Source organism: Lynx canadensis, chromosome A3 (assembly GCF_007474595.2).
Source record: "Lynx canadensis isolate LIC74 chromosome A3, mLynCan4.pri.v2, whole genome shotgun sequence".
Taxonomy (NCBI): Eukaryota; Metazoa; Chordata; class Mammalia; order Carnivora; family Felidae; genus Lynx; species Lynx canadensis.
In genome coordinates, this window is record NC_044305.1 from 46,858,551 (window position 1) to 47,002,729 (window position 144,179).

The following is a 144,179-nucleotide window of genomic DNA, read 5'->3' on the forward strand; positions in this document are numbered from 1 at the left end:
GATACATGTTTGTTCTTAATGATTACATAGACTGTCCTCAGACAGACTGAAGTCCCAACTTTTCCTTCCTAGCCTGCCCAATGGCATTATGCAGAGCGGACATACCTACACATGTCCACTTGGGGGCTCCATAGAATAATGTCTGTGTTCCAGGATAGTTAAAAAAAAAAAAAAATCAGTAACATCTCAATTGCGACTTCAGGCCAAATGTAACACATGTCTGCATCACCTGCCCATTTTTTTCTAATTTTTGCAAATATGATAATAAAAGTTATCTGATAATTTCATTACTGAAATTTTAAAAAATTGGGAGGGGGTGGGGAGTGAGATTTTTCCAGCCAGAGAAGCCAATCCAGAAGTGAGACTTAAACATTGTCCCCATTCAGGTAAGGGGACTGTGTCGATGCCCACCTAACTTGGAGCATCAGCTGGGTGTGCAGGGGTCACTGCCTTGCTGTTTCTGAAGGGACTTTCTCATGAGCACCAGGCACCATGAACTAAGCATTCCATCCTAGACTCTCACTGTCAAAAATCCAATTTCTAAACCAGTGGATGCCAGGTCTGAAGAAAGAAAACACTCTGAGTGACCCTAACTTCACAAGAAGTAACATGCAAATGGTATCCTATTGATAAAAGAACTATCCGTGTCATCAGGATATCTTTATGGCATGGAAAACATCTCGTAATAATTTTGGCCCTAAGTTTTTACAGCTCTTTATCAGGTTTATGGACTTTCATGTGTGTATCTCATTTTATCTCCTAAAATACACATGAACTAGTATTTGATTGAAATGACTGTCCCAGAAATAAATGACTAGCTTTTATTATTCCTCATCCAATACTTACTGTTCCTTGACTACTCTTTGGAGGGTTGAGTTAATTTACTTTAAGCATCTGTATGCCATCCTTTCAACAACATGGTCTTTCTGAAATAGACAAAGCATAAGCTTGTGATGCAAACAGGTACATCTGAGTTATTTCAAGCCATCAATCATTCAGTACCTAAGTTTGTAAAAACCTTTCCCTGATGCACCTGGTTCTGAGAAGTTACCTAAGAGCTAAGGTGGAGTCCTTTCACTAGGATCCTTATGCATTTTTCTGAAATGAAAACAAATATCCCCAACTCCATTTAAACTATATCCTGCCATTAAAGGTACATATGCTCTGTCATGGTCTTGTATTTCTCCTCCTCAGTTTGCACAAATGTTACCAGTTTCAGGGCTTCCAGAATTATTACCAGCTAATAATTTCACCAGCCCTCTGGGTTTAGAAAACAATACTTGGAAGTAAGCCGTTTCTGATCTTCCGCTAATCCAAGATAATTGCTTTCAGGTTTCATGGGGAATCTGAAATTCTCAATGCTGGATTCACTGAATGGGTCTACTGGAAAGGGGCTTTGTAGGGGACTTTCCGCCTCTTCCAGCAACCCTGCTTTTAGAAGAGGTTCTGTCACAAAAGAAGCCTTTATTCCTGTGGCTCTCAGTGGCCAACTCCCTGTAAAAATCAGATACACCTATGAAGGGACTCCGATATTCTTTAATAAATTCCCAGCTTCCTTCCTGCCCCCCTCCATCCTTCCCTCTCTCTCTTTCTCTCCTTCCTTTCTATCTTTATTTCTTCCTATTTTTTCCCCAATTGCTTAACAGACTTCTGGTAACCCCCTAGAAAACAGCCATCAAGGATGGAGAATTTAGAGTAGGTTGAATGGAGGAGGGTATCCCTGGGCTTGGCTTCTCAGTTCCTGGGAGAGAACATCAGGGTTATGTTGGTCCCACTGAGACTGCTGGACTTGAGGTAAAATCCTCAGTCGTCCCACCAGTTTGGTTTGAATTCTCAAACTTGCCCACTTGGCAGTTGGTTCTGAGAATTTACATGAAATTAGACTTCATAACCTTAAAACAGATGTGGGGTGGCAGGACTTGCTGACCCATTGCCCATATACTATGCCTTCAAGAATAAGGGAGGAGAGGCCAGAATTCTAGAATATAAGGTTCATCGTGGAGAGTGTAGCTTCACCCAGGATGATCTGTTCTTTTTAAAAGACAACCCCCCCCCCCCGTTCCATGGGTACTTGAATTCTGGACACAGATGGCTTCACACCCAGGAATGGTTTCTCATACCTCCATGTTGTAGGAGAATCAAACGTCATTGCCAAGGGCTCTATGTGCCAAGTCATAAATTCACCCTGTATGTTTCATTTTCCTGGAGACATTTGGGTCCATAACTTCCCCCTTTCTTCTTTAGGCCTCAGAGTATTTCCACATACTTGAATTTATTCACATTTACCTATTTAGTCCTTGGACAATGTGAAGGCTCAGGTGTCTGCTTGTCCCCAGGCTGGCTATAAATTAACCCAGAATTAGCTTTGGGTCTTTGGAGGTCTCCTCATAATAAAACTTCAGGGACACCTAAGAAAGCCAAAGGTCACCAAAATGGCAGGACTTCCCTTGCAGCCCAGTGAGTTAGATAGATTCCAATGCAGAAAATTCATCTTAAGGAGAAACAACCATGACTCAGAAAGTATTCCGTGGTTTTGCAACTTCAATCCTCATAAGAAATACATAGGGAGAGAACTATCACTGATGCCCACTTAGCAGAGAAGGAGCTAAACTATGGGGAGTTTAGGTAAATTTCCTAAAGTCACAGAGCTAGCCAGTCATTGAAGTAGAGTCCACATAAGGTCCATATTCTGGTCTGAAATGTCTAGGAAGCCAGAGACACCAGTGCTCACTGGGACTTACTAGGTGTGACATATGTTCAGTGTTGAGTGATCAGAAATACCACTAGGGAAAACTCGTTGACCCAGTAAAGCTAAGTTCATGTAGCATGTACTGCAATAAAGGAAGATGGCACCTAACAGTAAGGTCTCAAAAGGGGGATGTTAGGAAAAAGTATTTACCGGGTCCTGGGACTGGAGTGCTTTTTGGCAGGTCTTGCAAAGTGGGGAGCCATTGGCATTGGGCCAATTTTTTTTTTTTTTTACCTTAGCAACTGTGGATTGTTGGACACAGGAAAGTGAGGAGCATGAAATAGGCCTTAAAAAGCCAGTGTCAGTCTTAATAAGTAAACTATTTAAGTTGGTTCAGATTCTTATTTTCTAGGAGTTGAAAATTCCTGGAGCATACAGGTGAGTTACTTTTGCTTGTTCTTGGTGTTAATACAGCAGATTGGTTTCAGTTGCCAAGAGGTAAGAACAGAATGGTGGCTACAAGCAGGTAAAATTCCTGCTCTCAAGGATCTGTGTCCCCTCTGAAGTAGCCACTACCCTTATCAGACAGCTGAGAAAACAAAGCCTCAGGAAGGTGGATAATAATATTCCAGGTCACAGGTGGGTGAGAGCTGGGCCTGTTTGAATCAGGGCTTTCATTTTCACTGAGCTCCCAACCTCTGGAGAATTTGCACTAGGTTGGGGGCATTCCTCCACCTCAGGCCACTGATGTAACCACAGCAGAATCAGCAGGGGGAAAAAATGCTTTGGGGGGAATTTATTCAGAGACCATTGGAGAAAACTCCTATATCATAAAATAATCTGAGGACACCAGTCATCTGGCTTATCTTTCAAGTTCTTTAAACCTGGAAGAATTTTAATCATGTATTAACCTATAGATCACTGAATTTTAATCTTTTAAATTATAAAATATCCCGAGTGGGGGTATAAGTGTGGCTTGCTGGACAATAAAGAGCATTTGTTCTCTATCAAACTATAGGTCATTAAAGGTCCATTGCTTTATCTTTACTACTCAAAAGTGAACCCTCAGAGGTCTTCCTTCTGATCTGTGTCAGCGACCCAACTGTATGGGAGTAGCAGAATATCACAAAACAGCCTGAAAGTGGAGGTGTTAATTAAAAACAACCAGAAAGAAGTGAAACATCTAATCCAAAAAATGGAGCGACAGCATTTGGGGTGCTTTTTTTTTAACATATACATATTCTTATTCCTAGACATGTTTTCATTTCTATTTTCTAGTCAGTTTTTTTCATATTTTGACTTTATACTCATTTTTTCTTTCTTTTTTAAGTCCTCGAGGCAGCAGCAAGAAGATTTTGGATGGTTTTGGCCACCAGGGGGAGTATTAGGCCGGCAAATCCACAGGATCTCAGCGGCCTGTGGGGTCCAGCATTGCCCACTAAATAAAGATGAAGGTGAATTTGATTAGATGTGACCCTCCCCTCCCCCAACTGGGGACAAAAAGAAGAAGGAACTCTGATATCCTTTGTTGAATTTTGCCCTGGCCGGGTTGTGGCTTCTTTCCCCTTCCCTGTACTGTCCACTGTCTCCCAGTGAGTTCTGTGGCAGAGGCTGAGGAGCAGGGCATCCTCCTGAAACTTTACCAGGTGGCCTCGGTTCTCCCTCCCCCTCCTCTACCAAAAGGGGGCAACGATTTAAAAGGAAAATGGCACATGACTCTGATTTGTGCCAAGCTGCTCAAGGCTTCAGGGAATCCAGCTTTCTTAAGGCTCAGCTTTTTCAGGATAATTCAAGGAAGACTGACGTCAGGGACAAGATAGAAAGTCACCCATTTTTGCTGCCTGTTTCCTGAGTTCAGCAGGGAGGCAGTGTTAGATCAGAGAAGTAAATGCCCTGTGTCCAGCAGGTCAGGGACCATGTCTAGTCCAGCTGATGTCAGTAGGCCACAGCCAGAATGAGGTTGGGATTTGTCACTGCAGGGAAGGATCCCAGGACTAACACCTGCCTGGTGACAAGAGGCTGGGACTCTTCTGCTCCTTGTAGGCAGGCCAGAGGGGGGCTCCAAGGAAGGGGAGCACCCATCTCTCAGAAGTGGTTTTCACTCCTGCAGCTGAGTCCCATCATCTTCCAGAACTCCCAGGGCTGCCTGTGTTGTACCCCTGGGAGCCTCCAGCACTGAGCCCAGGCCTGTGGGGCTCAGCCACCCAACTCCTTAGGCTCCATCATTGCGACCTCTTCCTGTTGAACCGAAGGGGTGCAGTTTCGTCTGCTGTCGCCTTTGTGATACCTTAGGTTCCCCTTGCCCCTTTAGTTCTGCAGTAATAGTAACAATTCTTCATATGAAATCTTCTGTGTTACAATAACTGTAGTGGTTTCTTGCTCTGACTGATAGACGTTGCACCCAGAACCCAACAAATCATCATTATTGCAGATGATTTGGGCTTTGGGTGTGAATTGGAAGAAATGCTAATAAAAAGGGTGGGCAAGGCCAGTGCTGGAGTGGAGTGGCAGAGTTAGCAAGGTCACAAACCTTGAGGACCAAAGGCAACTTGGGGCAGATAAGGGTCTAGCCCACTAAGAACAACACCACCTCCTTGCCCAGGCCAGGCAGAATGTGCTGATCCTCATGGCCACAGTTTTCCCTTTCTGGGCTTTTTCTTCCTCGCTGTTAATCTGCTCTCTTGCCCCAAGTAAAGCCACCTTAGAAGATGATCTGTGGGTCACATTCACAGCACAGATGACTGAGAAAACATTAACAAATCATAGAGAAACTTGCATTTTAAAAAATTACCTCCATGCTTGGAATCCCAAACACTGACAACACCAAGTGCTGAAAAGGATATGGAACAACAAGAATTTTCACCCACTGCCAGTGGGCATGCACAGCTGTGCGGCTGCCTTTAGAAGGAAGTTTGGCAGTTTCTTACAAAGCTAAATATATTCTTACCATATCATCCAGCAACTGTGCTCCTGGGCATTTACCTGATGAGATGGAAACTCCTGTCCACACAAAAACCTGCATATCCATCTTTATACCAGCTTCATTCACAATTGCCAACATTTGGAAGCAGCCAAGAGGTCCTCTCACAGATGAATTAACAGACTGTGATATATAAATACAATGGAATATTATTCAGTGATAAAAAGAAATAAGTAAGAAGCCGTGAGAAAATGTGGAGAAATTTTAAATACATACTGCTAAAGAAAGAAGTCAATGTGAAAAAGCTACTTAATGCATAATTCTAGCTATATGACATCCTGGCAAAGGCAAAAGTGTGGAAATAATAAAAAAAATCAGTGGTTGCCAGGGTTGGGGTAGGGAGGGGAGGGATGGGTAAACAGGTGAAACATAGGGATTTTCAGGGCAGTGAAACTACTGTGTGTGATGCTGTAATAATAGTGGATGCATGACATTGTACATTTGTCCAAACCCACAGAACACACAACACCAATACTAAGCCTCAATGTAACTAATGGATTTTGGTTAATAATAATGTATCAATACTGGCTCAGGCAAAAGACAACTAGAACAGAGGAGGACAGGGGGCATGTGGGAACTCTCTGTACTGTCTGCTCAACTTCCTTTAATCTAAAACTGCTCTACAAAAAATAAAACCTATGATTAAAAAAAAATCAAATCTGGGGCGCCTGGGTGGCTCAGTCGGTTAAACGTCCGACTTCAGCTCAGGTCATGATCTCGTGCTCCGTGAGCTCGAGCCCCTCGTCGGGCTCTGTGCTGACAGCTCAGAACCTGGAGCCTGTTTCAGATTCTGTGTCTCCCTCTCTCTCTGACCACACCCCCCCCCCGTTCATGCTCTGTATCAAAAATAAATAAACGCTAAAAAATTTAAAAAAATAAAAATAAACAATAAACAATAAAAAATAATCAAATCTTGGCAAAAAATGTTGGTAGTGCTTCACCACATGTATGTGCTACCGGGTGGTGGTCCAGCACCGGGCGATGCTCTGTCTTTGTGTCAGCTCTCGGTGTCTTAGTGCTGATTACAGGAAACCCACACCAACTTTACGGGTCCCTCTCCTGAGCTCCTCCCTTGCCACCATCTCCAGCATTTTCCACTTCCCTGGGGCTCCCACTTTCTGACAACAAAGCTGGGACTTTGGTTGCCCTGCTTTGACCTGCACTTCCGCCTCTGTGCCTACAGCCAGGGCCAGACAGGAAGAACAGAGATTTTCAAATAATGGTAAATTCATCTCCTGTTCAGTGGTTCTTTACAACGTGGTCTCCTTCCATGATTTACTTCTCTGAGTCCTCAGAAGCTGGCCTGTGCATTTGTCCAGGCATCATGACCACATTCTTCAGGAGAGATGGAGTGTGCTACCTGGGATCAGAACCTCTCACTGTTGATTTAGGATGCTCAAATGTTCAAAGCCAAAAGGATAAATATTTAATCAAATGAACTGGCCTATATTCCTCAAAAATGCCAACACTGAGTCACACACACACAAAACCAAGGAGATGTCCAAAATTAAAGAGACAGAGCATAGCTATAAAGGGCATTACTTTATGGAGGAACTGATAAAATGTAAATATGGCCTGTGCATTGAACAATACTATTGTACTGATGTTAAATTTGCTAACTTGAGGACTGCATTATGGTTATGGAAAGGAATATGCTTTCTCTTAGGAAATACATGCTCAAGTATTTAGTCGGTAAAAGGGCATGCTATCTCAACTTAGTTTCAAATGGTTCAAATATGCACATAAACACACGCTTTCTCACACACTCATACACATAGTCTCTCTGACACACACACAGCGCTGCATGCTCACACACTCTCATACTCTCACAAACTATCTCAACCACTTTCTCACCCACTGATACACCCTCACAGTCTCACACACATTGTGCATTCTTACACTCTCATACTCACACACACACTCATGCCACATACCTGCACAACACTCAGGCTGAAGGGTTTTGAAGAAAGAGCACCAGTGGGAGGAAGGAGCCTGAGGCATGATCCTGGGTCATCTGTTCACCTGCACACAGAACCATTGACCCTTAGGCACCCCACTTTCTTCTTGATGAAATGCAGGGATGACTTTTAAGAACACCTCTGCCTCCAACACACTAAACAGTGTCTATGGGACGTGAAGGAAGCCTCTATCCCCTGCAGCTGGACTAAGCATGAGTTTCTTGATGGTAAAATAGCCTTTTCTTTTAGGAAAAGTGTAAAGCAGCACGGTTAACAGCAGAGTCCAGGAAAGGTGGAGGCAGCTGACTTCATGCACTATGGCTTCAGCTTCGGGTTCTCCATCCCATTCTCCGTCAGTTTGGGTGGAAGGTTGTAAAGACTGGTCAGGTGTAGTCTGAGTACATGGGTTGTTTACACCACTGCTCTTTTAAAGTTAAAGGCAGAAGTAAAGTTTAGCCATCTGAAGTTCCAAAACTTAAACTTAAAATATAAATATATATATGTGTATATATATATATATTTAAATATATATATATTAAAATTAAATATGTATATTCTTTTAAATTCATTTTGATCATTAACTTCAAAGTCTAAGAAATGGAAATACAACACCAGAAATAGATAGTATAGAAATACACTTATATTCTGGGAAGTCTCTTTTGACTTCATTACAGGAAATGGTGAGGAAACGCTTCCCTGTGAGGGTTAGAAGTCAGGACTATGACAGACAGTCTGCATGAACTCACTCATGTGTTCCTCAGAGCTGGTTATTCTTGGCCCTTTTCAGGACAAGACAACTGAAAATAAAAAGGCCAAACAATTTTCTAGGACATGGCAGAACTGGGATCTGAACCTAAGTCAGTCTCATCCCAAACCCTGGGTCTCAGGCCAGAGGTAAGAGAGAAATGAAAAAGCTGGACATTTGGGCCTGGAACAAGGATGACTGAACCATCACGTGGGGCCACTTGATCCATCTCCCTCCTTTAAAGGGACCCTTCCTCTAATGGAGAAATGGGAAAGAAAGGATTTGGGTTTGACAAACTTGAGTTCAAGTAAGGTATTGGGTCCCAGGCAAGTCACTTCACGGTTCTGACCCTTGGTTTCCTTTTTGTACACACTGACATACAGTACCTGGGACACCTGGCACAGTGTGTTCATCAGAATCCTTCAAAGAGACAGAACCAATAGGAGATAGATAGCAGAGGAGCATATTTATGATAGGATTGGCTCCTTTGGCTATGGAAGCCAAGAAGTCCAACAGCCTGCCATCTGCAAGCTGGAGAAGGAAGAATACCAGGGCTGTCACTCATTCTCAAGTCAAAGGTCTGAGAACCCCGGTGTAATGGTGCAAGAGGACCAGAAAAGATGGACATTCTGTCTCAAGAAGAGAGAGAATTTGCCCTTCCTTTGCCTTTTTGTTCTGCTGGGGCCCCCAACTGATTGAATGATGCCACCTATATTGATAAGGGTGAATGTCTTCACCAGTTTACTGAGTTAAATGCTAATCTCTTCCAGAAAAACCCTCAGAGACACACCCAGGAGTACGGTTTTACCAGCTATCTCGGCATCCAGTAAGTCAATCAAGTTAACACATAAAATTAACCATCACACCAGTATGTGTAAATGCTTAATCTATGGTAATGACTTTGAGAGCATAGCCATTGCTTGGCTGTAATACCACATTCATCCTTATTCCACATGCAAACAAAAAGCAGGAAACTTCCTGCTTTAATCCAGAGCAAACTTCTAAGATGCTCTGTGGTGGGGAAAAGGCCACCGCTGAAGCTCTATCAGGGCCTCACAGGAAGGCAACTTCGTGTGAGCCCTGGAGCAGCACTGCCTCCAATACAACACAGTCACCAAGCAGTGTCAACTTTTCCAGTGACCACATTTGTAAAAAAAAGAACAAGTAAAATTAATTTATAATGTATTGTGTATAATCCAATATACCTCCAATATTATTTCAACATGTAATCAGATACAAAATTATTGATGGTATGTTATGTTCTTACATTCTTGTTTTCGTACTAAGTTTGAGAAATTTAGTAATATTTTTTACATTTATAATATATTTCAATCAGGATGATGAAGTTTCAACAGAAGTATTTGGTCTGTATTGAGATTTCACAAAATTTACAGTTGAAAAGGTAGATTCACATACTCGAGTTGTCCTAAAACTTCTTAAGAGTTTCCAATAGCTGAACCAAGGAGCCCTTCTTAAACTTAAGCTTAGAAATTATTAAAATTAGGCAAATACAGTTCTTCAGTCACACTGACCACATGGCAACTGCTCCAAGCCACCAGACTAACAAGACTAACAGCCGGTGTAGTAGGCCATGCGGTCTTTGACATGTAGATTCAAAACCTTCTGGGTGGATTCCATTGATCTTCCTCTGAAGTGATCTGTAAGGGTCCATGTATGATAAACAGAAAGTCAAATCTCTCTTTTCAAATGATGGACAGCAATCCATGCTGGAAATGTATCTAACTTGAGACAACATTGCCGAACATTCATTTATTCAATCTACCAATTATTCACTAATTTGTTATTCATTAATATGATGCCTCCTAAAAGCAATTTTATGCCCAGCTTTGCCCTTCAGAAAGGATCCCCTGGGTGTGTCTTTCACAATGAGAAGGAGGAGGCCAACCCAACAATGAAAGAATAGTTGGGTTGAAATAGTGCCTCCTTCAGGCTGACTGTGATGAGTGTCTAGGTCACCAATCTGGGGTATTGTCACTGCATAAAGCAACTCCCAACAGGATCATCTAGGAGGAAAACCACTCTCCCTTAGGTATCAGCATCTTTCATCCTGACCTCCAGCCAGCAGCAAACAACACCCACCAGGCATTCCACATTCAGATTGAACATGGCAGCACTATAGTGAGTCAGGGTATGTGCACAAATGTCTGGGTCAGCCTGAAAGCCTTAAAATCTGTAGAACAGAACTAAGAACAATGGAGAAGTTTGGTGGTAGACTCAGTATCATTATGCCTCTTGCCCTGTGGCATTCATTCATTTTTCATTTGTGCATTCACTCATTTGACAAATATTCACTAAGCCAGCAATTGCAAGGCAAGGTTGACAGTATTCCTGTGGGAAAAAAAGGCAGACCCTGCCCTCCAGAAAATCAGAATCTACTGTGGAAGAGTAATTAGCAGGGCATATAAGATACCACCTGGGAAACTCAGGTAGAAATTGAGAAACTGCAGAGAGCTGGAAAACATTGCACAGAGGAGCGAACCAGAGACATTCTATCAATACTGTCAGGCTAACACAGGCTTATCCTAGGATGGAGTGGCTTGGGTGTCACAGGCTACCCTGAGCAGGGGTGGAGAAAATTAGGGGGACCTGTGGGGTGACAGCAGATAAGGGCTATCAGATCTTGAAGGATTCTGTACACTTGCTAAAGACTTTGGGCTTTTAATGAGGAAATCTAATGTTTTAGACATTAAGACAATAGAGAGTGGTAGTTCTCAACTACCGTCTGCCTGATAGAATCAGTGTGATGAGGGGGTGTCTGGGAACTCTGTTTTCTGCTCATTTTCTTCTATAAACCTAAAATTGATCTGAAGAGTCTACATAATTGATAGTCTTTAAGTCTAAAAGTCTATAGTCTACTAATTATAGGAAAATCACTCTAGACCAATGGCTTTGAAAATACGGTCCAGTCACCTCTAGAATCCTAAGGGTTGTTTCAGGAGATCCATGAAGTCAGAGCTATTTGCACAATACTGTGCTCCTAAGACACTATTTGCTTTTTTTCAGATGCTTCTCTCACGAGTGCACAGCGGCATTTGCCAGAGGCTACGTGACATGTGCCGTCACAACAGATCGAATGCAGAAGCAGACCTGAGAATCCACTTGTCTTTTGTTAAGCCAGTCTTTAAAGAAAAGGCAAAGATGTAAACCAGCATTGCTGCTTTTACTCATTTTTTTCTGTCTTGGAACACATATGTTTTCAGAAAACAAAGGAGTTAATAAACGAATAGGTTTGAGTGTCCCAGTTCTGATTTCTAATGCATTAAATATCGTTGGATGTGATCCACACAGATCAAAGCCTTTGAAGTCCTCAATAATTTTTGAAAGTGTAAAGGGATCCTGGGAACACAAAGTTTGAGAAACTGTGGTCTAGACCCCTCTACTAAAAGACAGAGAGCAAGCTTAGAAGTTAGCCAATGATAGAATTGACAGGAGGGGTTGTTTTCTCCTTTTCCTTTTTTTTTTTCTTTTTCTCATTTACAGAAGTTTGGGCCTGAATGGAATCCTAACATACAGGCAGTCTGGGTCCATAAAGGGCATTATTTCCAGTCTCCTAGACACTCTCTCCTCCCTCCTCATCAATTCTCATCAATCAGAAGCTTGGATTTGGCATAAAATGCTGACTGCTTCATTCTAAGTCTTAGTTTACACGCCTGTCCTTTGTACCAGCTGAATTAATGACAAACAAAGAGCGAGGAGGATTTCTTTGAAAGTGGGAGATCATTAAGATCTGCTCTGGATGGCTGATGAGAATTCTCCCTTCTTATCACCTAGATTAATTTTCCAAAGACGTTTGCCAATCCACTAGTGCCGTTTCTCTTTCTTACAGTTTAATAAGAGATCAGCTTAAGCCCTATTAAATTACCATTTTTGTATGTTTAAGAAACATAGCTGGATATTGGCCATTTCGTATGATGTAATCTAATAATTTCTGTGGCATTAAGTGCCACATTGTGTCTTACTGAACTCAGCCAAGAAATGTGTTTTGCACCCTTGGGTGCATACAGAATAGCTGCCAAAAAACCCTTTATTCTGCCAGTGGCAAGATGTCTTTAAATGGGTAGTAGCCCTTGGTTTTGGCCTTATTTTGGAGACCTAGCTGAACCACATGCTGCTGGGTATAGTTGAGCTTGAGAGAAAGCCAAGGTGTGCTGCCTCAAGTCTGTGCTCTTGGAACATGGTGGCCACACACTGGATTGACCAACAATCTCTATTACCAGGCACATTTACATACTCCAGTGTAAGGTTAACTCCTATTTCTAGTGACATTCATTGCAGATCCTCACAGTGCTGTCTGAATCATATAGGGAAATTTAGATTATATCCACTATGACTCCTGAAATCAATGTATCATATTGCACATAGGTAATCTGTGTTATCTAACTCAAATATTAAATTAACAATACTCTCTCACTCTCTGCTGTCAGATTCGTGCATTTCTGCACACTGCTTCTTTTTTTTTTGCTACAGGATTTATCATCTGAAAAGGGTAGAGGATGATGAGTGATATCTACGTAAAACATGTCCTGGTTAAGGACAATAATTTAAGAGAAGTTCTGGCTCAGTTCCAGGCACATGGTTGGATCTCAAGAACTATTATTTTTTTTTCCCTTTCCCATCCAAAACACACTTACATATACACTCATGCATATGCACAAACTCCTGCAAATACACACATTTGCATGCAAAACACCCTTGCACACACATGCACACCCAAAACAGTCACACACAGTCACACATGCCCACTGTGCTCATATGCATGAATGCTTGTAAATGCCAGGGCTGAAGACAAATGAAAGTGGTAGCCTTTTATACTACTGTGCATAGAAGAATGCTTGAAAGATGGCACTGTGGAATAGAAGAAACATGTATCCAGAAATCAAAAACCTGGTTCTTATTCCACTGGGTTGCTCTTCAGTGTGTTATGTTCAATTGACAAATCCTTAATCCACCAGGCCAACCTTCCTCACCTGCAAGATGAAGGTGTGGAAGATGATGGAATCCTCTTGTGACCGGAACAGCTTGACAAACACGAACAAAGGCTTTGGGGTCTGGAAGGCATGGGTGCAAACTCCACCTTCATCCCTCACTAGTTCATTCATGTGGAAGCCCTGCTCTCTCCTGGGTTCAGTGGAGGACCCAGCTTCATGGCTCATTGTGGAGGTTAAATGAAATACAGAAACACACCTAGCCACTGTTAGGATCTCACAGAAGGAAGGCTGGCACCCAACAGGTGACCAGATCCTGTTTCTACCAGAGCCCCAGGCAGAGAGGACTCACTATCTTCCCTGATGGGGAAATAGAAAATCTTCCCTGCCTCCTCTCAATGAACTTAACACTATATTCAAACATCATGTAATAAAAAAAAAAAAAAAGAAGAAGAAGAAGGAAAGAAGGAAACCCCTCACACCCACTCTGGTACACCTTGGTGTTTGCCATTATTAGAACAGCAAACTGAATACTATTGATTCAGAGGGTTTGTGGTTTCCCAACCTGGTGCAGTTAAGTTTCCCTTCTACTCCTGTGACTCATGAATACACATCAAATCCTAAATAGTTTGTTTACTGTTTGAACAGATTTTTGCTTCTCTTCCTATTTCCCTTTGGACAGATAATCCAGGTTGCTTCTTTTCACCACAAAAGCAGATGCAAAACAAAAAAAAATACTGTTTTAGGAATGAAAGATGTAAGACCAAAAATTTTATGGAGAGGGGAAAAGCTTCAGGAGAGAGACTTCTCTCAAAAAAAATCTCAGTCCAATATGTCTCAGCATAATAATGCTCCTTTCCACCCCAAAAGTGTCCTGGATTGGGTAAGAAACTATACAATAACCTTACTTAGAAGCAGAACACTTAATTTAGATGGGTAGAGGTAACAGCAGGGCAGATCTTGACTTCCACATGGGGAAGAGAGGATTTATCCTTAACCCTTCCTAATTTGCATGACTTTTAAAACCTTGTTACTTGAAGTGTGGTCCTAGACCAGCAACACCACTCAGTGACTTGAGTGATTGTCACCAAAGCAGAATCTCAGACTACACCTACTGAACCTACTGACCCCAGGTGACCCTTGTGTGCACTCAAGTTGGGCAGCTGTACATTGGCAAACCTTGCCAGGGGCACTGCTCCTTGCACTCTCTGGGACTCTATTTTGTTCATTGAGAGTTAGGGATAACTTTTCTAAAATCTTAGAGGATTTCCTAGTTAGAGAGACCTTCCTCCAACCATTGTAAATGCATGAATCCCTTCTGAAAGACCTTACCTGGGTAGGGGAGCCCATTGTGGGCTGGGAAGCCTTCTCTCCTAGGAAAAGCTTTTCAAGTGTTTCCCTAAGGCAAGCTCCCTAGAACTACCACCTACTGGCCCATTGTTTACATTACAGAGCCACTTAGAGAAAAGATTACTTCTCTTTGCCTGTGAAGAATTTCCTTCCCATAAGATCCCATATCCAGTTCCTTTAGGAGTCGGTGGGTTCTGAACATCTCACTGAAGAAATCACATTCCTCGGTGCCCTGGAACCACACCCCTGCCGGTGGGGCCACATGAAGCCACATCAGCAGGATGAATGTGGGTCCCTTAACTTTTTTCTGATGCACCAGCACATTCATAAATTATGGTTGTCTACATTATTCCCAGGCAGTTCAGTGGAGAGCTGTAGCTGGTCCAACTCTGAGACAGGTTATCTCTGTATGTCATCAGCCAGTACTTGAAGACGGGCATCCATCTGACAGGCAGGGCTAAAGATAAATCTCAATCAACAATGACAATAAATCTCCAAAAAACAATACTAGCTTCTAGAAACACCAACTACAGCAGAAAGTCCAGAACATAGGCACTGACCTCCAATAAGACACAATCTACCTGGAAGAGATAGCATAGGCACCTAAACATCAGTGCATGACTTAAATTTGTTTGGTGTTCTTGGCAATACTTCTAAGAGCAGAGAAAAGGAAGGCTAAATGATCTCCAGGCAACCAACTTAAAAAAGAGTTTCCTCAATAATCTAATAACTGCCACCTACTGGATGCTTCCTTTGTGCTTGATTCACTCCACAGCTCCTGAGGGGCAGAATCAGGACTAGAACCCAGAGCTATATGCTTGTCAGCTATCTTCTAAAACATGGGATGATACTGCACTCCATTGGCTAAGTTTTTTATCTTCCATACAAGCCTGTCCATCTGGGTGGAGGGATGGGGATGAAAATGCCATAGTGGCAAGAAAGCATGACTAATTCCTTTTAGTCCGTCAAAGTAGGGTGGACACATGATTTCAAAAACAGTTGGTGATGATATATTGACATAGTGTAGATTCAAATTCTTCTGCAACACAAAAAGGCTTATATTAATAATTATGATGTTGAGTCATCCTAGAGAGGGTAGCTAATTGAGACAACAGAGAAATGTGTAAAATGTTTTTAAAATATTTCCATTAAAATGGTTACTATAAATTATTATTTATTATTTCATGGCAATGCACTATAAATGAAGTTTTTTGTAGGATATCTTTGGGAGCAAGGCTGGCCTGGCTTTAAATTCTGGCTCTGCCAATTTACTAGCTTTGTGAACTTGAGCAAATAACCTAACTTCTCTGGACCTCAGTTTGTCACCTCTAGAGTGGGCTTAGCAATACCAACTTCCAAGTCTGATAAAGGCATGGGATGGTAAACTGTGTTTACAGAATAAGGCACCCAGCAATGCATTTATTACATAACAAGAAAATAAATTAATGAGATAAAAATTAAAAGTTGTATAAATCTATAAGAGGTATTTCAAGACATGTATATGCACAAATATACATATATATATATATATATATATATATATATATATATATATATAAAATCTCCTTTGGGCAAGAGAATATGGCAAATGTGGGATCTGGGATTGGAACTGTAGGTGATTTATACTACTTCCTTCACTGCAGATTCATCAAGAAGTTGAATTTAAAGTTTGGGACAGAATGTCAATAATCATTGTGGAGAGGCAGGTGCTCTGTGTTTAGAATATCATGGGCCAAAGCTCGAGAATGAATAAGAAAGAGCTGGAAAGAACAGTAAACATGTGTTGAACTCTGAGTGACAATGAGAGCAGGGCATTGATAGATAATGGGGGAAGTTGGCTTTTATGCCCCACAACAGGAACAACAAACATTTTCCGTAAAGGGCTAGATAGCAAATACATTAAGCTTTGTGGACCATACAGTCTCTGTCATGACTACTCAACTCTGCTGTTGTAGTGAGAAAACAGCCATAGACAATCTGTAACTTAATAGGTATGGCTGTGTTCCAATAAAACTTTATTTTCAAAAACAGGTGATAAGTAGGATGTGACCCCAGAGGTCATAGTTTTCCGACTACATCATATCTGATAGACTTAAAAAATAACTTGGAATCTCATCATCAAGAAATTTCCTAAATGAAAAGGATCCAAAGAAAACTATTAAAATCCTGAAGTCCAGTCCAAGAAAATTTATAGGAAGAGATGACTTCTGCCATGAAAAATAAACTCTCTTCCTATCTTAGAAATGGCTCCCAGGAGAATATCCTGGGTAGGGGAGTGTTTTCTCTACTCTGTGTCTGAAAATATACCTCCAACAGAAAATTCAAATGTGCTAAAATATGCAATTTCTTCCAACCGGAGGTGGCAGTTCGGAGAAATGAAAAGACTCAGAAGCCAGAAGCTGCTACCAAACAGAGAGGTTTATGTTCCAATGGAGTGGAAGTCATGCCATGCCCTCTATGTCGGCTTGGTCTGGCAATGGATTGCCCATTCACCAGGATTTGGGCTTCCCAAGGCAGAGGCATGTACAAGGAGACCTGCTTTACCTCTGCAAAGGAGGAAGCTGGATGCCTGAGGGTGTTCATGATTCCATGACTGGCCTATTGAGAATTTATTGGACACGTTGCACACAGAGATTTTCTTAAGGAATTCTAAGGGACTTGCTGGCAAGAACCTCTATCTAAAGGTCAAAAGGAGAAAATGGCTTAGTTTCCAGAAGAGCCCATGGTTACTATTAGCAAACCAAACAAAGAGGGGACAACAGGTTTTGTTTCTATGAGGTTCATGAGGGGAGTGTCAAGGACTACCTCACTCACCTTGGCATCTCCATCACAAGGCTCAGAGACACAAACAGTAGGCACTCACTCAGTAATGTTTGCTGCATGTGAGAAAGTTGTTTTTTACTCTCTTGTGATATTTCTTGTTCTCAACACAGCTGGCAAATGGGCTGGACTATTGGCTGTTCACTGAAAGGATGAATAAGCATCACAAATCTGATTATTTCTGCTCCCTGTATCCTCAGGAAAAACATACCATCCTATGGCAAATATGCCATCTTGGAGTCTTGAGTTCACTAAACCAGGGGAAGAAGAGCAAGGGGCCCAGCTGGCTCTTGACATTTGGAACACTTCTACACAAAGCCTGCTTGAAAACTTCCCATGAGATCCTGCTCCTTCTGAAGAGGGTGCATAGTCTTAAATCTGCCCAGAAAGCTCACAAGTTTCAGAAATAAAATCTGTAGGAATTGGTTGACCCCACACATCATTGTGCCTGCTCTCAACGATAAATAAGAGGTCTTATATTCAAGAAGTGGAAAAATAAAGAGCTCAATTTCCAAAGTTCAGAGCTAGTTCTTGATCCCATAGATTGCCCTTTACACTTCAAATTAAGTTACTCTAGTTTTAATCTATATTTAACTGAAGTTAAAATATGTTTTGGGTATTAGAAGATATCTAAACTTTGAATTTTTGATCTCCATTTAAATGTTTGCTTCACAATGTTTGCTTCCCAAATGTGATAGAATGGTTATGACATAGAATCAAGGTATTTTTGGAACACCAGAGTGGCTCAGTTGGTTAAGCATCTTACTGTTGATCTCAGCTCAGGTCTTGATCTCAGGGTGGTGAGTTCAAGCCCTGTGTTGGGCTTCATGCTGGGTATAAAGCCTACTTAAAAAAAGAAAAGGAATCAAGGCATTTCTTTGTTCTACTGTAAAATTTGTTAAATCTTATTTCTTCACTGAATCATCCATATATTTCACTACATGTGTATCTTATGAGGGGAAATTTTTTATAAAGGTGAAATATTCACTATTTCCTTTTTTCACAGTACATTTTTCTATATCATTTAACTTTAAAATTTCTTACTTGAGGAAGTATAAACTATTTCATTCTGTGTCCATAATTATCTCATTTGCCAAATAAAATAAAAGAATTTAAAAAACTACGACTGTACCTGATTTGTAACTGTATAAGATACTTTCTGCACATTTTGACTGTGAATCAATTTGAAAGCAGCAATTTCAAACTAAGTTAACCTAAAAACAACTACAACATAAGAACAAATCTACAATCAAATTAGTAGTCAAATAACCAACGGCAAGTGGAAATTTGGTCAACATATTATTTCTTCTATAACCTAATTCAAAATGCGACATTTAAAAATGTAAATCTCTCTTTTCAATGTTAGAGAAACATTGATGAATATTTCTATGAGTAGGAAAATATTTATTAAAATAGTGGCCACCTATTGGTATTGATTTTATTCTTTCAACCGTCAACTCTTGGAAGAGACATCTGGGCCAGGAACCCAAGAGCAATGGAAAATAGAGAGCAAAATATCTTCCACCTGTGATGGCCCACACAAAAGGGGAAACCACAGTTCCAATGCCTTCTACTTACAAACCTAGAGAGCAAATAATAAATCATTATTTCATTGGAAAAAAATTGTCCCAAATACATTGATTGGATGAAGAATAGCTTCTTTGGTAATCACAGTTTTACTGCTGTCTTCTTCCCTTTCTTCTCCTCCCTCCCTCCTCCTTCTTCTTTTTTTTTTTTTTGTCTTCCCTTTTCTTCTTCTTCTTCTTTTTCTTCTTCTTCTTCTTTTCTTTTCTCCCTTTTCCCTCTCTCTCTTTTCTCTTTCTCTCTCTCTTTAATGGGGTTGGTCTTATATAACTCTAGTTCTTTCTTTTTTTCTAATGAAAAAATGGATAAAAGTTAAAATAGTCTATCTTCCTGGCTCTTCACCCATCTTCTTTTCTGCTATTCATTTGCATCCCCAGAATTCTAGAACTGTTCACTTTGGGTCTTCTTGTCCATGATAATATCAAATTCACAAATGAATTCATAACTCTATGGATTTAAAGAAGCCTTGCAAAACAGAGCAAGGGAGCCAATGAAGACCTATAACTTCTCTGAAAAGCTAAGTCTTGGAAATATGTCCAGGAATCTAACATTCTACTTTTGGAACCTAGTAAACCAAACCCCCAAAGGTAAGTTCCAATAATATGAGTAGGAAAAACATTATATTGAGGGTCAGAATTCCTACTTTGTTTTTTTTTTTAAACTTTTTTTTTTTAACGTTTATTTATTTTTGGGACAGAGAGAGACAGAGCATGAACGGGGGAGGGGCAGAGAGAGAGGGAGACACAGAACCGGAAACAGGCTCCAGGCTCTGAGCCATCAGCCCAGAGCCTGACGCGGGGCTCGAACTCACGGACCGCGAGATCGTGACCTGGCTGAAGTCGGACGCTTAACTGACTGCGCCACCCAGGCGCCCCCAGAATTCCTACTTTGGATCCCACATCTATCACACTAAACTCTGTAAAACTAGAAAAGTGGCTTGATTTCCTTGAAGCACAAATCCCTTGAGGTACATATGAGTGTTTAACATCACTAGGTCACTTTTTTTTCATCACTAGGTCACTTCTAACATGAACATTCTATGATTCTAAGCCTTAATCCTAACTGAGATATGGATAAAATATGTTCTACTGGAGTTACACCAAATTCAGAAGCTTATGTGCATTCTTTTTTGAAGTGGTAAAGTCTGGTTTATTAACTAGGATCCTCATTCATTTCTTCCATCACCTACTTTCATAGCTGAATTTGTTTGTAACTTGAGACAGCTTTTTCCACCCAAGGTTCTTTGCCTTGAGGAGCTGGAGGTAAAGTGTCCTATAATGTGAGAAGCAGTTCTCTGGGGTTTTGAACCCCTTTAGCCACATAGTAGTCTCCCTGGGAGCCACACTTCTTAGGATTACAATGATTAACTCTTTTGCTCTAAATACATCTGTGCTGTTTGCAAATACCTGACATCATATTTCAGACCATTGTTTTCAGAAGGACTCTATGGCATATGAAATGGATCTTTATTTTTATAAGTTCAGGTTGGAAAAGAAAATGTGAAAAATAATGATCTACATATAAACTCATTTCTGAATGGTCTCAGCCTTCATGCCCACATCTATATTAGAAAAATAACAATACTTTTCTTCATGGTTTTGGGGTATTGAAAAAATAATGTATGTGCAATGCATGTGAAAGCATTGAAAATGTAAGATGCCATTCCCAAATTCCTAGTTGTTATCATGTAGTAACCCCCGAGCTAATGACTGGGGCTGCTGTTCTTTCTCTACATTTTTGAAGTCTGCAGGGCAGAATAAAGCCATTTTCAATACATATGCAAAATATGTTTACAGATTTAGAAAATAGACTTATTTAATGATATAAGGCAGTAGACCACTCTATGAAGTAGGTAAGAGAGATATTAAAATCTGAGTCATAATCTACATTTTAACAAGATTTCCAGGTGATTCTCCTACACATTCACATTTAAGAAGCACCAATGTTAGTGCGGTTGAGAGAATCAAGGCTGGAGTGTGAACTTTTAGTTGGTGCCTTTCAAAAAGTTGCCTTACAAAAAAATGTTATTTACCAAAAAAAAAAAAAAAAAAAAATACCAATGGAGTTTCAATGGTTAAGTGCCTTGCTTAAAGTGACAACTCTAGTGACAGTATCAGCAATTTATACCTGGGCCAGACCACCAGAATTGGTTGTCTTTACTTTCTAATGCATATCCTCATAAGTGACACATTTAGAAAAGTAAGTACAGAAGCAAGAGTCAGATTCTAGAATGATGCTTCTCAGTAAGCCTTTATTCTCTTACTTCCTATATTTCTTCATAAGGACTTCAGAAAACTTCTCATAAGGGATTGAAAATTTGGCCTAAGACTCCCTAAGATTTCCTAGCTGAGAGCTCTGGTGTCCTAGGTTATACCTGGGTGGCATGTCTTAAGAGCCTAGATCTGGATGCATGTTAAAAGCATGGTTAGCTTTTGAAAGGCCCCAATCAGAAGTCTATTCTCCAGCTAGGGTGTCTGGGTTCTGTCATCCAGCGCTAACACTGGTGCTTCTCAAATTTGTGCAGGTGAATCACCTGGAAATCTTGTTAAAATGTAGGTGATGACTCAGTAGGCCAGAGATCAGGCCTGAAGTTTTGTATTTCAGTCAAGTCTCCAATGACTTGTGATGCCACAGGTCTCAGGGTTACAGTTTGAGTTGCAGGTGTGTTATTTATCATAGGGATATTATAAGTAAGGTTTCACTGGGGAAACAAGTGGTATTTCTTCTAGTGTTTCTTGAGTGGAGTATAAGCATCTGGCAAGCTCAAGAGTCAAAATGGACCTGGGACTTCAGATTCTGTGGAGAGATATGTTTAGCCGCAGTATGTAGGATTCATGAACAACACAGGAAGATGTGGAGAGGAGACCTCCTTAGTGAGATATATCTATTATTATTGATAACCCAATAACAATAACTTCAGCTTGTTGAGACTTACCAAGTGCTAAGCAAATATTAACTTGCTTCACTCAAATCTGAGACACAAAAAGACTCAGCGAAGTGTCATGTGTGACAATGAGTTATATCTCAAAATCCTTTTCTCCTTTCTTATGCCTTTACTATCCCAGAGTAATACAACTTCTCTGTTTTAGCTGGCACATGGTCATCAGCCTCCCATATAGGAAAGCTAGTCATGTGATTGTGCCCTGGGTAAGGGAATGAAAGTGCAAGTGATTGTACAACTTCTAAGTTGTAACTTTGTAGGAAAGGTGGTCACTGTCCCTTTGACCTCCTTTCCTTGACACAGGCTGGAATTTGGACAGTCTGGAGAGATCTTCCAACAGATGGAATCTGCATGTTGAGAATAGAATATACTGGGACCCAAGAGATATGAATGGGGCAATGAGCACTTTTACTATATATTTAATAATAATAAATGTTTTAAAAGGTAAAATTTTACCTGCTCTTGTTTGGGCCTTACAATGACAATGAGGGTTAGAGAGATAGGTCTAAATTTCACAGATGAAGACACTGAGGCTTGGAAAGGTTGAATAATTAAACTAAGAAACATCTGGACTTAAACTTGGTGCTTTGGCTATAAATCCTGTTTACTTTCTATTTCCTTGTACTGACCTGAGTTTGTGAAGACTTGGCAAGCTCCCTACAAAAGAGAGATTGGCCTAGGTTTGAAAAGCAAGCCAGAAAATATTAAAATGCAGGAGGAAGAAACTCTTTCACTTGTGGGTGTAGGGTTGGACAGATCACTAGACTCAGGAAGGCTTCTACTTAAGGATGTCTTATATTTTCGTTAAAGGAACAAAACAAAACATTATACAGTCAAATGCTCTACCCCAAACAAAACATGATAAATCCAAAATTTGAAAAAAAAAATATGGGTCTACAAATCTAAGAAGCCTAACAAATTTGAGTTTGGATAAACCCAAAGAGACCCACAGTAGACCTATTATAATCAAACCATGGAAAGCCAAAGGCAAAGAGAAAATCTTGAAACAGCAAAAGAAATGCAACTTGTTATGTACAAGTGATCTTCAATAAAATTATCAGGATATTTCTCAGCAGAAACTCTAGAAGCCAAAAGATAGTAGAATGATATATTTAAAATATTGAAAGAAAAAAAAACTGTTAACCAAGTATTCTATATCTGCTAAAACTATCATTCACAAATGAGAGAGCAGTCAAGACATTTCCAGATAAACAAAAGCTACAGGAGTTCATTACCACCATACCTGCCCTGCAATATAGGGTAAAGATAGTCCTTTAAGTGGAAATGAAAGGACACTAGAAAGTAACTGAAAGCCATGTGAAAATATAAAGGTCTCCAATAAAGACAAATACATAGACAAATACAAAAAACATTATTATTATAATTTTGGTTTATAACTTCACTTTAAAAAAATTTTTTTTTCAACGTTTATTTATTTTTGGGACAGAGAGAGACAGAGCATGAACAGGGGAGGGGCAGAGAGAGAGGGAGACACAGAATCGGAAACAGACTCCAGGCTCCGAGCCATCAGCCCAGAGCCTGACGCGGGGCTCGAACTCACGGACCGCGAGATCGTGACCTAGCTGAAGTCGGACGCTTAACCGACTGCGCCACCCAGGCGCCCCTATAACTTCACTTTTAGATTGCTATAAGAAATAAAGATTGATGAACAAAAATTTATAAGTCTATGTTAATGTGTGTATATATATACATATGTTATTTATATAAATGTAATTTGTGACATCAATAACAGAAATGGGATTAAAGAGAGTAGAGTTTTTGTGATTGATCAAAATTAAGTTGGTATAAATTTACAGATTTTTAAAAACTATAGGATATTATATGTAATCCCCATGGTAATCGCAAGGAAAACATCTATAGAATATACACAAAATGAGAAGGAAATCAATATGTACCACTACAAAAAAATCAACTAAACACAAATGACAGCAGTAATGCAGGAAATGAGGGACAAAAGAGCTATAAAACATATCCCCTCCAGAGAAGGCAAAAAGAAGTCCTTCCCTCTCAGTTATTATTCTAAATGTAAATGTGTTAAACTCTCCAGTCAAAAAACTTACAGTCATAGATTAACAGAACAGATTAAAACAAAAAAAAAAGAACCAGTATCCAACTCTATGCTGTCTACCTACCAATACACCTTACCTACCTACCGACACACTGGTTGAAAGAGGAAAGATGGTAAAAGATAGTCCATGCAGATAGTAACCAAAAGAAAACAGGAGTGGTTCTACCAACATCGGACTTTAAGTGAAAAGCCATTTTGAGAAACAAAGAAGGACTTTATATAATGATAAAGGGTCAATTTTAAAGAAGATATAACAATTATAAACATACATGCACAAAACATCAGAGCTCCAAAACATATGAAGTAAACAAAATTGAAAGGAAGAATAGCTCTATAATAATAGTAGGAGATATTCATACCGCAGTTTCAATAATGGATAGAACAACCATCCAGAGGAAACCAAAGACTTGAACAACACTAGAGACCAACTGGACCTGACATACATTTACAAAACACTTCACCCAACAACAGAAAAATACACACTTTTCTCTAGTTCACATCAAATGTTATCCAGGATACAGTACATGTTAGGCCACAAAATAAATCTTAGTAGATTTAAAGAGGTATCTTTTTTGATAACAATGGAATGATATCAATAACAGAAGTAAAGCTGGAAAACTCACAAATATGTGGAAATTAAATAGTGTACTCTTAAATGATCAATCGTCCAAAAAGAAACACAAGAGAAATTAGAAAATATCTTGAGATAAATGAAAATGAAACACAACATATCAAATTTGAGAGATGCAGTAAAAAAGCAGTGCTAAGAGGAAAATCTATGGTTGTAAATGCTTGCATTAAAAAAAAGAAGAGGGGCACTTGGGTGGCTCAGTCAGTCGAGTGTTGTGCTCTTGGTTTTGGCTCAGGTCATAAGTTCACAGTTTGGTTCATGGGTTTAAGCCCTGTGTCAGGCTACATGCTGACAGTGCATGGCCTGCCTGGGATTCTCTCTCTCCCTCTCTCTGCCCCTCCCCTGCTCACTCTCCCTGTCTCTCTCTCAAAATAAATAAATAAACTTACAATTAACAAAATCTAATAAAAAGAAGAAAGATTCAAAATTAAAAACTTAACTTTATACTTTAAAGAACTAGAAAAAGTATGAGCTAAACCCAAAGCTAACAGAAGGAAAAAAAATAATGAAGATTAGATCAAAGGTAAATAAAATAGGGAAGAAAAAGCAGTAGATAATATCAACAAAACCAAGAGCTGGTTATTCCACAGATCAACAAATATGAGAAATATTTAGCTAGACTGACTAGAAACAAAAAGTGAGAAGACACAAATAACAAAAATTGGAAATGAAAGTAGGCATTTTACTACTGGTTTTTCAGAAATAAAAAAAGATTATGACAGAGTACTATGAAAAGTTATATGCCAACAAATTAGATCACCTAGATGTGATAGAAAAATTCGTAGAAACACATAATCTAGCAAGACTGAATTATGGAGAAATAGATAATAATAAGGAATAAAATTAATTTATTATATAATTAGTAAGGAAATTTAGTAATTACATTAATTATAATTAATAAGAAAATTAAATCAGTAATCAAAAACCTTCAAACAAAGAAAACCCTGGATACAATGGTTTCCACCTGGTGAATTCAACCAAACATTTAAAGATTTAACACTGATCCTTATCAAACTCTTCCAAAAACATTGAAGAGGACACTTTCTAACTCATTATGCGAGACCAGCATTACCTGATACCAAATCCAAAGACACTAAATGAAAACTACAGACCAATATCCTTTATGAATATTGATGTAAAAATTCTCAACAAAATATTACTATACTGAATTCAACAGCATAGTAAAAGGATTATTCACTATGACCAAGTGGGATTTGTTCCTTGAATTCAAGGAACACATGAAAATCAATCAATGTAATATATTACGTTGACAGAATAAAGGGGGAAAACATATGGAATTATCTCAATTGATGCAGAAAAAAACCATTTGACAAAATTCAACATGTATGCATAATTAAAAACACTTAACAAACCAGGGCGCCTGGGTGGCTCAGTCAGTTAAGCTTCTGACTTCAGCTCAGGTCATGATCTCATGGTTCATGAGTTTGAGCCCCACATTAGGCTCTGTGCTGACAACTCAGAGCCTGGAGCCAGCTTCAGATTCTGTCTCCCTCTCTCTCTCTGCCCCTCCCCTGCTCTCTCTCTCTTTCTCAAAAATAAATAAACATTAAAAAATTGAAAAAAAAAACACTTAACAAACCATGGGTAGAAGAAAATTACCTTAATACAATAAAAACCACATATGAAAACCTGACAGTTAACATCATATACAATGGCGAGAGACTGAAAGCATTTCTCTAAGATTGAGAACAAGACAAGGATGTCTGCTTTCACCATTTGTATTCAATATATATCGAAGTTCCAGCCCAAAGCAGTCAGGCAAGATAAAGAAGTGCAAATCACCCAAATTAGAAAGGAAGAAATGAAAGTATCTCTGTTAACAGATGACATGATCTTATATGTAGAAAACCCTAAAGATTCCACAAAAAATAGCTGTTAGACATGATAACTGAAATTCAACAAAATTTCAACATATAAAACTAACATAAAAATCAATTGCATTTATATACACTAACAATGAACAAGCTGAAAAAGAAATTAAGAAAACAATTCCATTTGCAATAGCACCAAAAAGAGTAAAATACTTAGGAATGAACTTAACCAAGAAGGTGAAAGACTGGTACACTGAAAACTACAATGTTTCCAGTTGTTGTTAAAATAAATTTTAACAAGACATAAATAAATGGAAACACATCCATGTTCATGGAAGACTTAATATTCTGAAGATATTGATACTGCCCAAAGTGATCTACAGATTCAATGCTGTCCCTATTGAATTTCTATTGTTGTTTTTACTAGAAATAGAAAAATCCATTCTAAAATTTATGTGAAATCTCAAGGGATCCTGAATATCCTTAGCAATATTTAAAGAGAACAAAATTGGAGGTCTCACACTTCCTGATTTCAAACTTACTGCAAAGCTACAGTAATCAAAACAGTGTGGAACTGGTATAAATGCAGGTATACAGAATAACTGAATAGAATAGAGACCCTGGAAATAAACCTTTGCATGTAGAGTAAAATTATTTTTTATTAGGTTTCCAAGAGTATTCAATGGAGGAAAGGACAGCTTTTTCAACAAATGGTGGAAAATTGGGCATCCACATGCAAAAGAATGAAGTTGGACTCTTACTTTAAACCATATACAAAAATTTGCTCAAAATGGATCAAAGACCTAAGTGCAATGCCTGAAACAATAAAATTCTTAGAAGAAAACATAGAAGAGAAGCTTCATGACATTGAATTTGGCAGTGATTTCTTGGCTGTGACAAGAAGAGTACTGGCAACAAAAGGAAAGGTAGATAAACTGGACCTCATCAGAATAAAATTAAAAATAATGTTGTACATCAAAGTACACTATCAACAAAGTGAAATGACAGCCATAGAATGGGAAAAAATATTGGCATATAATTTATCCGATAAAGGATTAATATTTAGAATTCCTAACGAACTCCTATAACTCAACAAGAACAAAGCAACCTAAGAACCCAATTTAAAGCTGGTCAAAGGGGGCACCTGGCTGGCTCAGTCCACAGAGCATGTGACTCCTGATCTCGGGGTTATGAGTTAACAATTTTTTTAATTAAAAAAATAAGTAAGTAAATAAATAAATAGGCAAAGGACTTGAATGGACATTTCTCCAAAGATTACCATTAAGTACATGAAAAGATGCTCAATATCACTAATCACTTGGGAAATGCAAATCAAAACCACAGTAAGGTACTACTTCAGATTCACTAGGATTGCCATTATCAAGGAACAGAATAAAATACAGTAAAGATCTCAAACAAGCAGCATAACTTTATGACTAAGGGAAGTATAATATTTAAAACAAAAGTTAGTAGAAAAAATAAGAAGAAACAAAACAGAGAGTAAGTGTTTACAAAGGATGTGGAGCATTTGGACCCCTTGTACACTGCAGGTAGGAATGTAAAGTGGTGACAGAACTGTGGAAAACTGTATTGACGGTTCCTCCAGAAATTAAGTGTGGAAGTACGATGATTTAGAAATTCCATTTCTGAGTATGTATCCAAGTTAATTGAAATCAGGGACTCCTAACAGATATTTGTGTATCCACATTCACAGCAGCATTATTAACAATAGCCAATAGGTGGAAACAACCTAAATGTCCACCCATGGATGAAAGATAAACAAAATATGGTATATACATATAGTGGAATATTCTTCAGTCTTAAAAGGAAGGAAATTCTGGCACGTGCTGTAACATGGATGAATCTTGAAAACACTATGGTAAGTGAAATAATTTTCCTCCTGTTGCAGATTTTAAATCATTTTCTAGCCTCCTGTAATTTCTACCTTTTATTTTATTTTATTTTTTAATTTTTTAATGTTTTTTTATTTTTTATTTTTGAAGGAGAGAGACAGAGCATGAGCGGGGTAGGAGCAGAGAGACAGGGAGACACAGAATTCGAGGCAGCCTCCAGGCTCTGAGCCCTCAGCACAGAGCCCGATGCGGGGCTCAAACCCACAAACTGTGAGATCATGACCTGAGCGGAAGCCGGACGCCCAACCAACTGAGCCACCCAGGTGCCCCTTTACCTTTTAGAGAATATGTTCGAAATGAAAGGATCAGGCAACCATACTGAACTGGAAAGTCTGAAAGTTCTGGAAAGTTCTGAATGTATCAACTTTCTGTTATTTTTTCCCACATGATAAACATATAGAGTAAATGTAGATTTGAAACAATAGATATTATTTACTTTTATCAAGTTGCTCCTCTTCTTCCCTTTGCCCCCTGCCTCCCCTCTGTGCTCCTGTTGAGGTTCCCTCCTGTACCTGTCTCAGTGCCTGTGATGAGGATCAAGTGATCTCGTGTACATGAACCCCAGTAATAAAAAAATAGATGGTCCCAGACATCTAAGGCTGCTACTGTGAAGTAATAAAACTAATTCCTTAAACCATAAAATCCACTTAAAATCCATAATATACCACATACCCATGTTTCCTTGCACTCACATTTCTATATCCATCTTTGCACACACATGTATGATCTACAGAGAAGAAAGTTGTATCGCCCTGGGGATAGCTGTGTGTAAGGCACACTAATACACACTTCCCTGAGTCTTATTGAATCCTCCTAATAACACCATGCAATTCTGAATGTCATCCTCATTTTGCAGGTGAGGAGCTCAGAGAGGTAAAGCAATGGTCATGCTGCTTCTTCCACTGGATGTGATCCCAGCACCATGGTCCCAGCTACCATAACCATGGAGTTCCGCCGAGCCCCACATACTAAAATCTTGAACTGAAGTGTATGGGTTTCCATGCTGGGTTTTACTTTCTTAGGTTCTGTTTTGTTTTGTTTGTTTTTCCTTTCAGGAGCTACTGGCAATGTTGCTCAGTCTTCCTGCACATGGAGAAAAACAACCTTAGACTCCCATCTCCATTCAAATATTATTACAAATAATGTGCTCTCTAGGATTCGGGCTTCCTGAAAATTCACCTGTGAGGAACTTTGAGAAAATAAAAAAGGAGATCATATTTTGGGACCAGATCTATAAAGAATGCCCCTTCTTTGGAATTAATTCAACAAAAAGTTAACCCTTGGCTTCATTTTACAGCAGGAAACAGCCTGTTTAGTGTTGGTTTTTCTGAAGGCCTCTGGCCCTTCCTTTGTCTACAGAGGGTCATAAAGGCAGGTGCAAGCAGGGAGTCAGAGAGCAGACAAAACTGACTTTTAAAGTTTTGTTTCAGGCCAGTGTGTATGACTCCCAAAAGCATACTGACTAACACAAATAACTTTCGACCTCTGCCCTCCTCACTTGTGTCCTGCCTTTGTGGATAAGGCATTCATCTTTGGCCATGACACATCTTTTTAAGAGGGAGAGACTGTGTATTGACTTATTATGACGATTGTGGCCTTCTTCTGTGACCTGTTATTTTTCTCCACACAATGAACATACTGAGTAGATGCAGATTTAAAATAATATATATTGTTATTTACTCTAACAAGTCCGTAGTGTTTCCTTTTCACCTTACCTCCCGTGTCTTTACCAAGCTGGGTTTTACCTTTGTATTTTGTTTAGTTCTTTAAAACCTAGATATGGGGCCAGAGGTGGGATGAGAGAGATAAATACGTAATTCCCTGGACAGTCAGTATTTATGAGATACTAACCACGTGCTCAGTGCTGTCATAGGTACTGGAGGAAGGTGGAAAGAATGTATGCAATGGCAGCCTGTGAAGATCTTGCTTCTGAGACAGAAAAAGCCTTGCTCACACACAGATTCTTGCTTTGTTCACTCCCGCTTTGCTGCAGTAACAAAACACCCCCAAGTCTCAGTGGTTTACAGCACTTCTTGCTATGGGCTATGGTGCTGCTCCAATGTACCCTCTCATTTCAGAACCCGGGCTGAAGGAGCACCTCCCATTCAGGACATGCCATTCTCTTGACAAAGTGCAGAAGAAAGATAGCTGGAGGCATCTCCAGATTCTTCTCAAAACCTCTGCTTGAACACAGAATGCATTATGATGTCACTGCTTCACATCTCATTGGTCAAGCATATCACATGCAGAGCCCAAAGTCATAGGGGAGTGATGCACTCACTACAGATGGGGACCTGCATGTCACAAGGAATAGGGCCCTGTAGGAAGGTGATGGTAAAAAAAAAAAAGTGTGAGTAATATAAGCTATCACATCCAGAAAATTCTCATAACGTAATTGAACTGCAGCGGGTGGCACTGATGATAAACACGCTACAGGCAGAGACTCATAATGACAGATGAGAGCAAGGAGAAACTGGAAAGGCAGGAAAAACTAGAAGACAGAGAAAACAGAAAAGAGGCAATGAAAACTTGGATTTTCTTCAGCTAAGTGTAGCATCATGGATGGAGGGATGAGGAAGAAGTTCAGGTGGACATGCCATTTTTTTGCTGCCTAGCATCTATTCAGTCCCTTCCTAATATCACTTCAAATTGCATTTGGGAAATATCTCTTTTTATTTGTGGGACTGTAAGAAAGAATGGTGGGGGCCTCCAGAGTCTTCTTCACTCACTCACTCACTCACTCACTTCCTTTTGTCACTGAGAAGTCAACTGGTCACCACCTACTTTTGACCCATTGGACTCTTTATTAGGACTTTAAATGATGAATAGTTTGCTTTCAGGACATGAGAAGGAGCAATGGCCGATTTATTTCCCACACTGTGGCCATGCTATCATACCCAGAAAGCTCCTTCCCTCTGTTCCTGTCCTTTCTCTTGTCCTGGTCTCCACCCTTCCCATACAGTTTGGGAGGATCCCCTTTACAATGAAGTTAACCAGAATGGTTTCTGCAGCATGTGACCCAAAGGGTGCTGATTGATACAAGGCCATAGACATCATGGGAAAACAAAACTCTATTCCTTCACAGTGTTTGGCATTGAAAATCAGGGGGAAAAACATTTATTACAGCACATGAATGAGGGTGTTAAGTGGCTTGTCCCAGGTCACTTGGTGGCAAAACTACATCTGTTGTGTGAGAGCCCCCCCCCCAGTGTGCTGGAGCTCCTTTCCCATCTCCATGAGTAGGACTGAGCCTGCTCTAGGAATCAAGGAGGCGGTGTGGAAGGGAGGCATTCTAGAATGGCTTGGGATGGTTCTGGATGGAGTGGAGAACATGCTAACTAGAACAGGAAAAGGGGATGGTGCAGGATGATGAATGACATGGGCCAGAAAGATTCAGGAAAAAATTTGGAGTGATACTTACAAAGGAATTAGAATAACACGGATCATAATTATGCTAGAATGTTAAATGAAAGAGAAACAAGACATTTAATCTAACATGTTTTATTCTAATAGAATGAAAAACTTATGTATACAAGAGTTTGAAATGACTTGGGTAAAAGTATGAGTGACTTTTTTTCTTTGTTCTACTTTTATGTGGTATCTTATTCTTCTTTAACGGGCATGAATCACTTTTATAAAATGAGGATAAATTCTTTGAAAATTAAAAATGCTCAAGAGTAAACAACAGAAATCTAGGGATGCAACACATTTATAAACAAAATGTTTTGTGCAGTTAACCTCCCGATGATTTACATGTTTGCCATTTCTCTCAGAGAGATGAGGGCCCACATCTGCTTAATATCATCTCTTCCACTTGGTGCAAAGTTTTGGCTAATATCTGCCAGAATTGGGATGGGTTAAGAAATTCACCTGGATAAAAAAATACCACCTGGATATTTTCAGCTCTCTCTATACAATGCTTTCTTTATTTATGTGCCTCAGTAACAGCTTGTAGCACCTTCATAATGCCAGTGAGGGATACAGCTGTTCCTAAATTTAAGAATGGAGAGACACAAAGGCTTCTGAAGCCTGTGCTGTGGTCTCCCTTTGACTAGAAAGAATATGAGGGAACAATGTGTGTGTTGGCAGAGAGAGGTATTATGAAACAGCCACTAGAAAGCCAAGCTGAGACAACCTTCTCTTGCTCCTTATCACTTGCAAAACAATCTCTAATAGCTGCTATGGAAAAGGAGGCGGGGCCATTTAGGATGACAGCCAAACACCTGCAGATCTTTGAGATTATACCACAATCTATGGTTGTGGATGAAAGTTTGGCCACTTTGCTTTCATTTTTTTTTTCATGTCACTCATGAATTATATTTTCTGAGAGTGCTTTGAATTTCCACTGACTTGCAAATAAGTGTTTCACCTGAGATTAACACTGCATCTTTTTGACAGCTGTAGACTTCTTTCTTCAAGAACTTTTGCACTCTGAAAATTGATGGATTATACCAAGGAAAGCAACCTAGGAATATCAAAGTAGGAGAACATTAGTATATAGAAAGTGACCATGTTTCTCATATTCCCTGTGAAGCAAGATGCTCTAATACACCAGTCTCTAATCCCCATGCGGGGGATATCTAACATGCACTAGGTGTATCCCTTTCCAACCCCAGACCCATGCAGGCACCCATGCATTGCAACTCTCTTTGTTACTAAGCCAGAACTAGCCTCATCATGAAATGGTTCTAGGTTGTTACTACCAAGAGACCAAGAATTGAAACCTCTTTTATATGCCTGACTTCTCTACAGTTGTTAAACCTACCTGCAAAGGGGAGGCTCCAAGTGGCAGAAAACTGCTAGTTGTTTGTCAACATTGGATCTTTCTTAGAGGTGCAAACATGGCTCCAACTCCCTTGTAAGGTCCGTGGCTGTGTGTAACTAAATTCTGTCCAATGGGACACAAGCAGAAAGGATGCCATTGTTCTCCTGGAGGGGCAGAAGGAGGTCTTTTCCTCCTCACTGGCCAAGAGCTATAAACTAAAGCAGCTCCTATGCTCCCGGAGATGATAGCTGGGCTTGAGGATGGAAAACTGCTTACCTGGACAGTACATCTTACTCTGGATCATTAATTTAAACAGAAATAAGCTTCCACCTCATATCAGTCACTGTACTTGTGGTCTCTTTGTACGGTGCCTTAGCCTGCACCTCTACAAATGCATACAGCCAACGAGAGAGCCCCCTTCCCTGCTTGTGCTCTGTTCCAGACAGCCTTCCAAGATCTTGAGACTGTAGAAAATAAAACACAGTCATTTCTTATGAAAATATGCTGCTTTGGAATGAAGAGCTAAAAATAAGTGAGTGTAAGTAAGTAATAATTCAGGAAAAGAGGAAAAGGTTGACTCCATTCCTGCTTTTGACCTGCATGTGGGCCAGGAGTTTGAAGGAAAAACACAGCCATCACTAAACAAAGAAGTGGGGAGCCCGATACCCTGAGTACCTGCAAGTTTGTCATTTGCACAAGTATTTGCAGGTAATTTCTTTTTCTGATTAAATGGTGTCTAACCAGAAGTTACTTTTTAACACAAACTTTTTATTTGACTGTTTTTATTCTTGCCCCTCTAATTTTGTTTACTGACCCTCATGGCAACAACTTTCCTTGATATTGGAGAACGTGAGTGTCCCGAAGTCCTCACTCTGATAGACACTGAAAGATGGACATAAGGCTGGATTCATGACTCTCTAAAATTTATTTTTTAAAAATTCACTTATGGAGCACCTGGGTGGCTCAGTAGGGTGAGAGTCTGACTTTTGATTTCAGCTCAGGTCGTGATCTCATGGTTTTTGGGTTCAGGTCCCATGTCAGGCTCTGTGCTGACAGCAGGTCACCTGCTTGGGATTCTCTCTCTCTCTGCTCCTCCCCGCTCGTGCTGTCTCTGTCTCTCTCTCAAAATAAATAAACTTAAAAAAATCCACTTATAGCCCCTGATATTACTTTTTCTGAGTGGAGGAGGCTCAGAATGACAGACTGCGGTGAAGACTCCCTTCCCCGAAGAGGATGAGGGAAACGGGACCTTCATCTAAATGTGAACAGTGTTCCTTTTGCCATTATTGATTTCTTGTCAACAAGACAACAATCTATATAAATTTGTCACGTTTTCTAACACCTGCTTTTTGGACAACAAAGAATTGCTCACATTTTTTTTTAAGCCCAGCTGAGAGAGAAACAATGGAGAGTGAATGGGAGACAACCACATGGCTTCTCCTAATGATGGGTGCTTGCCTCACCAGGGACTCCAGGCGAGCAGAAGCTCCTGTTGTTTTCTGTTTCTTCATGCAAATGGCTCAATGGTGATGCAAGAGAAAGTATCACTGCCCATCTGGTGGAACACAATTCTTGTTGAATGAGAAAAAGAGAAAGAGTTGGTTGCCTTCCCCCACCCCACGCCCTTTGTGCTATGTAAGAAGCTAGAAAGTCTTACCTAGAATCTGACATCTGAGTAAAACCTCAAAAGTCAATAATGTGACCCAAACCTGAACCTTCACAAACAAGTTTCCAAAGCCCAGCTGAGAAGAAAGGGCAGGTGCACTATTTGATTGCATTTCTTTTTGCCACAAAAGATCCTACTTGTTTCAAGTCACTCTATTTGAAGTGCACTTTTCCTGTTGTTTTAATTTGCGTGTGTGTGCAAACCTCCTGAGAACAAGGACTCCCATTGGTGCATTCCTGTCCCAGAGGCTTAATCTTGATGTCCCTGGTTTATACCCTCTCCTTTCTTCATCTCATTCCCTGCCAGTGCTTCCTGAGATCATCTTCCAGATCATTTACCTGCTCTCAAAATCCTCACCTCAGGTCCTCTTCCTGGGCAGCCCTAAGATCTCTCTCTCTCTCTCTCTCTCTCTCTCTCTCTCTCTCTCACACACACACACACACACATACACACACACACAGAACACACACAGGTACATTTAAAAAAAACTCAGAGCACAAGAGCAGCTATGTGAAAAGTCCAATTTTATTTTCAATGACAACTATAAATTTCAGCCCCCATTCATTCCATTTGGTGTCTCCAGGAAATTAGGGCTAACTCAGCACCCCCACTCATGCTCCCCTGGGAGTGTGTGTAGTTTAGGAGCCCCTAGCCCTGTACCTTCTAATGCTCCCACATCCTGTTAGGGTGAAGTTTATACCAATAGGGATTTGGGGTTCTGTGAAGCTAGGTGCATCAGAATTTAAAGTTTGTGGCTGTTGAATACATGCTCTTGAGGTTTCAGAGGTGAAGTCTATGTTTTTAACCCAGTGCATATCATTTATTCTTCTTGAGAGCTGAAACCAAAGGGATTGATTTCCTGACATCTGTTAAACAATACCGAACCTGGTGCACTTTACCCAGGCCTCTGTTGCATTTTCTACTCCTAGAAGATAAGACCTTAAACCAACTAGATTATTAATTAAGACTAATGCTTGTGGGGCACCTGGGTGGCTCAGTTGGTTAAGCATCCGACTCTTGATTTTTGGCTCAGGTCATGATCTCACAGTTCGTGAGTTCAAGCCCCACATGGGGCTCTGTGCTGACAGTGCAGAACCTCTTGGGATTATCTATCTCTCCCTATCTCTGTCCTCCGACTCCACTTGCACACACTTGCACGCACACACACTCTCTCTCTCTCAAAATAAATAGAAACTTAAAAAAAAAAGACTAATGATTGTTCATCAAGACTCACTTTAAAGTCCCTCACTTTGCTGTGCTCACTAATGCAAAGTTGTTGTATCATAAACTGCCCACCCAGGCTCTAAAACCCCACAGATACCCTCCCATGACTTTGCCATTCTAAGACATGGTCAAAACTCTCAAGGCTGCTTTCTTGACGGACATGGTCCAGAACTCTGAAGTTTGCTTTGTCAACAGGTTTTTTGGGTGATCTCCTGGGAAGTTAGCTGTAGATCATCCTTCTTGCTACATGGCAGTGAGTCAATACACAGCCCTGTCCATGGGAAATAATCATCTCTGTACAGAAGTCAGTGATTTATAAAAGGACAATAGAGAGAAGGAAGAAGGGCAAAATCATGAACTGAAGAAACAACACTTTAAATTTTTTAATGTTTTTATTTATTTTTGAGAGAGAGAGACAGACAGAGCATGAGTGGTGGGGGGGAGACAAAGAGAGAAGGAGACACAGAATCCAAAGCAGGCTCTAGGCTCTGAGCTGCCCTCACAGAGCCCGACACAGGGCCTGAACCCACGAACCGTGAGATTATGGCCTAAGCTGAAACCAGACATTCAACCGACTGAACCACCCAAGCGCCCCTGAAAAATAACACTTTTATGGACAAAAGGGAATAAGTAGCAAAAGCACTAAAAGTAACCCCAACTTCAGAGTCTCTAAAGCCCACCTGTCTGCTACCCTCTTAGGGCACACTGACATCAGGCTGGTGAGAGCAAAGTCTGGTGAGCAAGACGGGATGGAGATGTCTGTGGGCATGTCTAAGACTGCACTAAGTCAATCGAGATAGAGAGTCATTAAAGAGCTGGCAAGTCCTAAAGCCTGAATTTACTTTGTGTGGAGGTGGCTCTGCTGATAGTAGGTAACAGGGCCTCTGTAGAAGTCCATGACCAAAGGCACGGGAGATCATCAGGAGGCAGTGAACTGCTGTAGCTTCTTTCGGAAGTGGATCATTCCCACCCCCACCCCAAATCCAACAACATGTCAGCATGCACACATCCCCTTTTGTACAATGAACACCAGGACCCCAGGCATCAGTCTTGGTCATAGAGTCAATGTGGTGTGTGCATTTTATATTTAAAATCCACATAGTTTGGGGATGCCTGGGTGGCTCAGTTGGTTAAGCATCTGACTTTTGATTTTAGCTCAGGTTGTGATCTCACAGTTTCATGAGTTCGAGCCCCACGTTGGGCTCTGAGCTGACACTACAGAGTCTGTTTGGGATTTTCTCTCCCTCTTTCTCTCTCTCTGCCCATTCCCTGCTCATGCTCTGTCTCTCTCAAAATAAATAAATAAACTTAACTTTTTTAAAAAAAATTAAATTCACATAGTTTTATCTCAACAAAGCAGCAGTTAGGATGCCATCCTACATTCCCTAATTTCCCCCAGCCCCCTGATTCTCAAATGTTGGTGGGCAGAAAAATCTCTTGGCATTTCCAGACTCCTTTGTCGGAGATCAGATGAGTGCATCTGGAATGGGGCCCATGAATCTGTATGTTTTTTTTTTTCAACGTTTATTTATTTTTGGGACAGAGAGAGACAGAGCATGAACGGGGGAGGGGCAGAGAGAGAGGGAGACACAGAATCGGAAACAGGCTCCAGGCTCCGAGCCATCAGCCCAGAGCCTGACGCGGGGCTCGAACTCACGGACCGCGAGATCGTGACCTGGCTGAAGTCGGACGCTTAACCGACTGCGCCACCCAGGCGCCCCATGAATCTGTATGTTTAACAGTAAGTACGTAGGTGAAGGAACTCCCGGGGAGAATACAACTGAGGCTAAAGTAATATGATTCTGAGCAGGGCCGACCTTACATCCAAGCTCTGATCCTGGCTGGCTGTGTGGCCTTGGGCAAGTAACTCAAACTGTCTGTTCTTCATCCACAAAGTGGAGATCTTGGTGCCCACTCCTCATGTTTATTCAAGCTAGTAACAGTGAGGCACTTGTAGCATTTGTGCTTGTGTTTGGTATATATTCATTGTCCAGGAGCTCTGGCTCCTGGCTCTGGCTTTGAGCAGGACTGTGTCCACAAGGAGCAAATAAGGTATTCGAAGTCCTCAGGGCATTTGGCACTACAGAGGGCAAGTACTTGTGGCTTGAGGAGGAGAGCTCCAAGAGGGCTGGTCTTGAAAATGCTGGTCTTTCAACTCAGTCCCACTTCTCAGGCATCTGGCAGCTCAAAATTACTGATGGACAACAACACCATGAATTGGGTTGGGATGTGTTCCATAAGCACCAGCCAGGTGCAGTCTTGATTCAGGCTCTCTGAGTGGCAGATCCTATGCCTGGGGTCCTGGTGGGAGTAGCTTGTCAAGGACATGCTCCCACAAGAACCGGGAAAGGAGTGGGGAGCAGGACAGGAAGGGAAGAGAGCCAAGCGAGAGTGTGCTCTCAGGTGAGTCCCCAACCTCAGCCTGATCCCCCAGGGACTCCAGATTATAAATGACACTTCAGAGGGCTTTTTTGGCAAGTAGGTAAGTGGTCATCTCTCCCTACTTTCTTTCTTTCCTTTTATTAATGTTTATTTATTTTTGAGAGAGAGAGAGCGGGAGCAGTAGGAGGGGCAGAGAGAGAGAGGGAGACACAGAACCTGAAACAGGCTCCAGGCTCTGAGATGTCAGCACACAGCCTGACATGGGGCCCCAAACCCACAGACCCTGAGATCATGACCTGAGCCGAAGTCAGACACTTAACCGACTAAGCCACCCAGGCGCCACATCTCTCACTACTTTCAAGATGATCCAGTGCTGGTAAAAGGGACCCAAGGGGTTCTAGCCAGGTGCCAGGACTGACTGTTCACTACAGATGCCATCCCAGGAGCTTTGTGTCCACACCTGGGGCTTCTGCCCCATTACCATCCATGGATTCTGACTACTTGAGTGGATGGCCCACCTTAGTCTTCGAAATGGGGACCAGGATGGGGACCCATAACTCATAAGCTCATGTGAACAATAAAAAATACTTGAAATGTGAGGAGCCTGGGTGGCTCTGTCAGTTAAGTGTCCAACTTCGGCACAGGTCATGATCTCACGGTTTGAGCCCTGAGTCTGGCTCTGTGCTGACAGCTCAGAACCTGGAGCCTGCTTTGGATTCTGTGTCTCCCTCTCTCTCTGCCCCTCCCCTGCTTGGTCTCTCTCTCGCTGGCTCACTCTCTTTCTCTTTCTCTATCTCAGTCTCTCAAAAATAAATTAAAAAACATTTAAAAATACTTGCAATGTGAAGACCATTGCGAATCATTATATTATTATACCCATGGTATAGTAATTTTTTACTATTTTTTTGAGCTACATGGACACAGTCAGCCAGTTTCATGTGTCTGATCCTGCCCAGCAGTTATGAAATAGAAGTCACCATTCATTCAAGTGTTGCTATGTGCCAGGTAGCCCTCCAGACCCCTTATATTAATAACTCAATCCTCAAACAACCTATGACTTAACATTATCATTAGCCCTGTTGAGGGGATATCGTCAATAATAATAATAAATATCTTGGCCAAGGTCACAAAACCTAACATTTCAACTCAAGTTCAATCCCAGAAGTCAGGATTTTAACCCAAGTCTGTTTCATGAACTTGGCCGAGTCTACCATGCTGCTTTCAGTATTTGTTTATTTTTTTTAAGTTTCTTTGTCTACTTATTTACTTATTTAGAGCATGAGCAGGAGAGGGGCAGAGAGAGATGAAGAGAGAGAATCCCAAACAAGCTCCACACTGTCAGCACAGAGCCCCACATGAGTTCTATCTATCTCACAAACTGTGAGATCATGACCTGAAGTTGAAATCAGGAGTTAGACACTTAACCAACTGAGCCACCCAGGCGTCCCCAGTATTTGGTTATTTACATGACTCTGGGAGCCTCAGAAGTAGCAGCACTTTCCTGTTCACTCTAGTATCCCCAGCATCTGACAGAAAAATTAGACATTCATACACATTTGGAAAAGGAAAAGAATCATTTTTTTTTCAACGTTTTTTTTTTTGGGGGGGGGGGACAGAGAGAGACAGAGCATGAACGGGGGAGGGGCAGAGAGAGAGGGAGACACAGAATCGGAAACAGGCTCCAGGCTCCGAGCCATCAGCCCAGAGCCTGACGCGGGGCTCGAACTCCCGGACCGCGAGATCGTGACCTGGCTGAAGTCAGACGCTTAACCGACTGCGCCACCCAGGCGCCCCAAGAATCATTTTTAAAAACACCTTGAAACACTTTAGTCTATGATTTCACCTGGACTAGAACAAGCCCAACAACTACAGCAAATTATGAAAACCCAGCCTTAGCAACTCATTTGGTCAAAAGGGACTGGAGTGCCCATTGCATCCCTGGCATCATGCAATGAACAATGGTGAAATCGAATACTTTTCTCCCAACACAGATTAAGCTTAACAGGCTGAGCACGGCTGTCTACTCTGAAGGCTCCTGGCTGTTCCCTGTGTGATCTGCCTCAGACCCCTTGCCCTCCAGGTGTGCCAGGAGCTCTGACATTGACAAAAAAGAGACCCAAGTCCATCCTCTGGCCTTCAGCATATTAACAAGGGAGCTCCGTTCCTCCTTGGGTCCCCTCCCCCTCTCCCCTTCTCCCCCTGTAATTATAACAGGTTAATATCTCAGATTTATGGTGAGAAAAAAATGTGCCAGCACGGATAGTGTTTCAGAACTAATTGTGAGTCACCGGATCAAGTTTCTAAAAGTTGAATGCACTGTGGAAAATATTCTCTGACCACTGAGAATTAGAATCACTTCCTGTGTGACTCCTCTGTGACTTATAGCTTGTAACTGTTAACTATTTCTAAGGGAAGGAATTTGCTTCAAATTGTTTTTCTTTTTCTCCATTTTCATTTTCCAATGTATCGACAAAACCACCATGGTGTATTTTTGTTTAAGAAGAAATAATATAAAAACATTCTCCTCTGTTCTCCTCTTGAGTTTGGTGAGTAATTATGGTGATGAATAATTTTCCATTCTCAGATAAGGATGAAAAGGACTCTTCCTTTCACATCCTGCTCTTGAAGTACAGGTCTGGAGGCAACAGGGAGTGAGTGGGGTTTCAGAATTCCCAGGGGCAGACAGCCAGTCTCTGGCTCAAGGTCTCCACCCCTGGGCCTCCATTCCTTATCTATGTTATCTCCCAAGCTGAGACATTTCTCAAAGTGAAAAGGACACTCTTAGAATTACCCTGGGTTAGCTAGAAGCTGGATTGTCTCAGGTAAACCTTGCTCTGATGTCACCATGGTCCCAGGAAAACATAAGATCCCTCCCAGCTAAAACATCCAAAATTACAGGCATTTGGACCCCTACTGTGTGTCCCACAAGGGCCCAAGTAAGCTCCATGAGCCATCATTAGCTATCAAGCTTTAGCAGTAAAGGAGAAATGAACTCTGTAGGGGACATATCCAATTCAGATTTAAATTTAATCTGTGTGGTCAATTATTTGTATAATAATGGAGGAAAATAAAGACTATTTCACCAAAGTCAACTCTGTAATTTTAGAGCCTTTAAGACATTTGAAAATGCCTTGTGCAATTATGTGGCGCTTAATACTCAGATAATGGAACAATGAAAGATGTATGTTTGCATTTTGTAAAATTAAACTGTATGCAGTTATTTATCTTTTACCTTAATTGTTTGAGCTTGTTTCTAATGTAAACTGTTGTAATTTTAAATAAATACAATAGAAAAAACTTTCATAGGTATCAAGAATCCAGAGTAAATTTACTTTGCAAATAGGCTTTGTAGGTATGTTTTATGCTGAGGATCTTAAACTGACACTTTCATTCAAAAATCTTTTGAATTACTCACTGTTTGCCTCTCTGAGGTCAGATGGATTTTGAGGAGGCTGGATTTCACAATGGAGTTTGGGTGACTTCATCTTATTCCAAGCCTTGGAATATGGGAAATGTACAAAACTGGTGTGCTGGAAGGTTGGAAGTACATTCTGGATTGACGTTCATGCTTTCATTTTTTATGTTCTTCTTTCATTCCTGGGTCCAATTTGGTCTCCTTTCTAGTCAGATTTCTCATCTGCTTCCACTTTGCTAGCTTGATATATTTATTATAAAAAGTTGTAAGTATCTGGGGGTGGGGGATGAGAGAATTTATAGTATATGAATACATTTGCTAATATTTAATATGGTCAATATGAGCCAAATATACTGTTGTTTGAATTCCAATGTTGTGGGTCTTTCTGATGTGATTGTCATACCATGACAACAAATGCTTGTATGATAAATAAAGACAGAAGGTAAAGCAGAAATGATTCCCCCTGGACTTCAGAGCATTGCAGGATGATGCTCAAGCACATCTTGATCGATATTTTATAACTTCAATGTCACTGAGTCACTACAGCACAGAGCTTAGAAAACTTTGAAACTTATACACATAAACTTATAAACTTTGAAACTTGATACACATTCCAGCTCTGCCATTTACTCACTGTGCAACCTCAGGCATGTCACCTGAACCCTCTGAACCTCAGTTTCCTTATCTGAAAAATAAGAATTGTAATCATACCCAAGTCTTGGAGGAAGGGGTTGTTTGTTTTATTTAGTGAGATTTGAACATATCAATATATATATATTTTCATTTTATTTTTTGAGAGGGAGAAAGAGTAAGTGCACACATGCGAGCAGGGGAGAGGGAGAGACAGAATCCCAAACAGGCTCCACACTCAGCATGAAGCTGTATGCGGGGCTCTATCCCTTGACCATGAGATCACAACCTGAGCAGAAATCAAGAGTCAGACGCTCAGCTGACTGAGCCACCCAGGCACCGCTGAATGTATCAATATATTTTTAAATTAACAGTACCCAACACAGATTAAGCCTTTTATGGGTTATGCATCGGGTAAAGTTTTATTTTGGAATAATTTCAGATTTACAGAAAAGTTGTAAAAAATGTACAGAGAACTATAAATTTTTCTCTCTACTTGTCAATATTTTGACATATTTGGATATCATTATTAGTTTTCTATTGCTATGTAACTACCTATCATAAATTTAGCAACTTAAACCAGTGCACATTTGTTGTCTCACAATTTTCGGGGGTCAAGGGTCCATATACAAATCTACTACTGGGTTCTCTGCTTAGGGTCTTGCTCTCGTTTTCAGAGTTCTCTTCCAAGCTTGCTGGTTGTTGGCAGAATGCAATTCACTCCATTGTGGGACTGAGGGACCTATTTTCTTGCTACATATCAGATGGGGATCATGCTTAGCTCCTAGAGGCCTCCTGTCATTTTCTGCCATGTGAGCTTCCCACAGAATGTCAATTTGACCTCCAATAGAAGAGTATTTCTCTGAAGGTTCACCTTTAGTTAAAGGGTTCACCTGATTAGGTCAGGCCCACCCAGGGGAATTTCCCTTTTGATTAACTCAAAGTTAACTCATAGTCTGTCTAATCATGAGAGTGGTATTCCATCATACTCACAGGCTCTGCCCAGACTTAAGGAGAGGCAATTATATAGGCATGTACAACAGAATTTGAGAATCCTAGGGATTATCTTAAAATTCTGCCAAATGTATATTTTTCCCTGAATAAGAGTAAGACAGACATAATTTGTCATCATCCCTAAATACTTGAGGATCTTTTTCTGCGATGAAAGATGTTATCTTACAAAACTACAATATAATTGTTAAAATCAGAAAATTAAAATTGACACAATCATCTGCTTTAGAGACCTTACTTGTCTATTGCAAATTATCCCCAAATTGTCTTTTATATTAAAGAGAAACAAAAATCTAGTCCAAGATACAACCCACATGTTGCATTTATTTGCCATGGTTCTTTAGTCTCCTTTAATCTGGAATATTTATCTAGTCTTTAATTGTTTTTAATGACATTGACACTTTTGAAGAAAACAGCCTAGTTATTTTGGGGGTTGATACTTTTTCATAATTAGATTTAACGGATACATTTTTGCCAGGAAAATGGTAGCAGTGATGTTCTGTCCTTAGATTATCATATTAAGAGGCACCTATGTTAGTTGGTCCAATTATTGATGATATGGTTATTTGATCATATGGTTAAGATGGCGTCTGCCAGGTTAGTTACCATAAAGTTAGTTTCCACATAATTAGATGAGCATTATACAGGAGTAAAGAGTTAAGAGGAACAAAGAAACACAATAAACTTTCACATATTGTGCATGGGCTTCAAAGCATGTTGAGGGTTAGCCAGTAAACAAGTCTAAGTATGGCTGTCTGTCTGCTAAGCAACAATATCCTTGTCTTTCAAGGGTTCTGCTGCTGGGTCATGCAACTCTTTCCTATATCAAAATTGTCTCCCTCTCTGGGAATGATTCTCAACACAATATCATCACATCTTACTTTGTTTCATCAGAGACTACATTCATGGTCTTAATCTCCTCACTCTCCTCTTGGAATGGCTCCAACCTGGCCTCTGTCCTCATCACAGCACTAAGAATAAGACAAGTCATGTCAAGGTCACCAACAATCTCTATGACACTAAATCCAATGGATGTATCTCTGTCTCCATCATTTTTGAGCCTTCAATGGCATCCAACACAGTCAGCCACAATCTTCTTGAAATGTCCCCACCCCAGCATTCTTTGGCAACATATACTATGGGTTTCCTCTTGTTTTGCTAGCTGTTTCTCTGGAGTCTCTTTAAGTCTTAGATATTTTCTATGGGGACCACCGGACTGACATGGTTCTGCTCCATGTGGTAAGTCATCCTCCAGCAGGCCAGCCCAGTTGTGTGTCCATGGCAGTAGCCCAGGTCCCAAAAGAGGGAATCACAGCATGCGGTGTCTTAAGGTCTAGGCTCAGTTCTGACCCTCATACATTTCTGCCACACTTCCTAGGACACAGTGAGTCACAGAGGACATTGTATAGGTCAGCCTTGATTCAAGGGGAAGGGAAATAGATTTCATATCCTGATAGGATGAGCTGCAAAACCTCATTGCAGAGTATGCGAATACAGGGAGTTGGGGAGAATTGGAACCATTTTTGCAATTAATCACTAAATCCACTAACAATAGCCCTGGATGAGAATGGCCCTAACTATACTTCCCACTGCTTCTGTATTTTTGGTCAGGTGTAGTTCATGGTTCCTACAGATTTTGACACACTCATGACATACACTCAGATATTCTCGTGCCCTTTTTTTTTGCACCCACCATTCCTCCCCCTACCCGGTTTTATTGAGATATAATTGACATATAACACTATATTAGTTTCTGGTGTACAACATAATGATTCAATATTTGTATATATTGGGAAAAGATCATCACAATAAGTCTAATTAATATCCATCACCACAACATAGTTACACATTTTTTTCCTTGCGATGAGAACTTTCAAGACCTATTCCCTTTGCAACTTTCAAATATATAAGATAGTATTAACTATAGTAACTACATTGTGCTTGACATCCCCAGGACTCCTTTAGCTTATAACCAAAGGTTCATACCTTTTGACTACCTCCACCCTCTTCCCTCACCTCCTACCCTGGCTTCATACAACCACCCATCTGTAAGTTCTATGAGTTCAGTGCACTTAACTTTCACGTACAAGTGAGATCATACAGTGTTTGTCTTTCTCTGTCTGACTCTCTTCAGTCTCGTGTGCCTTCTGATAAAGACCTTGGTTTCTCCCACACTTGTCCATGGAAATTTCCTGCTGACCCTGACCTCTGTGGATTTCTGTTTCTGCCAGTTCTGTATTATATTAGGTTGTAAGGTTATCAAATGATGTGGGGAGGAAACTTAGAGAGAGGGGCACCTTGTTGATACCCAACAGAGCTATATGATTGATTACATAGAGTTCACTTCTCCCACATCAGAATTTTCTAATTCACCCTATTAGCTCCAGCTCAAGTCATTCACTTCCTTTGTCATATTTATCAGTCCTAAGGCATAAAATAAAGTAAAATAAAATAAAATAAATAAAATATTTGGGGTGTTTTTCCTTTGGTTGAGAAACCCTCTGACCCTCTACTATTTATTCTTTGAAAAGACAGATTCACATTTACAAACCAAATGAAATTAGAAATGTAGTCTGTTTTCTTCAATGTTGTGCTAAAAGGAAGTTCAACCAAACTGGACACATTTTTGGAGATAGGCTTACTTGCCACGTCTTTTCTATTTATCATGGCACCCGTGAAGGCTGTGAGACCCACTGGGGCATATACATTCCTTCTAAGCATATCATTGGAATCACCTGGGTTGCTTAGAAATAATCATGGCTTGTCACCACCCCAAGGGATTCCAAGGGTCAGAATCACCTGTGTCTGGATAGAACACAATTATCTGTACTTTTCAAAATCTCTTCAGCCCCTGGAATTTTGATGATCAACAGGATTTGAATGAATGCTGCTTGAATTATCCCTCAACCAAAGCCCACCTAAATGCCATACAGGTGGAATGATTCCTTGTTCCTTTTTAAAAAAGTTTTATTTATTTATTTTGAGACAGAGCAGGGGGAGGGATCAGAGACCAGAGAGAGAGAGAATCCCAAGCAGGCTTTGCACCATCAGTGCAGAGCCTGACATGGTGCTCGATCACATGAACCATGAGATCATGACCCGAGTTGAAATCAAGAGTAGGCCGCTTAACAGATTGAACCATCCAGGCATCCCATTCCTTGTTCCTTTTAAATAAGTCAGAGAATAATGTCCAGAGTATCGGGCATGGTGACTTAGATTCTGCATCATGTATTCTCCAGGTAATGTATCAGTCCAGCTCACCTTGATTCATTTAGAGAATTAATCATGACCACATTGGTGACCCTCTGCCCTAGTAGAATTGAAAATTAGGAGGTGGGCTACTCTATAGGTTCAGGATAATAAGATTTCTTGTCATTCTACAGGAGATGAAAGGAGGTAGTCTACCTTTGGAGGCAGATGGGACAGACTGTCACAAAGAAATGATGGAGCTTTGATCCCAGGCATCATGAAAAGTGTTCTATGGGCATCCGTGCAAAGGGAAAGAAACAAGTGGGATGTGATGCATAAGATCAAGTACTCTGTTAATAGTGCAAGATTCAAAAAGCTTTTGGCTTTAGGGTCTTATGTGAACAAGTCTCTTTCAACAGACAGGAAATATGTCAGTGCAGTTGTACCAGACTTAAAAAAAAAAATGAGGGTAGGGGGCCTGGGTGGCTCAGTTGGTTAAGTGTCTGACTCTTGGTTTCTGCGCAGGTCATGATCTCACTGTTCATGAGTTCAAGCCCCGCATTGGGCTCTGGACTGAAGGCATGGAGCCTGCTTAGGATTCTGTTTTCCCATTTGTGCCCCTCCCCTTCGCGCGCTCGCTCTCTCTCTCTCTCTCTCTCTCTCTCAAAAATAAATAAATAAACTTAAAAAAATGAGGGTAGCATGTAAAATATGCAAGCCATTTTGTCAGAAAGAGGGAACTAAAACTCTACATTTTGATGTGCTTTTGTGTGTGCCGCAAAAACTTGAAAATTTACATAAGAAACTAAGAATATGAATTACCCAGTTAGAAGTGTGAAGTCTTGTTAGGGGTGGACAAGAATGGGACAGAGATATTTTTATTCTATCTTTTTTGGCATTTTTCTGGTTTCCAAACCATGTGATTTTAGTGCTTATTCAAAAATTTAATAACACTAGTCTTATCTATTGAGAAAATACCTAAAGAGACAGTTCCTGTGAAGTCAGCAAAATGTTTACATTAATTGTGTTTTATCAATCACCGAAGCATTTTTGTATGTTTGAAACATAGTGCAGATTAGCTCAAGACATATCTCACCAGGCTATGGCTGATGCTAGGAGCACATATGGATTCATGAGCCCATCTTAATGACTCCTTCACATGCCATGTTCCAGGGGAACCCTGGTCTCTGGAATGCCTAACTCACCTGACATTCCTGGGTCACTCTCCTTTCCATAAAGCCAAGTGTCGGACAGATTTACAACTTAATATCCCTAATGTTGAAACCTTATAATACTTGTAACAGAGCTAGTGAGATGCTTAAAAAGAGCTCAGAACATTTGTTTCCTTCTTTCTCCCCCAGGGCATGGTGACTAGCTGGTCTCCCTTGGCTATACTGTACCTGTGGAGAGAAAGGATGGCTTTCATTATTCTCCTTGTGCTAGTGTGTCCTGTGCTTTCTGATATGTTAATATTTCCACAAAAAAGCAGGTTGTAGCTCAATGTTTTGGGCAAACATAATCCCATCAGCAGCTGTCCCTCCCTTAGTGGCCACATCAGCCCTTTGCCATATCATCCTGCCTTCTTAGCACCCACAGGCCACAGTGCTGAGTGTTATGAAGGCAGCCTTTACTTACAGACCCATCTGGAACATCACAGGCACCTTCACAGATTAAAAAGCCTTAGAGTAAAATAACTTTCTTAGCTTCATTTGAACCAGCATCTCCAAATTCACTTTCTGCTCAAGTCTTTTTTCAAAGAACAACTGCAAGTACCCCAAGAAGCTCTGACCTAAATATTAACCTCCTCCAAGGAGACTGGGCAGGGGCTCCTTACCTCCCATGGGCCCTCAAATCCCAGGAGCAGCAGGCTTTCTCTGCAGTACAAAACACATCCTTAACTCGGTAAGTATTCCCTTCCTCCTGTCTGACGCACTTTGTAGAATATAAAGGTGGTGGGTCACACTTGAATAACAAGGACAGAGGCAAACTTTTAAAGCCAAAACCTCCCTCAGGAAAAACAAAACAAACAAACAAACAAACAACAAACAAAACAGTGGAAGAAACAGAAATCTGACTCTGGTTGCCTATCATTTAAAGATTCCAACGAGCTTTCTTCTATTTGAGGGAAAAGCTCAAGCCTTGCTAAAAGTCTATAACATGTCAATACACGTTTTCAAAAGAAACCACTTCGCTTTTGACCGCAATGGCTTCCATCTTGGCTGTGTAAAAAGCCAAAGCGATACCTTTTTTTTTTTCCTTCTACTAAACCAATGGGAGACATTCCAGCTGGGTCCATTTGCTCTGACCTCTGTGAAGGGCAAGCAGTCCTGTCCCTGTCACTTGTGCCTGTTGCCCTTGTAATGGATGGTGGTGAAAACCCCAGGCTGGCTGTGTCTAGACAATACAACTGAGCCAGCTGGGGAATGAGCAAGTCAGCACTGCCCATTGCCTTAGCAAAGTACCAGTGCATCCCTCCACCTGAGCTTCTGTGGTGCATCAGTTTGGTTGTTAAAATGACTAAAATTATTCAGTGGTCCCTGTTCCGGTTGGCTAAAAATGCCCTCCATTCAAGGAATGTACTGTGTGGTTTGCCACATTTGGGATTCTCAGCCTCTTTGGGGATGCTATCTTTAGCCTCAAACCCCACATCCATTCAGTGCTGTTAAGCAGATCTCCAGGGTGTAGGTGACAGTTCAAGCAAGGGTATTTTCAGATCTATTAATACCCCTTGGTCACCAAATGGCATTTGTTTCCCATATATTTCCATGAAACAGAACAGCAAGGGCCAAGTTTTCTCTGGCTTATGAAAAGGTGCTCACTCTACTGAGACTGTTTGCCTAACTTAAAGTTAAAAACACAATGGGTTTCTCGGTCCTGCTCGGATGAATTCATCCCCGGATGAATTTTTGATGAACTGGGAAATCACATCCTTGAGGCAGGGAAGGGGGTGAAATGAGAATTTAAGCCAGAACTCTGTGTATGCAGGGGAATGCACATGAGGATGTGGGGGAGGGGGGTGTTTTATTTCTACAAGTCTGTTTAACGGGTAGGTCTAATGGGGAAGAAGGAGGACACTACTAAGCTTTCCAGTTGATCCTGATTTTTCATGAGAACCATCACACAGGAGCAGTGAACCCTCCCTTTCTGAGAACAGCCACCAGGTTATTCCACTCATGACCTAGCGCTTCTAGAAATACCACGGTCCTAGAAGCAGGTAGACTTCTCTGCTGCTTGCCGACAGTACCAATTTGGGGTGGTTAATTTGGCTTCTGTTTCACACTCCTTACATGTACAGATGAGACTCCACGTGAAGATTGAGTGCTAAATGTTATATTGCATATCTAAGAGCAAAACATCTGGCGCAAAATGATCTTTCCATACCTCTTCTCCCCTCCCTTTTCCTCCCCACTCTCTCCCCCCCCCCCCACTGCCCTCTTCTCCCCTTCCCTCATCTTTCCCTCCTCCCTCCTTTCCTACCTCCCTTCTCCCTGTGCTTCCAGCCTGCCCAATCCATGTCACTTGTCTGTAGTCTGTAGTGGTCTGAGAAGGTCACTGTGGAGGGGATTTCAGAGAAAACTGGTAGCATCTGCCCAATCCCTGACTCCACAGAGTGGCCATCGATCTGTGGAACACAGTAGGATTCAGTTTTGTTTTTTGAGTTTAGAAATCCAAGGGCAGAAACCCAGCTGTCCAGGGACTGGAGGAGACTGTCCTGCTGAAATGCCACCCATGTGGCTGTGCTCTCCTCTCCGTCAGATGGCGCCATTTTACTGCAGTGCGGCCATGAGAATCCTTGCTCCGTTTCAATTAGTATTCCTTGTGCAAAAATAAGAAAATTCCTTCATTATGCTGGTGGCTGGTGGCAATGTGATAATTAAGGTGGTGCACCAGCATCTCTATTATAAACTCCATTTCTCACATAGGGTTGCAGCTCAGCAATAAAAACTTGCTAGCAAGGTCTTAACCTTAGGACATTTCAAGATAAACATTGCATTTAGCTTTTAGAGGGTCTGTCTTCTTCCTAATTATATATGTCAAGTGTCATCCAAGAAATTTTTTTTCTCCATGTTACCACAAAGGAATTATGACTTTATGTAGGATTTTGATATTCTCAGCAAGGTATCAGTTTGTGTTAAAATAAAATGCAAAATGTGAAAGATATTTTGATAGAAAATTGAGAGCAACATAATCTTTTGAATTTTGAGATTTAGGCTCCCAAAGATGGGTTGTGCTTAATCATTTCTATCACCTCCTCCTTTTGTTTTGTTTCTGGGCAAATCTAACAATGAGGCAAACCTAACTATCTTCTGAGACCATCAGAACATTCCTTTGGGAATTACCTAAATAATCCTTTCATTTCCTTGCTACACTTTTTCAGTAGCAACGTGATCGTGGAATTAATGCAGAGGTGACTTCACACTCTCAGCCACTCCATGGGACAGGAAAGGTGTCTGGCAGTTACACTCCACGGGCACCCAAGGCAAGACTCCTGGATGTTTTCAGAGCAATTCCCATTTCAGATATCCTGTCCACTTATTAAGCATGGTAGCAAATCATGTGTGTTCTCTTTTGGTCACAAAAATACCCGGTCAGATAAACATCTGGACCGAAAGGGGTTTCCAATCTATTGAACAATACCTGAAAATTTTCACCCCCTGCGCCTACATGAGCCACCCCAAGTAAAATCTCTGACCAATGATGGCTTTCTACTACCTGTATGGATGCTTCTTGCTTTAAAATGATTGACAATTGGAAGTTACTTAAATGTTTTCTATTTAATTTTCTGAGAGAATGCCATTAAAATTGGAATTTGTGAATTAACATAAATGAGTAAAATCCTAGGTTTTAATCATTGATAAGGTTTCTCTGCTCTATATTCACTTTGTGTGATCAGAATAAAATGTTTTGGGGAGACTGGCTGGCTCAGGTTGGTAGTGTGTGCAACTCCTGATCTTGGGGTAGTGAGTCAGAGCCCCACGTTGGGCACAGAGTTTACTTAAAACAAAACCAAACTAAAGTATAAAATTCATCAACCACAAAAAAAAGAAGAATAAAATGTTTCAGGTGCACATTTGAACTGATTCACATAGAATGATATCGGAATGTTTGATACTAACCTTGATGCTAGCTGTTATATATGTTAAATGAGAACAATTTGCTTGACTGAAGAGACTCAGACTTGGGACTAGAATAAAGCAGGTTACCGTTACAAGAAGAAATGTTCTAGAATTTGTGCCTCTGAAGATCCCCAATGCATTCCAAGAGAGGTCATGCATCCTGGTGTTGGAGGTGAGACCAGAAGAGAGACTATGTAGGGGCACTTGGGTGGCTCAGTCAGTTGAGTGTCTGACTTCTGCTCAGGTCATGATCTCGTGGTTCGTCAATTTGAGCTCCACATCGGACTCACTGCCGTCAGCACAGAGCCTGCTCTGGATCCTCTGATCTCCATTCTCTCTGCTCCTCCCCCAATCATGCTTATCATGCTTTCACTCTCTCTTCAAAAAAAAAAAAAAGAAGAGAGAGAAAGGGAGATTATACAGTGTCACTGAGGACTTTGCAAGGTGCTAAACAGAGAAACTGAGCGTGAGTGGACAGAGCTGAATGTCTTTTGTCTTCCATGATGGGGTGCTCCTAAACTAATATCACCTCTTATCTTTGGATTTGCTTTTAAAATTTTCTTTCAATCTCAAAGTTTGGCCTCAACTTGAATTGCAGATGACTCATAGAGAAAGACATTGAGGTGTAGGGGTGTGGAGGTGATTACTCTGAGTGGCAGGTAGACCCCAAAGCCTTGTAGTGGGATCCAGAGTGAGTTAAGGGCTCCCTAAGATGAGCAGGGAGGTTGTCTGTGGCTTAGTGGCCTTTATTTGAGGTAAGGGATAGAATTTTGCACACTCTGTTGTGATTATAAGACACAGTTTTTTCTCACAACCCCAATTTCAAGCCAATAATGTGTCTAGTCAACTCTCAATTTTCCATGATTATAGACACAAGGATCAATCAATGACTATACCTCTCAGAGAGTACAGAAGATTTGAACTTGAACTTTCTGGAAGTGTCAACCCCTGCTACAAGCCAGAGTGAATTTATTGATTTTTTCCTCCTGGGCACCTTCTGGTACATGTACAAATGAGCAGAACCAAGAATGAAAGAGAGAAGAGAAGGACAGGAAACATGTACAATTTGTTGTCTCTGCTAGTCTCTGTAGTTACATTGAAAAAAAAATGTTCACAGATGACTCATAAGAATGAGAGTAGAATTACTTTTGTGTAACTGATATGGACGATGGAAAACAACTCTTTTCTCTCTCTGGTATTGGTTTCAGACCACAGTGTCTATTTACAGAGATAAAGAGAGAAAGAGGGAAAAAGAGAGAGAGAGAGAGAAAGGGAGAGAGTGAAGCAAGCAAACTAGATTTTGAAATGTTAGCTTTATTGAAAATCAAGGTGGATGACCAGGAAGTTTCAACTGGGTAAGACTTGGCAAAAGGGAGGTGGGAACAGAGTAGAAGCAGGGTTGTAGTGACAGGGATGTCCAGAGAAAGTGGGGGTTAGTTAGGTATATGAAGAAGGATGATTGAGTCCAGGTTGTTGCACTGCAGTGAATGGCTAGGAAGAACATGGCAGCTGTCACTCATAGGTCAGCTAGGAAAGTCCTGAGAGGGGGAAAATGTATTGCTAAGAGGCTTTTGGGGATAAACTGTTATTCAAGTAAGTAAGCTGAAATAGAAACTAGGAGACCTACTGACATTTCAGAGTTTAAGTGGCTACAGATAGAGTAATTTTCACCTGAAAACATTGATGTGAAAAAGTGGAACCATTGTTGGAGACTGTACAAGGTGATTTTATAACCAAACAATGTCTATTGCTAAATTTACCTGAACCCTTAAGTTCTTGAGGATAAAACAAAATGAATCGTTCCCAACTTCACAGTGGTGAAGTGGTCTCAAATAACAGAAACAAACAAACAAGCAAACAAACAAACATGTAGTCCAGAAATGGACTTGACCCCCTTCTTTGCCAAACTCCTATTCATCCTTCAAGACCCAACTCTACATGTCTCACTCCTTCTGTGAAAGCATATTCAGTTCTTTTCTCATACCCAATCTTCCTTCTGCAGCATTTTGTTCATATTCCTTCCACTGTGAAATGTACTCCTATAGAACACTCACTAGATTAGAAAGCCATTCTTCTTGCTAGACTGAGTTCTTCAGGATGAGATCTTATTCAATTCTGTATTCTCAGTGCTTGGTACAAACCTCACACATAAGACTAGATAACATAACTAGACATTGGCTAACAGATGATGAATGTATACACAGATGCTGGAAAGCTCTTGCTCTATGGTTAGTCTTTTATACTTGAGTGGCTATGGAGAAATCACCAATGGCAAAAAGCCAGAAAGTTGTCATTGTGGCTGCTGCAGACGCTTTTGGCCAGTTTCCACACAGTAACCTAGTTTGAAGAGAATGCCCAGAAACCAACCTGTGTTCCAAAATGAATGCATAGAACTTCTTGGGGGGTGGGATATCAATCTGGTTGAGGATTTCATTCCATTATTTGCCCCAGGACTCAAGCCAACCCTGAAACTCTTGGAGTAAAATGACTGCTCATTTACAGGAAGCATTTGGTAGCTGGAGATGTGGTCAGTCAGCAATGTATTGTTCAGATACCTGGTCTCTGTTTCCTAGGAGATTGCACGTTAAGTACCTGCTGAATCATGAGCTTCCATTGGGTAACGATGGGCTTCTCTGACAAGATGTGGGAGGTTTGGCTGCAGCAGATACTTGGCACACACTTGACTGCCTGAGCTAAGATAGAGAGAAGGAAAGGGAAATGTGCAGCTTGACTCACTGAGAATATATTTTCATAGGGTTTGCTTCCAAGGGTGTGTTCTCAGACCAGAAAGAGCCAAATTTTTTGCTTCATTCATTTGCTTTTTAGAGAGAGAGAGAGTGCAAGTGGAGGAGGGAGATACAGGGAAAGAGAGAGAATCCTAAGCAGGTCCCACACTTAGAGCAGAGCCCGACACAAGGCTCGATCCCGTGACCCTGAGATGATGACCTGAGCTGAAGTTAAGAGTCACATATTCAACCAACACAGCCACTCAGACACCCCCTACTTCATTCATTTGTAATAGTTCTCCCACTCTCCCTTTATGTTATCATATGAAACTAACTCCCTTTTATTTCTTGCTGCCTAGATTTAATGACCTACTTATGAGTGAAAAGCCAATGCAATGGCACATCTTCTAAACCAGGGGTAACTTTATAACAATCTACCTTAAAAAGGAGGTTAAAGGTCAATAGATGAAAAACAGTAAATCATGGGTCAGTTTCAGTGAAATGCAGGGAAAATTTTCAGCATGGCAGAGAAAATAAATTGGGAGATAGTTAAGCTATCATGAAGTCATGATAGTCAACCATGAAGCTTGAAATGTAAATATAAACCCAGATTCTGTTTTCCAAATGTTCTTCATTCTCCCCTTAAATAGTCAAGATAATTGTCTATGATACCTGGAATCATTAGCACTCCAAGACCCTGCAAAAGTTAATGGCAAGAACCAACAAGGACTTGGGGACTTCCACCTATAAAATAATGCTGAAGACTTCATTTGAAATTCCACATTTCTGCTTCCTAAAATAAGCAGGAAGCATTTTGGTAGGAGATATTTTAAAGGCAGGAGAACCAGTTGGCCAACTCAAGGAAGAAAAAAAAAACATTAAAGACTCATCCAGAACTTTGTGGATTTTGGTTGGTCATTGGTTTGGTTTTGGATGACTAGGCTGAAACTAAACTACCTGGGAATACAAAACTAGTTAAAAATTGGAAAACAGGGGCACCTGGGTGGCTCAGTAGGTTGAGTATCTGACTTCATTTTAAAAAGCTAGAAAACAATGGTTTCTTTAGAAAAAAATGCTTTATCCAGCTATCCCACTGGGAAGCCATCCTCTTTCTATCTTGGGTCTTCCTTCTCCTCGTGTCTTAAAATTTCATACCCTCTGTGAAGCTCCTGAGAAATCTAGTTATTACAATGCACCAAAGCATAGTACACTCATCCTTTATCTCTGTTCTCTGCCTCTTTGCACGTGAACTTGGCTTAAAATGAAGCATGGTGGTCAGTTGACTCCTGCAGGAGAAGGGGCCCTGATGGCCACCAAATGTACTGCAAGCTTATATATATTATAACAGCAGTTGAAAAGTCAAACTGTTGATCAAATTATATAGTTGTTAATTCAATGCCAAACTAAATATATGTTATCTTCCCCCACAAAATTGGTTAATTTAAAGAAATTAACTTTTTTTCAACAAAATGAGTAGACACTGATGAGTATTATAAAATATATTAGGATATCACATAGGTGGTACTCTAAATAATTTATATCCGAAAACATTAAAGGGCATGTTTTCAGAAAATATGTGATGCCATGGGGAAGTGCTCACATATTATTTAAAGGAGAAAAGAAAAAAAAAGAAAGCAAGAATCTACATACAATATGACCCTGAATCTGTAAAAATGTATATGTGTATATATCAAAATACTAATAATGGTGATATCTAAGCTGTATTTGCAAATCACCATGTATTACTTGTGTAAATAGAAAAGAAGCCAGAAAAATAATGTTCCCTTATTTTAAGGAGCTATAAAGAAAATTATGACATGGAATTTTCTAAAGCTTTGCTTCTATTAAAGGAGCCTAATGGCTCATTATATAACAACATTTAATTATGAATATTTGCTTTAGATATTCTGCCTGTGTTTAACATAAATACTTTGCTTCAACACATTCATGTGTAAGAAGAGATCAACTACACAAAAATACAAGGGTAAAGTGAAAAGAATGTTAGACACCTCAGGAAAATTTCTAATGTGGTCCTTCCCCAGCCTTCATTCAGAATATGAAATTTCAGAAAGGATTTGTGAGTAAGAAACTGCTCAGCTTATCGAGGAAGAAAACATCTACATAAAAAATTCAACCTGTTAGCTGGGTTAGATCAAGTGCATGTCAATTCTATAAAACCACAAATGCAGTCTATCCATAAAATAAATCACACTACAATGTTTAAAAGTTGAAATTTTTCTTGAGAGTAGTCCTGTTTTCCTATGAATGAGAAGTAGGAATTATTTCTTTTTAACACATCTTCCAGGAACCATAACCTATGTGACCTTATTTCTTTGGAAGACGGTTTCATCTTCCCCCACCACCAAGTCCTACGTATGAAAATGCGGCCTTCCCTGTGGTGAATAAAACCTCATTCGAATGGGTGCACACTCTCGCTCACATTCTGAAATATGTTTGCATAAGAATTTATTTATGGCTGAAAAGGTCCATGAGGTTTCCCCCGCCCCCCGCCTTTTACTCTCTCAGGGATTTGTGATATGGTGCCTGCATTGAGTCTATCACATAAGCTCATACTCAGGCAGACGCCTCTGTGTCCTGTGCCTTTACTTCCCCATATGCCAAGTGGTCATCCTGATTCCTTCCCCTTCTTTTTTTTGAAATATATTTTTAATGTTTATTTCTTTTTGACAGAGAAAGTGTGTGTGTGTGTGTGTGTGTGTGTGTGTGTGTGTGTGAGCGGGGGAGGGGCAGAGAGAGAGGGAGACACAGAATCTGAAACAGGTTCCAGGCTCTGAGCTGTCAGCACAGAGCTTGAAGTGGGGCTTAAACTCACGAACCATGAGATCATGACCTGAGCCGAAGTCGAACGCTTAACTGACTGGGCCACCCAGGTGCCCCTGTCCTTCTTAAGAGAAATGGGGATAACAAGGCAAGAGACCTACAATTTATGGAAACATTTTATGTGGTTGTCTTATACTTGCAGATTTAACATTTACTAAGGACCATGCATTAATTGTTCATTTGCAGAGGGACAAAGTTGAATAGGACAGACTAAGAGGCTGATGTATAGAAGCAAACACTCAAACTACTGAATCAAACCAGCTGCACACCTAATGCCCCCACCTGCCTGGCTTTTGCTGTAATTTGGTGCTTATTCCAAAAATTCCCAGAAATGTAGTGGTCACCTCATGAGGCTGGACAAGGAAACAGGGGTTGCTGGTTATAGAATGATCACAGAATTGATGGAATTCACTTTCTCCTTTAAGTGATATAGTACTTGGTTGAAATGAATTGGGAGACATTATAATCTATGGTGGTCTTTTCAAATTCAGGGATGTGTGATTGCCTCAGGATACATTTCTCTCAAATATAAAGATTCCATGACAAATGACTCCATGATAGTAGGGACATAAAATAATTTAACTTTTCCCTCTAAAAACTGTTACCTAGGTAGAATTCTAACATGAAGGAAACAACCACCTCTTAAGTATAAAGCCTGCTTTGTTTGTTGACTTGCAAGACTTCTGCCAATTTAGGCAGAACTAAACTAATCTTTGCAGAAATCATGAGGTTGGATGCCATGGTGAGCCTGACTTTGAGCCCTACCTGCACACAGAGGAACACCTGGAAGGGCATACCTTAAGAATAGATGGAGCTTGGGTCCGTTTAACGAGCGATGTATAGGGCAGTCAGAACAGCAACTGGGCACATTGCTAGAAGCCAGAAACATGGCCATCCCACCCAGCTTTCCTACTAGCTCTGGATTTCTCTGGCTAAGGGGCTTCCGAGCACACCACTGGAGGTCTGAGTTAGACTTGGGAGCACCTGCCTGCAATGTTCTGGCTTCCATTTCTTGGCAAGCAGAGGTAGAATAATCCTATCTCATCAAAAGGAATCTCTAATGAATGGGCTCCTCTTCTGCTCAACCTCACCTTCTGCCCCCTTACCCCCATTCTGTATGGACCTCAGCTGCAGGGAGGATGGAACTGGAAGCCAAAAAAGAAGGAAACTTGCATCAGTGCGTAGAAAGCTCAGCCACCTGTCTAAACGGAATGTTTCCGCCAGGCTGAGGTGGAGAGACAATGCCTCCAGCTGTTGGGGTGGGAAACCCATCATCCTTCAAGGGAAGGGCTCACTGGTGTTGGGGCTGGGGATAGGCTGTGCATCAGTTCTGAGACTGCCCCTGGAGAGGAGGTGTGGAGGTGTTGGCTTGAAGTCCTGCCTCCTGGGTGCAGACCCTGCTGGCAGATTAAACAAGGAGAGGGCTGTTTGTGTGGACAAACAGAACCCAGACGGAGGTCCCAGTGCGGGAGGAGCCCTATTCCCTTTCATCCTGGGTGGGATGGTCGACTTGAAAACTAGGAGCCTGTTCGAGGGAGAAGATTCCCATGCTTCTTGGAAGGGTAAACACTTTTCAGGTTCCTTCCCAAGGGTTGACCACCTGTGTGCTTTCCCATCTATTCATCCTTTCCATCAGCATTCACTGGGTGCTTGGTGCACAGTGTTAGATGCCGGAGGTGGGGAGGGGGAGGACAATATAGCTTGGCCTCTGCCGGCACAAAGCTCTTACTCACCTTCCAAATCTTCATAAACCGTGCCTGCTCCACCTGGTTCTCTTTTCCTGCGATGTGATTCCCAAACTCAAGGACCAGAGGTGATGAGCACTGCTCTCACCTGGCCCTGGGGAATCAGGTGTTGTTGACTGTTACTAAGTCGTAGGAAGCTAGGATGGGAGAGACCAAGAGTCAAGCTGGTCAACACCCTTGTTTTCAAGTGGGGCCTGAAATCAAGGCATGCAGGAAATTCAAGGCAAGTGAAATCAGACCCATCTCCCTGACTCCTGACCTAGTACTCCCTGCCCTGTGCCTGGTGCATTCCACCTGCAGGAGCCTTCTCTCTACTGGCCCAAATGTGGCTGAAAGTTTTATTCAAATATGAACAGAAGGGAAGTACTCATTTAGACAACTTCTTACTGTAGTTACTATTTGTTAAGTAGTTTTGGAAGACACAGCCTTTCCCCTTAAATAGTTCAGCAGCTAGTAAATGTACTAAATCAGTAGTAGCCAAATCTCCCTTATGACGATGCCAAATGCCACACATGCCTTCAGTATGAAGATTTGTCTTGAAATAGGCTTTTTCTCCTGAGACCAAAAAATAAATATGCTTCCAGGGTTTTCTTCTCTGAAGCATTTATTTCTTTAAAAAGCAGGTCTTATGGTTACATGGCAAATTCTAATGATGATTCTCATAAATTATTAGGTACAATTGAAAACTAAACATATAACTCTTCTTCTCTCTTTCAAAGCAGAGATACTAATTTTTAAAAACAGTGTTATGAAATCTTATATTTTGTATTTCTCTGTAATCTCCGTACTTCTTACTCTGTCACAGAAAGGAAAAATGAGTTAACAACAACATTTGACATGGAATTTGAAGTGTTTTGAAATAATTTCACTCATTTGATCCTGAGGAAGTTAGGAGATTGGCAAAAGAAGCATTTTAACCCCAATTTTTGGTCTTCAGCATTTTTTTAAAATTTCTTTCTTAATGTTTATTTATTATTGAGAGACAGAGAGAGATAGAGCATGAGCATGGGAGGGGCAGAAAGGAGGAGACACAGAATCTGAGGTAGCCTCCAGGCTCTGAGCTGTCAGCACAGAGCCTGACGCGGGCTCCAACCCACAAACCGTGAGATCATGACCTGAGCCGACATCGGACACTCAACTGACTGAACTACCCAGGCGTCCCTATGGGCTGCAGCATTTTTTAAAAGAAGAAATATATTTAAAATTTTAGGGGACTCCATATCATCCAGCAAAGTGGTGGCAATGCCTGCATTAGAACTTGGGCCTTTTGATGATTAGTTTGGAGAACTTGCTGCTCAGCCACATTAAATGTACTGCCGTCATCTTGCCATTGGTCTCCTTTGAAGATACTGCTGTGTAAAACTTTTGATTACAATAGCATATCAATATAAGAATAGACAGGTTAAAGGAACAAAACAGAAACCTAGAGAGTCTAACATGTATAAAAATCCAGGATGTGATAAGAGTAGGTTTCAAAATGATAGAAAAAGAAAAAAAATAGAGCTAATCAGATAATTCATTAAATATGAGGGAAAAATAAAATTTAAAGTCCTATGTAATATCAGACATGCACTCACATGCATTCCAGATGAATTATAATTTCTTTAAAAAAGATAAACAGTGTCATGAGTTCTTTAAAAAAAAGATAAAAACAAAGGGGATAGAGGAATAGATAATTTCAGGAGAAGAAAGTGTTGTGTAAGCATAATAGCAAACAGAGATAGCCACCATGTAAATGAGTGCTGTATTGATTATGTAAAATATCAAATTTCAAAATACACACACATACTACGATATACATAGCAGACAAAAGACTAATGTCTTCACTATATAAAATATTTTATAAATAATTTTTTTAAAAAGAAAAAAAGAACCTTATTGCACTGTTGGTAGGAATGCAAACTGGTACAGCCACTGTGGAAAACAGTGTGGAAGTTCCTCAAAAAGTTAAAAATAGAACTACCCCATGATCCAGTAATTCAACTACTGGGTATTTACCCAAAGAAGATAAAAACACTAACTTGAAAAGATATATGCACCCCTATATTTATTGCAGCATTATTTACGATAGCCAAAATATGGAAGCAGCCCGAGTCCGCTGATAGCTGAATATATATATATATATATATATATATAGTATACATATATAATGGAATATTGCTCAGCCATAAAAAAGAATGAACTCTTGCCATTTGCAACAACATAGGTCTAGAGAGTATAAGGTTAAATGAAATAAGTCAGTAAGAGAAAGACAAATACCATATGATTTCACTCATATGTGGAAGTTAAGAAACAAAACAATGGAACAAAGGGAAAAAATAGACAAACAGAAACAGACAATTACCTATAAAGAAAAGACTGATGGCTACCAGAGGAGAGGTGGGTGGTAGGATGAGGGGAATAAGTGATGGGGATTAATAATTTATTTATCATGATGAACACCAGGTGATGTATAGAATTGTTGAATCACTATATTGTACACCTAAAACTAATAGAACACTATGTTAACTATACTGGATTTAAAATGAAAATAGATACATGATAGATAGATAGATACATAGGTAGGTAGGCACATCAGTAGATCAGTAGTTTTGGCAAAAGATAAGAACAGGCAACTCATCAAAGAAGAGTAAGAAATGAATGATAGATGAAAACAATGATCTCATTTGTAATCAAATTTCATTAATTTCAAAATTTAGCATTTGGATGCATATATTCAATGTTTATCCTATAAAACTGGCCAAAACCATTTTTAATGAATATTCCCTTAGTAGAAGTGCAAAAAAAAAAAAAAAAGTTAAGCATTCATGACAGCTCATGGAAATGTAAACTGGAAAAACCATTCTTAGGGGTAATTTTACAATAAATATAAAAGCTTTAAGAATACATTTTGTAGGGGCACTTGGGTGGCTCAGTTGGGTAAGCATCCAACTCTTGATTTTGGCTTGGGTTATGATCTCAGGGTTCGTGGGTTCAAGCCCCGCATAGGGCTCTGTGTTGACAGCAAGAAGCTTGGTTGGGATTCTCTGTCTCCCTCTCTCTACTGCCCCACCCCTCAAAAATAAATAAATAAACATAGAAAAAGAATATGTTTTCTATTATCCTGGAGTAGCCAGATGGGGCCCAATGTACTCACTTGGATCCTTATAAGAGAGGGCAGGAGAATTAGGAGAAGTTAGTCTAGAAGGAGAAGGGAGGATGGAGGAGAGATTCACAGATGGAGGAAAGAACCCCAGCCAAGGAATGCAGACAGCTGCTAGAAACTGGGAAAGGCCTGACACAAATCCTTCCCTAGAGCCTCCAGGAGGGAGGTAGCCCTGGTGACATCTTGATTTTAGAACTCTGACCTTCGTAGCTGTAAGAAAAGAAATTTGTGCTGTTTTAAGCCACTAAAAAATGGCTTTCTCTTTGAAGTAGGATATACGATGTCAGGATACGAGACTCTCCTAAGGATTCAAAGAGGTTGGCGGAGAGATGTTCACTGTGGCATTGCTTATAATTGGGAAAAAAAGGGAAACAATCTATCCAATAGTAAAAACATCTAACAAATCGTGGTGCGTGTGCACAAGATTGGAGTCACATGAAGATAGTAGATGTCATGTTGTCAACAAACATTTAATTATGGAAACAATTTGCAATGTATTTCTAAGGGAAAAATTACCAGAGTATGTGTATTCCTTCATTTATCCAACACGTTAAATGCTGGGCTTAATTACATAAATAATAATAGTTTATATCTATATGTAAAGAAAATAGAGAAAAGACAGGAAAATAACAAAGATTACTTTTAAGTGTTGAAATCATAAAGAAGAAAATGGAAATCATCCATAATTCTACCATTGTTCACTTTAATAAACATGATACTTTGTAAGTCAGAGTAATAATGAAGATTTAAGATTTAACATGCTTTAACATGTTATGTTTTTTAAGACCATATTTTTTGCTCTTTAATATGTCATGCTTTAACATCATGCTTTTTTTCTGTTATAACATGCCATGGTTTTTATTTTGCAAAATGCCTTTCTCTAAGAGTTTAATAAGAATACAGTCAATTGATAGAGTTCCAGTTGCTTTCTTTGCTTTTTCTCTGCACTTTTCTTTTCTTTTCTTTTTTCTTTTCTTTTCTTTCCTTTTCTCTCTTCTCCCCTTTCTTTTTCCTTTTCCTTTTCCTTTTCCTTTTCCTCTCCTCTCCTTTCCTTTCCTTCCTTTCCACTAATTACCCTGAGCCACTTTGAACTAATTACCCTGAGGGTCTGTCATCTGTCCTCCATCAATAATCCACTGAAAGTGGTCTCCTAAAGATCAGCAACTATTGACCACTGTGAGCTCCATCAATTTCCCCCACATCCTCCACCTGCATTTCCTCTTTGAACCGGGCCCCCTGCAGATTACCTACCAGCTGCAGAAAATCTCTCTTGGTTTCTTTATCTGCTACTGAAATTTGCATACTGCTCAGGGTTATGATGCAATATTTATCTTTTCTAACCCCTTGTCTCTCATATGTAAACTTACTGGTTCTTTTAGTTACAACTATCTTTTCATATATGTGACTTCTAAACTGGAGTCTCTAGCTCATCTCTCTCCTGAATGGATACAACCACCATTTCCTCATCCCCATCACCAGCCCTCCTCACCTTTTATCTCTGACCAATTGCCATAACATCCTAACTTGTCTTCCTGTCTCTAGCTTCATGCCCCTGCACCCCCCCCCCCACCTTCTGCAATCATAATTCTAAATCAGGTGTGGTCAGAGCTCCCAAAGACCCAGATCAAAACTTGGGGCATATAAGGAATAGCTACTCTCCCTTAAAACTCTGTACAAACATCTTTGGGAAAGCCAAGAAATATTTTTAGAACTTAAGAAATATTCAAATCCGTGATGGCTGTGAATATGAAATATGCTCCCCTTCCCAGAGTTGTGCAGTGCCCGACTTGTACAACCATATGCAGGGTCTCCGGTACTGGTCATACATTCCATAGTCACCACATCAGAACAACTAGATTGAAAGTACCTGTAAAGGTCATTGATCCCAATACTTTAGACCGTCCACATTTCCAACAGTCTTTTGGGCCTGCGTGAACATCTCCAGTGACTGGGAATATGCTATTTCTGAAAGTATCTCTCTGTTTTCCCTTATTGAGTACAGAAAATGAACGTGCTGCCTCTTGAGATTGTATTTATTGGTAAGCTGGACATACTTTAGGATCATTTGGAACAAGAAATCAGAATAGGATAGTGGTAAAGGGCATAAGTTGAATAATTAACAGAGCTATGTCAGAGTGGTTTTGCTATTTGCTAATTGACCTTGAACAAATTCCTTAGTTTCTCTATCCTTAGCTTCTTTATCTTGTAAAATAGGGATGATAACATCACTGCTTATCATCTCCTTTTAGGATTTTGAGAATTGAATGAGGTGATTCCCATAGCAAAGATGTTGTTAAGGTGCAATGTTAACTACCAGGCATTCATTTGCTCCTGCCCAGGTAGATTTATTATTATTATTGAAGTATAAATGACATAGAATGTTATAGTAGTTTCAGGTGGACAACATATCACTTTAACAATTCTATGTTTTACTCAACACTCACCTTGGTAAGTGCAGTCATCTTGGAAGATGCCCAGGTAGCTTTTTCACATTTTCTTCAACTTTCTGTATCTTACATGATGGGTGGCTCTTCTCAGGTCCTGAACACATTCTTCTAAATGCAGCCCCTCAGAACTAGGTGTCTGGACTTTGGATATCTCCACACCTCAGAGTGGTAAGTTCACCCCGATTTTCATTTAAGACTCACTATTATTCACACAACCAAGAGTTTTGGTAGGTGTTGAGAGAGCCACATGATACTTTCAACTTCTAAAGTGTTTACAGAAGAGGAAGCTCCCAGGTGCTTTCACTAATACCTGCAGCTCTGCTATATCAAAGATCCTCAGGCCTGTATTCCTCTTTCTGTGCTGCAATCCATGACTTCCAAGCCTGCTGTTAATAGCATGCACAGTTGTCCAGCATGTGGCCAAGCAAATTGTGTGTGTTTGCCTGTCTCCTTTTAGACTGTGAGTTCCTCAAGGTGTCTTATTCTCTTCCTTGTGACCTACCATGCCCAGCGCATCACAGATAACCCACAAATACTTATCACATTTTAGCTCGGTTTTGATTTTAACCTTTACTGCCTTCATGGGTAGAAATAGTCTGAGATGGGGAGTGACCTAATTTGAGTTAATATTTCATGTGTTTTCCACTTGTTCCTCGGAATCCTACGCAATTCTCCCTGAAAGCTTGTCTTCGGCTTTCTAACAGTCTTGGTGGTCAGTTTTTGTTTTCTTTCTTTATTTTATTGTTTTTTTAAGAGCTTTATTAAGATATCATTCACTTGTGATGAGTACCGGGTGGTGTATGGAAGTGTTGAATCACTAAATATTACACCTGGAACTAATATTACACTGGATATTAACTATACTGGAATTTAAATAAAAACATTTTTAAAAAGATAGAATTCATATACTGTAAAATTGATTCAAAATGTAATGTTCAGTGGCTTAAGGACTTGTGCAGCTATCACCACAATCTAATTTTATAACATTTCAGTCCCTGCTCCAAACCCCCAACCCATTAGCAGTTATTCCTCATTCTACCGCCAGCTCCAAGATCCTTGGCAATTGCTAGATATGCCTATTCTGGATATTTCACAGAAATGAAATTATATACTATGTGGCCTTTTGTGACTGGCTTCTTTTACTTGCCATAATATTTTCAAGATTCATCTGTTTTGTTTTGTTTTGTTTTGTTTTGTTTTCTTTGCCAAGTAATAATCCCTTGGATAGATATGCCACATTTGTTTACCCATTCATCATGGTTCCCACTTTTTTAGCTACCACTTTTAGCGCTGGATGGATCTAGCCTAAGAAGGCTCCCAGGAAGACAAGTAGAGCGTAATTTTCATACTCTAGTAAATGGCATATTCACCAATGCAGCAAGGTCAGAGATGGCCCATGGCTTGCCCATGTCCTCATCTGGGAACTCAGATCTCTGTCCCTTGGTGATTATTCCTTCATTTCTTAGTTATTATTATTATTTTTAATACTAAATATCAATATTCAATTTGTTGTGGACACACTTTACTTCCTGAAAACTCTGTAACTCAGCCTTGAACATCTTTGAGTGTGGGAAAGAATGGGCCTATTGACTTTGTGAGATCATTTACTCAACTGTGAGCCTCTAGTTTTTTGGTGTTTTACAACCACTTCAGACCAGAAACAATGCTGTGTACAATACTCTAGGTTTCTATGTGTGTGAACACAGAATACTGAAGGAGAGATTCTCAAGTGACTTATTTCCTCAAAAATATATTACTCCCCCACACATGTACTATTTTTTCTTACTCTTTTTCTACTGTAGACAATATGGCAATTTCCTTTCAAACACTGGAAAACCTGGCCATAGTTTTGGTAGTAATGAGATGCTTTCTCCTTATTTGTGTTAGTTTCTCAAACTCCCACTCATTTAACCTCAAAAAACCTCAGCTTAACTCTGACCAAAGAAGTTGCTAAATACGCTTAATCATTTGTAATTACTACTTGTAATTATTTGCAAACTGTACCCAAATAGGAAGTTCCTATAGGATCTGCTATTAAAGCTTTGCATTATTCTATGTGGTTATATTATTTTTTTTGGAAAAGAATTATTTTGTAGGCTATAAAAGCAAATGTATAAATGTGTCCTATAAGAATGTCCTTTGATATTCTAATTAAAAAGTATTTGTATCTGTCAAATAGTTTTCACTGTTTCTTTTCTCTGACTCAAGATATTTTTCTGCTCTACAGTGGGCAAAATTTCCAGACTAGCTCCAATGAAAAACAAATACATTTTAGAATATATTAATATATGCTATGATATTATATTATATGTATCAGATATAATAATATATAATATATATATGCACACATATAAAATCCCCATCACCTTTCTGTGTACTTTGCTGTAAGAGAAAGTAATCTCATTCTGCTCCTTCATTTTCTACAATGAATTTCGGGGTGTGAGCAAGTGGAGGTGAAAATATCAATACAGATGCCTGCAATTGTCTCTAAATGTTTTTCTGCACACTCAAAAGCCTCATTATGAACAGAAGTCTTATGTTCCTTCACACACTGATGAATGTTGACTTAGCTTGAGAAGAAAAACTAATTAAAAATGTGGAAAATGCAAAACATGGTTGATTCAAACAGCCAAAAGAAATTATCCCCCTGTAATGTAAACTACCTATGAAGTGTGGAAGTTCCTCGAATCAATTATAGTTTTTAGAAACCAAATAAATGATCTTCGTCTTGTGCCCAAATGATGAAACAGAGGTTTGGTGGAAGCATACTTCAAATTCAAGTGCTCACACTGGTTTTTAAGATTTTACTCTTTTTAATTGTTAGGTAGTTAAAGACTGAAAGTAGCTAAACAGGATGTTTTAATTCATGGTGATGGAATAAGATTCATAAAGTCAGATTTTATTTTGTTTTGTTTTGTTTTGTATGTTTTGTTCTTTCTTCTTCACCAAACCCTCATTCCAGAGTTTCATTTTGGAGTTTAGCAGAGCCAACTGCTTCCCAGCCCTGTTCTCACCAACCCTGTTTGCTGAGCTCCACGGGGTTTGCCCACAAGTTCTACTTGAGTGAATCGTATTTGGACAACTGTATATTTCATGTAGGTCTTTGGCAATGACTGGGCCAAGGTCAGTTTTAGATCCTACTGAAATCATACAGTGACACTTGAGATAAACAGAATGTTTACTCTCTCCATGTGAGCTGAGGCTGATATGTAAATTTATCCTTATTCGTTCATCAAATTTGCATTTCTCCTCTTAGCCAAACATGACAGGGTTCCAAATCAAACAGTTTTAATGATGGTCAACTCTTTATGACCGATGGCCATATCAGAGGAAGAGAAATAGCAATTTAGATTAAAATGAAAAGCACAGCCACAACATAACCCTCCTCTCTAGGTTAGTGGTAATTGGATGAACTTTCCGTACAAGAGGTGTTTTGATGCTTCACTGCTTAGCAGTAATTACCACAGTCTTCCAGCTTTGTGTGTGCCAGTTCAGCCCCATGTTATCTGCTATGAACACACTGCACTCACCTATCACCAGTATTTTTTTTTTTTCCTGGCTGAATAAACCAAGTACCTTTAAACAGATCCTTTATGTTAAAAAAGGAAGAAAGAAAGGAGGCTACAAAGGGAAGGCTTGATCTTTTCTGCAAAGTGGCTAACGCTAGCAAGGAAGAGATTTCTTGGCTAATGCCAAGAAGAAGATGCAATAAATAATGAAGAGATGCAATAAATAATGACAGTATCCAAAGTGGAATGTGAAAATCAAAACCTTGGTTTTTGTAGGCAAGGGCTGTTTTCCTTAGAGATTATTCTGTTTCCAGCATGTAGTTCTACAAAGGTGAATGGCCCTGGGGCAGGAGCCTGTGTTCCTCACTTACTCCAAGGTGAGCAGGAATCTCATAGGTAAAAAGCCAAGAGTATCCAAATAGCCTCTGGCCCCATGAAAAACCACTACCAGAGGCTTAAATCTCTCCGATGCAGTTAAACAAGGGTGAGCCTCTGAGAACGTGAGGGATAAAATTAGTACCTGTGTTTGCTCTCCATTCTTTCTAAACAAAAGGAACTACTTCTGTGTTATGAGTTTGCAGAACACAGAGGGGATTAAGCAATGAGACCACACAACTCATTCCTCTCAGGCTGGGGGCTGAGTTAAAGACTAGGGCCCAGCCCCCAAGAGCAGTGACAGCCCACCGGTTTGTTATTCCGTCCTGAAATTCGGGTGGTTTGGGCCTTGCTCAGGGAGGAATAGGGCTGGATGCTCACTGCATAGCCCTTCTTATGCTGTGTTTTGTTTCTGTACCGAATGCGATGTTAGCAAGTTCAAAGCAAAGGGTCTTGGAGGCAGGCCGCACAAAGAAGAAAAAGTGACATTCTTTCGGGGGCTCCCGGATTCTGCTTCCTGTAAGGAATAAAAAATGAAGACTGTTGGCTCTGAGCCTTGCTAGGTTACTGAAGATCTCCCACTTGGAATGTCAGACACATCAGTAAACGGCTTGATCCAGCAACAGAGCTAACATAATTCACACCATCGATATAACAAGACGAGTGTCTCTGCCCAACTTCAGTGCTTGTCTTATGAAGAAGAAGACAGAGAAAAAGAAAGAAAGGAGAAGAGAAAGCAAAGAGGCAAGGGGGTGTGGGTGAAAGGCGGGGGACACAGTTTCCTTTTCAGTGTGGCTGTCAAATGGCGATCTAATTGTGGCCAGGCTGCAGGAGAGCAGATAGCTTTTCTGAAGCCTGCAAGTATTTCTGCCATTCATGAGGCCGAAGGATGCCACACACAGTCTGTTTGTTCAACATAAGCAAACAGATTGTAAACTGGCTGATAATTTTTGTACTGACAATGTCATTTACAGCTGTCAGCCTTTCGTCTGCCTTGTTTGCTTTATTCAAATATGAACCAAGTGGACCTCCCTTCCAGCGCTTTCTTCTGCATTAAAATCACATCCATTCCCTTCCAAGCTGTCTTATCTAAAATTCATTGGAGGCCAATCAGTTGGCTGAATGCTTTGTTGTTTCCATGGAGGCAAGAAGTCTAGTGTGGACTTTTGGGGATTAGGAAGTTTCAGATTTATAGCCTTGAAGTGTGCATTTCTTTCAGTTAGGTTGGCTTCTTTTGATTGCATAGAGGCAGGAAATTTAAATGTAATTTTATGTCTGAGCCCAGAAGAGGTGCTTACGAAGTGTCATCACGCTAGCTTGCAGCTATATTGCACCAACACTTGGTGTCTCCTCCTCTGATTTAGTCCTTGGAATGTGCCACCTTTGGGGCACCTATTGGACTTCTTGGCTCCCCTTCCCCCCACCCCCACCCCCGGGTCATAATAGCTCCTCTGCTGGCCAGCACCACTAAGTCTCACCTCCTCTCCAACATAGCCTGATTTGGGTTGCCAGCTTGCTAGGGCATCACCCACAAACCTGGATGCCTCCTCTGTTATTAGGGAGGTCCTAGTAATTTCTGTTAAGAATTCCCACCAGACCAGCTGTCTGGTGGCAGGCAGGTGGCTGCAGATACTGCCACTTTGCTGAGTGGATGAGGCATATCCTTAAAAAAAAAACAAAAAACAAAAACAAAAACAAACAAGGGTTCAGCATGGTCACCTACCTCACTGCATCTGGTGCTGGTAATCTGGCTGTTGCATGCTCCCAGTTTCAGGAGGCACTCAGCTGTTTGTACTTCAGTCTCATACTTTAAGGACAGCATCAACCCAGAGGCAACTTTTCTGACAGATCGTTTGCTGCCTTCTTTGGGAAAGAGTGATCTTTCAGAAAACCTGTGATTTCTTGGTCAGAACCCAAGTACCACGGCCATGTATTAGACAATCTATTACTTAAGTTGGAACCTTTAAAACATAGTACCACTGGCTGATGTACTCTAATTTGATTTATGACCATGACAAGGTGCTTAAACTCTCACCTCCTCAATCTTTAAAATGGGCCTAATGTTAACCCCAATAAACGAATACTGAGAATAAACTATATGTATCAAGAAATGAACCACAAATGCTTTTACATACTCAGGAAAAGTGTTAAAATCCAGCCCACCTCAAATTTGCAATTTTTTCTTTAAGTCGACTGCAACCAACCTCATATATTTGTTTAGTACCAAATATACTAATGTGTTTACTATGTGTTTAGTACCAAATATAGTTTAGTATAGTATAGTTTAGTACCAAAAATAGTTTACTATATGTTTAGTACCAAATATACTAATGTGTTTACTATATGTTTAGTATGTTTATATTTGTTTAGCTTAAGAAACAAACATTCTAATAGATGTACTGAATGGGTAAGATGCATGAAGTCATTTGAGAAGAGTTTGAGATAGTATCTGATCTCATGTTAGATGGAATCTGGCTGGAAATATAACAAAATTCAAATTTCAGAGAAAAGAGCTTTCCATGGAGGCTGCTAACTGGGGACTATTCATTCTATTTAGTAAGAGCAATCTATTGAAAAGCTGGTGATTTTAAGTGATAACAAGTATGCTATTATAAAATAAACTATATTATTTCCTCTTATGTGAATAAGTTTGTTGTAAGGACTGTGTTGTGTTATACAGACATGTCTATTCTTTCTCTTTTTTCAAGTTTCTTTATTTTGAGACAGAGAGAGAAACACAGCACACAAAAAGGGAGTGGCAGAGAGAGAGAGAGAGGCAGAGAGATAACCCCAAGCAGGCTCTGTGGTGTCAGTGCAGAGCCTGATATGGGGCTTGAACTCACAAACCGTGAGATCATAACCTGAGCCGAAATCAAGAGTCGGACACTTAACCGACTGATCCTCCAAGGTGCCCCAAGATGTGTCTATTCTTTAACACAGAATTTTATTACCAGTTTATGGTCCCAATGGTTATGACATGTCCCTGCTAACTTAGAAGGCCACTATCTTCCTTGCAACTGAGTCTTAATTCCCCAGGACGCCAAAAGATCCCTTCTTGGTGAGAAAGCATTAGCCTTTGCTTATCACCTTTAAAACTTAAATTCTACTCTGCTGTGTGTGTGTGTGTGTGTGTGTGTGTGTGTGTGTGTACGGGGGGTGGTATTTAGCAGGATGTTGTCGACATCCTGCCATTTAAAGTACTGTTGAGATTACTACAATTTTAATACTGTTAATTAAAACAGAGCTGATCTATGTACTAAGTTTTCCATTAAATGTAGATGCTACAGAGCTGATCAATCACTAAAGTATAAATCTAGCACCTATCCCTCATCATATAAAAAGCACAGTCCTATCTATACCCTTTATATGCAGCCCCAAAGCAAGGAGCTGGAATACTGACATTTTGACACCAAAACTCAATTGGTGACTCCAATTGACATGAATGGAACTGAGAAGTGTAAAGTCTTTGTTATTCTGCATTCATCTGCTGCAGAAATATTTATGTTTGATTACAGGATTGCTCCCCTAGACCTCACAGGAGATGCTATTAAATACATGCAATATTACCCATCTTACCTTTTTAAAAGTCTTAAATTGCTAGATGTTGAAACACAATTTGGATCCAAGGGTTTTGGACAGTGTCGTGCATACCTGTTAAAGTGTGTTCTGTGCAACTCCACGGAAAAGCAAGGTAACGCTCATCCAAACCATTAAACTTTGTGGCTAATGGTGCTTTGCTGTGAACAAAGAAGGACATCATAATTAGCAAAGGAAGATATCACTCTATTCATATACAAGAATGTAGGAAGGGAATGAGGATATAAGTTGCTACTATATGAACCAATTTGGCCTGAGCTGTTGACAGCATCAGTTTAATGTCTGGCACACAGTAGGTGGAGGAAAGAGAGAGAGAAAGGATAATAAAACAAATCAGACCAAATCGAAACACACATAGAAACTGAATAAAGGGTGCACGGTATTTCTTTGTACTATTATTGCAACACTTCTATGAGCTTGAAGTTAAATCAAAATATTCTTTAAGTCAATAAAACCTCAAGGGGAACAGCAAAGAAAGAGAAAAAAGAAGACTCTTGTTGGATGTTTCCTCTCCCTATTTCAGGTGGCTGAAGCTGAAGCAAGGAAACAGGAGAGGCACAAGAAGGGAAAATAAGAGAGAATGGAAGAACAGAGAAGGACAACTGGATGGTAGGAAAAAGAAGAGAATCACAGCCAAGAACCATGTTTTAATGTAATCTAACTCTAGGAGTAGCTTACTGAGTACCCCTTCATCTGTGCGTACCTCAGTTTTTTTAATCTGTAAAATGGGAGTAACACAGAACCTACTAAGTAGGACTGCCATGGAGACTAAACAAAGAGTTCAGAATATGTTTGGGATGTAGCAAGCTCTCAACAGACATTGGTCATATTTACTGTTGTGATGCTAATTGCTGTTATTATTGTTGTGTCCAGGGCTGGTGTGCCGAGAGCTCCACATCCATTACCGTTTTTTCCTTAATATCCCTAAGAAAAACTACATCGTGGGCAGGTGAGCAGGTGAGCAGGTGAACAGCTAAGCTAGTCAGTCCTTCCTCCTCCTCCCTCTATGGGCATTTGCCCACAGATAGTGGTGTCCTAGTAAATGTATAACAACAACTGACTCTCTGAAAAAAAAAGTGTCTCTGTGTGTGTGCCCACATGCATGCATGTGTCTTTATTTGTTTATTGTATATTTCACTGGTATAATAAATGGGTAGTATGCAATTTACAAATCATAATAAAATATAAAATACTCTTTATTTTAAATTACCTATAGCCAATTGATTCTAAAAGAATGCTTTTGTTGATTTTGCTGAACTTTTGTATGCATACCCAACCTATCATTGTAATTCAACTATGAGTTTTAAAAATGGGCTACAAATCCTTGGTTACTACTAGATTCAATAAAGAAGCTGTTCTTCTCATCTATGAGCAAGTGTAGCTCCAACATGAATGTCATGTGATATCTTTTGTTGCTATCAACTACTAAAATGAAAAGTAAACCATAAAAACATGTGTTAGAACTTCATTTATCTGTCAAATGGCCTAAGTGGCTTCTTTACTGAATTGGAGAATAATTTTCAAATACTGGAAGAATATTTCCTCAAATGTGTGTGCTTTACAGTACAATGTGTATAAACACAGTACACTCTGAAATGTAATCTGCTCCATTAGTATCTTCTCCAGCACTTTCTTAAATCTCGTCCACAAAACAATAAATCAAGCTCTGATCAGTAGCATTTGTCAATTGTTGTGGTTAAATACTCTCATCAGGGCAGACTGCAAGCTGCCAACATGATGTCACTAAACAGAGATTTGGGAAGAGACACCATAGTACACCATTATCTAAAGGTTGCATAGAGGAGGTAACGTGGGAACTTGAGGTTTGAAAAATGGGTAAATTTTTACAAACATAGGCAAGGAAAGGGCACTTCAGGCAAAAGATACATCTTAAGTAAAATCCAAATAGAAAAACCATTTCAATGGGGTGCTTGGGTGGCTCAGCCGGTGAAGCGTCCAACTCTTGATTTCAGCTCAGGTCATGATCTCATAGTTTGTGAGATGCAGCCCTGTGTCAGAGCTTGGGATTCTCATTCTCTCTCTCTCTCTCTCTCTCTCTCGCTCTCTCTCTCTCCTCTCTCTCAAAATAAATAAATAAATACACATTTTTTTAATTAAAAAAAAATAAAAACCATTTTGACCTCAAGAGACTTTGAGAGACCAGGTGGGAACATGGAAAGGAAATCTGGAGTCAAACTCAGAAGGACTCTAAATGACTTTCTTATTCTAAGGATTTTCCTTTTACCTCATAGAGGTTTTGTTTTCTTTTGTTTTTGTTTGGTGGGGGATAATTTGCGTGTCTGTATCATTCTGGTTTATCGTTTTGTGGAATGGAGGCCAGCAGGAAACAAGATGGAGAGTGTAAAATGATCAGATTAGATCTTTAAGGACATCACCCTAATACGCTGGGTCCTGGAAGGGTTGGGAGCTGGCTAATGAGGTGAAGGGAGTTAGGAATAATTCACAAAGCCAGCACCAGAGGGAAGGAGACCCTGTACCAGGTCACAACAAGGAGACTATGGGTTCCAGTCACCAGGATCAGACCTGAGTTATCTGGGCTTGGCATGTAGAGGCGGGTAGTGACATTTTCTAATGAATGAACAGTTGAAATGAAAAGCTGGGAGTGACAGGAAGAGATCTCAAGCAAGTGTATTACCTGTGAAACAGCTTCGAAGAACATCAAGTTCCATATGAACACAACACATTCTTGATCAAAGTAGGTAAGCCAAGATACTATCTGATTAACCCAGGTCTGATGAGAAGTTGAAAACACTGATTGCAATCAACAATCTTTATAGGAACCTCTTGAAGTAATGTGGATTTATTGGCAACTACTTCTAGTGACTTTTGACAGTTTTACTGGATAAAATAAAAGAATAGAAACTAAAAAAAAGGTAGTAATGTGGATATCAAGAGTTGTTTTTTGGAATCTTGGTCCCATTTTTTTCTGGATACCTCTTTTTTTCTTTATCATTCCAACACTAACATCATTCTGTCACTACTCCCAACTCAAGGAACTAATAATATGTAAACAGTCTGGAAAATGCTTTTATGTAAATTCCCAATTTAAGAAATGCTTCTAAGGAATCCATCTGGGAGCAATTTGGGTTTTTATTTATTTATTTTTTTTTTAATTTTTTTTCAACGTCTTTATTTATTTTTGGGACAGAGAGAGACAGAGCATGAACGGGGGAGGGGCAGAGAGAGAGGGAGACACAGAATCGGAAACAGGCTCCAGGCTCCGAGCCATCAGCCCAGAGCCTGACGCGGGGCTCGAACTCACGGACCGCGAGATCGTGACCTGGCTGAAGTCGGACGCTTAACCGACTGCGCCACCCAGGCGCCCCATTTTATTTATTTTTATTTATTATTATTATTTTTTTAATTCTAAGCTTCCTTTTCTTCCAGGTGGGGACAAGTTGGGAAGGGTTCTAGTGAATTACAGGAATTCACACTGAATCCAGATTTTGAAACATATTAAATGCTGTGAACTTCCCTGTCTGAACACCAAGCATGACTCAGTATGAAAGTACTGAGCTCTTGGATGATAAGAAGTCTGTGTCTGTAGGTCACCATTGTATGTACAAGGCCGGTTAATCATTACGGTTTCTCTGCTAATCACCACAGCGGGGCTGACCACTGGGGCAAGCAAGGGATGATGGATTAATACCCAAGCCCTGGCAGGAACTGAACTCCACTGCTTTTATTCTGAAGCTGCTAAGAGATAGCACCTCCGCATTTGCCCTTAACAAATTTTATTCTTCTGCTTCCTTTAAATCAATAAGACAATGACTCAGTTGTTTGCTTCTTGGTATTACCAGTGGCAACTGCCCATTTCCAGGCCTGTGGGTTTTGATCCAATGCTCCAGGCCTTCAGCTGTGGCAGGGGGAGGGGGGAAGGGGAGGGGGAGATTGGGGGAGGGGGAGATTGGGGCAGAGGGATGCCAGGTTTCACTGCAAGATGCAATGGGTTAATTTGCCAAATTGTAGCTCCTAATTTTTTCGGAATCCAGGAAACATGACCCCACTTATATTTAAAGTCAAGGGCTGAACTTTCAAAGACCACTTGTTAAATATCTAAGCCCCCTCCTTACACTGAGATCTCTAAAACAAGATGTTCCATGCTGTGAAAAGTTTAACATAAACCAGTTATAGAAGATTCATGTCCAGCTTGTTCTCTGAAAACTCCACTGACTATACTTTCTTAAGATTGTTCTCCAGAAAGAATGAAGAGCAAAACAGCGGGTATACAAGCAGCTAAGATGCCAAAATCGCATCCAATCCTGCATGTTTAATGTGCATGGAGGTGGCCAAGGGAAGTGAGGAAGGATATACATAGGAGAGGGAAGAGTATGAAGCATAGCAGAACAAACTTTCTACCACTGTTGTTCTATGTATGCATAATAGTCCTTGGTGTAAGAATTTTGTCATTATAGGGACACCTGGGTTGCTCAGTCAGTTAAGTGTCCGACTTTGGCTCAAGTCATGATCTCACAGTTCATGGGTTCTAGCCCCGTGTGGGCTCTCTGCTGTCAGCCCAGAGCCTGGAGCCTGCTCTTGATTCTATGTCTCCCTCTCTTTCTTCCCCTTCCCCTCTCACAGGCTCTCTCTCTATATCAAAAATAAACATTTAAAAAATTAAAAAAAAGAATTTTGTCATTTTACACACTGAAATATCACAGCTACTTTATTTTTTATCTCACACTCGTAACACTTCATGTGACAGATAATTCTTTTTCCCCCTTTATGTTTCCTAAGGCAAAAAAAGCAAAAGCAAAAATAAACCATTAGGACTATGTGTGACCAAGAACTTTTTCTGACTTGTGAATTTATGTGAAAAGTCTTATAATGGTAGAAGATTTAAATAATATGTAATTATACAGTCAATTAATCCCCTTTTCTGAAATTAATGTGATTATATACAATAAGAATTGCCCAGAAAAATGTACTCTTGGTCCTGTTGTTATGTATTGTGGAGCCCATACCATATCCATTGATTAGATTTTCTCTAGGGTCTTGGAAAAGAATTTTGATAAGAGGCTCTCAAACTAGTTTTGGAAGAAATCAGAATGACTTTTCTTGAAACCTAGGAGATTTGCTGAAAAAAAAAAATCACCCAGAGAAGAAAAATGAAGCAAGGTATCCAAGGTAGAAAGTTAAAAACTGGCCAGTCACATCAATGATACGTTCTCAACACATCTTTCCTCCTGGCATGTGACCTCAAGATTATAACCTTAAGAGAATGAGTTCTAGGAAAATAAAAGTAATCAAGAATTGGCTGGGATTTCTATTGCATTTTAAACAGCTCATTCATATTCTCCTTGCACCCTAAAAGACCAACTCAGAAGCAGTGATGAGCATAAAGCAAGAAGCCTCTGGAAAAAAAAAGTCTTGAAATGATAAATGTAATGTTTCATGTCAGCAACTGGAATTTTTTTGCGGTGTTACTGTCTTGGCCTGCTGACAACATGATTTAATGGCCTGGTTGCTCCATGGGTTGATATGGCAACCATGGAAAATGCCATAAATATCTCAGTTGTAGACGTGAATGGTATGTTTACATTGTGTGTGGTGTATTGTATGACATGTGGTGGCTGTTGTCCCATCCAGTCGGAAACGTCTGGAATTGACAGACATTTCTTAGTATCATTTGGGCTAAAATGACTCTCATGACAGATACTTTATTGCAAGTCCAGAGCTATGTATTTTTGTCTGTATTTGAGAAATTAAACTCAGTGTTTAATGGGTCATGAGGCCTTAACATAGTGTTTTATATACCATGAGCCACTTCCTATGTTAGAGTTGAGACAATGTTAGATTCTTTATGCATTTAGCATGGTCACAAGTGATTAGGACATTTATTCAAGACAGAATCTGAAGAAAATGTCCATAGATTTACTTAAACCCAAATCCTAAGGTTGGAAAGATTTTTGAAATAACTTCTATTTCAATTATTTTATCCCTTAGACAAAGTAACACAGACAATGCTTATTTGTTTCTCATTCCAACTTCTCTATGAAAAACCAAAAAAGAAAATACATATTTCTCTGTGCTTAGTAGATTTTTGTACATTCAAAAAAGTGGGAATCATGTTTTAAAAAGAAGAAAATAATCTGAAACAGATTGTGTTGTATTGTCAATTCCCCTCAAAGACTACCAGAAAAACCTACTTATCAAGTAAAACTATGTGTATAAGGCCCACTTCGTCTTACAGAAAGAAAAATGTTGTCAGTGAATAATAGTCAAATTTGCCACATCTGTAGTAAGGAAGAACATCACTTTGGTGGGTCTTAATAGTGAATTAAAATAAAAATTAGGATAGGGTATCAATAGCATCTTTAGGGCCCAGGCTAGATGATTTTTAAGGTAGTTCTTCCCATTTGGGGAACTGGCTTGGACTGGATAAAGTTTATGATACTATAGCTTTGGATTAGTGGGCATGGCAGAGAGAGCATCTTGAAGAGAGTCTTCCTAAGAAAGCTCTTAGTCTTGATAAATAAAATGTTAAGTGGTTAACGGTCTTATTTTCCAGAAACAGATTCCTGGAACAAGCAGTTAAACTACTCTTGCTTGGCCTCAGTGTTATTTAATATAAGGACAGGAAAGAATGACAAGTTTTTAAGACAGGGTCAAGAAATGATGTTGGTTTCTACTCTCAGTTGCCTTCTGACTCTTAATTTCTTTGGGTCTTGTTATGCCATCCATTTAGTCATTAATTCACCTTTTCACTAATCATATATTGAGAATTGGCTGAATACATATACTTAGAATACAAAGGTAAGACTTGATGGGCACCTGGGTGGCTCAGTCAGTTGAACGTCCCACTTCAGTTCAGGTCATGATCTCACAGTTAATGAGTTCCAGGCCCACGTTGGGCTCTGTGCTGACAACTCAGAGCCTGGAGTCTGCTTCAGATGCTGTGTCTCCCTCTCTCTCTCTGCCCTTACCCTGCTCGTGCTCTCTCTCTCTCTCTGTCTCTCTATCTCTCTCTGTCTCTCTCTCTCTCTCAAAAATAAATAAAAACATTAAAAAAAATAAAGGTAAGACTTGATATCTGCCCTCAAGGAACTCACAATATATATTCTTGCGTCCTTTTAATGAGTTACTGTTCTGTTAGGCTCTTTTAAGTTGAAGAAACCAAAGCATGCTCAGGGAACCAAGCATATGCATATTTATCATGAGTGTCCCCCAGAAAATTAGAAAGCACAAGAAACTATCTCAACAGCCCCAAAACCAGGTTTCATGGAGGCCAGAAACACTTTTGGCTACAGTTAAGTCTACTATAGTAGCTCCAGTGATCTGGCAGCCATTCTGGGAGGTCCCATCTCATTTCCTGGAGGAAAGGAGTGATTGGTTGATTAGCCACAATCTAGGAAGGATGGAGTACAACTGTTTCCCCAGATTTTCAAACCAAACCAACCCATCAACCAGCCCACAGACAATGGTGTCCCTAGATCAGTGCCAGGAGCCAGTTATGTGTCTTTAGATCATGACAGAATCCTGGCCCAATCAACTGTGGCCCATAAAACAGGTTACACGACAAAGTATAAGAAATCGCTTGGGGAGTCTTTGCTCTCAAAGTCCCTCACCTGGAAGGCCCTATTACAAAATATAGAACGTAGTAGCAGAAGGGATTTCCACTGCATGCATTTTTCCCCTTTATAGGTAATGTCTCACCAAGCTCCACTTCCTTTAGTTGAAATCCAAACCATCACTGAAGTTGAACATAGTTCTCTTTGTTAATGTTATTTTGTTGCTTTGTTTTGTTTTGTCCTGTGTTTTGTTCTATGTACCTTATTAGGTTCATAACAATTGTGGAGAATATCTCAAAGAACCAACAGATAGAAATAATCAGAGAATTGAAATGGGAACTTTTTCAAAGCTTAGTCTTTCTTTTATCTTTTTTTTTCACTTCAATCTTGGTTTTGCAGAAGAAGCAAAATATTGTCAGTGAAGAATAGACAAATTTGTCACATTTTAATTTGAAGGTAAAGAATTGCCTTCAATCATTTACCTTTATTTCTTTGTCTTGGGATCAAATTGTAACTATGGAGCCTGGTTTAACACGATGCCTGAGAGAAAGGGTTTAACCTCATTGAAGGTAAAGGAGCGTTGTCCTTCTCATGCCCATCAGGTATTGATGTGTTTAGTTTAGGGACTCATTCATCACAGCTTCATCAGCAGTCATCTATCACATCAGGATGGGGTCTTCGCCTCCCAGACTTCTAATTTACCTTGCTCAAAACTCAGAATTAGCCTTAAAAAAATGAAAACCACTCTGTGGTTTTCCATATGTACCACATGGAGGCCATTTTTAATGTTTTGGAGGTGCAGTGCACAGACAACTCCTTCCAGTTAGACTGTTTCTGTCATGTGGGATATCTTCATTGTGAAAGACCAAGTTTTTAAGTCACTGTCTCCATAGCTCACTTCTGTGACTTCTAAACTGACACTATTGTGGGGAGTATAGAAGCAGATTCACAGTTAAAAAGGTTAAGTATAGTACGCAGATGCAAAGAAGAAATTCCACTAGAAGTAAGGATACCCCAGTAGCAACGGACACACCAAGCACCCAGAGCTTGGTGTCTAATACCATTCTCCAGTAAAAGAAACCAAGACTCCTTGGAGAAATGGCTGATTCTCACACTGGGGCAGAGAATATGCAAGATGAACCTGGAGCATCTTGGAGTGCCAAGAAACAAGGAAGTGCTTAAAAACAACAACAACAAACAAAGCACACAATGATGGAGGGATATCCAAAGGACACAGCCCATGGAAAGAGCTCCCAACAGCCAAAGCTGGAACAGCGTGAGCAACAAAATATGTAAAATATATTAGACTATAACCCAAAATACAAAATAAAAAGCCATGAGCCTGTATTGATATAAATGTAATAAATCAATAAATGAATTAGAATAGACAAAGCTCCCACACAGAAAAATGCTGAACAGTTTTTGTAGATATCCTGATCCCCAGAAGATGGAGTATAAGCCCTCACTCCTTAAGTATAGGCTGCACACAGTGACTGCCTTCCAAAGAATACAGTATGGAAAGGTGGACAAAGAGGAACTTTATAGTGGGGAAAACACAAACACTACCTAATCCAGTCAATCACAGTCCATACTGACAGTGATGCCATTTTGATAGCAAGCACTCTTGATATCATGTGATGAAAATAGCACTTTACTTCTGTGATTTTCTTCCCTCCCAGTCCAAACTCTATTGGAATCCTGAGTAAAACATTAGGTAAATCTCAAATAAGGGGCCTTTTGCAAAATGTGCTGACCAGTCATCAAAAGCAAGGAAAGTCTGAGAAGCTGTCATGGACAAGAGGAGTCTAAGAAGACATGGTAACTAACTGTGATGTGACATCTTGGACAGGATTGTGGAATAGGAAGATGCCATTAGGTAAAGACTAAGGAACCCTGAATGAAGTATGGACTTTAGTTCATAGTGTGTCAGGGTGCCTGGGTGGCACCTGAGTGCCTGGCACCAGGGTACCCTGAGTTAAGCGTCTGATTCTTGATGTCAACTCAGGTCATGATCTCATGGTTCATGAGATTGAGCCCTGAATTGGGCTCTGTGATGAGCATGGATCTTGCTTGGGATTCTCTGTCTCCCTCTGTCTCTGCCCCCCTTCAAATAATAAATAAGAAAAAAATAATAATAGTGTGTCAATTCTTCAAAATTATCAATAAAGACAAAAAATATATTTTTGATTTTCCAATTTATCTGCTCCTTCTCACTATGCTTCACCCCTCTGAGTAGTAAGAATGGAAGCCATCATAACTCCCAGTCAACATCTTAAAACAGCCCCAGCTATTCTTTTGTGGCTCTGTGTTAAGCACTTTTGGGACCAAGCAAAAATAACTTACCTGCTTGTTCCACGAATACAGGCTCCTCAGAAATAATATTGTGAGTCAACTCAAATAGTTTACTTATCAAAACCAGCAGCTTACTCAAGGAAAAATTTGCTTCAAAACGCTTATCTTGTGGGGCTCACCAATCCGAAGCTGCTAAGTCATAAAGTCGGCCCCATCCCAGACTGCTCCCTCACCCAGAGAAACCTTCCTTCCCTAAAGATCGCCCTGTGCAGACTCTGACTTCCTCATTCTGAGACACGGCTGAGATCACTGAGGTAATGTTCTCTCAGACTGCAGTAAATCTGAAAACCTGGGTTTGTTGCATCAATAGGTTTTCCTGGAGTCTTCTGGACGTTGACAATCAATAGTAACTGGGCAGAAGTAATAAGGAGGGGGCAAGAGAATTTAACCTTGTCTTTAAAGGTGTCTCAGTATCTTCCACTTTAACACAAGCTCATTTCAGGTCAATATTCAATTGAATCAAAGTTCACTCCTATCAGGGTAGCTTGTAATCCTTTCACTAGTCCTGTCCCAAGATGGGAGCTATGGGTGGTTTTGGCTTTGGATGCTTGGTGAAGGAGGGAGAAGCTGATCCTCCAGATCCTTGCTGTCCCAGGATTTGTGTTGCTGACCAAATCTGCAGCTTATGGATGTATGTCTACCCTCCTTTTGAGCATGCTGAGTAGTTCCCCCTCTCTAGCCCCACAAATTCCCTGAGCTCCAGCTTTACCTGCCAATTTGGTCTACAGTCAAAGGATTAATCTCAGCTAGAGATAGTATTTTGTCTCCACCACAGTGGTGGTACCCCACAGACCCAACATCCACCACAGACAGCTGCCCTCCACACTTGCTGTGAAGCAGGCAAGGACTTCTGTATCCTTCCTATAGTACACAGCAACTCAGGTAGACTCCAAGGCTAATTTAGGCTTTATTTCTGCCTAATCAGGCTGATGTGTCATTGTCATTCAACTGTGGTCATCCCTCATGAACTCAGGGCCTGTCTCCGTGCTCTCCAGCCAGGGTTTCCAGTTTTTGGTTTTTTTACCCTAACCCCTCATCCCACCAGATTTCCAGCCACACAAGGAAGATCATGTCACAGGTCACTGACTACTCACTTCCTTTTGCTTCGACTGTCTTTCCTCCACATTGACCCTCCCTCTCAGAGAACTGTTTTCCTTTACTGTCTGTCTGGAACTTCCCTGTATCAGAGCCTCCCACTGTAAGGTGACACGGTGACACTCATGGCATCTGTGACAGACACACAGATGCACCACTCAGATCCTCCTTCAAGAAAGACCTGGTTACCCAGCCTCAGAGAATGTCAGGGAACTGACAGCCTCCCACTGTTTACTCCCTTAGGTCTGCCATTGTTCTCCAGCTGTGACACTTCTATAAGGGGGAACTTCAAACAATGACTGCACAGGAGAACCAGAGCACATACATTTCCTCCCAGTGAGGGACCAGTCTGAGAGCCATCTTTATGCCAGAGCTCCTTGCTGGTCTGACAGAAAACTTCTCAGAGCTGTACTGACATCTGAAGCTCTACCTTCCCACACTTCCTTCCTTCTGCTCTCCTTTCACAAGTCACGGACCTGCATCACAGTCTGGACTCTTGCAGTCAATGCCTGCTTCCTCTCCACTTTGTCCTTCACAGTCGTTAACCACAATAAACCTCTTGCTCTTCTAACTTCTTCTTGGTGTCTGCTTCCTGGAGGATCCAATAACCAAGTCCCCAGGCAGAAGAGCCCTGATGGCAAATGGGTGAGAGGGAATACAGTTTAGGAGGAAGCAGATGAAAAGTCCACAGGACTTGTAATTCCACACTTTGTTCACACCTGGTGATATACAATTAGCTCTTTATTATTGTTATTATTATTAAATTCAAGTTAGTTAACATACAGTGTAGTCTTGGTTTCAGGAGTAGTAGCCAGTGATTCATTACTTATATATGATATCCAGTGCTCATCCCAACAAGTGCCTTCCTTAATGCCCATCACCCAACATCCCTCCAGGAAATCCCAGTTTGTTCTCTGTATTTAGGAGTTTCTTATGGTTTGCCTCCCTCTTTCATTTTACTTATTTTTCCTTTTCTTTCCCTATGTTTATCTGTTGAGTTTCTTAAATTCCACATACGAGTGAAATCATATGATATCTATCTTTCTCTGAGGAAAAAAAAAGCTATGCTGGATATTTTCCTTTTGCCTTCTATATGCAATACCCACCTTTCCCCACCCTCCTCCACTGGAGGGAGCCTGATTCTCTTCTGCTTCTGGCTGGGCTTGGCCAATGGGAACCACCAGCAGGAGACTGGACAGAATCTTCCCAGGTCTCTCCCCACTGAGGGGCCATGGGTGGGCTTGTCCCTCTACTGAAGGCCTGATCACTTGTCAGTGGGTGGTACCTGCTCAGGGTTCTGGTAGCTGCTTCCTCCCCTAGCCCCTTCAGGACCAGGAGCCCTAACAGTTCCTCATTGTTGTGGTCCTGTGGAACTGCACTCTTCCTGGGGTTTCCCCCTACACAGTTAGATGTGCCTGCCAGGAAGCCAAAGACAGTTTTATTGAGTTATCCAAATTCATTTGGCATAAGCTCATTTATTCTGTCAAGAAAATTCTAAAATTTTGAGTGTGAAGATCCTACTATTTCTCAAACACTAAGGGAAGTCTGGGTGGCTCAGTCAGTTAAGCGTCCAACTCAATCTCAGCTCAGGTCTTGATCTCAGGGACATGAGTTCAAGCCCCGAGTTAGCCTCTGTGCTGAGCATAAAGCCTACTTAAAAAATAAGAAGGAGAAACATGAATAAAATCATTAGATTCTATTCAATGAATGGGTTGAGATATTGAAATAGAATCTATCTGAACCTCATTCTAGTTATTTTAATTTGCCATAAGTAACGTAGAAACTGTCAGAAGCAATAAACAATCATATTAGGGCTTATTAAAGTTCAGCATACTATATGAAATAAAATGTCCCATCTGGATGAAAAGTCTCTCAGAATTAACAAATGGGATCCTTCTGATTAATATAATTGTTTTCAGTTCTTGAGCAAATATCTCCACCTCAAGTGGGACTCTGATTTCTCCCATACATTTCAAGGGTGAGTTGAATAAAGTAATTTAAGACAGTGCTTCCAAAATTCTTTATTTCTTTATATATATTTTTATGTTTCTTTGTTTTTTAACTTCTCCTTTGAGAAGTTAAGAGAGCTTTGAACTTTCTGTCAGACACAGTATGAACATACCCATACTTACAAAATAATGGCTACGGTTTCAGAGAATTTTGGAAAAGCTTGTGTACTATAGTTCTTGAGCCTCACATTATGAAGTTTTGGACAACACGCAGGTAAGAAAACAGCACAGCTCTAGAGGACTTGGTTTGGTGGACCGCAAGCTGGTGTAGACACTGGTGCACATAGCACACCTGCACACACATACATGCACATACAATGCCCACAGTTCAACAGCAGAACTCTGAATATTAGTCAAGGAAAACAAGACACCAAATATATATAGGTACATCTGTGTGTGTGTGTGTGTGTGTGTGTGTGTGTGTGTACATGCACACACACCAAAATGCCATTTTTTAAATGTCTTATTTATTTTTGAGAGAGAGAGAGAGAGAGAGCAGGGAAAGGGCAGAGAGAGGGAGACACAGAATCTGAAGCAGGCTCCAGGCTCTGAGTTGTCAGCACGGAGACAACGTGGGCTCTCGTGAACCACGAGATCATAACCTGAGCCAAATCAGATACTTAACTGACTGAGACACCCAGGCACCCCCCCCCCGCCATGTCATTTGAAGTAAACACTTCAACAACAACAAAAAATCTGTTCTTATTACACAAATTTATAGTTAGCAAAACCCAGTCTAGGATTTTCTAGCAGACTTTTGGCTTATTCTAATGCTTACCCAATTCATAGAGACGATGTCAGGAAATTTGAGTGTTTCCACTAGAAAGTACTACATGTCTCTTAAAGTCAAATATTGGAATTAAAATCATGATCATCACCCTTTTCTGGTGTTTGTCCCATCTCAACCTAGTGCAAACTTTCTTGGTTTACATACAAACATTTACAAATTGCCTGGGCTGGAAGCATGAGTAATGTTGATGATTTCTCTCCCTCACCAATAAATCCTAACAATTATGTCTCAAAAGCATCTGAGATGTGCTCTTCCTTACTCCCTCTTCCAGGTTATTCATTATTCAGCCCTTCACACATACTGTAAAAAGTGATTCTATTTCCTCACTTCTTTTCATTTTCACACCACTGCTGGTTATCTTACTGAAATGCACAGCTGATCTTGCCATTGACTACTCCTGCTTGGAACATCAGAAGCATCCTGTCTTTATCTCTTCCAGGAAGAACGTCTAAGCTCTTCACCTCCCAGGGTGTGAGGAAGCTTATCACCTCAGCCCCTCTCCCCTACCTGCCCCCCTGTTTATACACAAAGGCACAAATCACTGCTGTTTCTCAATGCTGCCTGGTTTTCTCAAGCCTTCATGTCTTTCTACCCCATGCCTTGACTTCCATACACTTGGATAGGTCTTGGATAGGTGTGCATAGATGCCATGTCTTCAGCAGCCCTCATTGACCATGCCAGAGCAACTAATCGCTCTCCTTCCTGCTGCAGGAACACCCTGGCTTCTGTGATAGCATTAGTGAAAGGTGATGTAGATGTTTGTCTACACCCCTCTGGGTCCCCAGGATAAGGTCTGCTCCCTGAGGTGGGGCTGGATATCCAGCTAATTCAACTGTGTTTTCCTGATGCCCAGCATATGTTAGTCACCCCAAATTTATTTATTGATTCAATAACTCAATGAATTTCTATATCCCTTCTTGAGAAATACTGTCATTAATTACTCTAACATTCACATTAAGACGAAAGACCAAATGATCTTATTGAATTACTTTTTATACATTTATAATATTTCTATGAATTAGGTTATGAGTTTTCTGGTTTGCCTCTGGTTAGAGGCAAATCAAGAGGTGATGGAAGTTAGGGGCGCCTGGGTGGTTCAGTCTGTTGAGGATCCAACTTTGGCTCAGGTCAGGATCCCATGGTTCCTGAGTTCGAGCCCCCCATCAGGCTCACTACTGTCAGCAGGGAGCCTGCTTGGGATCCTCTGTCCCCCTCTCTCTCTTACCTCTCCCTTGCTTGCACTCTCTGTCTTTCAAAAATAAATAACATAAACAACATTTAACATAAATAATATTAACATAAATAACATTTAAAAAGAGGTTACGGAAGTTCTATTCTACTCTATCTCTAAGGTTGTTCTAAAACTCAAATCCCTGACAGCTTCAGTGTTGCCTACGTCCTACGCATATACATGTGCATACATGTACACATACATGGACATGCATGTGCGCATATGAACATGCATTCATACACATGCATGCTTGCAGCCACATGTGCATTTGTAAACACATAAGTTTGCATGTGGAAGCAGCTAGAGGTGCCTCTGCAAAAACACATTTATGGAGTGCTTGGTTTACTCTTTGATGCTAAGCTGTTTCACATATATCCTCAAATTTAATATTATCACAACCTTGAAGACCGACATTATTTAAAATGTGGGTGTGTTTTATAGATACAATGAGGCCTAAAATGGTTGACTAGCTTGCCCACTGCCAAACGGTCATTGCAGGGAGGCACTGGCTTTCCTGAGACAGTGATGTAGAAATCCATCTGTTCTCCACCTAGATGCTTCCCATGAATGCATTCTACCCCCTGTACAGCATCTTTCTCCCACTCTCTGGTCAACTGATACAAGTTAGCTTCCCAGTGGGTTTGTGTTTCCCACAGCAGGTTTACTGTTTGGTGAAAAGTAGCTAGGGAAAATGATGACAGTTCAGGCAACAAAATTGTGGCCTTTGGGACAGGGGTGAAGGACACTCTAAGGTGAGAATGCAAACGTGTACCATGATGAGGATTATAGGGAATTGACATCAATTTATTGCTACATGAAATGCTAGGCTGATGCTGGAGCATTAGAGATGGAGAGTGCTAACATTTAACAGACCTGAAATTCACTCCAGAATTAGCTGAAAAATCAACATGTGTTTATTTTATGTTTTTACATTTCATACATATATATGTACATAAATTTTATATATTCTGTTCAAAGAGTAAAAACACCTAAATCTAGAGATGTTAAGCACACACATACATACACACACACACACACACACACACACACATACACACGTATTTTTTCCCCTTATAAGTATTCACACATTCATCCCCAAATTACGTTTTACAGGAAAAACCTACTTTATTATCACTTTTTCTATTGAGGTATAATCACATATAACATTATATTAGTGTTAAGTGTACAACATAATGATTCAATATTTTATATGTAGAAAAATGACCATCACAATAAGTTCAGTTAAATCCACCTATTTTCTAATAGTCCTAATAATGACCTCTTCTCTTTTTACAGATCAAATGCTAATTGCTTCTCTGAAGATCACATGCTGTTTTCAGCTAAAGCAAATCAGAAGCATAAAGCAACTGGACTGCTCAACTAACTCATTCTAATAATACCAAAGGATGTCTAAATTTTGCTATGGTTACAAATCTGCCCACACATCTAGTGAGGAAGACACAAACCCTCCAGCAGCAATGAGAGGAAGAAACAAATTTCTAGAATGCATTTCTTCATTACTAAATTAAATAAATAATGCAAAGTAAAGCAAAACCAAAAAACAAAACTAAGGCCTTGGAGGTAAATCCAAAGTCAACTTTGAGATCTGGGAACACCATGCAGTTTGAACAGTTTAGGAAATGTATTTAAGTTGACTATTGGTCTAAAATGTGCATTCATAAGTTAATCACTGACAGAGCTTGAGATACTCACAAAGCCTCTGTGAATTGCCTTCAAATCCCTCCCTCAGTGACAGGGAGTACAGCCCCTCCAGTCCACTCTGAATGTCTACCACTAGTGATAAAAGAGTGGGTTGGGGATGAGTAGATGACTCAGGTGAAAAATGGGTAGATAGCAAAAGGCAGATAACAAACAGTACTCCTCAAAAACAGAAGAGCCATTTCATGCATTTCCTTTATCCCCATAACTTCCAGCTTTTTTTTGTTAGCTCAATTTGCCATTAAGTATGCAGGGAAAACATTTTATTTCTGTCACTGGTGCTGCCCTGAGACTCCCAAAATAGAGGGAGCACTGGATTACTGGGAGCCTTGTAGCCATGGTTCCAGCTCTGTCCTGAGAGGATCTAGCTCTGTGACCTTGCTCCAGTCTCTCTCTCTCTCTCTCTATGTATCTTGGTTTTCCTTTCTGCCATGGGCTGGACTAGATGGCGGAGGAATACCTAAGCCCTGTCTGCATTAAAAGCTTTACCCAATGGTCTTTCCCCAACCTCTTATCTCAGTTGTACGATCCAGAAAGAAGAAAAGCTAATGTTTCTTGGGCTCTTGGGTTTGGATGTCTTCTCATTTTGAGCCCAGGAGATGCATCACTGAACAGGAAGTACTGACTGGTGTTGCGGAACAATTCCCATGGTAGCAAGAACTCCTCCTGTGACTCTTTCTTACTAGTCTCTGGAGGTGTCAGCTTGGAGAGCTCATTCCAAGACCATTGAAAAGTTTCCCTCTTCCGGCTATAGGACATTGAAAACTTATAAAACTTTTGGGTGGAAACCATTTTAAAGGCTTAATTGCTACTCTGCCTTTTTATACAGAATACCTCAAATCTGGATTAATTTTTAATGGCACCTCAGGACCATTTCCATTAAACCTTTAATTATGTTTGGGCATGTTATGGACTGAATGTTTCTGCCCACTTAAAGTCTGTATGTTGAAGCCCTAATCCACGTGATAGTACCTTTGGGGGGGTAAATCAGTTTAGATGGTGTCACGAGGGTGGGACCCCATGATGGGATTAGTGCCCTTATAAAAGGAAGAAGAGACACCAGAATTTCTTTCCTCTGCCACACGAGGGACACAATGGGAAAGTAGCCATCCTCAAAACCCCACTTTTCTGACACACTGATCTTGGACTCCCAGCCAGGAGGCATAGATGTCTATTGGCTAAGCCAGCCAGCCTGCAGCATTCTGTTACAACAGACACAGACAGCGTGCTAGTAAACATTTTTCAATGCTTATGTGCATCAGCCTCTGCCCACATTTGGAAATTTGCTATTTCCAATAAGGCCTGAAAACTCAGCAGCCTGAGTTAGGGCCACCATGTGCAAAATAGAGAAAGCTGGCTCCAGCAAGTGGTCATCAGCGTCCTCACTGAATTGAGGGAGTGTGCTGAGGCTGTGGAGAGGTCATCTTTTTGGCTACTAAAGCACCTTCTGCATGGTGTGGCAGTTCTTGAATCTTTTCTGGTGGACAAAGCAGGTCATCAGAGGTGTGTGCATGAACAGAGGCCTGGCCCCGGCTTCTTAGATGTTTGCTTATCCTCAGTGGGGACTGTGATGGAAATCTTATGAATACTATTGGGCTTTGCTCTCTCTGGCTGGTTTTATAATTATTTTGCCTTCTTCTAAATGATTTCTATTTATCAGATTAAATGAAGCGTCATGAATGAGGATGAGTCTCTGATTTAATATCTTTCATTTACCCGAATTTATCCCTTGCTGTGTAACAACCACCCCAAAGTTAGTGTAAAACCACGGGAATTGTTTGTTGTGTTCTCACATGGCTCTGCGACGTGACTGGACATGACCTGGCAGGTCTCACTTGGGATCTTCCGTGCAGGAGCATTCAGGCAGCAGCTGGGGCTGGAATCAGCTCACAGAAGACTCAAACAGCCAGTGATCTTCAGGCCTCTATCTCTGTCTCTGTGTGGCCTCCCCACAGGTTTCTGTCTGGGGGACCAGGGCTTCTGAGGTGGGTATCCTGAGAAAGAGCACTAGGTGGAAGCTATACTGCCTTTTTCCACTGGCCCTGGATGGTACACACCTCACTTCTGCCCCATCCTATTCATTAGAAGTGAGTCACTAAAGCTAGTGCTATTCAAGGGGAGGGATTTTCATGCCACCTCTTGATAAGAGGTTTTGAAGAGTGTGGAGACATGTTTAAATCATCACACAAGTCAATATTGGGCCTTTGACCAAATCTCTGACACATCCCTTCCTTCTTGTCAGAGCTTCTTTTCTTTTCACTATGGGTCATGAAAGGTAGAATCAGAAAAAAAGCTAGAAGGTCATTGTCATCCCATTTAGTCTTTGAAATGCCTCCCACCACTGCTGCATTTGTACAGGGAAAACACTGAGACTACATAGTCTGAATCATCCAACCCTTCTTTACAGCAGTAGTGCCCCAATTTTCTGTGGAAAATTGTTTTCTATGGAAAACAAAAGAATTAAGTGACTCAAACTACAATTCCCACAGTTGTTCAGAGGGACTGGGTGAGAGTGATGGGTTTTCTGCCTTTGGGGTGTCCATGCTGAGGCTAGATGCCAACTTGTTTGTGACATCAACGGTATTATGGAGGGTTTATGGTGGGTTGAGTGTTGGAGGAGAACAGTGGTTTCCAGACCATCCAACATCCCCCAAACTGCTGTTGTAGGTAAGGTTTTCCCTCTTAGATGGAGATTCATGTGCAGGATGTTTATGAGGAAGAAGCTTTAGGACCAGAACCCCTGGAAGGAAGCCACAGTGGGTTCTACAGGGCATTCTAAATGGAGTGCCTCTTCAGAGTGGTCCTGAAAAGGCCTTTGTAGACATGTGTCAATGGTCTTTGGTTGTTGGTCTGAAAGGGGCATGAGCTGGACTCTCGGTGGGTCACACAACAAAGATGGTCCGTTGGTGAGCCTCTGAGCAGCTAGGATTCCTTCCTTACAAGGGTGTCAGGCAGCTTATCATATTTATTTGTTGTGAATCACAAATGACAGGGCCCTTGCCCTTGGAGATTATGATTCAGTAGGCTTGAGGTAGAGCCTGGGATTCCATGTTTCTTTTTTTTTCTTTAAAAATTTTTAAGTTTATTATTTATTTTTGAGAGACAGAGCATGCAAGTAGAAAAGGGGCAGAGAGAGAGGGGAACAGAAGATCTGAAGCAGGTTCTGCACCAACAGCAGAGAGCTCACTGTGGGGCTTGAACCTACAAACTGTGAGATCATGACCTGAGCTGAAGTCAGACTCTACCAATTGAGCCACCCATGTGTTCTGGGAATCCACTTTTCTAACAGGCTTCCTGGTGCTTCTTAATCACAGTGAGGTTTCCCCGTGCACTGGCCCTATGGTCATGATGCTCTACTGAGGTTGACAGAGAGGTTCCAGGATGCTGAGTCTGAAGGTGTTTCCTTGACTGAGTGTTAGAATGCCGAAAGTCACATGCAGCCAAGGTGAAGATCAGTGCCTTGATTATCTAGACATCCCAAGCCCACCACTGAATTGTCTGAGAGAGAGCTGGCAGAAGGTCCCAATTCTTGCCTCCTACAGCTGGCGAGTTCCAGCCAGCCTTATCACTCCCGACAGCAGGCTCTCAAGGAAGGCCCACTGAATTGAACTTTCAGCTCACTGAATTGGCTCATTCCCCAGCCGGAGAAAACAGCCCTATTATAAACACACAAAACTTGAGCTGGGAGCTGGAGGAGGAGTTACAGCCTCTTGCCTAAATCCATCCTGCAAAATTGACTTTTCTGTCAGTGAGAACACAGCTCTGCTTTTACTTCTCCTGTGTGCTTTGGCAGTTTCACTGTGGCTGTAAAATTTATCCAAGGAAAACTGGCATTTATCTTGGGTTCACTTGCACCCGGCAAAACTGATAAACAGATGGGGGCTCGCCAGGCCACGGTTAATTTGGTTAGCACTTTACAAAATACCAACGTCACCCTTTATTTCTGCTGGGATTATTTATGGTTAACTGGGAATTTATTGGTCTGTTATATTCTAACAGGATCATTCACACCATTTAAAGGATTTACTTCCCAATTTGGGGGAGACACTATCCAGTATACAGTGAGGGGAGGGAGTGGAGAGTGTGTGTCCAGGTTGGAAAGGGACCTCTAACACTGCTGGTAATAAAGGAGTAAAATAGCTCCACTGGGTTTGCATATGCACACACAGCACACTTCTCTGTAAGGCTTGTGGAGAAAAAGAGAGAGAATGAAAGAGATAGAGAGAGAGAGAGGAAAGAAAGAAAGAAATCAACAAGCTCTGATTGTGAAGCTTGCAAAGGGGATCAGAATTCAGACCAAATGTCCCACCCTGGTGTCTCAGAGTTTTTTTTTCTTTTGTGTCCCAGCTAAAGGAACTGGGAGGATCAGAGACCTCATCCCAGCTCTGTTTACTTTGGGAACAATCGCTGATGTATGAATAATAATGGCTCCCTGTGACCAGGACTAATTGAATTGCAGCATGCTGGCGCAGTGAGGGGGCTTCAAGGGACCAGTCCATCACAGAGGCTTCTCAAGTAGCCATGGACAGTGATTGATGCCACCGAGCTTCACAGTGAGCATCCTTGAACACCTAAGAGCAGGGGTATGAACCTGCATTCTGAGTTTCTATTAACCAGGGCCTCCCAGGGAGGAGGGAAATGTCAGGAGTCAAAGATGGGTTTGCAAATTACAAGGGAGGAGGGGACAGACTGTTCCCCAATCTACCATTTTTTCACCTGATTTTAAGTGAGTCTTGGTGGTGGGGATGAATGAGAATGGATCAGCCCGGTGACCACGCAGGCCACAGTGGGGCTACCTCTTGCTGAAGCCAGGCGCGTTGATAGTATCTGGCTTGGTTGGGGTTCAGTGCCAGCCCCTGTCTGGAAAACAGAATGGGCAAAACAACCAAAGATTTGTCCCTTAAGAGGGTGTTTTGATGCTAGCACATGAGGTAGAGGGGAGGCAGAAGACAAGAGGGGGCAGTGGAAAAGAGTCTATGGCCATGTCTATATTCTAACAATGGATCACACAGGGACCCTAACATTTGGCCGTCCTGGTTGTCTGCTCTGTGTTTACACAGCCCTACCGTGCAGCTGGGACCCTGGGCTCAGTCGGACTTTGTTCTCACAGCAAGAAGTTGACCCCTGGTGAACTGTGATCGAGAAGCTTACGCTGCCCACCAGTCTCTCCGGTGGTCTAGACACAGTGGAAGTCGTCCAATTACAGGGTCACCAGTTTCCATGTCTGCATGATTTACCCAGGCCAAGCCCCAGACTGGTACCTTTTATGAGAGGTGTGCCTGCTGCCTTGGTTTTTCAGCCAGCAGTGGCTGGCTGGCAGGGGGCCTGCTTCCCTTGTCCATCCCCACTGGGCATGCACCCACGGGGGAAGCCTGGGGATCCATGCTTGTCAGGTAGCCAAGATCTCAACATTTTAAATTCCCCCCACAAACACTTCCTTATTAGTTTTTTTTTTCATCCACTGACTGTGCTTTAAAAACGAGTCATAGGATTGATTTTCTAATATTGCTGTGAATGTTAGGACAGACATAGGATTTCAAAAACAAAATAAATCTAGGTGGTTTAATGGGGATGAATTATCATTTCTTTTTTTAATGTAGCCAACTCCTTTCAATGTGCACACATCTCTGCAACAAAAGAACTGGACCCAAATGGTTTGCGTAAGAATAATGTTGCTCATTAAAAATAAAATTAGGCATAGTTGTCACTACCGATAGTTATTTTACTGGGGCACCGGGGTGCCTCAGTCGGTTAAGCATCTGACTCTTGGTTTTGGCTCAGGTCATGATCTCACAGTTTGTGGGTTCAAGCCCCATATCGGGCTCAGGGCTGACAGCACAGAGCCTTCTTGGGATTCTCTCTCTCTCCTTCTGTCTCTGCCTCTCCCCCACTTGCATTGTATCTATCTCTCTAAAAATAAATAAATAAACATTATAAATAAAACTATTTTACTGCACATGAGCTTCCCAGCCCCCATTTCCTGTTTAAGAATGAGATACTCTCAGTGGTTCAGTCATTAAGCATCCAACTTAGGCTCAGGTCACGATCTCACCATTCACGGGATTGAGCCCTGCATTGGGCTCTGTGCTGACAGCTCAGAGCCTGGACTCTGCTTCTGATTCTGTGTCTCCTTCTCTCTGCTGCTCTCCACCTTGTGCTCTCTCTCTCTCTCAAAAGTAAATAAACTTAAAAAAAAAAGAGAGATACTCTCTGCCCATTCTGACATCATAGAAATAACTTCTAAACTATTTCTATTTTACTTATCTATTTGTCTGTCTATAAATTTGTATATTTTGGTGAATAAAATAAAACCAGGAGAGGAATTTCTGTCAGGTGTGTGAAGGGAGCAGTTCCTAGGTCAGGCAGAGTGAGGGCTCTGTTTCACATGGCCAGCCTTTTTCAGATAATTCTGAATCTATGCAGAAAAAAAATGATCTTTCTGGCATATCCTGCTTCCTAACCCCACTTGACCAAACAGAGAATACAGCCGAGGAAAATGATAATTTCCCAGGGCTTGTAGCAAACATGAAATATTGTCAATCCTTCAAATCTGGGCTGTTTTAGTTCCAGGTTCCCAATCCCCAGCCCAGCCTAGTAAACAAACTGTGTGCCCACTCTGGTGTAGGCCACACTCCTAGGGTTAAGATATTCCACCTAGAATCCCTCCACTCTTTCTTTGCTGATATTCATGGCCGCTATTCTTGTGCTTTGAATACCAAACAAAAGAGACAGGGCTGGCTTAGTGGCTGCACAAGTGAGGGAAGGGATGGGTAAGGAGAGGCATTTCCCCTTCAATTTGTATCTAGAATCAATATTCCAAACCCTTGCCAGGAAGCCAGGATCTTCCCTTTGTTATGGAGCAGGAGAATTTACCATGAAAGATAGCTGAAACCGATGTAAGTTCTAGAAAGACTGCAGAAGACAGCCTTCCTGTGTTGGAGACTGTGTCCAAACCCTGGTAACTTCACTCCCTTTGGCTCAGAGGTGAATGGTGTCTCGTGCTTGAGGGGCTTTGAGCGAGACCACCTTGCAGCACCTTCATGACCCCAATACTGCCCCATTACAACTTTACATTTTGGATCTAGATCAGCCACACACCACTGCTCATCCACCCAGTTAAAATATGGCTCAAAGAGTTATTTAAGGGGAAGATGGTCAAGGGAGAGGGAGAGCTACAGGAAAGACAGCAAAGATTTCCAAAAGGAGAGAAGAGAGTAACTGAAAGAGAAGACAGAATGGAAGCAAGGAATAAGCCTTTTTTTTAATTTTTAATTTTTATTTATTTTTTTAATATAGTTTATTGTCAAATTGGCTAAACTGTGCTCTTGGTTTGGTGGTAGATTCCTGTGGTTAATCGCTTACATACAATACCCAGTGCTCATCCTCAATGCCCATCACCCATTTTCCCCTCTCTCCACCCCTCCATCCACCCTCAGTTTGTTCTCTGTATTTAAGAGTCTCTTATGGTTTGCCTTCCTCTCTATTTGAAACTATTTTTTCAACTTCTCTTCCCCTATGGTCTTCTGTAACTTGCTCAAGATCCACATATGAGTGAAAACATATGATATCTGTCCTTCTCTGACTAACTTATTTCACTTAGCATAATACCTTCCAGTTCTACCCACATTGCTGCAAATGGCATGATTTCTTTCTTTCTCATTGCAAAATAGTATTCCATTGTATATATAAACCACAATTTCTTTATCCATTCATCATTTGATGGACATTTAGGCTTTTTCCATAATTTGGCTATTGTTGAAAGTGCTGCTATAAACATTGGAGTACATGTGCCCTTATGCATCAGCACTCTTGTAACCCTTGGATAAATTCCTTGTAGTGCTATTGCTGGGTCATAGGGTAGTTCTATTTTTAATTTTTTGGGGCACCTCCACACTGTTTCCAGAGTGGCTGCACCAGTTTACATTCCCACCAACAGTGCAAGAGGGCTCCCTTTTCTCCACATCCTCACTAGCGTCTGTAGTTTCCCGAGTTGTTCATTTTAGCCACTCTGACTGGTGTGAAGTGGTATTTCAGCATGGCTGTGATTTGTATTTCCTTGATGATGAGTGTGTGAGTCATTTGTCTGTTGGCCATCTGGATGTCTTCTTTAGAAAAGTGTCTATTCATGTCTTCTGCCCATTTCTCCACTGGATTATTTGTTTTTTGGGTGCTGACTTTGGTAAATTCTTTATAGATTTTGGATATGAACCCTTTATCCAGTATGTCATTTGCAAATATCTTTTCCTATTTCGTAGGTTGCCTTTTGGTTTTGTTGATTGTTTCCTTTGCAGTGCAGAAGCTTTTTATCTTGATGAGGTCCCAATAGTTCATTTTTGCTTTTAATTCCCTTGCCTTTGGAGATGTGTTGAGCAAGAAATTGCTGCAGCTGAGGTCAGAGAGGTTGTTGCCTGCTTTCTCCTCTAGGGTTTTGATGGTTTCCTGTCTCAAATTTAGGTCTTTCATCCATTTTGAGTTTATTTTTATGGATGGTGTAAGAAAGTGGTCTAGTTTCATTCTTCTGTTCCTGTCCAGTTCTCCCAGCACCATTTGTCAAAGAGACTGTCTTTTTTCCATTGGATTCTCTTTCCTGCTTTGTCAAAGGTTAGTTGGCCATACATTTGTGGGTCCAATTCTGGCTTATCTATTCTATTCCATTGGTCTATGTGTCTGTTTTCAGGCCAATATCATACTGTCTTGATGATTACAGCTTTGTAGTAGAGGTTAATGTCTGGGATTGTGATGCCTCCTGCTTTGTTTTTCTTCTTCAATATTACTGTGGCTATTTGGGGTCTTTTGTGTTTCCATATAAATTTTAGGATTGCTTGTTCTAGCTTTAAGAAGAATGCCAGTGCAATTTTTATTGGGATTGCACTGAATGTGTATATGGCTTTGGGTAGTATTGACATTTTAACAATATTTATTCTTCCAATCCATGGGCATGGAATGTTTTTCCATTTCATTATGTGTTCTTCAATTTCCTTCATAAGTTTTCTATAATTTTCATCATACAGATCTTTTGCATCTTTGTTTAGGTTTATTCCTAGATATTTTATGGTTCTTGGTGCAATGGTAATTAGGATCAATTCCTTTATTTCTCTTTCTGTTGCTTCATTATTGGTGTATAAAAATGCAACTCATTTCTGTACATTAATTTTGTATCCTGCAACTTTGCTGAATTCATGTATCAGTCCCAGCAGTCTTTTGGTGGAGTCTTTCAGGTTTTTCCATGCGAAGTATCATGTTGTCTGTGAAAAGTGAAAGTTTGACTTTTTCTTTCCCAATTTGGATGCCTTTTATTTCATTTTGTTGTCTGATTGCTAATACTAGGACTTCCAATGCCATGTTACCAACATAAACAACAGAAACAACAATGCTGAGAGTGGACATCCCTGTCGTATTCCTAATCTCACGGGGAAAGCTTTCAGTTTTTCCCCATTGAGAATGATATTAGCATGGGGTTTTCATATATGGCTTTTATGATGTTTAAATATGTTCCTTCTATCCCAGCTTTCTTGAGACTTTGTATTAAGAAAAAATGCTGTATTTTGTAAAATGCTTTTTCTACATCTATTGACAGGATCATATGGCTCTCACCCTTTCTTTTATTAATGTGATGTATCACATTGATTGATTTGCAAATATTGAACCAGCCCTACAGCCCAGGAATGAATCCCACTCGATCATGGTGAAAAATTCTTTTTATGTGCTGTTGAATTCAATTTGCTAGTATCTTGTTGAGAATTTTTGCATCCGTGTTAATCAGGGATATTGACCTGTAATTTGCCTTTTTTGTGGGATCTTTTGTCTGGTTTGAGAATCAAGGTAATGCTGGCTTCATAGAATGAGTTCAGAAGGTCTCCTTCCATTTCTATTTTTTTAGAACAACTTGAGAAGGATAGGTATTATCTCTGCTTTAAACATCTGGTAGAAATCCCCAGGGAAGCCATCTGGCCCAGGACTCTTATTTATTGGGAGATTTTTGATAACTGATTCAATTTATTAACTAGTTATAAGTCTGTTCAAATTTTCTATTCCTTCCTGTTTGAGTTTTGGTAGTGTGTGGGTGTGTAGAAATTTGTCCATTTCTTCCAGGTTGTCCAGTTTGTTGGCATACCAGTATTCTCTGATAATGCTTGTATTTCTGAGGGATTGATTGTGATAAATCCATTCTCATTTGTGATTTTATCTATGTGGGTCCTCTCTCATTTCTTTTTTAGAAGTCTAGCAAGGGGGGTAATCAATTTTTATTTTTCAAAAAACCAACTCTTAGTTTCATTGATATGTGGGGGAATTCTATATTGGTTATTTCTGCTCTGATCTTTATTATTTCTCTTCTTCTGCTGGCTTCCAAGTTTCTTTGTTGTTCTGCTTTTAGCTCCTTTAAGTATGCTGTCAGATTTTGTATTTGGGATTTTTCTTGCTTCCTGAGATAGGCCTGGATTGCAATGTACTTTCCTCTTAGGACTACCTTTGCTGCATCCCAAAGGGTTTGGATTGTTGTGTTTTCATTTTCATTTGTTTCCATATATTTTTAAATTTCTTCTTTAATTGCCTGGTTGGCCCATTCATTCGTTAGTAGGATGTTCTTTAACCTCCATGCATTTGGAGGCTTTCCAAACTTTTCTGTGTGGTTTGTTTCAAATTCATAGCATTGTGATCTGAAAGTGTGCATGGTATGATCTTAATTCTTTTATATTTATTGAGGGGTGTGTTGTGACCCAGTATGTGATCTATCTTGGAGAATGTTCCATGTGCACTCAAGAAGAATGTGTATTCTGCTGCTTTAGTATGAAAAGTTCTAAATATATCTGTCAAGTCCATCTTGTCTGATATATCACTCAGGGTCATTGTTTCTTTATTGATTTTCTGTCTAGTTGATCTGTAAGTGGTGTATTAAGTCCCCTGAAATTACCACATTCTTACCAATAAGATTGCTTATGTTTGTCATTAATTGTTTTATATATTTGGGTTCTCCCAAATTTAGTGCATAAACATTCATAATTGTTAGCTCTTCTTGATGGATAGACCCTGTAATTATCATATAATGTCCTTCTTTATCTCTTGTTACAACCTTTAGTTTAAAATCTAGTTCATGTGATATAAGCATGGCTACTCCAGCTTTCTTTTCACTTCCAGTAGCATGATACATGGTTCTCCATCCCCTAATTTCAATCTGAAGGTGCCCTCAGGTCTAAAATGGGTCTTTTGTGGACAGAAAATAGATGGGTTTTGTTTTTTTTTTATACCCATTCTGATACCCTATGTCTTTTGTTTAGAGCATTTAGTCCATTTACATTCAGTGTTATTACTGAAAGATACAGATTTAGAGTCATTGTGTTACTTGTAGTTTCCATGCTTATAGTGGTGTCTCTGGTACTTTGTGGTCCTTGCAACATTTCACTCACAGAGTCCCCCTTAGGATCTCTTGTATGTCTGGTTTAGTGGTGATGAATTCCTTCAGTTTTTGTTTGTCTGGGAAAACCTTTATCTCTCCATCTATTCTGAATGACAGGCTTACTGGATAAAGGATTCTTGGCTGCATATTTTTCCTATTCAGCACATTGAAAATTTCCTGCCACTCCTTTCTAGCCTGCCAAGTTTCAGTAGATAGGTCTGATACTACCCTTATGTGTCTACCTTTGTATGTTAAGGCCCATTTATCCCTAGCTGCTTTCACAATTCTTTCTTTGCCTTTGCATTTTGCCAGTTTCACTATAATATGTCATGCAGAAGATCAATTCAAGTTATGTCCAAAGGGAGTTCTCTGTGCCTCTTGGATCTCAATATCTGTTTCCTTCCCCATATTGGGGAAGTTCTCAGCTATGATTTGTTCAAGTACACCTTCATCCCCTTTCTCTCTCTCTCCTTCTTCTGGAACTTCTATGATATGGATATTGTTGGTTTCATTGAAGCACTTAGTTCTCTAATTCTCCCCTTGTGATCCAGATTTTATCTTTTTTCTCAGCTTCATCTCTTTCCATAATTTTATCTTCTATTTCACTCAATCTCCCTTCTGGCCTCTTCAATCCTTGTTGTCACTACCTTTACTTAATTTTGCACCTCATTTATAGCGTTTTTTAAATTCATTATGACTATGTTTTAGTTTCTTGATCTCTACAGCAATAGATTCTCTGCTGTTTTCTATGCTTTTTTCAAGCCCAGCGATTAATTTTATGACTATTATTCTAATTCTTATTCAGTTATACTGTTTTGCTTTGTTTTTAATTTTTGTAACATTTATTCATTTTTGAGAGACAGAGTGTGAGTGGGGAAGGGGCAGAAAGACAAACATATACACACAGAATCTGAAGCAGACTCCAGGCTCTGAGCTGTCAGCACAGAGCCTGATGCAGGGCTTGAACCCACAAACCGTGAGACCATGACCTTAGCTGAAGTCAGACGCTTAACCGACTGAGCCACCTAAGCACCCCAGTTATATTGTTTATATCTGTTTTGACCAATTGTTTAGCTGTCATTTCTTCCTGGAAATGAAGGAGAAATCTTCCATTTCATCATTTTGGCTAGTTTTCTGTCTCTTATGTGTTTTAAAAGCTTGCTATGTGCCCTGCACCTGCAAGCACTACTATATTAAAGAGGGTTCATACACTGTCCAAGGCCTGGCTTCAAAGGGACATTCCTATCCCTGCACACTTGTCACTGAGACAGCCTGGCTTTCCTACACCTGCTAGGCTGTGAGCAAAGGCAGGCTTTCTCCCACCAACTCTTAACAGTCTGGCAGGTGATATCTAGTTACAAATAGGAGGATTTATTTTCTGTGAAAGACAATCACATTAATTACTTGAACTTATAGAGAAGGAAAGGCACTTGAATCTATTGTTCCCAGTGTGCCATGCACAGAGTACATCCTGTATTCCAAATTCATTCTAATCTTCCTAATAACTTAGGAGGCAGATACTATTTTTATCCCTACTTTGCAGATGAGGCAACGAAGGCGAGATCAGGTCAATACCAGGTAGTCTGACCCAGATCTGCTCTCTAACCACTCACCCACAGGATGCGCTACACTCAGCCCTGACCTCTGGGATTTGTGTTTGGAGTTTCTGAGCAATATTAATCTCTCAGACATGTACAACATGCAAGGATGAGAACATTTAGTGACTAGCAGCTTTTGAATGTGGCAGATTACAAGACACCCTGGGGTTGTCCAGAGCCCCTGGCTTTCTTGGGGTATTAGACAACATGTAACAAAGACAAGATTCGGGTCTGCAGATGACAAGTAACCTTTCTATATTCCATGATAGTGAGGACATTTTTGGCTTCAAATATTTGCTTCAAACAGCCTCAATCCCAGTTAGTTCTCATGATACAAATTGGTAAAACCTTTTTGAAACTTCAACTTTTAAAATGTAAATGAATATATCCTTTTACTTAGTCATTCTGCTGTGGTGTGTTTGTTCAATAGAAAAACAGAGTTTTGCAAAGATCCATCCAACAATGGTCAGTGGAGCTTTATCTGAAATAACTAAGGTCCAAACACCAGAAATGTCCTTCCAACAATGACTACATTTCATATAGCACACCTTTTCTAAAGCAAGAAGTTGCAGCTGTATAATCTACAATGGAAAATTATCTTGGATACTTAAAGAAAATTAAGTGTGTTTACTTATTTTTTGAGACAGAGACAGTGTGAGTGGGGAAGGGGCAGAGAGAGAGAGATAGAGAGACAAAGATAGAGAATACCAAGCAGGCTCTGCACTGTCAGCACAGAGCCCGATGCAGGGCTCGAACTCACCAACTGTGAGATCATGACCTGAGCCAAAATCAAAAGTCAGACACTTAATTGACTGAATTACCCAGGTGCCCCAATCCTGGATATTTTATTAAGTGAATAAAGAAGTATGTAAACAGAAACATCTCCTTCTTATGAGATAATTGTTTTATGAAATAATAGTCACACAGAGGTATCTGTGGAAAATGTTCTGGAATAAAATTCTCCAGTTTCCTCGGAGGTTGAGATCAGAAAGGCTACCCACCATCTACGTCATGTTGACCTGCATTCTTTGAATCTTTATTCTTTAATGAATATGTATATTTTAACAGGAAAGTAAGAGATTCAAACATTGCTGTGTTTTTCAGAAGATATTCAGTCATCACCACCACCATTCAGCAATCGTATATTAAAACATCCACACCGTCAGGTCATCTAGGCTAGTACCTCTTAAAAATTAGAATATTTCATTACTCAAGAGGTAATCATACTTGCTACTTGGTGTTCTCACACTGTTTCTAAGCCCTCTTTCCCTGCTGTTCTGAGGTCTGTAATTACTTTAATGCTTATTTATTTTTGAGAGACAGAAGAGATAGAGCCCAAGCAGGGGAGAGGCAGAGAGAGAGGGAGACAGAATTTGAAGAAAGCTCTAGGCTCTGATCTGTCAGTGCAAAGCCTGACATGGGGCTCGAACCCATGAACTGCAAGATTATGACCTAAGCCAAGGTCAGATGCTCAGCTGACTGAGCCACACACGCACCCATGTAAATTACTTTTATACAAGCCGCTGTCATTACTCACAGATTCCATATTTGTGAATGGGACCACAAGCGAAAGTTTTTTATAATTTTTTAAGTTTATTTATTTATTTTGAGAGAGAAAAAGTGTGAGCAGGGTAGGGGCAGAAGGAGAGAGGGAAAGAGAATCCCAAGCAGGCTCCGTACTGTCAGTGCAGAGCCCGATGTGGGGTTCAAACTCACAAACCATGAGATCACGACCTGAGCTGAAATCAAGAGTCTGATGCTTAACCGACTGACCAATCCAGGCTCCCCCAAGCTAAATTTATTTGTTAGCCCCAAATTAGTACTCCCAAGGGTTAGGGTCCATTTGAGGACATGGGTAGTAGGCCATGTGCACATCCCCAGCTAAGGTCAAATGAGGCAACTATAAACAATGTCTTCTCAACTTGTCTGTTCTCAACTATAAACAATGTCTTCTTAAAAGTCTGTTTAGTGTGTTCTGTTAGTGGCATTTTGTGCTTTTTGTTGGTAATTTCCTTTTTAAAAGATCCCCAAACATAGTGCCAGAGTGTTGCCTACTTGTGCCTATACACAAAAAGGTTGTGATGTGCCTTACAGAGAAAGTACATAGGTTAGCTAGGTTTTGTTCAGGCATGAGTTATATAGGGTGACATTGACCATGAATTCAATGTTAATGAGTCAATAATATATATATTTTTAAAAGTCTTCTTATTTGATTAAATAGAAACTCTCCTAAATGAGGTGATGTGTTGTTGATCAGTTTGGAATTATTAGGACCAGATGCTGGCAGGAACCTAAGTCTGTGCCTCTCCAGAAGCAATGGTTCAGCTTTCTCTCATTCAGTGTTTGCCACAACCTGATAGAACATAACAATCACAAATGACAGGAATTGACTCTGCTTCAGTCTGGGCAGCATCAGTCTGGGAAGTTCCAGGGACTCTGGAGTTTCAGTTCCTACTGCTGGTGACATCAATGGTACTCAAGATATGTGCATTGGTGAAAATGGATTTAGAGATACCTCCCCAACTATCCCTTCATGAGCAGGTCCCACGTCCGGCCAAGTGAATCCCTGTGCTCTTCAGGGCGCACCTTAGCTGAGCAGGGGTCCAGGCATTGAAAAAAGGATTTCCAGGTGGCTGGGATGACTCTAGAAAGGGTTCCAGGAGCACTGTCATGTCTGCCTTGAGTCCTCTCCTGTGAAATGGAAGGGATGTGATGTCACAGAGCACCTGCAGGGGAGGCAGCAAGAATTACTTTGTAGCTGTTCACTAATCAAAAAAAATAATTGGTAGCAAATGCCTGCACTGGAGAATTTGCTCTGAGACTCCTTTTCAGGATAACTTGGCAGCTAACTTTCGCCACTTGTAACTTTTCAGGAGGCCCATAGGAATTCAGGGAAAGCAAATCAGTTTTAGTGATTTGGCAATCTCCACTGGGGGCATTGGGTCATCTCCTTGGCCAAACCACAGTCATTATGACCTTGACAATTGTCTTCTCATCCCCAGGGCAATTAAGTTGGTGAAAATAAAAATTAAAGTGGCACCAAGTTGTTTTCTAAAAGTACCAAAAACCGTGTAACTGCTTCACCGGAGAAAGCGCAGAATTCCAGTGGAGTAGGAATGAGTTTGTTGGGTTGTGGAGTGCATCTCTCCCACTGCCCACACCCTAATGTAACCACACTTGCTTTCACCTACCACACTAGAAGCATATACATTAATTTAGATGCAACTTATATGAATTTACATGGGATTGCTGTCATTCACAGATTTCAAATAAAGTATCCCAAACTTAAGTAATTGCTTCTTTCCTTTAAAAAAAAAATGTTACTAAGTGAAAATGCAAATTATAATTCCCAGCTCTGATCACAAACTGGAGTAACCTAAATACAGAGACTTGTATGGATTGCCAGTTATCCTCACTGGCTTTTTCTTTCTTCCCTAGTCTCTGTTGCCTCTAAGGAAAATCCAGCCTTTTTTCATAAAATGCCATCTCTGAGCTCCATTTTAGGGTCCATCAGATCAGGCTGTAATGTGGAGACAGTCTTTGGGGATGCTGTGATGCTCTGTCTTCATCCTCCTTCAAATAGTACTTGTCACTCTGGCTGCCAGGAGGGCCCTCCAAGGATGCCACAGCCATCCAGAAGTCCTGGCCTCAGGCCAGGCTCTGCCCACATCCCATGACTGGTGGTTGTGAGTGAATATAAGCCTACCCATCTCTGAGATTCAGGATGACCCTAAAAGGACCCTCCAGCTCCTGAGAGACACTTGGCTTTTGTCAGACTTTTTCCATGTTTATATTCTTTGGTTATTTCTTCCTTTCCCCATTATTTACACAATGGACAAATGTTTACCTTTTTTAAAGTTTATTTATTTATTTTGAGAGAGAGAGAGTGCAAGGGGGAGAAAGAGAGAGAGAGAGAGAGAGAGAGAGAATCCCAAGAAAGTCCTGCAGTACCAGTGTGGAGCCTAATATGGGGTTCCAACCCACAAACTGTGAGATCATGACCTGAGCCAAAACCAAGAATTGATCAGTTAACTGACTGAGCCACCCAGGCACCCCAAAATGGACAAATATTTAAATCATTCGTGAATGATGAAGAACACGAGTCGTAGTGACTTTTTCCTGTCGCTTGGAACAGGCCATATGCAATGAATTTCTGATGGCATCCTCCTCCCTGTACCGTATTTGTGAATGTCCTTGTTTCTTTTTTAATTTTTTTAACGTTTATTTATTTTGAGAGAGAGAGAGAGAGAGAGCTGAGAGGGGCAGAGAGAGAGGGAGACACAGAATCTGAAAAAGGCTCCAGGCTCTAAGCTGTCAATACAGAGCCCGACGTGGGGCTGGAACCCACAAACCATGAGATCATGACCTGAGCCAAAGTCCAGAGCTTAACTGACCTGAGCTACTCAGGCACCCCAAAAGTAGGATATTTCTAACAAGAGTGGCACATCCCTCTGTTAGAAGTTTGCATCACATGACTACTACCTGATTTGACAAAAAGTACATTTGGCTTAATGCATTCCTTGGGTCTTTCTCTTCTAATTTTGCTGGAAATTCATTAGCCTGGCTGGCATAGAAATAGAAGAAAAACACACATCATGCTCTGCAGATGAAGAACCTGGGCTAGAATTGGTCCCAAACAGTGGCAGTTCTGATGCCTTTTCCTTCTGGCCTGTCATTTTTTTTTCTTCAAAACTTGATTCAGTAATTGTACACTTTCCTTTCACTTTTCCTTCTAATACCTAGTACCTTTTATTTCTCTGACTCTGGTACTTTTTTAATGTTTATTTATTTTGTATGTGAGAGAGAGACAGAGAGAGGAAAGCGAGTGAGCTCAAGTCGGGGAGGGGCAGAGAGAAGGAGAGAAAGAATCCCAAGCCAACTACACACTGTAAGTTTAGAGCCTGATGTGGGGCTCTATCCCACCAACTGCGAGATCATAACCTGAGCCACAATCAAGAGTCGGACATTTAACCAACTGAGCCACCCAGGTGCTCTGCTGACTCTGGATTTTTTAATCTCTTGGGATAAATTTTGCAATAGCTCAACATTTTATCTTGGAATTTTTAACATTTTGAAATAATTTATAAATTGACATTTCACTAAATTTAAATATGTATTATTTTTCTACTAGGTGAATTTTCCATAACAGCATATTAAATTTCAATCAGAAATTCATGTAATAATTACATTATGGATTTTTTTTAAGTAACCTTCATGCCTAGTGTAGAGCCCTACATGGGGCTCAAACTCATGACCCCAAGATCAAGACCTGAGCCGAGGTCAAAAGTCAGATGCTTCCAATGTTTATAGCAGTGCTATTGACAATAGCCAAAGTATGGAAAGAGCCCAAATGTCCGACAGATGAATGGATAAAGAAGATGTGGTATATATATATATATATATATATATATATATAATGGAATATTACTTGGCAATCAAAAAGAATGAAATTTTGCCATTTGCAACAACGTGGATGGAACTAGAGGATACTATGCTAAGTGAAATTATTCAGTCAGAGAAAGACAAATATCATATGACTTCACTCATATGTGGAATTCAAGATACAAAACAGATGAATATAAGGGAAGGGAAGCAAAAATAATATAAAAACAGGGAGGGAGACAAAACATAAAAGACTCTCAAATATAGGGAACAAACAAGGTTGCTCGAGGGATTGTGGGTGGGAGGATGGGCTAAATGGGCAAGAGTCATTAAGGAAGACACTTGTTGGGATTAGCACTGGTGTTATATGTATAAGATGAATCACTGGATTCTACTCCTGAGATCAGTATTGCACTATATGCTAACTACTTGGATGTAAATTAAAAAAAAAAGAGTCAGATTCTTAACTGAATGAGCTATACCGACTTCAGCCAGGTCACGATCTCGCGGTCCGTGAGTTCGAGCCCCGCGTCAGGCTCTGGGCTGATGGCTCGGAGCCTGGAGCCTGTTTCCGATTCTGTGTCTCCCTCTCTCTCTGCCCCTCCCCATTCATGCTCTGTCTCTCTCTCTGTCCCAAAAATAAATAAACGTTGAAAAAAAAATTTAACTGAATGAGCTACCTAGGCACCTCATTAATCTTTTTAAAAATTTTTCCATAATTTGGCTATTGTTGAGAGTGCTGCTATAAACATTGGGGTACAAGTGCCCCTATGCATCAGTACTCCTGTATCCCTTGGGTAATTCCTAGCAGTGCTATTGCTGGGTCCATCAACTGATGAATGGATAAAGAAATTGTGGTTTATATCCACAATGGAGTACTACAGGGCAATGAGAAAGAACGAAATATGGCCCTTTGTAGCAACGTGGATGGAACTGGAGAGTGTGATGCTAAGTGAAATAAGCCATACAGAGAAAGACAGATACCATATGGTTTCACTCTTATGTGGATCCTGAGAAACTTAACAGAAACCCATGGGGGAGGGGAAGGAAAAAAAAAAAGAGGTTAGAGTGGGAGAGAGACAAAGCATCAGAGACTCTTAAAAACTGAGAACAAACTGAGGGTTGATGGGGGGTGGGAGGGAGGGGAGGGTGGGGGATGGGTATTGAGGAGGGCACCTTTTGGGATGAGCACTGGGTGTTGTATGGAAACCAATTTGACAATAAATTTCATATAATGAAAAAAAATTTTTACATTTAAAGACCCTCACTAATGAGTTCATTATCACAGAATCTTTACTTAGAAGCACTATTTCAGATGTTAGATTAACACAATCATTTGATTATTACCCTAATTCCTTACGTGAAAAAAGAAGACTTGCTCTATTTCCATTGTCAAAAGTGTTGTAATATTCAAACTTCATTTGATCATGACATCTTATTGCCATCTGCTGGAAAATCCTCACAAGTATATCATTCACCTGTCTGAGGAGCCTAACAATGGTATCATAAAAATAGGCAAAAAAAACCCAAAAAAAAAACCAAAAACCCAGAATGAAAAGATGTCAGCAATGTACAGTGGTGTCCTACAAATGGGATGTTTTGTTTGGTGTCACATGGTGCCTGGCAGGCCCTTGATAGCCCTGACAGTGTCACTGATCAATTATGACATTGCTCTTTTCTCACTTGTGAAATGTGGCAGCGTTTGCAAGACTGGGCAGCATGCAGTAAACACTCAATAATGGTTAGCCTTTTTTGCTTTGCATTTGAGAGGAGAAAACCCTTTTCTAAAGTTGCAAAGTAGCAAAAGTTTAAAAAAGAGGGTTTTATATATAGAACAGTATTTGACATATCTTAATGTATAGGTTTAGGCCAGATATTAATTGGCAAAGTCTGATTTTGATTCACCTTTTCATTCACTTAAAAACGCTAGCATTTGCAACCCAAGTGTCCATCACTGGATGAATGGCTAAACAAAGTGTAGTCTACATACAATGGAATATCACTCAGCCTTAAAAAAGAGGGGAATTCTGACACCTGCCGCCATATGGATGAAACTTGAGGACATTATGCTGAGTGAAGGAAGGAAGACACAAAGGAAAAATGGGATATGATTCCACTTACATGAGGTGTCTAGAGTGGTCAAACTCAGAGACAGAAAGCAGAGTGGTGGCTGCCCGGGATTGGGGGCCGGGTGTGGAAGAGGAGTTAGTTTAATGGGTACAGAGTTTCAGCTTTGCCAGATGAAGTTGTTCTGGAGGTTGGTGCATGATAATGTGGATGCACTTAACACTACTGAACTGTGCACTTAAAAATGATTAAAATGGGGGGCGCCTGGGTGGCGCAGTCGGTTAAGCGTCCGACTTCAGCCAGGTCACGATCTCGCGGTCTGTGAGTTCGAGCCCCGTGTCGGGCTCTGGGCTGATGGCTCAGAGCCTGGAGCCTGTTTCCGATTCTGTGTCTCCCTCTCTCTCTGCCCCTCCCCCGTTCATGCTCTGTCTCTCTCTGTCCCAAAAATAAATAAACGTTGAAAAAAAAATGATTAAAATGGTAAATTTTATGTTATTTGTAATAGACCCACAATTTGAAAAATTTTTAAATGACCAGAAAGTTATGGAATATACCCAAGAAGTTATTCAGAAATGAGAAGGACTATAAGGCAGAACACAGTTGGAAATAGGAATTAAAGAGAGAAAACAGTTTCATGTTTCTAAAAAGGAAAAAAAAAAAAAGAAAAAAATTCCACCACCCACACACAAAAAACCCATAAGCATTTACTAAGTTCCACTATATGCTAAACCCAGAAACTAAGCCTACCGTCATGTGGGCAAAAGATACATGTGAATTGATCAATAAATATGGAAGAACAGTGATAACGACTCCAATAACAGCATCAGGGGAGAGCTTCAGAATAAGGAGGCTACTCAAAGCCCATTCTTGGATACCAATCAATAAACCCTTCTCCACTCCACTCCAGCCTATGTGACTCTCTTCCCTAGGGCCACTGTATTTAGCGGGGACTGTATAGCAGGTCAGAGCTGAAAGACAGCTAAGGGAACGTGGAGGGCATGCAGCGCCTTCACTTCAATGGTGAGAAGGCTGAGGTTGGGCTAGGCCCTCACAGGGAGCACTGGGCAGAGCACCGCACTCCTCATCCAGGGTCCTTTCTGCTACTTTACTTTCAAAATAATTCCCAGTTTCTCATACTTCTCCCCAGGTCAAATGTCCTTATCTTTCTCTATTCCTGAAGTTTATTTTTAAAAGATTTTTAAACAGTCATAGAGTCTATTAGATGAATAGATGGATGATTTAATTGAGTAGTAGAAGCACGTGACCCTGCCTCTTCATCAGTTAGGCATCAACATTTCAGGAGGACAAACCCATAAGCAATGGATGATTGTTTTTTTGTTTTCCCTATATTCTCCACATAATAAAAAATTAGTTTGAATGGGGGGAAAAAGCCATATGTTGCTATAGTCATTCCCATAATCCTGGGTTTTTATACCTGCCTGACTTCATGGACAGCCCCCATGTCCCTTTGCATGAGGTCTGTCCCTGGGCCCTGGAGCCCACCTGCAGCAGACCAGAACTCCTGGGATTTAACACCAATTCAGAGCAAGCCCTCAGCCAATTACTGACAGGAGTTGTTGGATAAATACCCTGACTCCCTCACATCCTCAGGTGGAATAGCTCAGAAATACGTGTTCCATGCTGTTCCCAGAGCCCCCCACCCCACTGTGGAATGAGGTCAGGTGGGTCACTGGTAATTTGCATGCTAACACTCCATGGCTTGGCTGCCTTTCTTTCCCCACTCAGCTCCCAGTGCTTCCTGAAGCCATCTCCCGAATGAACTACCTACCTGGAATTCTCATCTCAGGACATTTTTTCTTTAGTCAGACTCAGACATCCTTAGTGATCATTTTCACAAAGCCTTGTAAATTTCTCTTGTTTAAAGCAAAAGCAACCAAACGCTGATGGCTGCATACAAAGTGAAGGGGGAACATCTCACCTCTAACTTTCCAGCTGTTTTCATTCAAATATCTAGCCAAAGTCCCAGGGTCTCCTTATGTGAACTGGTTTACCTCAACCCACGTATAGACACTGAAATCCCTGACAACCCAGTTTGCATGACAATTTCAGGTCTGTGTACACTCCATAACTTAACTCCCCTGTAAAATTTCCACAGGGAAATCAACGTCTGCCTGTATATTTATTTGTTTGTTTTTTGAAGTCAGCTGGGCTGTCTGTGTTTATCAACTCAGGCTGGCTTGCATATATATTGCAGATAAGGACAATCAGGTTACTACTCAGAATGCTTTCTCTTTAGATGTTTTCTTGTTCTTAATATTTCTATCATGAAGAAGGAAGCAGAGAGGAGAGACAAAGGTGGCAGGAATATGTTCTTTAAATTTTCAATGGAATTTTTTACCCTTAAAAGGAAGATGTTATATTATATAAGAAGAATATGGTTTGTTTTCTTAAAATACAGCAAAGCATCCCTGCCCTTTGTTTTAGATAATGGAAATCAAGTGGAATAGTAGGGAGAGGATATGGAGCTGGATTGTACACTCAAAATAGAGTGACAAATTCCCATGATGTCAGACTGCTAAGTAGTTTCAAGATGGAGCCATTCATGCCACCAGGTAATGCCTGCCTTTATTCCAGACTGGGGGACAGGAACAGAGGGTGTCAAAACTCTCAAATTTAGGATTAATAAATACATATTGAGTATTCCTTCTGTGCTAGCATAAAGAAAACAAAGATGATTAAGACATTATATTCTTACTCAAGAACATATGATCTGATGCCAAAAAATGGCAAATAAATGTATTAAAATAAGATGGGGTGAACATACATACCTACATAAAAATAAAGAAATATGTATGTTACATATCAAGGTAGCAGAGTCAAGAGGTTGAATCAGCCTGGGAAATTAAGAAAGGCTTTCTAGACAGTCTCTCTGAAATGGGTTTTGGGAAGATGATAGGAGGGAATAAAGTAGGGAAGGGCATTTCAGGCTAAGGGAACAGCATGTGCAATATGGGAACTACATCAAGATGGGGGATAAGAACATGCTCCAGCATCCAAGTCCTGTCCCCAAATCTAAAACTGACAGGATAGGGGTGCCTGGGTGGCTCAGTCGGTTAAGCATCTGACTCTTGATTTGGCTCAGGTCATGATCCTACAGGTTCAAGAGTTCGAGCCCTGTGTCAGGCTCTGAACTGACAATGCAGAGCCTTCTTGGGATTCTCTGTCTCTCTCTGTCTGCCCCTTACCCAAGCATGTGCACACTTTCTTTCTCTTTCTAAAAAATAATAAATAAACATTTTTTTTTTAATAACAGGATAAAGAGTGTTATGGAAAACCTATAACAGTGCTGGGAAACAAGAGGGAACTCTCAATGACCTGAAATTTTGAGGAACCCTAGTAAGATGATGACCAGTAAAAATCGGATGAAAGGGGAGTCCTGCCCCAAGTGAAGTTAGAAAGGCTGTGCTGTAAAATAGAGACCAAGCTCTTTTTAGGATTCCAAGATCTGAGGCTGCTGACAAAGGAGACTGAAGTAGTTCCAAGGATGGTAGTTTGGAAACCTGAGTAAGAGTGGCCCCACCACTAATGGTCCAGCTGTGTTGCACCTGCATAGAGTGACCCCACCACTCATGGTACAGCTGTGTTGCACAGCAGGCCAGCAAAATGGCCACTCAGAGGTGAGAGCAGTGAGGAGAGAGCCCTGGTTCAAGATATGGGGAAAGAGTGGGGGAAGTGCTGATGCACAGGGGGAGCCCAACACTCCCTGACCTAATGGCAGCTCCATCCCACAGTCTGGCCCACAGGATGCACTGCCCACCCCTCTCCAGTATTAGAAAAGGGTGGGGCAAGGGACTCCTTAAAACATGGATTCATAAGGAATATCAAATAGGAGGAAAATGTACAACCAAGAGTTACACACATGTAAGGGAAAGTAACATTGTAAATGTGAAGCCCCCACAAAATAAACTTGCCCAGAAATGCGTTGACCTCACAACACTTACACACCACCTAAAAAACTCAATACTGTCTTAGAAGAGTGGAGTTAAGGAAAGAAAGTTATAGGAATTTAATGGTTAGCATTAGTCCCAGTGTGGCCTAGGCAAAGACTAATCAGAATAGGTGAACTAAGTGATTTGAAAAGAGTAACTGGTTTTGTTTCTGGAGCAACGAATCCCAGTTGTGCCATGAGTAAAATAATTGGCCCGTGGTCCTATGAGCATATGTGCCTCACAAGGTGGGTCAAACAATCTGACAGTCTGTATTGTGGGACACAACATGGCACAGTTTATCATTTTGAGAGTCATATGGTTTTGGTCTTGTTTCTCACAAGAGAGACACAAAACTCAGCAGAGAGGTCTGTAAGTAAAAGCTGGCTTGTTTACAAGAAGAAAATTGAAAATCCTCCCAGGATAAGTGAGGAAATCATTCCTGCAACACAAGTATGGGCTCTTATGGGGAAGACCTGAACAGAGACAGTTGAAATGAGAATCCAGTCCTTCCGCACAGTGGATGGGCTGAATAGGGGGACAGATGCAAGGAACCCCACAAATTAATGTTAGAAGCCAGAATGAGGGGAAAAAAGATGCACAAACGGAAGGTGTAAAATAAAGTTTAAATGTGGTGAATGGATCTAAAAGATGCAAATTCCTTTAAAAGGGGAAAGCAAAGAAAGAATACACATTGCGGAAGGCACAAGACAAGCAAAGAAATAGTTGCAAGATGTTTTTCCAGAGCTTAAGAAGACAAAACAAACAACAAACAACAACAAAAACCATAAACTTCAAGAGTTTCATGAGCACTTAGGATGGACACGGAGAAACATTTGTAAGTGAAATTGGGGAACTTCGAAAAGGAAGAGCAATTTCCAGGATCTAGAAAGAAAAGAAAAAAGCCTACAGAGAAATTGAATACAATGTAGCAATTGCACCTGAGTTCCAGAATTCTATACCTGCTAGAATTGTATCCACTGTAATCTAAGGGCTGGACAGTGAATCAAGGAATTAAAAGGAAAGAAGAAGGGTAAGAGAGAAGGAGAAAAATTTCTTAACTGTTTAAATGTAACAATCAGGGGCATCTGGGTGGTTCAGTCAGTTGAGTGGGTGATTTTGGCTTAGGTCATGATCTCACAGTTCATGAGTTTGAGCCATACATCAGGCTCACTCTCGTCGGAGCAGAGCCAACTTCGGATCCTCTGTTCCCCCCCTCTCTCTGCACCTCCCCCACTTTGCGCTCTCTCTCTCAAAAAAAAAAAATAAATAAATAAACAAAAAATAAATAAATAAAAATAAAAATAACAATCCAGAATTAAAATCCTATAACAGCTCTGCCCACAACTGAAATTCTAAATTTTCTGGTAGCCACATCTCAAAAAGAATAAATACAATGTAAAGTAAAATTTCACAATATATTTTATTCAAACCAATATATCTAAAATGTTACCATTTCAACATAGAATTGATGTTCAAAGATGTACATGAGATATTTTACATCCTTTTTGTTTAAGTCTTTAAAATATACCAGGGATTTTATCCCTTCTTCATTCAGAGCAGGCATATTTCCAGGGCTCAGTAGCCACATATGGCCAGTGGCTACTGTACTGGTTAGCAATCATAGATGACCTCACCATGGTAAGAGGTATGAGAAGGAGTAAGGAGAAAATAAAGTCCAAATAAGACTTAAATCACAAGTAAAGTTGGGAGGGGAAAATAATTCTCAATATTGACAGAAATGAAATTGTAATATACTTAAGCACAATACAAGTGATTATAAAAATAATCATCAAAGAATAGACATAAAAATATAAGTGCCAAAACATTGCAAAAAAACATAAAACAAAGTTGATAAACCCTCTAAAAGCCTGGGTGCACATAGTAAATAAGGCTTGTGAAAAGGAAATTTAAAAATGAGATGGCATGAACATGTCCAAATAAATCTGTAATCAACTAATATGAAGTGATGAGATTCACCTGGTAAAGGACAAGAGATATTCAGATTGGATTTTGAAAACAAACAAAACAAAAACAAAAACAAAAACAAACAAAAATCTATGTACACTCACTTGAAATAAAATGAAGAGAAATGTTGAAATAAGAAACAGGAAAGGGACGCCTGGGTGGCTCAGTCGGTTGAGCGACCGACTTCGGCTCAGGTCATGATCTCACGATTTGTGAGTTCAAGCCCTGCCTAGGGTTCTGTGCTGACAGCTCAGATTCTGGAGTCTGCTTCTGATTCTGTGTCTCCCTCTCTCTCTGCCCTTCCCCCACTCATGTTTTGTCTCTCTCTGTCTCAGAAATAAAGAAACATAAAAAAAATTTAAAAAAAGAAACAGGAAAATATGCAAAACAAATACTTAACAACAAAAAAGCAGATAGAGCTAATGTCAGACAAAAATCAAGCAAAAAACCTTGAAAGAGCAAATTATATTTTGTATTGATAAAAAGAAAAATGTACCAAGAAGATATGCTATTTACAGAACTTTATAGGCCTCAACAATATAAAATAAAAACTGTGAAAAATAAAAAGAAATTTATAATTTTAAAAATTAAGCAAGAGATTTTAACACATTTTTCTTGAAATTCAACACATAAAATATACAGAAATGAGTACAAATAAAGGTTTGAATAATGCAATTAATATACTTGATCTAAAAACTATGAATTAATTTTTCCTATCTGAAGATAGAAAATGCGGGGCACCTGGGTGGCTCAGTTGGTTAAGCCTCCGATTTCAGCTCAGGTCATGATCTCCAGTTTGTAAGTTCGAGCCCTGCATTGGGTTCTGTGCTGACAGCTCAGAGCCTAGAGCCTGCTTCGGTTTCTGTGTCTCACTCTCTCTGCCCCTCCCTAGCTCACACCAAAATAAAATATAAACTAAAATAAAAGTAGAAAATGCACATTACTTTTTCTTAATTAAAGTATTAATTATAAAACACAAATCAGCAATGTGCCAGCTTGCAGGGTCCACCCCTATCTCTAGCTGTTTGTCCCTCTAGAGGGACTCTCCTCTCTGTGAGTTGGATCCTCACAGACCATGGCTTCCCTGCTCTCTGCCTTCTGTTCGTGGAAAAACCTGGCAGGGGACCACAAGGGGTGGGGAGGAGAGTGAGCTCAAGATTCCTCTCCCACACCTCCCTAGCTCTTGTCAACTTGCCTTCTCCCAGAGCTCTGCCTCTGGGGTCTGAAAACTGACTCTCCCTTCTCTCCTCCAAGCCTAGGACTGTTACCATCTTTTGAGCAACCTTGACTAATGTCATCAGCATTTTACCATTCTTGATTCACCTGTTCCCAACTCCAATGCGCACACACTTTTATTTGGGGCAAGAGGCTATTTTAAAGAAAATCCCATGTATTTTTATTCTTAATTAGTAGACATCTCAAGTCTGGAAAAAAAAAGAATTCCTTTAATATAATCACCATGCCATATGATCCTTAATAAAATAAAAATTATATTATTTTTAATAATAAATTTTAAAAATATGTCCTGATAACATCTAATAATCTAGATATTTCTAACTTTCCTTAATTATCAATATAATCTATTTCACAGCAGGATTTTAAGTTTATTAATTGTAATTATTTGTTATATTCCTTAAGGCTCTTTTCATCTGAAATTGTCCCCTTTTCTCCTGTGCTATTGTCTTGTTTAAATTATTGAGCCTATAGGGTGTCCTATTTTGGGTTCACCTGACTACGCCTACCTGATGCTCTTCAACCTGCTCCTCCATCCCCCACTCAGCCCCTAGACTGGAGACTGAATGCAAACAGCTCATTAAATGTATGCTACTTTGTTTTTTTTGGAAGAATACATCACACATTGTGCTGTCTGTTTCATATTACAACACATAGAACTTACACTATATCCACTTGCGACACTTTCATAGATCTTAATATTGATCAGTGTGTTCAAGTGCGAGTTTATATTTGGAGGTGTGGGAGGCCTTTGTTGATCTTCTATTTTATGTATTTTTAAGAAATAAAATTCTTAAATTTTAAGAAAGATGAATTTTGCCACATCAATGTTTGAAACTTTGTAGCAACACATATCCCCCAAAATAAAAGTAAGACAAATGATATACAGGGAGAACATGTTTTCAAAATATAAATCAAAATAATTGTCTAAACATAAATAATTGCAAAGAAATAAACACAGCTCATGACTAACAACTAAAAAGAAAGCAATGTAACTAGTAGGAAAGTAAGCAAAGGATGCCAACAGGATATTCCTAGAAAAGGAAGGTGATTGTCAATAAAAGTATGAAAAGGGGTCCATTTCAGTAATAATCAGGGAGCAAATTAAAATATGAAGATACTAGGATGCCTGGGTGGCTCAGTCAGTTAAGTGTCTGACTCTTGATTTTGGCTCAGGTCATGATCTCTCAGTTCCTGAGATACAGCCCTGCATTGGGCTCTGTACCGACAGTGTGGAGCCTTCTTGGGATTCTCTCTGTCCCTGTCTCTCTCTGCCCCTTCCCACCTCATGCTTTCTCTCTTTTCTCTCAAAATAAATAAACATTAAAAAAATTAAATGAAGATACTGCCTTTACCTTATCATATTGGTAAATGTTAATAGTTTTATAATAAACATTCATTCATTTATTCAACAAATATTTTATATTCCAAACCTGCTCCAGGGCTAATGCTAGGCATAGATGAGTACCAAGTAGTTCCCCTATCTTTGAAAAACTTGCATTTCTGAAGGGGCAATCATCAATAAATAAATAAACAAACAAATAAAGAACAACTTAATGTCATATAATTACATCACTTTGTAGATTGGAATCAGAGGTTGCTTAAGCTGTACAGGGAAGACCTCACAGGATGAATGGTGGGTAATTGAGATGTGAGTATTTGGAAGAAGGGATGGTGTTTGGGTGGAGGTGGGGGGTGGGTAGAGATTTCCAGAATAAAGAGCTGGGCACATAGCCAAAGACTGGAATGAGTCTGGATTGGAGGCACAAGAAGCCAATATGTCCAGAGTGTTGTGAATGGTGTAGTATGCGTCCTATTACATCATGTCAAAATTTACATAGTATATTCACTTGTCCAGACCAGGGTAAGAAATGAAATTCCAGAATTAGAATGAAACGATATCAGGAAGAGATCAAAACAGCCACTTCAAAAAGGTTGGATGTGACTTAAAATGCTGCAAGAATCCCCAAAAACTTTGCAACAGAGGAGAGATGTGATTTTTTTTAAGTTTATTCTGGGCGTAGGTGGGAAAAGTATTGAGGATAGAAGAATGGAAGCAAAGAGAGTAGTTTGGAGTTGGAGAAGAGAGAATGGGCACAGGTTGTCTTTTGGAGGAAGAGTCTCAGGTCTTGCTAACAGACTGAATAAATAAGAGGAAAGGAGGAACCAAAGATAGCTCCAGGTTTGGGCTTGGGCACCTGGGTGAATGCTGGTGCCATTGACTGAAATAAGAGAGCGAGGTCCTTGGAGTGGTCTGAACATGACTGCTGGCTAATAGGAGCCACTGAACACACCAGCAGGGGAAGAAAATCAGATTGGCCATTTTTGAAGAATGATTTGGGGAAGGCTGATCCTAGGGTTAGCTTAGAGGTGAGTATAGGGGTTCTTGCAACAGTTTAAAGGACTCAATAGTGAGACTCAAAACCAAGGCCAAGGGAACAGTGGAAAAGAGAGGACAGTTTCCAGAGAAATGGATAAGGCAGAACATAGAAGCCTGTTGGATGGTTGAGGAGGGAGACAGGAAGATACACTAAATATCCATGAGGACCCCTAGGTTTTTGGTCTGAGTACAGGTGTGAAAAAGGTATCATCCAAAAAATTTTTTAAAAAGTTTAAATAATTGAGAACAAATGTCTTTCTGTGGCTAAAGCTGTACATTGCTCAAGGATGGGGCCCAGCACCAAATAGTGGTGGGTTTGAAATGAGCAGATTAATACAACAACAATGGTCACAATAAGAACACTGAAACCACTGGATCACTCCCTGAAAATAAATTCAGTTAACTTACTACAATATTGTCACTTGCTACTTGAGAAGTAATGACAAAGAAATTTGATTCACTAAGGGTAAAGTGTAGGATGGGGGAAAAAATAGGGTAGGAGAATTGCTTTATTTTTGTTCATAAACAATAATTATGAATTTACAGACAACCTTTCAAAGAGCTGTTTGGGGATGTGCAGGATAATGAATAGAGGATTGGGCAAGCTGCTGGATCAGAAGATAAAAGAAGTCTCCTTTACAGATGGCCCATCCTCAGCATTGGCTTGAAGACACATAGGTGAGTCCCAGTCAATTAATCTTACTCATTTGTCAATAACATTACAATGCATAAAGTACATTTTGTATTTATTTTCCTTCTTTTTTAGCATTACTCAAAGAATATTTTTAATGGACTAATGTATTTATTCTATTTTTTACAGATCTTATCCAAAATGTCTGTCTGAGGAACTACTGAATTTCCTTTTACTTTAACAACTGGATGAATGCAACTCAGTTCAACTGTCATTTCCCTCTAGTGATTATTCATTACAGATGACTGATAAATAGTTCAAAAAGTCATGCTTACACAATGTTGAATACCAACTTTAAAATGTATTACTTCAACAATTTCAAATAAACTTCCAAGCAAGAAGAACTGATTTCATAATGCATCTAAATATTGACCTTCTTCAACTTTTGGGTGTTTCACTAGCAAGATAAGTAAATACAAACCAAGGATTAAAATCCCAAGCTTGTGACCATTACACATTCGTGTGATGATATACACAGACATGGAAATAGTGAGCACCAGTTAATCTGGCCTGTAATGCCTCTTGTTTCTCTTATATTTCAACTGGACGTATTTGTATTTGTTTACTATCTATCACTAATAAATATTCTTTCCTTCTTTGAAGTCAAGAAGCATTAGCTATATGATACTCTGTTTCCACTCTAACTTGTACTCTGGTTACACTAAAAATTGGGTATTACAAGTCTTAGTGATATACCACATAACCCAGAGTGTCATAAGGTCTCAGAGAGATGGTTGATCAGATGCCAAAACACTGCTAGTATGGCTTTCTCTTGTGCCCAGAGGAGATGTTTAAAGGAGTTGTATTATTTCTTAAACTTACATTCCTACTTACTACACCTCCTGGGTATGAGAAGATTTATACAGCAGTGTTTGTCCATGTTTTATCCTAAGATAGGACATGCCAGAACTACCTGGATTTCTGATTTGTTTTCTGTAGGACTTTCCAGCTCTTAAAAAACCCAGGTTTTTCAAAAAAAAAAAAAAAAAAAGAGGTTAGAGTGGGAGAGAGCCAAAGCATAAGAGACTCTTAAAAACTGAGAACAAACTGAGGGTTGATGGGGGGTGGGAGGGAGGGGAGGGTGGGTGATGGGTATTGAGGAGGGCACCTTTTGGGATGAGCACTGGGTGTTGTATGGAAACCAATTTGTCAATAAATTTCATATATATAAAAAAAATAAACTAATTAAGCAAAAAAAAAAACCCAGGTTTTTCTTAGATTTTCTGATATTTAGAGTTATAAGTTATAGCATTTCCCTAATGTATGGCTTGTTTTAGCCTAGACTTTCATGTGACAAGTACATATTTTTTTCTCTCATTGCTGACATGTCCTGGGAAGCACACTTTTATCAACATGAATGAGATCTACATAAGGAATAGTCATGTCTTTATTAAACATGGCTGACTTTTAAAAAGGTTATAATTTGACTCATTTTGCTTTCTTTTTTTAAGTTTATTTATTTATTTTGAGAGAGAAAGAGCAGCACAAGCAGGGTTGGGGCAGAGAAAGAAGGAGACATAGAATACACAACAAGTTCCAGGCTCTGAGCTGTCAGCTCAGAGCCCAATGTGGGGCTCAAAGCCACAAACTGCGAGATCATGACTTGAGCTGAAACCAAAAGTTGGATGCTTAACTGACTGAGCCACCCAGGTGCCCCTCATTTTGTTTTCTAAAATGTAAGAATCAACCATTAATCAGTTGATACATCAATAGACAGACACAAATGAATTTCTTAAAATGTGTCCCTGAAGTTCACTGATGCTCATGCCTATATCTCCTGAGACAAGGCAAGGATAGAAGTAGAACCATTTTCTAAAAAAAGGAAATTAATGGACAGAAGCACTTCAGCATAGTCAAACTGCCTTCCTATCACATGCTAAAGACATATAGAGAGGGCAGGTTAATAAGAATAAGCATATTAAAATAAATTATCCAGAATAATGCAATTTTTTATCTTCTTAAAAAATGGGCAGAAGACATGAACAGACATTTTTCCAAAGAAGACATCCAGGTGGCCAACAGACACATGAAAAGATGCTCAATATGATTAATCATCAGGGAAATCCAAATCAAAACCACAATATCACCTTACATTTGTCAAAATGGCTAAAATCAAAATGATAAGAAATGACAAGTGTTGTTGAGGATGTGGAGGAAAAGGAACTCGTACACTATTGGTGGAATGCAAATTGGTGTAGCCTCTGTGGAAAACAGTATGGGAGTTTTCTCAAAAATTAAATATAGAATTACCACATGATCCAGTAATTCCACTATTGCGTATTTACCCAAAGAAGACAAAAACACTAACTTGAAAAGATATATGCACCCGTATGTTTATTGCAGCATTATTTAATAGCCAAGACATATAAACAACCCATATGTTCATCGATAGATAAATGGATAAAGAAAATGTGGTATATATATACAATAGAATATTACTCAGCCGTAAAAAATAATGAGGTCTCACCATTTGCAACATGGATGGAACTACTGGATATAATACTAAGTGAAATAAGACACAGAAAGACAAATACCATATAATTTCACTCACATGTGGAATTTAAGAAACAAAACAAATGAACAAACAAACAGAAAAGACAAAAAACCAAACTCTTAAATACAAAAAACAAACTGATGGTTACCATAGCAAAGGTGGGTGGGGGGATGGGTGGCACAGGTGAATGGGGATTAAAAGTACACTTATCTTGATGAGTACTGAATTATATATAGAACTGTTGAATCGTTGTATTGTACATCTGAAACTAATATAACACTGTATGTTAATTATTCTTCAATTTAAAAAATAAAATAAAAGTAATAAATTATCCCAAATAATGCAATTTTCTAACAATCCCATCCAACTCTCACTTTAAAGATGAAGGGAACTGAGGGTAAGAGCAAGTGGCATTCCTGAGACTGGAACCCAAGAGTTCCAATGTCTAGCCCATTGTTCTTCCCATGCAAAGATTTTCCTCCTTGGTAGTTTAAGTAGAGGTGAACCTGGTTCAAAAACAAAGGTTTTAGTATCAGGAAAAAGCAGTGAAGCTCAAAGGCAGTCTAAAGGGCAAAGGAAGGGAACGAAGGACTATAAGGCTCATAAGATTTGGCCAAGAGTTAATGGAAGGGAGGGCAAAGTTGCCCGAGCGAAACCCAGCATGCACTGCAAGGCAATGGATATCCTGAACACCAACTAAATCCCCATGATGCCATCAGGCATACAGATCACCTCATCACTTTTTCAAATGATCGGGCTATTTAACCATGCACTTGATTTCTCATTTCTTCTTCAGTACCTGACTATACATTCATTTTGGCAAAATGATCTATTACTGACTTAGAGAAAATCAGGTACATTTTAAACTCCAAATTCCAATGCCAGGTAGAGGATTTCTATAGATTTGAATCTAGGTGTTCCTCACTTGATATGAAGACAGTCAGAAAAAGTGCACTCCTTGTCCCACAGAGCTGTAGTTTTAGAATGTCTTGCAATGCCAGTGGTGGGGTCAAAATTATTTTTGGATAAATATGATGATTGAATCAAAGAAATTTCTTTGACTGTATGTAATACAAAGTAAGGTAAGATGCTTGTACCTCCAGTCAACATTTATGAACCATGTAAAAGTTGAAATGGGAAGTCACAGAAAAGACAGGGATGTAACAGAGCTTGCTTTGTGGTTGGTTGAAGACCATGTTGCTGCCTCACCCTTACCAATTCAGTGAATGCCCCTCTACTCCCAACTGCTGATCTCTGCATCTCTTTTCTGGAGGACTTGGGTTGCTGGGGTTGCTCTTCCTGAAGGAGCTACTGGCTAGAACTTCTGGAAAATGAATATCCCTGGAAGCAGACCTTGACCAATCACTGAGAGAGTTAGTAGGTAAATGTCCCAGACCCTTAGCCCCTTGGTTGGGATGACTGAGACCAGTCTTTTACACTGGTTCCTAGAGGTCCCCTTAAGAATTCAGCTCCTGTTGCTCACAGTGGTAACTGGCTTAATGACACACATTTTACTAACTACCTTCCTACTTCCTGACCAGTGTTTCCTGGGACCACCCTGTAAATACACTACTTGCTCTTGAATCCTTCATTTTGTTGTTTTTTTTTTCAATATATGAAGTTTATTGTCAAATTGGTTTCCATACAACACGCAGTGCTCATCCCAAAAGGTGCCCTCCTCAATACCCATCCCCCACCCCCCCCTCCCTCCCACCCCCCATCAACCCTCAGTTTTTCTCAGTTTTTAAGAGTCTCTTATGCTTTGGCTCTCTCCCACTCTAATCTCTTTTTTTTTTCCTTCCCCTCCCCCATGGGTTTCTGTTAAGTTTCTCAGGATCCACATAAGAGTGAAACCATATGATATCTCTCTTTCTCTGTATGGCTTATTTCACTTAGCATAACACTCTCCAGTTCCACCCATGTTGCTACAAAGGGCCATATTTTATTCTTTCTCATTGCATGTAGTACTCCATTGTGTATATAAACCACAATTTCTTTATCCATTCATCAGTTGATGGACATTTAGGCTCTTTCCATAATTTGGCTATTGTTGAGAGTGCTGCTATAAACATTGGGGTACAAGTGCCCCTATGCATCAGTGCTCCTGTATCCCTTGGGTAAATTGAATCCTTCATTTTGGTCTGCTTCTAGGGGAATGAAAATCAGACAATATGACTTGGCCCACATTTCTTCTTAGATAGTTCTGCTAAGGGTTAGTAGCAAGGAGTTGGGGTGCACCATGAAGGCCAAGTTCTTGCTGATTGCTCTCTTGCTAATAAGTTTTCCAAATTCTAGTTGGGTGAATGCAGCCCACTTCTGCATCCCTTCCAACTGGGCACATCCGTTGCCAAGAGCAGTGAGCTTTGGGGTAAACATGACATTTTCCTCATGCTCAGCAAGACAGGAAGTTCATTAAATTTGGTATAAATCTTTGTCTTTAAAGTGCCAGTTGGTGATTTATTTTCTCGTTCTGTTTAGATTTTTTAAAGCATAGGTGCCAACCTCTGGAATCCAATCCAAAACCCCAAGCGAAGTCCTGTTGATAAATCAACAAAAGCCCTGTTTGCACAACGCAAGCCAAATGCAAATCCCTTATCCTTGAGAGCGAGTCTAATGATCATATTTCAATGTTATAAAAGGTGCCATGTCAAAGCATCTTACTAACTCTCACCTTGGCTTCTAAAAAACATCCTTTGGCTGCCTTCCTCCAAAGAAAATCCACAGACAAATAAAACCTCTAAAGGAACACCATGGCGGCAAATCCATCAGAGGTGAAAGAAAATTGCTTCAGGATGCACTTGCCAGGCACATTCAAACTTATCTCTATATCGCATTTGGACAACACAGCTCATCAGAGTGTGCATCCTCATCTATTTATACACAGGATCTTAGAGGAGCCCAAATAGCATTGTAAGACAGTGTTAACTTCTTGCTACCAGCTGAGACTTGAGCATGGGACCATATCCATCTGACCCTCTATTTCTTCCTCTTAGGATTACTGAAAGGATGAGATGCATTCACTCGTTTGCCCCCTCAACCAAGAAATAGTTATTGAGCATTAACTCTGTGCCAGAGTTGGGCCAGGCTTGCGGATGCACAGGTGGGCACAGGGAAAGAAGGCCAGCAGCAATGAGGCAGCAAAAACAAAGGGACAGAGTAAAAATGAGTCTAGGAATTTTAGCATGAGACTAACCACACCAGGCCTCAAAGGCTGTGATGAGAAGTTTGTGCAAAGTGCTATGAAAAACCACTAAAGAGTATTAAGCCAGAGAATGAGTGGTGTGGGAATAAGAGGGAGGGCAAGAAAAAAATGAATGAGGTAAGAGATTATAGCATGAGTTACCTAGATCAGAGTCTCTGGTGCAACACAGGCATCCAACAAATGTAAGTTCTTGCCACTCTGCTCTGCCCTCTTCCCTGCAGATGCAAGAGTTCTCATCCTGCCCTTAATCACCTCCTCTAAGGCAGTATTACCTGGTAACTGTTAAGTTGTCACCTACCTCCATGATCCAATTATCCACATGGGGGCAAAGATCATTTTTTCTCTGAGAGGAGGAAATTGGGAATTAAGTTTTATGAGCTAACATAGAAAAGGCTTCTGTTGGACAAGAATCATCATAAAATTGTTATACATTTCATATCAATGCATCTAGTAAGACATAAATGAGGTTATGGGATTCTGGAAGTCATTATATGAGCAAAGACAGCTCAAAAGGTTGGGCAAGAGTGAAAGAGATATGACTTCATAAACATAAGACATACATTCTTGAAAAGTTCTTAGTGAGTTGGCTAAATCCATTTTTGGTAAATAGAATAAGCATTTGAAAGAACAAGTTAATTAGGTATAGCTATGTTTGCAATAGGTAATTTTGCAATCAGGTAAGACATAGAAGCTGTTGATTATAAGACTTTAGCTTGCGGGGCGCCTGGCTGGCTCAGTTGGAAGAGCATGCAACTCGATCTCAGGGTTGAGTTCAAGAGAATGTTCAGTGTAGAGATTATTTAAATAAATAAAACTTAAAAAAAAAGGACTTGAGCTTGGAAATTGTTGGACTATAGAGATTCATGAAGGTAAAACAGCTAAACAATTGAATAGGAAGGGTGCCTGAGTGGCTTACTTGGTTAAGCATCCGACTGTGGCTCGGGTCATGATCTCGCAGTTTGTGAGTTCAAACCCCATGTCAGGCTCTGTGCTGACAGCTCAGAGCCTGGAGCCTGCTTCAGATTCTGTGTCTCCCTCTCTCTCTGCCCCTCTGCCACCAAAGCTCTGTCTCTTTGTCTCTCAAAAATAAATAAACATTAAACAACAACAATATATTTAAAATATACATATATTTAAAATATACATATATTTAAAATATACAAAAGATGGACAGAGACAGAGAACTGTGTCACTATCAAATGTTTTAAGGAAACAAGAAGACTAAATATTAATGATGTTTTCAAAAACAAAATTCTAAGAGCCTCCAGAAGGCTTTATTTTGCTATATTTAAATCAAGAAGAGCAAGGATGTAATGAACCCATTCCTGGGTATAGATTTAACAATCTATCAAGAAGAATGATCTTACAATTGAAAATATGAAAGAGAGAAACAAAATCCAGCATTGAGGAAGTGCTAAGGGCCAGATTTTAAAGTGGGAACTGAAAGGACTGAAATCACATAGCTATCCTTGGTAATTAAAAAAAAAAAAAATCCAAAACACCAAACTTGAGAATTGTCAGAAGGGTGGAGAGAAATAATTCCTGCTATATTTTTAAAAGACTCATTAGATGGTATTCTGGACATGATAAACAAGGGAATCTGTGATTGGTCCTTAGAAAAACCTTGAAATGAAAACTTAAACATGATTTCTGAGCTCTCAATAAGCAGAGAGCATCAGGAACCAAAATAAGTTTATCACAAATCAAGTCCTTCGGCACAGCTGTTGATTTTGTTTTTCATTGTCTTACCAAAGAGGGAGATTAGGACCACACAATAGAGCCACCTGGGTTTATTTCTGGGAGACATGGACCATCACTTGCTAAAAGATAATTGTGCCGGGTACCTAAATTGGAACGGTTCATTGTTGATGTAAAATGAAGGTCAATTCCTCACTGTGTTCAGTCGCATTCAGGCACTCCATCTGCTTTGGAATCAGGTTTTCATCCTGGACTTTCTTTGAGCATGGGTGGAGATAGATAGATAGATAGATGGATATATATATGGATATATGTATATGGATATATGGATATATTTATATGGATATATATATGGATATATATTTATATTTGGATATATATATATATATATATATTCCTTCCTACAAATTAGATAATGCACATCGAAGAGTTGGTTATCTGTGAATTGTTGGACATTGTCACTTCATATCATAATTTTTGTTAATATTTAATGCTATCTTTTCTAGCAGGTGGACACTAAGTTACTCTACAATTGCTTTGTAGAAAAGCAGTTGTGTTTGGAATTAGCTAAGTGACAATCATCCTATGGTCCTAAACTGATTTGGCCAGGGGAATGAAGTTAAAATTCTTTGAACATTGAGGAAAGTGCCCACCCCTCCTCAAGAGTTTTAACTTGGCAAGGAACCAGGCAAGTTTTGCTTTAACATGGACAGTAGTGCCTGCATTCTGATCCAGAGAGCCCCATTCCAACATGGCCCCGGAGAAGCTCTGCACAGCAGAGCCCTTACATCATCTGCACTATATGTACACTTGGTCAGGCTGTGTAAACTTTGACATGTGGGTGTCAATCTTTCTCATATTTGCAGATGGCTTTATCAGAGCATGATTAGTTTCCAGAACAAATTTGAGCAAAAGAAAACATTACCTACAGTATGTAAGCCAACAGAGCAGCTAGTTTTCAGATTTGTCTATTTACATGGGCACTGGATGTTTTGCTAAGGCTCTCTAAAACTGATGGTAATTGAACAGTGCCAGTGTGTTAGTGGAGGCTGATGAGTTGTAAAGGTTTTATAAACAACCAGGGTGGATTTGGCCACAGCCTTTCTAGTAATGTTTGTTAATCTCCCTGAGCAAGTGTGCACCTAACACAATGTAAATACTCCAGAATTTGGAGGTGTCAATAGTGTAACTTTTACTGTTTGTAAAATCATTCTTTGATATCATCAGTAAGTTTACTGAATGTCCCATGGCCAAATATAATAAAACCTTAAGTAAGCGCTTGCAGAGAAATAAGGGAAAACATGTGTTTTTTTTTACCCCATTGCATGTTTGTTAAAGGATCATCGTAGACTGATAAATACAGTCGTGGCTCTGCCTGTGTGTAGATTTCTGCTTGGCTTCCAGGGAAGGCTAGTTTTATTCCACTCTGAGAAGGGAACGTATCTTTTTACAATTATTCAATGGCTTAGTGTATGTATTTTGCTGAGAAAGACTGACCAGAATTTCTGGGGAAATCTGTATTGTCCCCAAATTATCAGCATCTAAGACAAAGTTTCTTTAAGATTTATCTCAATTAGAATTCAAGGTGTGAGTGTAGCCTGTAATAGCTCTGTTCAGGTATTGAAATTCCTATGCATACACCTGTTTGTGGGTGTGACTGTGTTTCCAAATGATGTCAAATAATGTCTGATGAGACCTCCCCTTCTATCTGAGCACCCTTGTAAACCACTAGAGGGCCTATCCATTTGCAAGGTTCTCTGGACAAGGCAAAACAATCCTGAATATCAGATAAAAATCCTTGAAAGTTTTTGGATTTGTTTTTTTATTATGTTTTTGGTGAAGAACCTTATCACTGGTCCCACCTACACCCTCTACCATTGCTGGTATTCATGAAAACTTTGGGAATCTACAGTGGCCTGGGATGCACTGGACAAGACAACCACCCTCAGGGTTAATGACCAGCCTCTCTGGCCGCAGTATTGATGGATGGCAGAGAAAATGAAGCGGCGGTGACATTTTCAAGGGGAATTTGTGAACCACAGATATGAGCATGACCAGCACAGCGTAGCGGCACATAAAATCAATACAAATAACCCATACCTTAATACCTTGATCCAGGGAAGAGGCTGGCTTCATCAGACCCTGTGAGGGGAGCAGCCTGAGGCCACCTGAGCTGGGTGAGCATGCTATTGACTTGCTCTGCAGAGGCATTAAACTAGCCACAATTAGGAGTCTTTTTTTTTTTTTTGAGGCATTTCTTTCCCCAGAAACAATTTTCTCATCTTTGAAATACACCCTTGCAGTGACATTGATCATGCCTTATTGTGATTGCAAAAACTAAGGCACTGCATTTTTTCTCCCCACATTATACAAGTCATCTGTTTTTAAATCTGTTAAAATAATCCCGAAGACAAACCCTTCCTTCTTCTGTCGTTTCTGAAGGTGAGGAATGAGGCTTCCATTTTGTGAGCTCACAGTTATGCTCTTATTGTATACTGTGGGAAGAAAGTCACTTTCTCTTTTTTATGGCATAAAATTCTTATGTGCATAAGTAAGTTTGTGCAGCTAGCCAAAAAAATCAATGGGGGCTAAGACCCTGTATTATAAAAGGGCGGGTCTCTATTGATTGCAGTATTAAATTTTCTCTTTTTGCATAATCACATCTAAGGGGATGAGGACAAAGAAGCCTGTGGTCAATGTACTTCGGAAGGTAATTTGAAGAATATTCTTTATATTTCTTATTTTGCCTCCTCTTGATATGTTACGGCAAAAGTGACTTAATTTTACAAAAATGGAGAGGCTTGGAATTAACACTGTTTCAGAATGATAAGGTGTGTAGGATGAAACGGTGGGGGAGCCCAATGTTTTCAAGTACCTCTTTCTTGTGTGTAGTCCTTCTTCAGTTCTACCTGGATGGAACTGGAAGCCACAGTGAGTGCCAGATACACCGGTGTGTGGATGAGTCCTCAATGTTGGGGTGGAAAACTGAATATCCTCTAAAATCGTTCAATCTCCTGTTTCTGGCTAAATGTCTGAGTAACCAGGCAGCCTCATATATAAGAAACAAAGACTTGGCTGATTAAACAGGGCAATCTTTACATAGCATGGGACCAAATCTCTCACAAAATAGGAAAAAAAATGAAACTATGTGAATTTATTTTTTCAGTCATATTAGTCAATGCTTACAAGGAAAGCAAATAGCTGACTTTTCCAGGCCCATGTGAGTAGAAGGATAAAATGGGTGGATTCCTCTCCCATTATTATTTACTTTTTAAAAGGGTAACCCTCTGACTTTTACTTATGGGGGATGTGGGACGTCCGGGCATAAGAGGCGTCTGTCTGTAACAGTGTCTCCCTCACCTGCAAGGAGATGGCAAGCATGGTCCACACACCCCGGTATGGTTTGGTCCCAGGGCCAAATGCAGCTCCAGCCTGGGTGGGAGTTCCCCTTCCCCCACACCCCTTGTCTGTCCCAGACAAGCCAGGTGAGAAAGTTCTAACATGGAAAGGTCTCAGGAGATGAAGCCCTGGGTTCTGACACCTGTGGAGTCCTTTTCAAATGCCTGTGTGAACCCGAGGCTCTGGGAGGTGAAAGTCACGGAGGCACGGAGTTGCATGTGTTAATGTGTGTACAGAGTAACTCTGTTTGTTTGTAGGTCCTTAGTAGAAGGGTGGCTAATGTTGACTTTTTGAGGCTAAAATTGTTTGAATTTTCTATCCCGACTCTAAGCTACCTTACAGAGGCCTCTTTTTGCCTTGGCTGTTTGTACATTCATTACTTTTTAAAATGTCTTGAAGTAGTAAACAGTTCAACAGTTCTCCCTCCGTCTACCCCATTGTCAAGAAGAATGGGGGCCAGACCGCCAAGGGCAGCGTCAGAGGCTGTGGCTTGCAGCTTGTCCTGGTAATAAATATTTAGAGCTTTGGGGCAATTATTCTCACACATTGTGCAGCCCTCCCAATCCTTAGTTAAAGCCAAATCAGATACTCGGAGAAAAATACAGAGCCCAAGGAGTGCATTTCAAATAACATAATTAACACAAGGCTCTGGTTTTTGGTTGGTAAATGGTTGTGAAGAAAGAAATAAGCATGAGGAATAGAACCCCCCCCCGCATTTGTATGAATGCTGTGTGCGTGGATTTTCTGTAACTGAAACATAACTCCTAAAAGACACACTGCATTTTGCTTTCGTTCCAGCCACAGACATGGGTTTGCAATTTCCTTCTCGGGAAAAAGAAAATTATCTCATCCCAGCCACCTCATGCCCAGTCTTGGTGCATGAAGATATGAACACATCTCTATTCCTTTTGCTTGGGATGGGGGGGGGAAAGCCCAGGGACAGGAGAATCTTTCCATCTGGCTCCTTGATGTTCCTGGTGGGAGAATTTCCCTTTGTTCCTGCAGGCCAGCAAGTTAGAGAAGGCTTATCATGCCTACATTGTGAGGTTAAATTAAACACAATGCCCTTGTGGTGGCCTTTCAGTTTAAGGAGTGCCTTCCCTCTCAGGGCTCCTGCAGAGTGTCCCACAAGCCCCTTATTGTGTCACTTAAAAAGCCACGCAAGTCAGCCTATCCCTGTTCCTATTCCTATTCTGGAACTAGGTCCCAGAGCATGTCAGCCTTGGTTTTGTGTGTGAGTGTCTCTCTGTGGGGTGGGGGCGGTGAGGTGGATTCAGTTTCAAACTAAACTGTCCTGCCTTTTACACTGTCTCCATGCAGAAGTACATCTGGGAAAGTAATGGTTGCTCTGTTGACCATGGAGGGAAGCACCTCCTACTAATAAAAAGAGAAGGGTCCGCATGCCCTGGGACGGAGCCAATTGGAGCTCAGCATGAGTGAGCCAGCCTGAGTGGCATCTGACAGCAGTCTCCAGGAAGAAGGGAAACCCAAAGCCATCACCATGTCCCATTTTCTTCATAATAATGACGGGGCTAAAGTGTATTTTCCAGAGGTGGGGCAGCTCCATATTAACCAGAGGTTGCCTATAGCCATGCTTATCAAGTCTCAGCTCAACTTTACAGTATTCTGAGCAAGATCCAAAGGACTTACCTGGACAAGGACTCTGGGGTTCAGGGTTTGGCATTGAAAGAACTAGGTCCAGATCCCCATCGTCAAACATCCATGAGCAAAGACTTAGATAAATCTCCTGAGCACTGTGAATCTCCTGTGAACCTCTGAGGGATCAGTGAGGTCAAGAGTGGGAAAGCAAATGACAAATTGCCAAGTTTGGGAAAATGCATAAAGATGTGATATTTAGGAGAGAAGACAAGGTACCAAATATGTTATCTGCAACTGGAAAGAGTTCGAAGGAAAATACTCGGTCAAGGGAAAGAACAAGGTAAAATAAAGATGCAAGCCATTTCCCCCAGTTTTATTGAATCTCATTAGGGAGTTTGTAAGTGACAAGTGTCATCCTCTGACCTGACAAAACTGCTGGCATTTACTGCAGTTTATAAATAGGCGAGTCCCTAAAACTTTGGGTCATGGAAAGGACCACCTTCCACCCATCCCTCGTAAATAATTGGGAATTTGTGTTACTATTGAAGGCCAGGTTCCCTGGGATGCAAACATTGAGTGGAAGCCAGGGATGCAAAATGCTTATTGGGGGATAACCATGAATAAGGAAACAACGGAGAGCAGCAAGGATGGGGGCCACCCAACCATAGTGCCATAGACCTGGCCAAGTCTATGCATATTTGAAGAATGGCATGTTGAACAGAAGCTGCTAGGCTTTTATACCACTGCCTTATTCTAGCATTGGCCAGGGCCACCTATGAAGTGTTCAGAAGCTGAGGTATGTCTGGCGGCTGGGGAAGGGGAAGCTAAGCCTTGTATCTCAGTATCTGGCGCACCGACAGAAAGCAACTTACCCTTCATCACCCCTTGAGATGCACAGAATTTCTGGAAAATAACTTCTGCTGAGGACTTAATCCATTACAACGTGTTCACTGTCCTATGTATAAAGATGTGCACAACAGAAAGTTTTTAAAGAATTGGGTCAGATAAAACTGATGATCTCTTTAAAAACTGTCTGTTTCCTTTTTACCATGTGTTAATTTTATAATACGTTGTGCAGTTTCTCTTTTCACATTGGCTGCCAGGAGTCAGAACTACAGGGAATTTTAGCAAAGTTTTTTTTTTCTCCAGATTTTTATGTTTTGAATATTGTAGGTGTATAGCTAATAATTGCTGAAGCCAGAATTGCTTCTTAGCTTTGTCATTGATAGTGTCTATGACCTCTTTATTCTGCATATTTTTGAACATGTGTTTAACTATTTTATTCCTCATATTTTACGTTTAGCATCCATAAATGTTTTCTTAGAAGTATGGAGACACAAAACTTTGATATAGATGTGGATATAGATAAGCATAATTTTAGGGAATCATCCCCATAATTCAGAGCTTTTGGGTTTTTTTATGGTGATATTTTAATTCCGGTATAGTTAATATACAGTATTCTATTAGTTTCAGGTGTACAATATAGTGATTCAACAGTTCTATACATCACCTAGTGTGCATCATGATGGCTGGCTCAGTCAGTTGAGCATCTGATTTTTGATTTTGGCCCAAGTCATGATCCCAGGGTCATGGGATTGAGCCCTGCATTGACGGTAGAGCCTGATTGGGATTCTCTCCTCTCCCCCACTCGTGGTCTTTTTCCCTCTCTAAAATTAAAAAAAAAAAAAAAGCCTTTTTTTTCTCTTTTTTTCCTTTGTTCACTATTCTGTTTATTAAACTCCACATATGAGTAGAATTACATGGCATTTGTCTTTCTCTGACTTATTTCACTTAGCATTATACTCTCTAGCCCCAACCATGTCTTTGCAAATAACAAGATTTTATTCTTTTTGTGACTAATATTCCACTGTATATGTATGCCACATCTTCTTTATCCATTCATCAATCAATGGATACTTGGCTGCTTCCATATCTTGGCTACTATATATCCCTTAAAATTAGTGTTTTCATAGTCTTTGGGTAAATACCTAGTAGTGCAATTGCTGGGTCATAAGGTAGTTCTATTTTTAATTTTTTGAGCAGCCTCCATAGTGTTTTCCAGAGTGGCTGCACCAGTTTGCATTCCCACCAACAGTGCAAGAGGGTTCCTTTTCCTCCACATCCTCGCCAACACTTGTTATTTCTTGTGTTTTTTATTTTAGCCATTCTGATCTAAATGTGAGACCTGAAACCATGAAAATTCTAGAAGAGAGCACAGGCAGCCATTTCTCTGGCATCAGCCATAGCAACTTCTTTCTAGATACGTCTCCAGAGGCCAGGGAAACAAGAGCAAAAAATAAACTATTGGGACTCCATCAAAATAAAAAGTTCCTGCACTGAATTGTTTTTATTTGAATATATTTTCTGGTCCAGTCAGTTCTGCTTTTTGTTTTGCTTTTCGTTTCTCACTCAGTCCCTTCCATGCAGTCAGGCGGTAATATCTGCATCCTCACCATCACTTTACATGAACCCACTCCAGGAAACTTAGCTCAATCTTGGGTGTACCAACACCCAAAGACTCAGAACCCTTTCTCAGCATATTCTGTCTGTGGTGTGTATTGGTGACTTCCTGTTGCAGCATGTGGGCTCTGCTGTGGACATGTGGTTTCTTCCCACCCCACTGCTTAGAAGCAGGCCATCAGAGGAGTCATGGGACAGCTCTGAACCTCCATTTCTCTTCTATGAATTGAGTCAGAGAACACCTTCCTCTCGGTGTGGTTCAGGGAGTGAAATAAGACATCATATGCAGAGTACTCTGTGCCAAGAGACCCTGGAAGCCTCACTTTCCATTCTTGAAATCTACATAGTGGTTATGGCCATGTTACAGCAGAAAGCACTTAACCAAAGTCTTACAGAGTGTTTCTAAAGTGATCAGGCACACAGGTACATGTTTCCTATCTCTGCATTCCTTGAAGGATACGCAGTGCTTTGTCCCACTCTTCCTATACATCGCTTGGTAGCTGGCAATGCTAGTAAGAGCTTCATACATTATTGATCATAATGATGATAAAACCCCATCCAGGCTGTAATTTCATCAAAACCTTTGGCTGAGCAGGAAGTGTGGCATGTGGCTCTTAACCCTCATGAGTCTACCCCAAATAGATGTTTTAAGGAAACAAGAATAACAGTTATCAATGTTACTTCTTATCTTCTCTTTTTTAGTTTTATTTTATTTATTTTGAGAGAGAAAGAGAGAACATGGAAGGGTCAGAGAGAGAGGGAGAGAGAGAGAATCCTGCACTGACAGTGTAGAGCCCAATGCAGGGCTCAAACTTACTAACTGTGAGATCTTTTTTTTTTTTTTTTTTTTTTATGAAATTTATTGTCAAATTGGTTTCCATACAACACCCAGTGCTCATCCCAACAGGTGCCCTCCTCAATGCCCATCACTCACTTTCCCCTCCCTCCCACCCCTATCAACCCTCAGTTTATTCTCAGTTTTTAAAAGTCTCTTGTGGTTTGGCTCTCTCCCTCTCTCTTTTTTTTTTTTTTCCTTCACCTCCCCCATGGTCTTCTGTTAAGTTTCTCAGGATCCACATAAGAGTGAAAATATATGGTATCTGTCTTGCTCTGTATGAGTTACTTCACTTAGCATAACACTCTCCAGTTCCATCCACGTTGCTACAAAAGCCCATATTTCATTCTTTCTCATTGCCAAGTAGTATTCCATTGTGTATTAAACCACAATTTCTTTATCCATTCATCAGTTGTTGGACATTTAGGCTCTTTCCACAATTTGGCTATTGTTGAAAGTGCTGCTATAAACATTGGGGCACAAGTGCCCCTATGCATCGGCACTCGGGTATCCCTTGGGTAAATTCCTAGCAGTGCTATTGCCGGGTCATAGGGTAGATCTATTTTTAATTTTTGAGGAACCTCCACACTGTTTTCCAGAGTGGCTGCACCAGTTTGCATTCCCAACTAACTGTGAGATCTTGACCTGAGTTGAAAGCAAGAGTCAGACGCTTAACCGACTCAGCCACGCAAGCACCCCTACTTCTTATCTTCTTAAAAACAAAGTTAAAATCAGTCCAATCATGCTATGGAGGACCTTCCTTCCCTAAACAACTCAACAGTGTGCTGTGGAGGAACATCAAAGCACATCTGGAGCTGGGCATCTGGGAAGCATCCCTGTTCTAGTTCATTAACAGAAGTGATAGAAGACAGTAAACTAGTTCCCTAACCACCAGAGAAAGAGTCACCCACATCTATGACTAGCCTGGCTGAGTAGTAAATACCCAACTAGGAAACTCATATCTGAAGAAATACCTCATATTTCAGCACATTGATACACATAACTCAAGGCACTTTACTGGAACATTTCATGACAACATGCAAATGGTACCAAAGAGAATTCACCATCTCCCTCATGCTCACCTAGCCCCTCCACCCTACTTGCCCTCCTGGCCCAGCCCAAATATCTCCTATGATGAGCTATATGTCTGTTCCAATGACAGGTCCTATAGTTCCTTGGAATATTCGAAGTGGTGCATGTACCCGAGGGAGCAACAAGAAGATCCACAGGTGTGGGAAGAAAACATTAAAATATCTATTCAGGGGCACCTGGGTGGCACAGCTGGTTAAGCTTCCAACTCTTAATCTCGGCTCAGGTCAAGATCTCACATTTCATGAGTTCAAGCCCCTCATCTGGCTCTGCGCTGATAGTGCGGAGCCTGCTTGGGATTCTCTCTCTCTCCCTCTCTCTCTCGGCCCTCCTCCACTCGTGCTCTCTCTATCTCAAAATAAATAAACCTCGGGGCGCCTGGGTGGCGCAGTCGGTTGGGCGTCCGACTTCAGCCAGGTCACGATCTCGCGGTCCGTGAGTTCGAGCCCCGCGTCGGGCTCTGGGCTGATGGCTCAGAGCCTGGAGCCTGTTTCCGATTCTGTGTCTCCCTCTCTCTCTCGCCCCTCCCCGTTCATGCTCTGTCTCTCTCTGTCCCAAAAATAAATAAACGTTGAAAAAAAAATTAAAAAAAAAATAATAAATAAATAAACCTCAACAAATTTTTAATAAAAAATAAAATGTATATTCCTAAGTAAATATTTTTCATCATTAAAAAATCAAATTTGTATGTTTTATACTATTTACGATATAATTATATATAAATATTATATAAAACTGATATATATATCAGTTATGATATAATTTTTATATATATATTATATACTCTGTCGATCTCCTTCTCTCCCCTGCTCTCTCTCTCTCTCTCATCTCTCTCTCTATCTCTCTCTCTCTATTTGCCTGTGTTAGGGCACTGTTCTTCTGTAACTTTGGGACCTTGGCCCAAATATCTGACACCCCCCCCATGCAGCCCTCTTCCGCTGCCCATTCCTGTCACTCACTTATCACAAACTCAGTGATTCTCAGATTTGAACTTAAAAGGAGGCAAATAGTGCTGCTGCTTTGCAAAGTGCAATGCTAGTCTTAAATCACCAGCTTGATATAATCAAAGCTGACTTTTGCTTCACTCTGTGTGCATTTGGGTTTCTCCCTATCTCTGCTTTCCCTGCACAAATAACACCAGTTCGGATGAGGCATGGATATTGTCTTCCATATCGAGGAAGAGCACATTTCACTTTATCGATTACCTGCTACCTACACTATGAACTGCAGCCATCGGGCAGGCTAATGTCAGACAGTGTCTCTTGAACACAGGTCGAATTACCTTAAACCTTTACCTCAGACTCCGGGGAAATCTAAAGCCCCCCTGATATTTCCATACATTCCTGAAGGACTTGTGTAGGTTCTCAAGGTGACTATGTTCCCAGGCTCCAGCTTTAACTTCTCGTGTGTGTTTCCAAATCTCATCCTGATATTGTGACACATCTCCTTTGTCCACTTCCATTTTTAAAAAACCCACTGCATCGGGGTGCCTGGGTGACTTACTCAGTTAAGTGTCTGACTCCTGATTTCTCCTCAGGTTGTGATCTCACAGTTGGTGAAATAGAGCCTGACCTCAGCCTCTGTGCTAACAGTGCAGAGCCTGCTTGGGATTCTCTCCCTCTCTCTCTGCCTCTCTCTCACGCGAAATAAATAAACTTAATTTTTTTAATAAATAAAAAATAAAGCCCACTGCATAAAGCACTTGATAATGACTTAGACTTCAGTGAACATTTAGGCATCAAATTGGGGGTGTCATATTGTGCCCCAAATTAAACAGGTAAAAGTAGTTTTTTAAATGTTCCTCCCTTAGTATCATTGCTTCTCATGGCCCCATCCCCCATGGGGCAGCCAGCTTTCTGCCATCTTCATTGTTTCTTCTCTTATATTGTACAAGAAATCTGCATTCTCTTCCTTCTGTTGAATAAGGAAATTTAGTCGTTTCCAGCTCTGAAACTGCACACACAATCCAATTCGGCAGAGCAGAGCTAATAGAATTTCCCAATGATCCAATGGATTTAATAGAAGATGGTTGTGAGATAAATGACAATTTTTCCTATAACATGAGTATATAACATAATCACGCTGCTTGATTCGAAGGCTCTTCTTGCCCTGAAATATACTCCATCCTACACCACCCCCAAGTGGAGTTAACCATTATGGAAATTCAACGTGTGTTTAGGTGCCAGTGATTGAAAGGTACCAACATTTAAGAAAATAATTTGATATTTGACAGTGTTTGAAAGTACCCATGAATGCTTTCCTGGACCTGGGGTTGGAATTGTGCACCTTTGTGTGATTACACAAGGAGCTCTTTGGATGGGCAAACACCCATTCTTACACTCCCAGGGCCAAAGGAAACCTGATGGAGCCTCTGGTCACAGAATGCTCATGAGCAGGTGGGTAAGGGTGAAGTCCAGTAGCCCAGCTCTGCTCAGGTATGTTCTATCCACCCTCCCCTCACCCCCTGACTCACACAGGACTTCCTTACCCTCCCCTTCTTCTTTATTTCTGAAGCTACCTTGTCCTAGATCCTTTGCCATCCACCCTTAACACAGCCTAGGGCAATTTGTTCTGCAAATACACAATACTGAAGCCTGTCTCTGTCCCCCTTTAACACCCTCTATAGCAGTCAAATGAGAGTTTACAACAAGGGATGCTTATCAATGCTTCCATGTAAGACTAGAGCCACTAACTCTAAGATGGTTATGGTGGTTTTCCTCTAAGAGGGAGATTTATGGGTGATTTTCGTTTCACTCCATTTTTGTCTGCACTTTATAGGAGGAAAATTTTCTATGAGGACATTACTTCTCTTTATGAAAAAGAAAATGAAACAGTAAGTTATATTTGAAGCAAGGCTATATATACTGAGAGGTCACACTGCAGGGTTTCCAAGGTCAGGGGCCCGAGGCCTGCTGATATTTCCATTAGCCTGTGATTTTTAAAACTGAATTGGGTGTTGCATTTAGCCATCAAGATAGTCTGCGCATGAAGCAGACATGCCTGTTTCTCTTGAAAACTCCTGTGAGGTCTGTCAGTGAAGCCTAGGTACTCTCCATCCACTGTCACTGGCAGGAGGAAATTTTAGTTACTTAACAAAGGCTGTGGGGGAGCCCCATCGGATCATCTACTGCCTTAGGGCAGGGGACCATGTGGCCCCTTCACAAGACATCCCAGGTGGGCAAGGGGAGAAGCGCAGGGTGGACCTGGCCCATGTACCTGTTTTCCAGTGGGCATGGGGCTGTTTGCAGAGAGGAGCTGGTTGGGGCAGTAAGAGGTGAACAGACAGTAAGGGAGCTTTACCACACCTCTTCAAGAGAAAGGAGCAGGCATGGTGGGTGGGCCTGACCGATTTAAATAAGAATCCAATGTCTCAGTGCTTATCAAAAGCAAACCAAGCCTTCAGGCCCTTTTCGGGTCTGTGACTCTCCAGTCGAATCCAGGACCTTTCCTCAGGATTAAATGAAACTTCATCCTGCTAAATAAACACAGGCACACAAAATCACTGTGAGTCGTTCACCTGGCATCAATCAGCACTGCCCAGCACATTTCTTGTTTGACGGCTTACTGGAGGGAGAGAGCCCTGAGCACTCAGTAACAAAGGCGAGGAGAGAAAGAAAGGAAAATTGCAAGAGAAAGGAAATCTTTATGTTGAAGTCTCAGGAAGGAAATTAAATGAAGGGAAGCAATTATAAACAGGAAGATAAATCCAAAATCAGGTGAGAGGTTTTGTGGTGGCCTCTTTTTAATCCATTGTAACAAAATACTTGACTGAGTTCACTCTGAGGCAAACATTGAACTGGACGCTATATCATTTGTTCATTCATTTGCTCCTTCATATATCCATTCATTCATTCAACAATGTCTTCCAAGAGCTAGGAATACTGTGATCAACAAGGCAGAGCCCCTGCTAACTGAAGGAGACAGAAAATAAACAAGTGAGCACATGACTATATGATGTTAGAGAGTGGTGCATGCTACGCAGAAAATAAAACCTAGTAAAGGGATCAAAGACTGTTTTAGGTCAGAAAGTCCTTTCTGAGCAGGAGACACTGGCTCTGAGACCAAAAAGCAAGAGCAATGGTCCTGGATGCTCCCGAAGAAGAGAGAGTGGAGGCAAAGGCTCTGGGGTGGACCTCCACTTGGCACATTCAAAAGGCATCAGGCCAGGGGGCTAACCTGCACAGGGAGTTCTACCCATGAAAATCTAGTGAGTGGAGCGTCTAGTGATATCAGGAATGTCAACCCTTCATCTGAAGTTATGTTCTAGGTGAAAAGACAGCTCTTTTTTTTTTAAGTTTATTTATTTTGAGAGAGAGAGTGGAAGAGAGGGAGAGAGAGAATCCCAAGTAGGCTCTGTGCTGACAGCACAGATGTGGGGCTCGATCTGGTGAACTGTGAGATCATGACCTGAGCCAAAATCAAGAGTCGGATGCATAGGGTGTCTGGGTGACTCAGTCGGTTAAGTAGCTGACTTTGGCTCAGGTCATGATCTCATAGTTTGTGGGTTCGAGCCCCACATCGGGCTCTGTGCTAAAAGCTCAGAGCCTGGAGAGTGCTGTGGATTCTGTGTCTCCCTCTCTCTCTCTGACCCTCCCCACTCACACTCTCTCTCTCTCTCAAAAAAAATAAATATTAAAAAAAAAAAGAATCAGATGCTTAACCACTGAGCCACCCATGTGCCCCAAGGCAGCTAGTTTTAAAGACAAGTTTCTGTTGCTCCTAAAATCCCATCACTTTTTCCAGGGATCTGACATAGACATATAGTTATACCCCAAGGCAGAGGCAAATACATTGATGGCAGGTGCTAAAGAAATCCTGGCCTGACTTCTCACCTGAAATTGGTTACAGAGCTTTCCCCAGGGGACTGGGAGAGCTGCTGTAGGGGACTTTCCAGGAAGACTGCTGGGTGGTGCTCTGCTCTCCAAGGCTGTTGCTACCATCTAGTCATCCAAGTTCCTTAAGCCCATTGTCTCGGGGATGATTTCTCTGCAGAGAATGGTTTGTGGCCTGTGTCCTCTGAGTGCCTCCAAGAGATACCCACTTGTCCTGGGCCAGTAAGTAGCCATTCCTGTAGGTGCTTGTGTGACATCTTCCAAAACCACCAACCTACGAGGCTCAGGTGCTCAGAGCTCAGGCTTACCCACGGGGCAGTCCAAGTTCCAGGAAATTAGTGCCTCAGAGAATAATCTCAGGAATGGCTGGTGGCCATCGGTGAACAGGCACTCACCTCCATCTCCCCATGTGGGACGATTCTGAGGCATGCTCCCCACCCTTTCCCAGAGGTCTTCAGAAGGATGGAGTCATCCTAACCTGATGATGACAAACTCTGTTGGCTGCCTTCCCTTTCCTTCCCTGTCTCACCCCACCACCCCTGTGGTCCTTCCCAGGATCACCTCCCAAATAAATGTCTTGTCCTCATTCCCTTGTTTCAGAGGCTGCTTTTGGGAAGTGTTAGCCAACATTCATTCTTTAGTACTCAACTTGGAAGTTACCTCTTCTTCGGGACACCTGGGCGGTTCAATCATTCGACTCTTGATTTTGGCTCAGGTCATGATCTCATGATCCATGAGACTGAGCCCCGAATCTGGCTCTGTAGTGACAGCATGGGGCCAGTTGAGATTCTCTCTCTCCCTTTCTCTCTGCCTCTCCCTGGCTCACACGTGTGTGGTGTCTCTTTCTCTCAAAGTAAGTAAATAAGTAAATAAATAATAAGTTGCCTCTTCTGGAATCTTTTTCCTTGACCTCCTCAATCCTTACCCCTTCCCCACAACATACAAGTTTGGGTCAGAAGTCTTTTCTGAGCCTCTCTTAACACATAGAAGATGCTCAAGATTGCTCATTAACAAATTAAAATAATGCATCTCTAGATAACAGGCAAATGCAAGGAGGGAGGTTTGAAGCCCCTACATTCCCCCAGAGCCTCCTACAGAAGCATCTCTCCAGCTCCCCTCTGCCCTGGCCTCACCTTCTGATCAGGACTGTCCCTCCTTTGGACGACCTATTTATTAGCTCTTTGGGGATGGTTCTATTGACCATTCGGCTCTTCTCAGAAAAGTACAACAAGAACAAACTTTCAGATTTAAGCCAGCCTCCATTGCTTAATATTAGCTGTTTTTCCTGGAAATATCCATTGGGGAGGGGATGTTAATTACCAATAGGGATCATTTCCCAAACAACAGTGTACAGGTGGACCCCAGCCAGTGAACTCTAACATTTAAGAGTCAAGACTTTTATTTTGCCATTTGACCCTGTCCACTGGGGAGCTATTTCCCTTCCCTCAGGGATTTCCACTGAAAAAGTGGCTTCCTCAAGTTTAAAGTATCCAAGCAAAGCAACACTAAGTCATATCTCTATAGTTCAAAGAACAAAAGTACTTAAAATAGATCTTCATTTGTCTGAACTTGAAGTTATTTCACCTGCAAAGTCAGATTAATTTCTTGGCCCGGGACCAAAGTAAATGGGCTTGTGTTCATTGTATTTTAAGGTAAATGTGTCTCTTGCAAATCTGAACTAGTTCAGTGGTAGCAAAGAGCTGATAAACCCTCCAGGGGTTCATTAGTCATTTTCAGAAGGTATATCTCTCAGGAGGTCCACCTACTTACTGGGCAATGCAAGCATGTTCCCCAGGAACTAAAACCATATAAACAGATATCTACTTCCTGGAAACAAACCAGAACAAGAGAAATATGCTGCAATGAAAAAAAAATCAAAGTATAGCTTCTGGGATCCTTAGAAATAGAAAGATGCCCTGATACGCCATATTTCTCGAAACCATAGAACTACCCTATGACCCAGTGATAGCACTACTAGATATTTACCCAAAGATACAAAATACTGATTCAAAGGGGCACATGCACCCCCATGTTTATTGCAACATTATCAGAAATAGCAAGCTTTGGAAAGAACCCCAATGTTCATCAACTGATGAATGGATAAAAAGAGATGTGGTATGTGTGCATATATAGTGTGGTGTGTGTGTGTATGTATGTATGTACACAATGGAATATTACTCTGTCATCAAAAGAATGAAATCGTGCCATTTGCAAACACATGGATGGAGCTAGAGTGTATTACGCAAAGCAAAATAGTCAGTGCAAGAAAGGCAAAATACCACTATTTTCACTCATTTGTAGATTTAAGAAACAAAACAGATGAACGTGCAGAAAAAGAACAAAAAAAGATGAGGGAACAAACCATAAAAGACTCTTAATGATAGAGAACAAACTGAGGGTTGAATGGAAGGATGTGGGTGGGGGATTGGGCTAAATGGGTGATGGGCATTAAGGAGGGAACTTATGGTGAGAGCACTGGGTGTTTGTATGTAAGTGATGAATCACTAAATTCTACTCCTGAATCACTGTTACCTATATGTTTAACTAACTAGAAGTATAAATAAAAAACTTGAAACAAAACAAAAACAAAACAAAAAACAAACAATAAAGACCATAGGAAAAAGCACTGTAAGGACTCTGCTAAATGCTGAAGGGGATTCAGACACTGTAGGTGAGGAAAGAACTGGAAAAGTCATTTGCCAAATCCTTTCAATGACTCTATAGTAAGCTTCTCACATAGATGAAGACATGAGATTAGGCCAATGGGGGCCTGAGTGTGCTGAGGTTTGCTTGTTTTCTATGACATGCAGATGTATGAGATGAGACACCAGTGTTCTGAGGAAGGATGAATGGACCACTCATGAATGTCTTTTGTTTTCAGCTTCATGATGCTGCGTCAGACAAATCTCAATAGTGTGGC